Raw genomic sequence first — 121,080 nt, 5'->3', positions numbered from 1 at the left:
AACTTACCTAAAAGCGTAAAATTTGTGATCAAGTAGCAACATATTTTTAAGTTAAAATTTTTTGCAGACACATAACTAATATTTATTTTTATTTTTAAGGTGATTTTGAGACACTACAAGCATTCTCCTTTTTCAATCATAATTAATCTGCTAGTCACTCAAATACCCAACAGTCAGGATAAAACTGGACAGGTCACTTCCTCAGGCAAGTTTTTCCTAACTTTGTAAGACAGCACTTTCTAACAGATGTGCAATGCAAGTTGTATATATAGATTTTAAATTTCTGGCAGTCACATTAAAAAAACTAAAAATGAAAAGTTGAAATTAGTTTTAATAATAGGTTTTATTTGATCCAATATATTAAAAATATTTTCACGGCCGGGCTCGGTGGCTCAGCCTGTAATCCCAGCGATTTGGGAGGCCTAGGTGAGCGGACTGCCTGATCCTGCGGGTTCAAGCCCCGCCTGGGCAACTTGGCGAGACCGCATCTCTACAATAAATCAAAAAATCAGCCAGGCGTGGTAGCGCGCGCCTGTAGTTCCAGCTACTCAGAAGGCGGAGGCAGAAGTATCGCCGCAGCCCAGCAGGTCGAGGCTGCGGGGGCCGGGAGCGGCCGCTGCACTCCAGTCTGGGTGACAGAGTGAGACTCCAACTCAAAAAAAAAAAAAAAAAATTCACTTTTTTTTCTTACTGACACTTTAAAATCCAATGTTTATTTACCTTTACAGCACATCTAAACTTGGACTAACGATATTTCAAACACTATTGCCAATAGTCACATGCGGCTAGTGGTCATTGTATTGGACAGCACAGTTTTAGACTAGATAAAGTTCTTTTTAAAGAACTTTATCATTTTGAATAAATGACTTTTATGGTTTTTTAAAAATAAACAGGCAGAACAAATAAATTACTTGAGCAAGAACTTTACAATACAGAATGTTTAACTGATAAGAGACCCAGTGCTCAGCTTTATTGGTCATGAGGGAAATGCCAGTTTAAACCACCATGAGATAGTACCACACATCCAATAGAACTGTGGAAATGAAAAAAGCAGACCATCTTAATGACTGGTGAAGTAAATAAATGGAATCTCTCATAACTACAAGTGAGAGTATAAATTGTAACTCTAAGAGAGAATATTTTTGCAATATTTATTAAGGCAAAACATGTGCATTACCAGAAAAAAAAAAAGCATTCAGTTGTGTACCCAAGTGTAAAAAATGTTTATAGCAACAATATAATATAGTCCCATTTTGGAAACACTAAATGTCCATTAATGGCAAAAAATATAAACACATTTTTGGCTATGTATACAATGGAATATCATACAGTGAGAATAAATGAATGGTGAATCTTACAAACATAATATTGAGTAAAATAAGCCAGTACACACATGAATTATTTTATACATTACTTTTCAAAAGAGGACAAATTAATCCATAGTAGTAGAAGTCAGAATGGTTACTTTTGGGGTTTAGTGCCTTAGAGGAATCATTTAAGAGGTTTCTGGGTGTACTGTTAATGTTCTCTATCTTGATCAGAGGGTGTGAAATTTTGTAAAAATGTATAGAAATTTATCTGCATTTTTCACGTTATACTTCAAATAAAACATTTATTTTTAAAAAGCTGTTTTTTATGTTAGATATCTTAAAATCACAAAAATACTTAAAAGTAAGAAACTCTTGAGCAACCCCTAGGAGCTATGTTGGGAGAAAATAGTAGTCAAGTGTGGAAGAATGCCTGGAGCCAGTCGAATTACTCTGATGCCTACTGTAATACTACCATGAGACTAAAATAATAGTAGTACCAGCCCAGGCCTGAGGGAAGTGGGCACGGAATTATGAGTAACAAAATTTCCAGCATCTGATGGAGTAGAGGAACAGACGTTTAAGAAATATGTGCAGAATAGTCCTTATTCCCTAAGAATTCTTCTCACCATTTTCCATATCCATGCACCGGGAATTTTCAACAAAAAGACACTTCTAAAATAGCCGTGCTATGGCAAATACACAAAGAAGCCCTTGTGGGACACAAGTTGCTTATCGGGGAAGGCCTGCAAAATGATGGACAATCCTAGGTGTGGCTTGAAAGATTGTGTCCTGGTACATGTTCTTCCATTACTAGGAGAGGCCTGTGACTCGTCAAGGTACATGAAATGCCTTGAAAAAATATGTATTTATGAAAAAAAGGTGATGAGAAATGTACGAATATCAGTCACAGTAAAAGAAAGTCAGTGAACTGGGCAATCAGTATCAGAGGGAGCAAAAACAATGGAACAAATAGATCAAGAATTTCCAACTTGCATAATGACATCCTAAAATAGATAAGGGATGATACTGGTAATGTAGGTCAGGAATAAATGGCTATAAAGAAGAAACATGTAGAAATACTGCCTATAAAAATGTAATACTTGCTATAAATAACCTCTTCAATGTGAAAAATAGCAGAATGGTTGTAGCTAAAGAAGTAATTGGTACACTAAAATATAAAATTTTTAAATTTCTACTTAATGACATTATGGCTCCCATGTACACAATTCCAGAGACATGATTGGATTTGCATTGTATGATCCAGAGGTGTGGAAGTGGGGGAGAAGCAGGAATTATAAGGTAAAATTTGATGAATTTGATTATATCAAATTTGAGGATTTCTTTCAGTGAAAGTTACTATTGACAAAACACATACATGTTTTGGAAAAAAGGAATTTGCATTGTCTAAAATTGGCAAGAAATTAACATTTCTAGTTTATAAAGAACTCTCACAAATTAGCTATTAAAAGGTATAAAACAAATGAACATGCTAATTAGATACAAAATAGGAAATCATAAAAGTCTGAACATCTAAAAAAAGTCAATGAAGAGATGTCAAAGCTTACCAGGAATCAGAGAATGGTAAATTTTAAAAATAGAATATCATTTTATGAACAACAGCATGGTAAATAGTACAAAAGTGGATAAAATGAAGTGTTGGTGAGGATGATGAGAAGGAACAATTCACATACTCTCTTGGAGACTTAGAGACTATATATTTTGAAACAGCCATTTTATAAAAATAATCTGTCAGTACTCACAGAATACAAGTACAAAAATTGGCCCAGTAATCCCACTTGTGAATGAAAATCACATACACAAGGTATATTTCATAAAGGTATTTACATATTTAAAACATACTAAAACATTATATTGGGCCAGTAGGGGAAATGGAATTCAAAATAAAAAATAAGTGGAGAAAATGTGTAAATAAAGCAAGATTGAGAGCTTTTACAGGCCAATAATGATTGTATATCATGAAATAGGAAGTTCAATTAACTCAGTTCTTTTCTCTGCTGTTCCCAATAGGGTTCAGAGGAAGCATGTAAAAATGAGATCATTGTCTCTTTATTCAAGCAGCTAGCTTACATTGTTTTGTTTGTGTAAATATGATTATAAACATATAATAATAAGAAAATTAGATAAAATATCACAATGTCTCCATGATATAGATAATTGACATTATAACAGCTGGAATTTCCCAATTTAGATAGACAAATAAAATAAAAGGGAACTATTTACATAAAATGTATTATTACAGAATTAAAGGTATTAAAAATAATTAAAAGTATCAAATAAGATGAATTCTATTTATTTTACTTTTATAATTTTAATTGCAGATCTTTTGGTAGAAAATTTGTAGTAAATGATTTAATTAAAGGGCAGTTATAACGCACATATTTTATTCAGCAAATTTCCTAAGATATTTATTGTAGAAAACTTTACTGCTTGGGTTTCATATTTTGTATATTCACTTTTGCTAATCAAATGACCTCTCTGGATTCTTGCCTACAGCCTAATAATACTGGTAACTGTTTCTAAACAACATACACTTGTACACTGCCCATCTTTTACTCACACTAATCATACAAACTAGGCAGTCTGGCTAGTATAAAGATTTTTAATAGGAAATTCGCAGGTATTTGTTTGTAAAGTCCTGATTTACACGTGTTGTCCAAATATCACTATTAATAGAGCTCCCTTTTACTCTTAAAAGCGTCCCTGTTTGTATAATTATATGATCTGCCTACTAATCATTATTTAATAACTCCAATGAATAAACCATTGGGACAAATGTCAAGGATGAAGAGTAGAAAATCTTGCTGATAAATTTTGGTTATTTTTTCAAATTTTCCACATTAAACTCTCACCGTATGAACAGGGAATTAAAACTGCACTGCACAGGTTTTCTCAGTATTGGGGAAGGATTCAAGCATGAATTACAATTAAGGTTAACATGTGACTTCTACTAAATATCATGTTGTTAGCTTAAAAATATTTTTGAAGTATTTAGATCTGCTATGCATCCAAACCTAGAAATACAAGATTTTTGTTTTGCTTTTCTAAATTATGCTATTATAAAAATAATTTACTAGTTGTGTGCATAAGAAAAGTTCTCTCTAAATATTATTAAAAATTTTATTTGTTAAAAAGTATATTATAAAGTTGATATATCAAAATGAAAAAGTATATTAAAACTCAAGTTGTATACATATTAGAATCTCTATTTTTTTTTAGAGAATAAAGATTAGAAATTATTTTTACCTTCTGCATAGAGCTCTCCTGAGATTATTAATATGATGATAAAAGCCAAGTTTTTCAATCTCATCTTCAGTGGTGTGCTTCATAGACTTTAACAATTCTAAACCACTAGGGACTTCATTATTAAGTACACAATACTTCTCTTGAAGAAAAAGTTAATAATTTACATCTATGTCCCTTTGTAACAAGCCTTACATTGCCCTTAAATGTTTCCAAACAATGTTAAAATAACACAAATATATTAATCGGCATTACTTACCATGCCAGAGTCCAATAAGAACATGATAACCAAAAAGAGCAACAATAGCAGCAGAATAAATAATTAACATACACTGCATAAAAAAACAGGCTAAATTTTCAACCTTACTTCCCACTGTAAGTCCATAGAGTAAAGTTCACTTGTGGCAACTGATCTTTACTAATATTGATCAAGTGAAAAGATAAACTTGGGAACATGAGATAATGGATACTTGATGTTAAAATATGTTGTTGCCTGCAATTCTTAAAGAGATATATGACTTTAATTGCCTCAAGCAATGGTAGAATACTATTATTAAATATAGTAATGTCTAACACTTAGAAAGTGTGTACTCGGTGGTAGGTGGTAAGATAAACACTGTGGTCTATCACCATTCATTTTTGAGTAATTTTAAGTGTCTACTATATGGCAGGGCATGTGAGAGTCTTGGGGTATTTAGCAGTGAAAAATTGATTAAAATTATTTCCCTCATGGAGTTTATATTCTAAAGATCTTTGATTTAAACTACAAAATAATATCAAGGCAGAAACTATTGTTATTTTAATTTTATAATTTTTATTTAAATATATTAACAGAAAAGTGTATATACCTTAAGAATTTTCACAAACTGAACACATTCTTGACTCCAGAACCCAGAACCAAAATCAGAATATACCAGCACCCCAGAATCCCCCTTCCAAGTCACTGTCTACACAACACCAACGTTAAACACTATTTTGACTTCTAACAGCATAGATCAGCTTTGCCTGGTTTTATACTACATAAATGGAACCATATATACATACGTGTGTGTATTTGTGTGTATATATATTGAGTTGGAGTCTCACTGGTTGCCCAGACTGGAGTGCAGTGGCACGCTCCCAACCACTGCAGTCTCGACCTGCTGGGCTCCCCAGTGATCCTTCTGCCTCAGTCTTCCAAGCAGCCGGAACTACAGGTGTGTGCTACCATGCCCAGCTAATTTTTATTTATTGTAGAGACAAGGTCTCGCCAAGTTGCCCAGGTGGGTTGTAAACCCACGGACTCAGGCAATCCACTCACCTCGGTCTCCCAAAGTGCTGGTATTACAACCTGAGTCACTGAGCCCGGCCCTTACGCGTGTGTATACATGTATATACATATATATATAGGCTTATTTTAATATTTTGCTTTTGAGAGTCATCCATATTATGGGTGTAGCAGATAGCAATTTTTTACATAGTGTTCCATTCTGTGACTGTGACACAAATTTCCTAACCATTCTACTGTTTATAAGAATTTGGGTTATTTACAATTTAGGGAAATAATATGGCAGATTTTCTTTTCATTGAAAAATTTCTACACAAAACCTCTATTTGAATTCAACTACTATCTTACAAGTTTTCTTTTTAATTTTTAAATGTTCAATTACTTTAATTTTTTAACAGTAGATTTCCAGAATTTATTTTGAATAACTGAAACTTTTTACTCTTTGACCAAAACCTCTCTATTTTCACTATCCCCTCCTAGGCCCTAGACACCACCATTTTATTCTCTGTGTTTGACTATATTAGATTCCACATATAAGTGAGAGCATGGAATATTTATATGTATTTCTATTTCACTCCACATAATGTACTTCATGTTCATTCTTTTTGCCACCAATGTCAGAATTTTCTCCTTTCTGAACAGTGTACAAACTTCAGTGCCTGGCCAGACACTGGCAGCAAGGGCTGCGAAAAGAGCTCAGAAGCAGAGTCCCACCAGAGAAAATGAAAGAGGCACACTGCCAACATCTTGAAAGCAGGACAAGAAAGTGCTCCAACATGCTCAACGTGGAGCAACAGACCCGATCTCTATGGGCGGATCAACTACTCAGAGGTTGATCATGACCCAGAGAGAATATCCTGAAAGCACAAACTCCAAAGGGACCTGACGAGTGTTGAGTCTCAGGCGCCTGTCTTCCTACCCTGATCCAGCCATTGGACAAAGGGTATGACCAGAAAAGAATGAGAAAGAACTCCAAAGAGATCAGTGGTGAGTCTGGGGCTGACCCAACCCTCTCCTCCCCAGCAATCCTCTGAACATCAGACCCACACAGCTAGGGCACAACTGAGAGGGACAAATCAAGGAAGAGCCTGGACATCAGTTGCTACAGGAGAACTACATTCTAGGATATGCCTGACTGGGACACCCCCATGAGAAGCAAGTACATATCTGGAAAAGAGACAATCCCACACCTCCCCACCAGAGGGAATCTCCCTGAACAAACAAGAGTGGGAGGGGAGGACTGCAGCACCACCCTCCCCCACTGCTCCTACTCCTTCCCTGCTCTGGACACTGGGAAGGGAGAGAAAGAGGTGGAAGCTCTGCAGAAGACGGCAGAGCAGACAAGAGGAACAATTACAGAGGCTGCCACAAGAGGGCAGGGGTTTTTTTGTTTTTTAATTTTTAATATTTAAAAATTTTGTTAGTTCATGTTTTTTAAAATATTTTTTCTTTGTGCATGAATGTGTATATGAGGGTTTAATTTTCATCCTCCACCCCATTTTTCTTTTCTTTTGCTTTCTTCTTTTGTTTTTTGTTTTCTGTTTATGTGTGTATGTGAATGATCGAGTGTTCATCTTTCTGTTTTTTGTTGTTGGTTTATTTTTACTCTTTTGTTCTTCTCTTTTTAAATTTTTTTTAGTTTAAGGTGTGTGTCAATATAGATGTGAGGGTCCAATCTGCTTTTTTTTTTTTTTTTGCAGTCTTTCTTTTTTCTACTTCATTACTTTTGTGCTAGACACGTGTGTGTGTGTGTGTGTTTAGTTTTTCGTTGTTGTTGTGTTGTTTCACTTTGTTGTTATTCCAGTTTGTTTAGGGGTGTGTGTATATATGTGTGTGTGTGTGTGTGTGTGTATGTTCAATTGTTTTTTCCTTAGGTTTCTGTTTTCATTGTTATGATTTTTTTCTTTTTAAAATTATTGTTCATCCTATTTCATTCTGTTTTTCTCTATGCTCCTCATGTTGTCACTGTATCTTGGACTCAAGGGTACACACACATACCTATTGCATCACCATATAGAGTGATGGTGGGGAGTGGGTCACAGGTAATACATACCACAAAAGTGAACACTCAATTTGTAAGTGGTTTCTGAATCCTAGCTCCCCATCCCCTACCTTATTCAACTTTCAAAACAACAAGAGACAGCAAAGCTTCACAGCCCTATTCAAAATACAACAAATCCAGAACTCAGAACAGGGAAGAACAGAGAGGTGAGCAAACATCAGAAGGGAAAGCCTCTCCCACTGACACTGAATAACAGAACTAAAGAGAAAAGCAAGAGACCAGTCACAACTAGGGAAAAACCAAAGGAAGACCACAGGTAATTTCAAGTATAACAAAGAGAAAACTCCTGAAAAGTCAGACCTCGAGTTCAAAGAATGAAAGTCATGAAGACTGGCCCCAGAATACAACAGGAATCAGGGAATGGATGGAAAGAGAATAAAACTCAAGAAAGACAGGCTGCAACACTGAAAGAACTTGTAACAGAGATTTTGGCAATAAAAAAATTTCATCTAGGAAATAAATAACAAGATGACAAGCATGGAAGGCAGAATTAATCTAGCTGAAGAAAGAATCTCAGAACTTGAAGAGCAGAACATGGAATTAACTTGATCTGTACAAAACATAGAAAGAAAGCTCAAAAAGAAAGAACAAAGCCTACAAGAGATGTGCGATTATGTAAAGAGGCTAAACCTACACCTGATTGGTATCCCAGAAAAAGAAAGAGAAATAGAGAACAGCTTGGAGGAAGTATTTCAGGAAGTAATCAAAAAAAAACTTTCCCCATCTCACTAGAGATGTGACCAGCAAACGCAAGAGATACAGAGAACCCCCACAAGACATGAGATGAGAAGACCAAATCTAAGACTCATAGTAATTCACCTACACAGAGTAGACCCAAAAGAAAAAATTCTAAAGGCAGCAAAAGAGAATGGTCAGACTACCTACCAGGGAAAACCAATCAGAATAGCAGTAGACCTACTGGCAGAAACACTACAAGCAAGGAGGAACTGGAGTCCAATATTCAAAGTCCACAAAGATAAACAATTTCAACCAAGAATTTCCTACCCAGTCAAGCTCAGCTTCAACAGTGATGGAGAACTTAAATCTTTCCCAGACATCCAATCCCTAAGAGATTATGCAGCTTCCAGATCAGCTCTACATGAGACACTTAAAAAGGTATTACACACAGAAGAGAGAGAAAAAAAGAATGACTACATACTTCCCAAGAAAACAGCAGAGCACAGAATCAACAGAGACTACAGTGCAGCAACAAACTTGAAAACACAGTCATATATCAACCCCAAAGCCAAAAAATAAAAACAAGTAAAAGAGAAAAACTTTATAAGAACCTCATGATAGGGATAAACAATCCCATTTCAATAATCAGCCTGAATGTGAATGGACTAAAAGTACCACTGAAAAGACACAGGATGGAAAACTGGATAAGAAACCACGGTCCAATTATTTGCTGAATCCAGGAAACTCATGTCACAAGGGACACACACAGACTCAAAGGTAATGGATCAAAAACAAGTTTCCAGGAAAATGGATCACAAAATAAGGCAGGAGTCATGATTTTTATCAGACAAAACAACCTTAAGCTATCAAAAATTTAAAAAGATACAAAAGGACACTACAAAATGCTAAAAGGTTCAATCCATCAACAAGAAGTATCCATCCTAAATATATATGCACCCAACACAGGAGCACTAGCATTTATAAAGCAACTACTAAGTAGACTAAAAAAGGATTCTGACTCTAACACTATTATATAGCAGGGGACTTGAATACCCCACTAACAGTCCTAGATAGATCATCAAGGTAAAAAATCAATAAGATCCAGAACACAATGTGATACTCGATGAAATGGACTTAAATGAAGAAACATCTTACCAAAACCTACAGGATGCCATGAAATCAGTTCTAAGAAGGGAATTTATATCTCTATGAGTACACATCAAGAAAATGGAAAGATCACAAGTTGAGAGTCTAACAAATCACCTAAGGGACCTAGAAGGAGAAGACCACCAAAACCCTAAATGTAGCAGAAGAATCCCAATTACCAAAATAAGAGTCCAAATACGGGACATAGAAGACAATAATATCACAGAAAACAACAAAACAAAAAGTTGGTTCTTTGAAAGAATTAACAACATTGTTGGGCCTCTAGTCAGAATGACCAAGAAAAGGAGAGAAAAAGTCCAAATAAACACAATCAGAAATACAAAAGATCAAATCACAACTGACCCCAAAGAAATACAAAGGATTATCAGAGATTACTATGTACACCTATATGGAAACTAATTTGATAACCTAGATGAAATAGAGGACTTTCTGGTATCACACAACCTCCCCAGTTTCAAACAAGAAGACACTGAGACACTAAATAGGCCAATAACAACCCAGAAAATTGACTATGTCATAAGAAAACTACCTATCAAAAAAAGCCCTGGACCAGATGGCTTTCCAGCAGAATTCTACAAAAAAGTACAAGGAGTAGCTGATACCAATCCCATTGAAAGTATTCCAGGCAATTGAGAAAAATAGAATTCTCCCCCAAATCATTTTATGAAGCTAACATCACATCACATTGATATCCAAACCATGTAAGGATCCAACCAAAAAAGAGAACTACAGGCCAATATCCGTTACGAACATAGATGCAAAAGTCCTCAATAAGATTCTAGCAAATCAAATCCAAAATCACATCTCAAAAATCATCCACCATGACCAAGTAGGTTTCGCCCCCAGGATGCAGTGCTGATTCAACATCTACAAGATCATAAATGTTATTAAATACATCAACAGATGTAAAAACAAGCACCATGCTACCGTATCATTAGATGCAGAGAAAGCTTTTGATAAAATCCAGCATCACATCTTGATTAAAAACCCTCAAACACCTAAGTATAGAAGGAACATACCTCAAAAAAGTAAGTGCCATCTATGATAAACCCCTAGCTAACATATTGCTAAATGGACAGAAACTGGAAGCATTTCCCATGAAAACTAGAACAAGACAAGGTCGCCCACTGTCACCTCTCTTTTCCAACACTGTGTTGGAAGTCCTAGGTAGGGCAATTAGACAAGAAAAGAAAATCAGGAGTATCCAAATAGTAAAAGAGGAAGTCAAGTTATCCCTTTTTGTTGATGGTATGATCCTATACTTCGAAAATCCAAAGAAATCTGTCAAAAACGTGCTTGACAAAGGACTTTGGCAAAGTCTCAGGGACAAAAGAAATGTGCAAAAGACAGTTGCATTCTTTTTTGTTTTGTTTTGTTTTGTTTGTTTGCTTTGAGAAATTGAGACTTTGCTCCTGGAATCTCTATTCTTTTCCGACAGTTGCATTCTTATACAACAACAGCAAGCACACAGAGGACCACATAAAAAGTACAATCCCATTCACAATAGCCACCAAAAAATGAAATAACTCAGCATCTTCCTAACCAGAGAGGTGAAAGACCTTTACAATGAGAACTACAAAACACTGCTCAAAGAAATCCAAGAAGACACAAACAAATGTAAAAATATTCCATGCTCATGGATAGGAAAAATCAAGATTGTTAAGATGTCCATCCTACCAAAGGTAATCTACAGATTCGATGCAATACCTATTAAATTACCAACATCATTCTTTTCAGACCTGGAAATGACAATACAGAAACTCATATGGTACCATAAACGACCACAAATACCCAAAACAATCCTTAGCAAAAGAAACAAAGCAGGAGGTGTCACACTTTCAGACTTCAAACTTTACTATAAGTCTACAGTAATCAAAATAGCCTGGTATTGGTACAAGAACAGGCATACAGACCAATGGAACAGGATTGGGATTCCAGAAGCAAAGCCTCAATTTCTCAACGAACTCATCTCTGACAAAGCCTCCAACAACAACCACTGGGGAGAGGAGAACCTATTCAGTAAATGGTGCTGGGAAAACTGGCTGATTACATGCAGAAGATGGAAACAGGACCCCTATCTATCACCATACACAAAAATTAACTCTAAATGGATCAAAGACCTAAAATGTAAAACCTCAAACTATAAATCTTAGAAAATGCAAGAGACTCCATTATGGAAATTAGAACTGGCAACCAATTTCTGATCAAAACCCTAAGTGCCCATACCATAAGAAATAAGATAGACAAGAGGGACCTCACCAAACTGATAAGTTTCTGTCAAGTTAAAGAAATCATCAAGAGAGCAGGGAGATAGTCCACAGAATGGGAAAAATTATTTGCCAACTCTATATCTGACAAAGGCCTAACATCTAGGATTTACAAGGAACTCAAAGGTGTCGAAAAAAGAAAACAGCCGCATTACAAAGTGGGCAAAAGACATACACAGACACTTCTCAAAAGAAGATATATTGGCAGCCCACAGACACATGAAAAAGTGCTCAGCTTCACTAATCATCAGAGAAATGCAAATTAAAATCACATTAGATACCACTTAACCCTAGTAAGAATGGCCATCACTAATACAACAAACAACAGGTGCTGGCGAGGATGTGGAGAAAAGGAATGCTTCTACACTGCTGGTGGGGATGCAGACTAGTACAACCTCTTTGGAAGAAAGTGTGGCGATTTCTGAAAGAACTAGAAATTGACCTTCCATATGACCCAGCAATTATCCTATTGGGAATATACCCAGAGGAACTCAAATCATTCTACAAAAAAGATACCTGAACACACGCTGCATCTCTATTCACAATAGCAAAAACATGGAACCAAGTATGCTGCTCATTGAAGCTGGACTGGATTAAAAAAATTTGGAACATGTACACAGTGGAATGTTATGCAGCCATGGAGAGGGATAGACATGTTCACTTCAAAGCAACTTGGATGGATTTGTAGTCTGTCATGCTCAGTGAGATGTGTTCTCACTCATAGGTTGACCTTGAATGATTATCATAATACTATGGGAAAGGGACTGGCAGTAGTAGGGGGCTGCCAGGGGAGGGGAGGTGGGATTGGCAATTGAGGGGAGCTGCCAGGGGAGGGAGGGACACACCTCATCGATGGGGGGTACCTACATGGCGAACATTTGTGTACCTAATCCTAAATTGTACCCCACATCTTTAAGATAAAAAATAAAATAAAATAAGCAGAGTAGAAGTAAATTAGTAAACAATAATAATTATATGTAAAAATTCTGAAAGTATTTGTAAAATAAATAACACAGCTCTAAATAATCCATGGGTCAAAGAAAAGATCAAAAGAGAAAGTACTTTGAAATGAATGAAAATGAAAAGCAAAGGTGTGTGGAATACAGCTAAAACAGTACTGAAAGTAAATCTATAGCACCAATTGCTTATATGAGAATAGAAAGATAGTTTCTACCAGAAAATCTAGAAAAAGAAGAGCAAATGACACAAGTGAGCAGAAAAAAAAGAACTTAATAACTGATTCTGAATATCACATGAAAATGAAAAGGACAAAGAAGAGTCAAAGCAACTTAGAAGAAAAACAAAGTTGGAAGACATATACTAACATATTTTAAGCCTTTTATGACAACATATTGGCATTAAAATAAACAGAGATAAATGGACAAGAGGCCAGAAATAGTGCAATACATGTACAATTAGGTGATTTTGACAAATATGCATACTGCAATGCAATGGAGAAAGGATAGTCTTTTCAATAAAAGGTGCTGGAACAGTTGACTATCTATATTCAAAAAAATAAACTTTGGTCCATACTTTGTGCTATATACAAAAATTAACTTGAAATTAATTATACAAGAAACTAAAATTATAACCTCTAGCAAAATAGTAAAAAAGTCTCTATGATCTTGAGTTAGGCAAAGAGTTTTTAGATACAACACACAAAAAAATAGTAATAAAAGAAATAAAAAATTGGACTTCATCAAAATTTAAAGCTTCCAGTCAAGCATGGTGGCTCATGCTTGTAATCCCAGCACATTGAGAGGCAGAAGTAAGAGGATCACCTGAGTCCAGGGGTTCGAGACCAGTCTGGGCAACTTGGCAAGACATTGTCTCTACAGTAAAAATTTAAAAAGTAAGCTTGACGTACATCTGGTGTGCATCTGTGGTTCTAGCTACAGTACTTTTAATCAGAATGACTTGTATTCAGAATATTTAAAGAACTCTCAAAACTTCAAGAAAATAAATACTTCAATTTAAAAAATGGACAAGACTTGAATAGACGCTTTACCAAATATGCTCAAAATAATTAGTATTAGAAATATAAATTAAAACAATAACACTATCATTTATATAGAATGTTTAAAATTACAAGTATGTGTGACTATAGCAAGTCTTCCTGAGGATGTTGCCAATGTATAAATATGCAAGGAAATATATTAAGTAGACACATTATATACTTACCCACATAGCAGTGGTCTTACTTAAAATTGAAACAGACAAATAAAACGATGGAAAAAATGTTTGAGAAGCTGACTAAATTTATTAAATGAATATGTTTACATCTTATTATAAGATGGAGTAGGGAGACACTACTGGAAAGGCACATAGGACTGGGAAGCGAAAATGAGAATGGTCAGGCTAGAGACCACCTGATCCCAATAAGAACAGTCATCATCAATTAAACAAACAGATGCTGGTGAGGATGTGGGGGAAAAGGAACGCTTCTATATTGCTGGTGAGAATGCAAACTAGTGCAACCTCTTTGGAAGACAGTGTGGTGGTTTCTGAAAGAATTAGAAATTGACCGTCCATATGACCCAGCAATTCCCCTATTGGGAAAATACCTAGAGGAACTCAAATCATTCTACCAAAAAGATACCTGTACATACGTTTGTTGCAGTTCTATACACAATAGCAAAAAACATGGAACCAAGTATGCTGCTCATCGAAGCTGGACTGGATTAAAAAAATGTGGTACATATCCATAATGGATGCTGCTAAAAAGGACAAACATACGGACTTCGCAGCAGCTTGGATGGATTTGGAGTCTGTCATACTCAGTGATCTATCACAGAAACAAAGAACAGAGTACCATATGGTTTCACCCATAAGTGGACCTTGAACAATTATCATAATACTATAAGAGAGTGATTGGCAGTAGTGGGAAACTGCTAGGGGAGCAGGGATGGGACCGGTAGTTGAGGGAAACTGCCTGGGGAGAGAGGGCACATTTCATCAACAAGGGTACTTGTATAATGAACATATGTATACCTAACCCTGAATTGCACCACACATCTTTAAAATTAAAAAAAAAGAGAGAATGGGGGATAAAATTATCTCACTCTTCAACTTTCATACCTCACATTTTCTTTTATCTTTCTTGATACTTTTATCTTGACTGCCCCAGACCTAGAACTGCACTTTTGTGTACTAGTGAAGGTGATACCAATGCACAAAACACAATATCCATATCATTAAATTTGACAGTGTGTATTTCTACAGTAATTTCAGAGCAGGCCATATTTCACACCATGCAGCTAAATTGGAGCTGTATACACAGTCCCATTACAAGCAGCAGGGACAGCCCTCTAATTCTTCATCCATCAAATCTAAAACACTTCCCTAAGAATGTGTAAAGGGAAAGCCCTGGTAAGACTGATGTTCTTGTGTTAAGGATAATTAGTACAGCTGAGCCAGGGGAGAAATGGTATGGACTAAAAGCCCATTAAACAATTTTAGTCTGACATTCAACAACAGAAAAACTGTTTTAACATTTGAAAGTAAACTTCTTGCATGTTTAATTTCATCTAAATACTTCTTGTGTAACTACTAATTGATTATACTAACCTTAGAGGAAATTAGTATCAATCACATTTCCATACTGGTCAATTATGTCCTAGTAGTATAATTTACCAAAATAAGTAATTATTTATCTATATTAAAATTCTGTTAAATGTAGGAGAAAAAGAAAACAAGAGTCAATAAAAAATATAGTATTGGAAAATACTGAGTCTGAAGATCTCATAAAACACTTTATTGGAAAATAAAAAATGAAAAAAAAATTATCCAGAGTTAATTTTCATATACTCTCTAACATGCCAATATCTTTATCCTAACCAGATCATAAGCATTTTCATAAATTAGGTTTAATTCTTAAGTTGTTCTAATGAATTTGTGTATTAAGTAGTTAAATAGTCTCTCCATTTCTAGCTACTACTGATTTATTTGAAACAGTTAAAAACTTTTATAATATTCATACATGGATAGACTTAGGGACCCTATCAGATTTCAAATGGCCATGAGAATTAGGCTTTTGTGGCCTTGGAGCCACATAGATGCTAGCTCACAGTGACTGAAAGCTGTAGAAAACGTGTTACATTTCAATACTAAATCATTTTCAAGTCTGTGGTATGTAACTGAATAAGTTTCTATTATAAATAATACATTATTCCTTACATTCCAAATCATATATATCCCAATCAATTTAATTTTAATTTCCAATATTTGTTTTATAAAAATGCCTTTACTTACCTATAAAATAGGAGAGTAACAAACTATTACTTTCTTTTAGGAATATTGTTATATTCAAACTAATAAAATACCTTAAGATAATAGATATGAGACGGGCTCGGTGGCTCAGCCTGTAATCCCGCACTTTGGGAGGCTGAGGTGAGTGGATTGCCTGAGCCCGCAGGTTCGAGATCCACCTGGACAACTTGGCGAGACCGTATCTCTACAATAAATCAAAAAATCAGCCGGCCGTGGTATCGTGCACCTGTAATTACGGCTACTGGGAAGGCTGAGGCGGAAGGATCGCCGGAGCCTAGCAGGTCGAGGCTGCGGTGGCCGGGAGCGGCTGCTGCACTCCAGTCTGGGTGATGGAGTGAGACTCTAACTCAAAAAAAAAAAAAGGAGTTTATATGCCATTCAGTCATCTTTTAGCCAGGCGTGGTAGCGCGCGCCTGTAGTTCCAGCTACTCGGAAAGCGGAGACGGAAGGATCGCTGGAGCCCCGCCGGTCGAGGCTGTGGTGTCCGGGAGCGGCTGCTGCACTCCAGTCTGGGTGACGGAGTGAGACTCCGACTCAAATAATAATAATAATAATAATATATATGGATAATGCTATAATCACGCTATGACATATTAGTTTGATATATGCATAACTTTTAAATAATAAAAGATGGTTTTTGTTATGAATTTTTAAAAATTTTAATACAAAGTCAGATTTTAAGATTGTACTCAGAGAGCAAAATATCTTTACATACTCATGATTATCTTTAATATTTATTTGTACAATATACACTGAAAATGTTTACATTTACTAATAAGGAATGCCAAGCGTATCCATCACCATTTGAATAGCCTGCAGGGAATCTGTGATTTCTTCCATGTTATCTCTTCTCAAAACCCAATCTGGCTTAAATCTGCTAAAAAAAAAAAAATGACATTAATACAGTTCTTCTCTTCAAAGTATTACCTTCACCTTTTTTGTCCAACTAAAACGTAACTACCCCTGAACCATCATCTCCTTTATAATCCTTTCAGAGATGGGAGAACTTCACATTATTGCCCAGTACTAGGTTCCAGTCTATTTCTCTCTATCCCTCCTAAAATATGAGGCTAGCTTCTTTAAAGTGTATGCTATTTAGCTCTACTACCATCTTTAGGTCATCAATCATATCCGCAGTGTCTTCCTTGTAAACCTGGTTCTTGGTCTTCTCTTAACTCCTGTCACCATTCTCGGCAACAGCAACATTCATATGGACAAAAGCCAACAACCCCTTTCCTTCTGCTCTTACTCAACCAATTCCTTCTCACACGGTCACATACTAGACTTTTTCATCACCAGAAAAGTGCAATACCAGCGAAATCTCAATTTGAGACTTCCATTCTCCAACCACCACCTCTAACTCATGCATACTATATGCTTTAACACAGTCACTGAACCAGTTCTTCCACCCCATTGAGATCTCCAATTCATTTGACTTCAACATGTATCCATTATTCTTCACAAAGCTGTTCTCACTTTCCTCCAGATGTGGCTCAGGTACATCAATACAATTATACTTTTTGCAAATGTCATTAATTCTGTTGTCTCTCTCCCCTACCCAATTCATCTGGAAAATTCTATCAGGATTTCAAATCAAATCAAAATATCTACCTTTTTCATTCCTATATAGCTACATAATACTAAAAAAAAAAAAATTACACAACCAAGTTTTTACTTTAAGCCAATAACTGCAAATCTAAAATGGGCATTTGAAATTGCTCAAGCATGTTCCCATTCTCTACAAGATTACTATTTTCTTTCTTTCTTCTTTTCAAATGCCCCCTCCACACCCTCTGTGCTGCTTCTAAATTGTCGAGTTTGTAATCTCTCATTTCATTGAGAAAATAATATCAAAGGGGAGTTCATATGCCTTCTCACAGAAATCCCTACTTATGCATTTCCACCTTCTTATTCTTTTATGTTAAAAATCTAAATATAGCCGGGCTCAGTGGCTCAGCCTGTAATCCCGCGCCTTTGGGAGGCTGAGGTGAGTGGATTGCCTGAGCCCGCGGGTTCGAGACCTGCCTGGGCAGCGAGACCTCATCTCTACAATAAATCAAAAAATCAGCAGGGCGTGGTAGCACATGCCTGTAATTCCGGCTACTCGGAAGGCTGAGGCGGAAGGATCGCCGGAGCCCAGCAGGTCGAGGCTGCGGTGGCCTGGAGCGGCCACTGCACTCCAGTCTGGGCGACAGAGTGAGACTCCAACTCAAAAAAAAAAAAAAAACCTAAATATTTATTAATTGGTGAGTGAACAAAGTATGGTATAGCCACACAATGGAATAGTACTCAGTGAAAAAAAGAAGGAATGAAATTCTAATCTATGCATCAACATGGATGAACTTCAAAAGCATTACACTAAGCAAAGCAATTCACCCACAAAAAGTCATACACTGCATGATTCCGTTTATGCGACAGTGTAGAAATTGCAAAACTAAAGGTACAAAACCAGATCAGTAGTTGCCAGAATCTAGGGATTAAAGATCATTGAACTGCATATCTATAAATTATGCATTAAACAAAAATCTAACCTACATCAAAAGAAAAAAGAATCTATTCATTGATACGCTAGTAACAGTTTTTAAAACATAATGAATATTCAATTACACCAAATCCTTAAGTAAAAAAATATGTAGAAGTGGTCCTATTAACACATTTCAAGCAATTAGACTATTTTCACATTATACTGTGAAATATGCATGCATAAAACCAATTTATAACGATTATACAGTTTATAATTAGAAGTATAATTATAAAGCTAACTGTTGTAAAATCATTCAGGTCAAGAAATAATGCATTGTCAGCATTGCAGGATTTGTGCCTAGGAAAGAATTGCTAAGTTATAGGAAGGAAAAAGACAGAAAGAAGAAAGAAGGAAGAAAGAAAGGGAAGGAAGAAAGGAACGAGGAAGAGAGGAAGGAAATTCCTCCCTTATGATAGTTCACCAAAACATTATGATAGTTAGTCAAAATAAAATTTTTTGCTTATAAATTAAAATCAGAAAATGTTAAATAATTTTTAGATAAAATTTTACTGTCTGAGCAAAATATTAAGTCACAGCTAAAGTTTAATTTACACATTTTAGACCACAAAATATTAATGAGTAACAACAACAAATTTATCTCAAATCAGTATAATTCTATTTATATAATCTAATGGAAGAATGCTGCTAGAGTTCTTTATAATACAAGACAAATACAAGTGCCCCAAGTAAATTTATCTAATTTTACACTTGAAAAGAATAAATTTTAACTGTATAAAAATTGTACCTTGGCCAGACGCTGTGGCTCAGCCTGTAACCTCAGCATTTTGGGAGACTGAGTTGAGAGGACTGCCTGAGTCCGGGGTTTTGAAACCAGCCTAGGCAACTTGGCAAGACCTTGTCTCTACAGTAAAACACAAAAACTAGCCAAGAGTGATGATATTCGTCTGTAGTTCCAGCTACTTAGAAGGTTGAGGTGGGAGGGTCACCTGAGCCCAGCAGGTGGAGGCTGGGGTGGCCGTGAGCGTGCCACTGCACTCCAGCCTGGGTGACAGAGTGAGACTCCAACTCAAAAAAAAAAAAAAAAATTGTACCTTAGTAAACCTAACCTTAGAGAATATGTAACAACAAGGTTAAGGCTAAATTACTTCAAAAGTTTCTAAAACCTGATCCTAAACTTCTGAACATTTATCAATACAGAGCAGTAACAGTTTACAGTTAGTCTGTAAGTCACTTAGAGTAACACAAAGTCTTGTAATTCAGGATTGGTTTTATGACAAGAATCCTACTTAGAGGGTGTTTTATACCAGGAAATATACAACATTGGGTTGTCATCTTTTTTGTGTGTGATGTCAAGAATCATTAATAGATTTGATTATTGTTACCCAGATCCATTTTCAATTCATCCAAAGATTTTATCAGCCATGCATGACCATGGTCTAAAGTAGGTCTATTATTCCATTAGGGGCTGCAAAATAGCATATAATCTCATATTATTTCAGCATTTATTACATTGATTTTTGTGGATAAGAACTTTCCAACATTAAACATTTGGTTACCCTAAGATACAGTCTGTATAAGAAAAATGGTATAAATACTTGATTCTTTCCCTTTACTTATAGTTAGCATCACAAGTTGTTTCTCTGCCATCCTCCAAGGACAGCCAATTACCATTTTTTCATTAGTATCATTATAAATTTATGCATTTTTCATATAATGTGTTCCATTTATTTGCAATCCCCATCTGGCAGCAGCATCATCACATCACCAATGACCTCCATTTTGCCAAATCTAATGGGCATTTTTCAGCTTCATCTAAGGACCTCTCAGCAGCATTCCACACAGTTTACTGTAACAACAGCATCCTTGGAATGTCTTCTGTTTGATTAGCAAATCCCTTTGGGAGCTCTTGGCTGGCTCTTTCTCTGTCTGACCTCTGCAATAACCAGGGTTACCACAGGGTGTATTATGTATTCTCTTCCCTCTAGGTGATCACATTCCTCTTCTGACCTTAAGTGCTATCTGTATCCTGAAACTAACGATACTCCAACATATACCTCTAGCCTGGTTCTTCTGCCCAGAACCATACACCTGATTTTCCAATGGCTTATTTACGTTTTTATCAGTGTCATAAGTTTCTCAGGCTCACAAAACAAAGCCCCTCCTTACTTTATTCTGTCTTTTCCTCAACTCTCATCCTTTAGGGCTCAGTTTAAATACTATATACCGGAAAACTCCCATTACCCTCCTTCAGCAGGAACACCAAATTACTCTTTGCCTTAGCAGTCGTCACAATCTTTATTACTTTACTACTTTATTCACTCATGTATTTTTCATTGTCATTCTCTTGAACTCTATGCTGCCACAATAACAACTTACCCTGCAGTATAGACTATATCTGTGTACTTTTTCTACTCTCTGACAGTGATAGAGGGGTCTATTTGGTTAACTAGGTAAGTTAACACCCATTTTATTTAAACTTCTAAAGTAACATGTTTTAAACTAGTTAAACCATAATTATCTCTCTAGATCTGCAGTAGGCTGAATGGTAGCCCCTCCCCACCAAAGGATATATGCATGTCCTAATCACCAAACCTATGGCTGTTATCTTATTTGAAAAAAGGTTTTTTGCAGATACTTAAGTAAAGGATCTCAAGATAAGATCATCCTGGATTATTCAGGCTGGTCCTAAATCCAGTGATAAGTGTCTTCCCAAGAGATACAGAGGAGTGAGAAAAAGAAGGGCATATGAAAATAGAGATTAGAGTTATACAGCCACACACCAGGGAAAACTTAGAGCCAACAGAAGCTGGAAGAGTCAAGGAAGGATTGTACCCCAGAGTACCTGGAAGAAGGACAGCCGTACCAACCCACACCCTGATTTTGAATTTCTGTCTCCAGAACTATCAAAGCTTCTGTTGTTTAAATATACCAAGTTTGTGGGAGTTTGTTACAGCAGCACTAAAAAAATAATATAAAGTCTCAAAAACAACTTGTCTAGAATGAGAAATTCCAAGAATTAGTGTGATTCAGGGTCGACATTTTGACCTTGAAGGACTTTTGGCAGGTCTTACGTGTGCAGGGGGCCAAAAACCCCCAAAATTATCATTTGGAGGGTGGGTCCCTTGTAGTACAGGCTTTTGGCTATGTAAGGGTTCTAGGAACCTCTCAGCATCAGTGTATCAGCTAGTGCTGTTATGAGGGGCTGCATTCAGTTATGAGTGGATTTTTGTTTGGAGTTTATTTCAGCAAGCTTCCCCACTTCACGATGAGGGATTGGCAGGCACAGTCTGCCCACACGGCACGGGGTGTTCCGCATGTCTGACCCCAAACAGTATGACCCCCATGCCCCCCTCCCTATTCACCCAGGCTGGTCCCGAGTGACGTTTTTTTGTTTCCCCAGATGAAAAAAGTCCTCAAAAGGAAATGTTTTGTTGATGCGGTAGAGGTAAAATTAAAAAATGGAAAAAGCACTGAAAGGCATAAAAATGGACGAGTTCAAAAACTGTTTTGAGCAGTGGAAAATGCTTCTCAATAAGTGGTATTGCATTAAACAAAGAGTACTTTGAAGGTGATTGAAGCATAAACATGTAAGAAGAAATACACATTTTTTATAAATAAATTTCAGACCTTTTTTGGTGCCCCCTTTATAGCTTGTACTTCATGCGGAAAAAAAAAATTGTGAGAAATTTACTAGCCTTAAGCTCATAACTATTAAATACAAGAAATTTTTATTTTTCTGAGTTGGAGTCTCACTCTGTCACCCAGGTTGGAGTGCAGTGGCACACTCATGGCCACCCCAGCGTCAATCTGCTGGGATCCGGCGATCCTTCTGCCTCAGCCTTCCAAGTAGCTGGAACTACAGGCATGCGCTACCATGGCCGTCTAATTTTTGATTTATTATAGAGACGAGGTCTTGCCAAGTTGCCCAGGTTGGTCTCGAACCCACGGGCTCAGGCTAGTACAAGAAATTTGTTGAATAAATACTAAATACCCAAAGCTACATTATACTATTATTTCATTATTTACTAAGATTGTCTCCTTTACATTTACCAAATACTCTGTTCTTGCTCATATGTTGTTTCTCCACTGTCAAGTATAGTACAATATCTTGCTATGGTAAGTGCTCAATAAATATCTGTTAAATGGATGAGCAAACAGTGACAAAAAATTATTATAGAGTATATTCAACTACTTACCTTGAAACTATTCTGGTCCTTACAGGTGTTTCTGGAATAAAGGGAATGCTCATAGAATTCCTCTTTTGTTTATAAAGTATTCTTTCAGTATTCATTTTATGTTTACGAGCTGTAAGTTTATAGAGACTATAAATACGGTCAGCAACCTTGGACCTACTTTGTACATCCTAAAAAATAAAATGTACAGTTATTGAAAACGTATAAGAATAAAATTTTTATCTCTTCTAGACTAGCAAAATCAACCTTAATAAATAAGAACTATGAAGTAAACTTTTGGGCTTTTAATAATAAAAAAAGCTAAGTTTAGTAGGTAGATTGATTTAAATTATGAACTAATTTGCAAGGTAAAGAAGACAAATATTCACAAGTTGCACATCTAACTGCACACTGAATACAAAAAGGAAATGTTATAGTCAATATGCCTATCACATCCTGTTACCAAGTATTATAAATTTTACCTCTTCAAAGTTTCCAGAGTCACCCACTTATTTCTTACTGATGCAGCCCTAGGTCAAGCACAATCTTTTGCTTAGACCACTACATATCTACACTTGCCTTCTTTTTCAATGATATCCCTATATCCACACATGCTCTCCCAAATTCATTCTTCACTCAGTAGCCAGAGTGGTTAAAACTTAAGCTGGGCCAGGCACTGTGGTTCACACCTGTAATCCTAGCACTTTAAGAGTCTGAAGTGGGCGGACCGTTTGATCCCAGGAGTTCAAGACCAAGCTGGGCAACATAGCAATACCTCGTATCTACAGAAAAAAAATAAAAAATAAAAAAATATTAGCTGAGTGTGGTGGTGTTCACCTGTAGTCCCAGCTCAGAAGGTTGAGGCAGGAGGTCTGTATGAGCCCAGGTGAGCAGTGATCATGTCACCAAACTCCAGGTTGGGCAACAGAGTGAAACACTGACTCAATAAATAAATAAATAAATAAATAAATAAATAAAACTAAATTAAAACAAGCAAGCAAAAAACACTTAAATTGAAAAATATCATTCCCTTGCTTAAAACCCTTCAGTGGTCTCCACTGTTATGGTCTAAGGTTTCCCCTATGTTGGTATTCCCCTAAAGAGAATAATTTGGAGGCCTCACTATAGAAAAACTTGAAATATATTTATGGTTACAATCAGATAAGAAGTCATATATATCTGGTATGTATATGGGAAATGTGAAATGTTTACTTATATGACTGTAATAAACTGTATTTTCAGAAGTCAGTTTCTTTAATATGCAAGAAAAAAACAACCTGTGTGTGTGTGTATCTTGAATTCATTTTATCAGTTTAAACACATATAAAACTCTATTTTAGAGTGATAATTACTAAAAGAAAAGAATAAAAGTCATAGGCTTAAGAACACAGAAAAATAATCTTAAAGAAAGGTACTTACAGAGGCTCGATTTGTTATCTTCAATAAAATAGCCAACAAACAACAAGTTTTTGTGAAAATGCTTCCACCCTTAAATGCAAATTTGTCACCAGGCTTTTCTTGGTACATCTGCAAAAGCTCCAATAGTGTATCGATACAATTTTCTACATTATAAACTGCTGAAGTAGTTTTCTCATACTTGAAGAGAACAAAATGAAATTAAAAGTTATAATAAACACATACCTTTAGAGATACATGCCAACCCAAAACAAAACAAACCAAAATGCTTACAGCCAAATTTGTGGACCATCTGCATCAAGAGCAAAGGATTTCATGAAGTGACTTTGTTATTACTGTCATTTCTGGATCTATCTTATATGTATATTGACCTCTTAATTTTAATCTTAAATCTACTTCTAAAGTTCCACAAAAAAATAAATCAAATCTAAAATCTCTGAAAATGAACATCTCGAAGTCAATAAAAGCAGACTTTTAAAGGTAAGAGCATTTTAGTAAGAACGTCTTAGGAAAAAGATAACTTATATGTGATAGTTAATCTTATCAAGATAATGATAAAAACAAGACCTAATTATTTACCCTATTACATGCTTCTGAGAGGAATAAGAGTTTGCTTTAAAATAAAACAAAATAAATTTGATATTAATAAGTCTAGGCTATATTTTCATGTCTCAGTTATCTCATTTTTCCATTAGATTTATACGGAAATTTGCAAGGTAACAATAATGACAGGATAAAAATAACAAAACATTAATAGCACTTTACATATCAAACACTTTATATATATCAACTAATATAATCCTCACAATAACATTTTGAGATAAGTACTGTTACTATACCTAATTTATGGTTGGGAAAAATAAAGCACAGAGAATCTAAGTAATCTGTAATAAGCTGCAGAGCTGGGATTCAAACACAGGTAGTTTGGCACCAGAGTCTGTGTTTTTTTTTCCCAGTCCACATCATGCTTTGATAGAGTCTATGTTCTTAACCACTATCTCTCAAATAAAAATAATGGGTAAAATGTGACTGAGGGATTGAGTAGAGGAGATAAGTCTTTAATACTTTTGACTGCATGCAATATAGTTTGGTACAGGTACCAGCTTCCAGTCCAAGACCAAGAGACTTAAATTCAGAATAATGGTTACAGGGTAATTAAGATATAACAATATTTTAAAATCACATTTTGGTAGACATTACTATGATGGGGTAATACTGTTTTAATATAATGTAGTGGATGACAACACCAGCTCTAATAACAGACAGAAATGAATCCAAATTCAGTTCCACCACTATGATAATACTTGGGTTCTTAGGAGAGAAACTTAACTTTTATAATTATTATTATTCCTTTTCTATAAAATAGGGATAAAATATAAACTACTTCAGAGGATTATTGTAAGGATTAAATAATGTATGAAAAGTACTACCATATAGCAAATAATAAAAGCTAACATTGTATTAATATAAAGGCAGAGGAAATAAAATCACACAAAAATTAGTGCTTACATGTACAATTACGTAATAGATTAAACATATTTCCCCCTAAGACTCTTGTACATAAACAAATTTTAACTTAGAGATCTAAGTTCTAGTGATGAACAAGCATCCACTTAACTTGCAGGGCAATATCTGCTGACCAATGAATACTAAATTATTAAAATGAATACCTTAGCTACATTAAGCAAAACTTGCACAGCATATCTGATGACCTCCATACAAGGAACACTACGATTACAACTTCGGATCAAAACAAATATTTTGGAAATTGCTTCACTCTGGGCCATGTTCTCACAACAAAGTGGAGACAATCGAGTAACTACCTCTGAAAGTAAAAAGAACAACAACAAAAAAACAGGTAAATTCACAACAATAAAATGAAATCTTAGCTAATAATGTACTATTACAATATTCTTTTAACGTGTTAAAAAACAAACTAACCTAGATGCTTTAAAGCCTCCAGAATGGCAGAAAGGTGTTTATATGTTAAAAGACAATGAAGGGCAAGTGCAGTTCTTTTGTAGAGTTTGTCTTCTTCTCGAACCTCCCTATTAACAACTTGAAGACTTAGTCGTATAGCTTTAATTTTTGTACAATCATTTTTCTTCCTCCAAGAATAGCCTCTCCATAATGCCTTAAAGAGATAAAACACAGTCAATAATGTTTCAAATTTATAGCTACATCTATTTCCACAATGTAAACATTTTCAGTAAATTTATATGATATGATGAGAAACATTTCAGGAAAAAAAATCTTACTTCAGGTTCTAATCGACAGCAAAATCAATTTTCAAAAAAATACATGTAATATTTCTGTATATAAACTTGGCATTATTCATTGACCAAAGATGTCCAAATCTATTCAAAATGTTAAACTACTTTTTATTACTTGATCATAAACCCCCTCTAGGGAATTTAAAATAAAGAGCTTAGCAATGAAACTAAGGTAGCATAGTGAGTATGAGTAGTTCTATTGGCTAATCTCTTAGCTTTTTCATATGGTGGCTATGTTTTTATAAATTGTCAAGAAATCCTATGGATTAACTGCAGACTAAAGTTTCGAATTAAAACCACACAAACTTCAATTACCTGAATTTTAGTGATTCCCCTATCAAATTTTTCCTGTTTTTTACGAAGGAGGAAATGGCGTACTGCTTCCTGTATTACTGATGCAGCCCTATTTTGCTGTCTCAGACATTTTTGAACTTCATGCTCAATTTTTATGATGCCACAATATTTCTGAATAAATCTCTTTCGTTGGAATTTCGCTCGATACCATCTCTGTTTAAAATATACAATGATTTTTTTCCATTTTAACTTCAGATTTAAAAAAAACACATATATACAATTATATACATAAATGAAAGAAATAGAACAGTATATCAAAAGATCTTTCAAATCTCCTCTGTGGCAGAACGTCCCTGTTCCACTTGGTGCAAAAACCCTTCCAGTCCATGCTGGAGGTATATGTGTAGACCCAGGTACGATATATTTAACCTTGTACAACACTGCATTCTGTTAATAATTTATATAAATTCTATCAACTTATATGCATCATTTTGCATTTTTTTACTAAATACTTTATAAGTAAATGTACATCAATGTATATAAACAAATAGGATTGTTCTCCATAATATATAAACAACTCCTATAAATTATAATTAGAAAATTCAACAGAAAAACAGGCAAAGTAAATTTAAAACACCACATTTTTTAAAAAGCACAGAACACAAAGAACTCGAATAACCAACACATATGAAAACAATTTTAGAATTGCTAGCAAGCATAAATCCCAAACAAAAATGAGAAACCATTTCTCATTCATTAGCAAAAATCAGTCTTCTGTTGCTATATGTTGGCAAGCCTATAGAGAAACAGGTACTTTCAAGACTTTGCTAGTAGGAGTGTAAATGAGTACAATTACATCAGAGAATAATTCACAACTTTATTTCAGTGTCACAAAATACCAATTTCTTTCTTTTTTTTTTTTTTTTTTTTTGAGTCGGAGTCTCACTCTGTCGCCCAGACTGGAGTGCAGCGGCCGCTCCCGGCCCCCGCAGCCTCGACCCACTGGGCTCCAGCGATCCTTCCGCCTCCGCTTCCAAGTAGCTGGAACTACAGGCGCGCGCCACCACGCCCGGCTAGTTTTTGATGTATTGTAGAGACGAGGTCTCGCCAAGTTGCCCGGGCTGGTCCTGAACCCGCAGGCTCAGGCCATCCACTCACCTCAGCCTCCCAAAGGCGTGGGATTACAGGCTGAGCCACCAAGCCCTGCTTCCTTGTGCTAACCTTTTAATAAACTTTTTATGTTAAAATAGTTTTCAATTTGTAGAACTGTTACAAATATAATACAGAGAATCCCTGAAAACCTCATACTGTTTCCCCTCCTGTTAATATCTTAACATTACTATGATGTTTGTCACAACTAATAAAGTAATATTGGTACATTTCAACTAATGAAACATATATGCCTTATAAATATTTCCTTTTTTTTTTTTTTTTTTGAGTTGGAGTCTCACTCTGTCGTCCAGACTGGAGTGCAGTGGCCGCTCCCGGCCACCGCAGCCTCGACCTGCTGGGCTCCGGCGATCCTTCCGCCTCAGCCTTCTGAGTAGCCGGAATTACAGGCATGCGCCACCACACCCGGCTGATTTTTTGATTTATTGTAGAGATGAGGTTTCGCTGCCCAGGCGGGTCTCGAACCCACGGGCTCAGGCAATCCACTCACCTCAGCCTCCCAAAGGCGCGGGATTACAGGCTGAGCCACCGAGCCCGGCTACACCAATTTATTTCTAACCCTCAAATCAGCCTAACAGCTATATGGTGAAAATGCTAAATATTATATGACCTTGGCATAAGGAATTTGGAAGTTACTTATTATGTATAAAAAATTTCTAACAGAAAAATTGTGCCATAAAGTTTTAATGTAAAAGAGAAGTTTACCTGAATACAGATGACTGAATTAATCTGCTTCTTAGCATTCTTCAAAGCTATATGAAGTTTATATGCTCTTTGAATTCTAAGAGCAGACAGGTGATAATATGCAGCTGCAGAAAAATGAAGAAGCCGAATTTTGGCTCTTTGTTCTAAAATCTGAAGGGAAAAATAAAAATAAAGAGTAATCAAGTATCTGACTCCTCAGTCAATCAATCAGTGTTTATTTTTTTGTATAACTTCAATATCAAATTATATAAACTAGCATGAATAAATCACCTGTAAATTATTACAAGTATTTATATTGTAATTCAAAGTGATCATAATCCTTTATTATATAATATTTTCAAGGGTATAACTCATAATTCAGGATATAAAAAGCAAAATTATATTTTTGGTACTTTAAAAAATAACAATAGCACTTAATTTTACTAGACTGCCCAATGACAACTAATTAAGGCTTTGCAATGTACTTATGATTAGAGATAAATTTGAAACTCAAAAACGGTTACAGTATTCCAAGCAGAACTGTTGGAGATGGTGACATTAAATCAGACAAAATTAAATGAATTACTTTCTCCAGTTAGTGTTGCACAAGTCCAATAGAAGATTTGTAGCATAAGCTTTCTACACTGATTTTTGGGCTTCAGACACCCAATTTGTATTTAATGAACAAAATATAAAAGATTTCTCCTTTTTAAATTCAAATATAGTTATTTTGTCTATATAAGGGCTTCTCACATTGGAAGCTAAAATGCCATGAGCTCCCTAAAAAAATTATTTCTTGTTGACGTGGAAGCTATCATGGGAATGGTTAGCTGCAAAGCTTCAAGAGTTGCTTTGGTGGTAGCAGAAAGCTAGTTGAAAACAATTGATCTTTTCACATATGGAGACTTTCTCTCATATTTTTTTAGTTCTTTTGTTACAAGTTTTTACTTAAGAGAAAATTTACTTTGCATCTTTGGTGGTGACTATCTGTGAAAAATAGTAGGATTAGGATCATAACAAAAATCTGACAATCAGTGCTCTTGTTACATAACTCTCCAGCAGCTGAATGGGTTCAAGTTGTTATACTAGTTCTGAAATTATTCTCCAAAATCCAAAATTTCAAAGACTATTTAACAATAAATACTTTCATCTTATAAGACTAAGATATTCTACTTAAAAATACTTACTTTTTTTCTTACTAACCAACCACGCACCAGTGCTTGTAGAATAACAGTAGATTTTTTTAATTCAATATATTTTACCCTTTCATACTTTCCGGTCTCCCTGGCTCGTATATATCTTTGTATGATCAAAGCAGCAGATTTCTGCCTAAGAAAGACATGCCTTCCTTTATATCCTCTAAAATGTGCTTGGATCAAACAAGCAGCTCGATGTCTCTATAAAGGAAAATTTGCAAGTACCATTAATACATAGATATAAAAAGCTTTAAATCCACTAGAAGGCCTTGAATTTCTCAATGTAAAATGAGATGGCATAATTATAATTAACCGGTTGAGAATGCCATTTTTTTTTTTTTTTTTTTTTGAGTTGGATTCTCACTCTGTCGCCCAGACTGGAGTGCAGTGGCTGCTCCCGGCCACCGCAGCCTTGACCTGCTGGGCTCCGGCGATCCTTCCGCCTCAGCCTTCGGAGTAGCCGGAATTACATGCATGCGCTACCATGCCCAGCTGATTTTTTGTAGAGATGAGGTCTCACTGTCCAGGCGGATCTCGAACCCGCAGGCTCAGGCAATCCACTCACCCCAGCCTCCCAAAGGCACGGGATTACAGGTGAGCCACCGAGCCCGGCTAGAGAATGCCATATTTAGTAGCCATGACAAAGGTGATTATTTCTAAACTCATAGAGGTCTAAAGCCAAAAATGAAGGTATAAGCCAAGATCAAAAGATATCTGGTGTTCTTTCCCTCTTATCCTTTTGATTCTTTTTATTGTGAGGGGTACAAGGACTAACTCTACAGGACAAACACATTTAATAAAAATGCTAGCTACAATATGAAGAGCAGAGTGATTGTTAATTATAAACAGTTGAGAGAAGCTGTTGTAGTGTCAAGAAACATAGCATACCACCACCTTAGATTCCTCAATTACATAATATCCGACAAGAATTACCAAAATGTGACACAGAGTCACATGCTATTGGAAAAATGATGACAATAGACTTGCTCAATACCAGGTTGCCACAAACCTTCAATTGTAAAAATGCAATGTCTGTCAAGCATAATAAAGCAAGGTACAATACAGCAGATATAAATATATACATATACACATCTGTACGGATATATATAAAAGTATTAGCAAATAGTATTTTTGAGTGAATATAATTTTTAATTGGCTGGACTACATGTTTATGAAATTTAAATGCATAGTTAGGTCTTAGAAATTTTTTTGTTTTCTGTTTTCTAAAGAGTTCTTTTTAAATGAATTGGGTTTTTTTAATACCTACTTTCGTCATTAAGAAGTGCTCACGAGCTTTTCTTGCAGTAAGTGTAGCTCTCCATTTTCTCTGAATGATAATTGTTGATGCTCTCACATTCAAAAACCTAAAAAGTAGGTATTGGAAAGCAATTTAAAAATGAATCTAGTCAATAAATATTTACTGTTTTCCTCTTTAAATAATAGAGGATAATAAAATATAAGAAAGGAAGTAACAACAAAAGTAGGAAAGAAAAGTATTAGTACTTAAATTCTAACAATTAGAACTTATATACATGTCAAAATGAAAAAATAAGTTTTCCAACTGTCAATATTTCAGTGGATTAAGAAATATGAAGTTCTATGATTCAAATGTGATGTAGAATTTTGAACAGGATCAAAAGAAAGTATGAGTATCTAGATCTAGACAAAACCTAGATAAAAGGGATAGTGGCAGAAACAATGGTAAAGTATAAAATCCTGCCAGGTACAGTGACTCAAGCCTGTTTCCCAGCACCTTGGAGAGGCTGAGGTGGGAGAATTGGCTTGAGCCCAAAAGCTTGAGATCAGCCTCAGCAACACAGTGAAATCTCATCTTTATCCAAAAAAAAAAAAAGTAAGACGAGAAGAAAACTCTTATAGTGAAATAAAAGAACATAGATGATCTGGTTACAGCTTCTGAAAATGTGTGTGTAAAAAATAAACTAGAAATAGGAAAATACAATTAGCACAGACAGGTGGGTAATTAGGGTCTTCAGCATTAATGACAAAGTATGGAGAATGATACAGAGCTCAAAAGAAAAATGAGTTGAGAAAACACTTTTTGCCAGTAACTAAATCACCAAACAAAATGGGCCAAAGCTAATAAGGAAACCAATACTCAATTAACTAGATTATTTTATATTCACTTCCTACTCTTCTGTCCTTACTCTCATCCCTATGAATCTGAATTAATCAAGTATAAGTAAATGTCTTTCACTAAATTATAAGGCCACTCTCTATCTCAAAAAAGAAAAACAGTTCAAGAGATATATTTTGTTTCCTTAATGGAGAAAATACTAACAAAACCAAACATCTAAATTAAGCATTAACAAATATTTAAAATAAAACCAAATAAATGTTATTTTGTACAATAGCTAATACACATATATACTTCTCACACTCTTTCATGATATATTACCGTGTTCTCTCCTGTTTGGTATAGAAGCAACCTTGAATAATTTTAACAGCTTTTAATACAGTTAGATATTCTTTGCGAGCTCTCCAACACCGATACCAGGCTTGAATCTTGCAGGCAGCTTTCACTTTACATAAATATTTCTTGACTTTATATGCCCTCCACACAGCCTATTAAAAGTAACGAGTATGCAATGAGTTGTCTATTTTTTGGAAATGAAAAGAATCACTATTAAAGACAGGATACAGTTAATGTAAACAAAAAACCAAATTGTATAAATATAGTTACATCATTACTATTTGACTCTGACACATAGTGAGCTCTCTGAGAACAATGGTGCTTACTAGAGCAAACACCTACTATGTGCTTTATCACACTCCATGGCTGGCTGCCAGCCCAGCATAACATAACCCTAATCAGTAATTATAAAATGTAAAACAGCTTGTCTAAACAGTCAGATTATGTGCAATACCTCAATTCTTTGGAAGAACAGAAAGAAAAATGAACACACTGACCTACTCCACTTCCTGGGGAGAAAGAGGAATCCTTCCCACTCAATATTCATTTGGGTTTTATGACCATACTGCAGAAGAATCCTGAGAGCTCCTATCTATAATAGGACTGTCAGACTTCTTGATTTTGACAACCTTGTAGCAGACTAAAAGCTTATGTGAAAGCTACAACTTTTTGGACTGAGCACTAAAAACTATCAGTCCTTATAATAACAGAGATAAGTAATACTGAATATGTTTATACTATATATATATTTACATGTTATATATATTTTATGTAAACCTGAATTCATTATATGTACATGTATATGCATTATATATGGGTGTATACACAGACATACACAGAGGTATTGAGTAATATACAGTATATTCCAGTGATTCTCAAATGTAACTGTTCATCAGAATCAATAGGGAGCTTTTAAAAATTTCATGCCTGTGGTGACCCCATATCATAAAAATCGTATCATAAAGATTCCAGGTGATTCCAATATGTGGTAAAGTTTGAGACCACTGATATCTGCTAAAGACGACATGCATAAAATATTTTATAATGCTAATTCCATAAAAGAAAAAAGAATCAAATTTTCATAAGATTATTATTTTCACTTTTCAGTCATTTGAGCAGAATATAATCCTAATGCATCCAATTAACAACTTTCAATTCTAAACTTCCTGGTAGCGTTTGGAATTTGATCACTCCTTCCTTTCTCCCTCAACCCTTGGTTTCTTGATACGGTCTCTTAGTTTTCTTCTTTCCCTCAGAATACTATGTTGGCTTCACTTGTCAATGTCCTTGGATTTTTATATTCTTTAAGGCTCAAGTCCCAGCACCTCTCTCTTCTTTGATTCACACATCCTTTCAAGGTGATCCTGTTACTCCCACAACTTTAATTATCATGGTATACCAATAATGTACAAACCAAATTCTAAACTTCATACTACCTTCCTGAACTCCAGATATAGTCAACTGCCCTACTAAACATCTCAAAAGGGACATTTGTTAAGTACTTCAAACTTCATGTACTCCAAACTAAACTACGCATCAATCTTAAAACCTATTCCGAGCCGGGCTCGGTGGCTCAGCCTGTAATCCCGCACCTTTGGGAGGCTAAGGTGAGTGGATTGTCTGAGCCCGTGGGTTCAAGACCGCCTGGGCAGGCGAGACCTCATCTCTACAATAAAATAAAAAATTAGCCGGGTGTGGTAGCGCGCACCTGTAATTCCAGCTACTCGGAAGGCTGAGGCGGAAGGATCAACGGATCCCCAGCAGGTTGAGGCTGTGGTGGCCGGGAGCGGCCACAGTACTCCAGTCTGGACGACAGAGTGAGACTCCAACTCAAAACAAAACAAAACAAAACAAAAACCTATTCCTCCCTTTGTGCCCTATGTGTGTGCAAGAATAACTCTGCAGTTACTTAACCCATAAACATGGCTTATTTCTTTGCATACGCTCTATATAGTGCCAATTCTCTCCTTTCAGTCAAACTAATTCCCACAATCCCATTGTCACTAGCTTATACTGAACTATAACTATCTTTCACTTGGCCTACTGCCAGTATCTGGTCTTCCTGCTCCCTTTCTAGTCCATTTTCCATATTCCTGTCATAGAAATTAAAAAAAAAAAAAATTATCCTAGCCTCTTGTTACAACTCCTTCCAAACTTCTCCTACTCTGGAGGATAAAGACTAAAATTTTCTGTCTTAAATATCTATTCATAAATTTACTTCCTCTGTCGCCAACCAAGTCCTATTTCATTTTTTTTGCTTTTAGTTTTTGGATTTTGACATGTTACCAACTGCAGATGGAATACTCCTTCCATACATTTTACTTGGGTATTTACAACTCATACTTCAGCTTTTCAATTTAAATGTCATTTGCTCAGGGAAGCATTCTCTGACTACTGAGACTAGCTCAGTTTCCTGCTCTGTTTCTTGTATTATAATTGTATTATGTAATTGTTATAATTAGTCTTCCTTGTTCAGTTCTTTGAGGACAACAACTAAGTAAATCTTATTTACAGCCTATTCCTAACACCCAGGAGAGTATTTGGCACATTGCTAGCACGTGACATTTGTTGAATTAAAATATTATTTCTAAGTTTAACAGCAACTCAGCAAGATATGAGCATACCACATGCAGGTTATCAAAGGTAGAACAGAAATAGCTGAAGTATCTAGGTTGAGTCCCTGGATCTGCCTCTGTCCGTGCAAGTTACTTAACCATTTTCAGTTCCTTCATATTTTATTTTTTGCACTCCCAGGCTGGAGTGCAATGGCATACTTATGGCGACTGCAGCCTCAACCTGCTAGGCTCAGGTGACTTTTCTGTCTCAGACTTCCAAGTAGCTGGAATTACAGGTGTGCGCTACCACATATGACTTGTTTTTTGATTTATTGTAGAGACAAGGTCTTACCAAGTTGCCCAGGCTGGTCTCGAACCTCTGAGCTCCAGCAATTCTCTCGCCTAGGCCTCCCAAAGTGCTGGGATTACAGCTTAAGACACCGTGGCCTTCCCTCATATTTTAAAAGAGATATAATATTCTTTACATATTTGGAGAATAGATCAAACAAAATAATATGAAAGCACTTTGGAAGTCAAAAGTGCTAAACACTGAATAAAGTATGTGCAGTATCCTAAGTAACTCTGGTTAACAGATTAGGAGAGGAATAAAGTTACTCTACTTGGCCTAAATTATATTGAATAAAAATTCAACCAAGCTTAAATTTTCCACTTAAAAAACACCTTTGCTAAATAGAATGCTCCCATCTTCTCAAAGTTCTTCTAAGAGTGCTGAAATGCACTAAGTTTAAGGTGACCATGGTCAAAATAATCCAGGTTTTGTGCTATCTTAACTGAATTATTATTGGTGTCCTTTTTCTATTCTCAAAAATGTTGCACTTTAGAAGATAAGTAAAATGGTCACTTCAACTAAGTATTATTCTTTATGATTTGCTTAAACTCATTTTATACATTCTAACAAATATCAGTCCAAAAATAGGTTGACAGTTTTAAATTTTTAAAAAACCTGCATTTCTATGGTGCTATTTTTAATTTCCTGAAACTTCTGTTTCTGTATAAATCCTTTCACTCTAGCTTGAATAATGATAACACTACTGATTTATAAATAAACTTGTCTGACACTTCGTAGACAGAAAGACTCTGTGGTAATTTTGCAAAACTGCTGCTGCTTTTTTATACATTAAAAACTGTTTTTTGGTTTGCCATACCCTGAAATATTGCTGTAATGTGATAGCAGCTCTTTTCTGCTGAAGAAATCTTCTTCGATGCATAGCCATCTGAAGGAAGGACTGAATTCGTAGGGCAGCACATTTCTGTGTTTCCAGTTTTCTTGTGAGTATTTCACAGAAAGTTTTTTGACTTGTTACTACAGCCCTATTTTGAGAATGATACTCTGCTTCCTGTGAATAAGCAAGTAGAGGAGTTTTATACCACTCTTGAATCATAATGTTCTCACTTTGAACAGCTTCATACTGAGTTTTAGTTCTGAAACAGTGGAGTGCAGCTTGGTTAACCATGGCTGTCATCTTATCCTCAGACATGTTTTTCAATTTTTGTCTAACTTTTATGCCTCTAAAAGCAGCCTGAATAGTTTGTACAGATTTCTGAACTGCTAAAAACTTTTTTCTTTCCATTTTTACTCTAACATATGACCTATAATAATTCTGTATAATAACAATTGCAGTTTTCTTTGCTTGATAATCAACTTTGGCCCTGTGCATTCGGTAGAATGACTGAATTGATGTGGCAGCCAGGCGCATACGTTGGATGCCCCTTCGTACCTTAAAGCCTCTGTAATAAGACTGTATACAAATAACGGCTTGGGTACGCTTTGCAGTTAGTACTCTGTATCTTCTTTGAACAGAAACTATTATTGTTCTAAGATAGAGATAATGCCTCCGTATTTTAAAGGCTTTAAAATGCTTCTGAACAATAATGGCAGCCTGGTGCTGTTTCTGCATTTGTTTTATGTCCATGTTCTGAAAATTTGCCTGAAAACAAGTCTCTGCTTTCTTAAGCTCATTGTGTTGAAGAGTTTCCTGTTTCTTTTTATTTGTTCTATATTTTTCTTGTATTACTTTTGTAGCCCACTGAAGCTTTTGGTAGAAATAATACTGCCTATACATTCTATATGTGCTTTGTATTATGATTGCAGCTTTGTGTTTTTTCCTTAAAAGTTGTCTTGCTTTCATTCTTTTATATGCAGCCTGAATGACCACAGCAGAATCCCATTGTCTGATATAATTTTTTCTTTGCAATTTTGCAGCTCTATATGTCCGATAATATTGTTGAATTAGAATTGAGGCATGTTTCCAAGTCTGAAATGTAACATATCTTCTGTGCATTCTGAAAGTAGCTTGAATGAGAACCGCAGCCCTGTGCATTTCTTGTAACTTCTTCATTACTATCAATTTTCTGTAAGATGACTGTATTGTAATGGCTGCTTTTCGTAACTGTAAGAATTGGTGTAATTTATGCTTAGCACAAATGGTGGCTCGATATTTACGCTGAACAAAAACAGCAGCCTTTCTGAGGGAAATGAATTTTCTCCTCATCACTAATGATCTAAACCTACTCTGAATAAGGGTTGCAGAGGAATGCATACCTTTCAAACGTCTTCTAGTTTTCATACCCTTGAATGAAGCCTGAAGTATTACAGCAGAATGTCTTTGTCTGAGATAATGCTGCCTCTGCAGTTTTGCAACTCTGTTTGCTTGGTATCTCTGCTGAATCACAGAGGAGGCCTGTTTCAAAGCTTGGTATCTTACATGTGCTCTATGCATTCTGAAGGTAGCCTGGATGGAAGTAGCAGCCCTGTGCATCTCTTGCATTTTTTTTCTTACTATCCATCCTCTGTATGATGACTGGATTTTAATAACTGCCTTTTGTAACTGAAGGAACTGTAAGTGATGCTTTGCACAAAGATTTGCCCGATATTTTCTCTGCATCCATACAACAATTTTCCTGAGAGACAGGAATCTTCTTCTCATCATTAGAGTTCTATATCTCTTCTGAATAAGTGTTGCAGCTACGTGCATATCTCTTAAATATCTTCTAGCTTTCATTCCCCTAAAAACAGACTGAATGCATATTACAGAATGTCTCAATTTGTTATACCTTTGAAATTGTATGTTTCTTTCCTTCACTGCTCGATATCTTTGCTGTACTGTTTTTGTTACCTTCTTTAACTTATTAAAATGTATTTGCTGTCTGTATCTTCTATAGTTTGACTGAATGAGTGTTGCTGCAATCTGCATCTGTCTTAGAGTCTGTCTAACTCTTACTCCTCTAAAATTTGCCTGAAGAATATTAACAGATTTCAAAATTTTCCGGTACTTTTCACGCTGAATTTTACCCTGATAATATGCTCTATATCTTACTTGAATTACAATAGCTGCTGTTCTTATTGTACAGTATCTTGTTTTTGACTGATACATTTTAAACATGGCTTTAATAAAAGTGGCTGCCATGTGCATGTGTTGAATATGCTTTCTAACTCTAATACCTCTATAAACAGCTTGGATTTTAATTGCTGTCTTCTTTAAATTAAGATACTCCTTATGTTGATGGTTTGTAATTCTAATATCTCGATACCATCTCTGAATTATAATAGCTGAAGCCCTGTAGGTTACATATTTCTTTCTGGTTTTGCAAGCTCTATATCTAGACTGTATTGTGACTGCTGCTTTGATGCAAACGTCTATTCTTTTTCTCACTTTCATACCACGGTAAGTTGACTGTAAGGTAACAATAGCTGCTTTTGTTTTCAAATATAAACGATGCTGTTCCCTTCCAATACTATAAGCCCTGTAATACTTTTGAATCAGAACAGCAGCTTTTTTCATGATTTTCCACTTCTTTTGTTGTACATGCATTCTATAGTATGACTGTATGATGACAGCATATTTGTGTTGCCTTTCAATCTGTCTTCTCAGCGTTTTTCCCCTCCACATGGATTGAAGTATCAATACAGCATGATGGAGCTCAAGATACTCTGTACGTTGCTTCTTTCCTGCAGTCCATGCCCTCAGATGTTGCTGGATGACTGATGCTGCTGTTTTTGACAATCTAAACTGTTTCTGGGCCTTGGCCATTCTAAAAGCAGATTGAATCTTCACTGCAGCTTCACGTTCCCTTCTGATCTGTTTTCTAACTTTCCAGCCACGATAAGCAGACTGGATAAAAATCACTGCTGCCCTTGTCTTTAAAAATTGTGTTCTTATATTATAAAGACTCTTGTGTGCCCTGTACCATCTCTGAATCTTTATAGTAGACTGCAGTATAGATTGATATTTTACTCTTTTTCTATAGCCTCTAAAAGCCCTTTGAATTTTAAGAGCAGCTATAGATTGTTGTTTGTTTAGCTGGCGTACTTTATAACCTCTATAAGCTGCTTGCAAGCAAATAGCTGCTCTTTTGACTCGCAAGAAATTCTTCCTCTGATTGACTTGTGCTTTGTATGCGTGATAGTATTTCTGAATGACAACAGTTGCTGTATAAATGTTCAGGTAGCAATGCCGCATCTTTCTCATCCTGAAATAAGATTGTAGTGAAATAGCAGCTTTTCTTCGCAATCTCATCTGCTTTCGGACCAGGTATCCTCTAACAACAGCTTGTAATTTGATACAAGATTCACGCATCTGCATATATTCTTCTTTCTTTTGTGCAGCCATTTTTTTGGAACGGTAACATTGCTGGATAAACAGTGCAGCTGCTCTTAAGTGTAAATATTGTTTACGTGCTTGCTGCATCTTGACAATCGACTGCAATTTTACTGTAGCATTTTTTAGGCTCAGAAATTTCTTTTTAGAAATATAAGCACGATAATATGATTGAATCTTTATAACAGATGTGAGGATGTGGATAAATATTTTCCTAGCTTGCATCCCTCTATATGCAGACTGTAGAACAATGACAGCAGAACGTGTTTTCTGGTAAGATGCTAGAACTTTCCTGGCTGAAATGTAAGCTCGGAAATGAGTCTGAATTATAAGGGCTGCTTTCTTCATCTTCTTATATTTCTGTAATTGTTGATATTTTCTTATGTGTGCCTGCAATTTGATGACACTCTTCTTAAGATTTAAAAATTGAACTTTGTCTCGTCTCATTCTCCAAAATGACTGAATAACACAAGCAGCTCTAATTTGTTTATATAAATTACGAGCTTTCATTCTCCTAAAAGCAGTTTGTAGTTGAATGACAGCAGCTCGTTTCTGAAGATACTTGGCGCGCTCAATCTTTCCTTTCAGATAAGCCTTGTAGTATTTCTGGATAGTCAGTATGGACTCTTTTCTTTTTTTAAATAACTTTTGGGCTTGAAAGCATCGAAATCTTCTCTGAATGATAACAACACAAGATCTAATATAAATATATTTCCGTAATTCTTTGTGCTTTCTATACCATGATTGTATGACAACAGCAGACTTTTCTTCTTTAGCTTGTTTTCTTAAATACCATTCTTTAAAAGCTCTTTGCAATATTATTGTAGCTTTTGTTTGTAACTGCATTTTACGATGCTTCCATCTTCTGAATGTAGACTGGATTACAAGAGCTGATGACTTTAGCATTTCATATCTTTGTTGATCTTGTTTTCTTCTCAAACAAGCACGCCAATGTCTCTGCATGGTAACTGCAGCCCAAAGATATTGTTTATAAGAAGTAACAGCAATTCTCATTCTTATCCTAGACTGTAGGATGACTGAATAATGTTTCAATTTCAGAAACCTTTTTCTAGTAGAATATTTTCTCCAATAACCCTGAAAAAGAAAGTATACAAAGTAAAATGAGCATAGCTTTCTATATTTAACATTTTTGAAAATACTAATATTTCTAACATCCTGCTTAAAAATAAACACATTAAGTTAGAAACACCAATCTATTTTTGTTAGATACTTATCTATTTGTAGTTTGGTTTTTACATTGATACAGCTGTAAACAACTTAGAAATCCAGTTAAATCCTAATTATATTTATATATTACATTTCTAGTCCAGAGCCATAAGAAAAATAGCAAATTTATACTAGAAGAAAAAGAGTTAAAAAAAAAAAGCTACAATATTATTCTTTGCTATATATTGATTCTAAATAATTTCCTATAAGTTTGTTTCTGGCTCTCATATGGTCTCCTTTTTGAAGGTTGCTAACCGTCTTATAATGATTGGATATACTATGTGAAAGATACTACACCATCACATTACAGACCTGATAATACATGGGGGACCCAAAAAACTCAGGATTTACTTATAAAAATTTTTTTATTTATTCTTACTTGTTTAAATTTCAGTTACCTTCAAAGGACTCTCCATTTGATGCAACACACCTATCAAGATGCTTTTTCCGCTGCTCAAAACAGTTTTTGAACTCATCAATTTTGATACCTCTTACAAGGGGAGATCCCAAAAAACTTAAAATTTATTTATAAAAAATTGTGTATTCTTACATGCTTAAGCTTCAATCACCTTCACACAACTCTCCATTTGATGTAATTTGCCAATCAAGACACTTTTTCCACTGCTCAAAACAGTTTTTGAACTCATCAATTTTGATGTCTTTTAGTGTTTCTGCCGTTTTTGTTTCACCTCTCCCACACTGGCAAAACATTTCCCTTTGAGGACTTTTTTCATCCATGGAAACAAAAAAAAAGTCACTCGGGGACAGATCAGGTGGATAGGAAGGTTGGGGCACAAGGTCCATGCTGTTCTCTGTCAAAAACTGCTGAACATTCAGTGTGGTATGGGTAGGTGTTTTGTCATGGTAGAAAGACCAGTCACCTGTCTGCCACAACTTGGGATGTTTCTTTTGCAAATTGTAACTCAACCTTCTCAAAACTTCCAGATAAAAACTTTGGCTGACTGTTTGATCTGGAGGAAAGATAATTTGGTTTTTTTTGGGGGGGGGGGGGTTCCCCTCTCGTAAATACAGAAGTTTAAAGAATAAGGGAGCCAGATCACTTTCAGAGTCATTATTTTATTAAGAATAAAATTACTTTTTTCCTTCCAAATTTAGGAATTATATATACATGGTAAAAATAATTCTGGAAAGGCTTGACAAATAAAACTTCTGTCTTTTGAAAAGCCATGGTTATAATGTAACCCCTGAGTTAAGTCAACAATATTTTGGCTCAACAAAAAGGGCTATAAAGTCTCAAATTAATTCCAGCTGTTGGTATTTAAATGATCCCAGTCTTCTAGAAATCAAGTTCTGGATGTGTTAGCAATAAGACCATTCATTTGTCCAAACATTGCTAAGACTAGGGGTTGGGAACCAAGTTTGTTCCCTATGACAAGTTAATTTTTATACATAAATAGAGCAATATAGGGACTAGGTACCTCATACTCCTATAGCACTATCTATTCTGCTTGCAGCTATGATTGGCTCAAGCACACCTATCCATGGATGAGGAGAGTTAGGAAGAATATATGCACCCCCTTTCTTAGCATTTCCTATGAAAGTTATTGCCTTCTTTCACTATTAAATGTCACCAGAGATTTCATTCCCACTCTTCAGTCTGACAATAAATGATATGTACACCACATTATTTCTCTTACTGTAGAGAGATGCACAAGTAATTAAAACATTTATCCAATTACAGTCAAAATTGTTTATGCAAAATGACTTTGAAAACTATAAATGCTATATAAATATAAGGTATTATTAAGCTGCTTTAAGATAAGTAAGGCAAAACCGGGCTCGTTGACTCAGCCCGTAATTCTGCGCCTTTGGGAGGCTGAGGTGAGTGGACTGCCTGTGCCCACGGGTTCAAGATCTGCCTGGGCAATTTGGCGAGACCTCATCTCTACAATAAATCAAAAATCAGCCGGGCGTGGTAGCGCGCGCCTGTAGTTCCAGCTACTTGGAAGGCTGAGGCAGAAGGATCGCCGGAGCCCAGCAGGTCGAGGCTGCGGTGGCCGGGAGCGGCCATTGCACTCCAGTCTGAGTGACAGAGTGAGATTCCAACTCAAAAAAAAAAAAAAAAAGGGTAAGTAAGGCAAAGTAAAGCAGAAATAGTACCCAGAATTGCAGTTATTATTTTTGTCTCCTACCAGATATCTGTTTATAAACCCTCAAACTAAGAAATTGAAGAATCAGTGAGAACAAAATATTTTACACTTCAATAATTACTTCTTCTAAATTATCATTACTAGTCTGTTACTGAAATGTTAATCAACTTTGATACATAACCTGGAAGACAATTTCATCTCCTTGCCTAACAATTTTGCTTATTACAATAGCAGTTTTATCAACATTATCAAATATCTCTTAAAAGTAAATAGCATTTACTTAGAAGAACTTTGCATATAATTTTCTCATCTATTTCTCACAAAATTCAGTGAGTTGGTATACTTCACTTAAAGAAAGAAAACACTTACATAGCAAAACTTTTTGCAAAGTCACAAAGAAATAAATAGTTGATATCAGGATCTAGATTTTAACACCAAAATAAAGTGTTCTTTCTATTCTACCATAAATATCTGTAGATTGGTGTATTCATAGCCCAATTCTTAATATTTTCTGGAATCTACAACTTTGCCATACTTTGTTTTGCCTCTTACAAAAGATGCAGAGTCTGCTTATCCCTGGATATGAGCAGTCATCAAAAGAATATAGTAGAGAAGTGTAACTAAAGGTTCAGTTTCTGGCCAAAGGACCAAACCGGGTAGTTGTAAGGAACTAGAACGTATCAGGAAAACTGAAGATAGTGGAGCTCAGGGTAGTAATATGATATGTTGTTTACGAATTTCTAAGTTTACCACCAAGCTGTGCACAATGTGAATCTAGTCTAAAGAAGAATACAGACTTTAGGAACTCAATAAGAAACAGATCATGTTCTAGATCCCAGACTGTCTACTGAGTGTTACACAAATATCACTGAAAAGGCTTTGAAAAAGAAACTGACATTGAAACCATACCCATGGAAGGCTAATGTGAGTTTGTGACCTAAACCCAAACAGATGAATGACCTGCTGAAACTGAAATATCACCATTCTTCAGTATTTAAACAAAACAGTCTCATAACATGTCAAATATACAGAATGCAATTAAAAATTATTTGACATACAACATAACAGGAAAATTTCAATACACAGGAAAAGACAATCAATAGATGTCACTGGTGAGATGACACAGATATTAGGATTATCTGACAAAGTTTTTAAAGTAGTTAGAATAGAAATGCTCCAATAAGTGAAATTAACAGAAAGACAGAAAGTCTCAGTAAAGGCATCAAAGATGAACAACAATCAAATACGAATAGCAGAATGGAAAAACACAATAACCAAAGTAAGGTTTCACAGCAATGGCACAATAGTAACATGGAAATGAGAGCCAAGTTAATGAACTTGAAGATCAATAAAAATTATCTATGCCGATCAAGAAAAAAAATTATTGGGGAAAAAAATGTTTCAATAAACTAACAGTAAGAGAACTACCTTAATTTGATAAATAACATTTGTAAAAACCTACAGCTAATGTCAAACGTAATGATGAAAAACTGGATGCTTTCCCCGTAAGATCTGGAACAAAGCGCTGATTACAACTTCTAATCAGCACAGTACTGGAAGTCCTGGTAAATGCAATAAAAGAAAAGGAAGCAAAAAAGGTATACAATTGGGGGGAAGAAATAAAACTGTCTTTGTTCACAAAGCCTAGAACTATCTACTTAGAAAATACCAAAGAATCTTAAAAACAAACAAACAAACAAAAACAAATCCTGGAAATAACAAGTAAATTTGTAGGTTAAAATAAAATTTACATTAGGAGCAAAAAAGTTATATACTCAGGTATATATCTAACAAAATACATATAAGATATGTAAAAGCAAAAATGCAAAACTTTGATGAAGGAAATCAGAGTCTCAGAAGATCTAAATAGACAGATAAGCCATGTTCATGAATAGGAAGACTAAATATTGTTAAGATGTCAGTACTTTTCAACTTGATATTTAAACTCAATGCAATCCCAATCAAAAACTCAGTTACTTTGCATATCAGCAAACTGATTCTAACATTATATAGACTTCTGGGGAGATGGTGTGAATGGGTAGGGAAAATAGAGTGAGAGTTGACAAGGGGAATGCAGTGTGCATGAGAGGAGGATGACCCCAGATATCCTTGGCTCGGGCAGCTTGGTTACCCACCCAGGACAAGGAAAGTAAACCAAATGTTCTGTAAACCAGGTGTTTTTGGCGGAACATTTGATTTATCAGGAAACTGGACTCAGACCCTAGCCAAGAGCAAGTTCATGAGTCCTGAGTTAATTAATAGACACCTGCTCTGTTAGCAAGAGGGGCTCCTCTTCATCTGAACATAGCATGGGAAAGAGCAGCAAGGGAGAGCTCGAGATTTCGATCCTTGATTGGGAGATGCTGTCTCCGGTGCTGGCCCCGTCTGAGTGATGAGAATTTCCCCGAGATAGGATTGCAGGACGGTGGTAAAGTGTTTTCCCCTCTTTTCTTTCTTTTTCCTCCTTACTAATATATATTTCTATCTCTAAATAAAGCTGTTTAATTTTCTTCAGCTGGCATGTGGCGGTGTTCTTTGCGGGTCGAGTCCAATTAATATTAGACCGTGCACGGCAATTCAGATTCCTTGCTGTCACAAATTGGCATAGTCGGCAGGATCCGCAGAGCCACCCAAACATGCCTTTCTTTACTAAGAAATCTGATGTTAAATGTATAATTTGTGATATTCCTGCCTAGGAGAATTCCTGGCTGTTTTTCTAGTTTGGCCAGGGAATGGGAGAAGTGTACTGTACTAACTGAAAACTGGGATGTGCCTTTACAAGTCGCTGAGCCGGCACGGGTAACTGAAATATTGCAGACTGTCCCGTTGGAAAAAGGGAAGGGACTACAGGGAGTGGTGCGGCGGGGGTGGATTTTGTTACATGCATACTGTCAGATATGTCTTAGTAAGCATGCTTTGATAGAGGAAAAATGTAACTTGGAAAAGGAAAATGCAGAACTACAGAGTAAGCTTGCTATGCTACAGTGTCAAAATTATATCTTAGGAGACCAGTTAGAACCTATCAGACAGTGGCCGAAAAAGCTGCCATCCAGTGTGCTCAATATAAGTATAAGAAAAGGAAAGGGAAAGTTAACAAGAGGAAAGTACATGCTGTTATTGCATGTGCTGAAATGGACTGGGACCCGAATATATTATAGGAATAGACATGTTAAGGGGACTGACTTTAAATCTAACAGATGACACTCACAGATTTGCTGTTCTACCCCTAAAAATAAGTAGTGTAATGGTAGGAAAGCTGCATATTGTTGCTATTCTTTTGCCCACCCCATCTAAAGTGATTAATTATAAGCAGTATCAGATCCCTGGAGGTCATAAAGAAATTGGGGAAACTATAAAAGAATATGTGTATGCTGGGGTAATGGTAACTACTACTACTGAATGGAATAATCCAATATGGCCTGTTAAAAAATCAGATGGTAGCTGGAAAATGACTGTAGACTACAGGAAATTAAATAAAGTGACTCCCCCACTGACTGCTGCATTCTTGATACTATAACTTTAACAGAGAAGATCCAAACCTATAAAGGTCAATGGTATGCAGTCAACGATCTAGCTAATGCTTTCTTTACAATTCCTATTGCCTCATAGTAGTGGAATCAATTTGTTTTTACCTGGCAAGGTAGACAATACACCTTTACCTGGTTGCCTCAAAAATATAAACATAGCCCTACTATATGTCACAAATTAGTGGCAGAACACCTACATTACTATTTTATTCCCATGGATATACAAATTGTCCATTATATTAATGATATTTTAATACAGGGGCACACCTCAGAACAAGTATATGATACTTTAGAGCGCATAATGATCTGTTTGTGGGAAAAAGGTTGGGAAATCAACCCTGCCAAAATACAAGGTTCAAGTCAGCACGTAAAATTTTTAGGAATCAATTGGAATGAGGTGCATAGGATTATCCTCCCCAAAGCAAAGCAGAAGATTTTGCAGTGCCTAAGAGTAAAAAGGAAGCACAGAAATTCATTGGACTGTTTGGTTGCTGGAGGAATGATGTTCCCCATCTGGGGCAAATACTCCAACCACTACATAAAGTAACTAGGAAAAAAAGATAAGTTTGATTGAACCCAGTCAGAATCAAGCCTTTAAAAAAGCCAAAGCAGCTATACAAACGGCCTTGGATCTATGGCCTATAGAGGATGGGCCTGTGGAGCTAATGGTATCTACTGATAGCATGCATGCTAACTGGAGTTTGTGGCAAAAACAGGGGGCTCAGAGTGTACCATTGGGATTTTAGTCACAAAAACTGCTTGAGACTGGAGAGCATTACACCCCTTTCGAACAACAGCTTTTGGCTGCCTATTGGGCCCTAGTAGAGACAGAACAGTTAACTGTGAATCATGAAGTACTATTAAGGCCAGCTATACCAATTATGCAATGGAACATAAGTGATCCTGTATCACACAAAATTGGTCATGCTCAGGAAGCCAGTATAATCAAATGGAAGTGGTATATACAGAATAGAGCTAAGACAGGCCCTTCCGGCATCCTGACCCTACATGAACATATCTTTAATATGCCCAGTGTTAATGAGGGTTATGAACATCAACCTCCCCTTGAATTGGAAAATTCTAAAGTAACTTGAAATCAAGGATTTGAATCATTGCCTGAAGAACAACAGCAGAACTGCTAAGTATATAGGCCATAAATGATGCTGGAAGGCAAGAGCCTATAACCCTGCAACAGGAATGGTGTTAGATACCCTAAGGAAAGGAAAGAGTAGTCAATCTGCAGAACTTCAGGCAGTGTTTTAGGCTATCAGCTATGAAAAGGGAAAGCGATGCCATCTTTTTACCAATTCCTGGGCAGTGGCTAAGGGGTTGGTTACTTGAATGCCTAAATGGCATGAAGAATAATGAAGAGTACAAGATAAATTATTATGTGGAAGTGAATTATGGAAAGAGATCTGGGATATGGTTCAAGTTACAAATGTTTCTGTCTTTCATGAAAATGCCCATGCCTCCAAAACGTCGGTAGAATGTGAGTACCACGCCAAACCCAACTCTCTGGCTACTAGAGTAGTAGATATGGATGAAACCCAAATACATAAAGAGCAAGCATTGGCAAAATGAATACATCACCAATCAGGATGAAACCCAAATACATAAAGAGCAAGCATTGGCAAAATGAATACATCACCAATCAGGCCACTTAGGATCTTCTGCTATGCACAGGTGGGTACAGGATCGGGGTATCAGCATCCCTTTATCAGTGTTAAAGCAGGCTAAGGATGAATGCTCAGCTTGTCAACTGGAGAGTAAAAAGGCTACTCCCTGAGCTGTTACAAGGGAGCTCGATCAGGGGAAGGCACAGCCCAAACCTGGCAAACTGACTAGGTGGGGCCCTTGCGATCTCAAGGGGATGTCAGTCCATTTGTGCCTGTGTAGATACCTACTCTGGAGTCCTAGTCGCCTGTGCATACCGGCGGGCCAATCAGAAAAATACCTGTGGAACCTTAGATATCATCTGTTTATATTATGGAATCCCATCCCAAATTCAAAGTGATAATGGTTATCATTTTAAAGAGAAATTAATAGATTAATATTGTGAGGACCATAACTTCGAATGGGTCTATCATATTCATTATTATCCCTAAGATGCAGAATTAATAAAATGGATGAATGGTATGCTAAAAGAAAAACTACGTAAATTGGGAAATGCCGCCTATACACACTGGAAAGATCATCTGTTTACGGCCTTACAGCAGCTGAATAAATCAGCCCTTGGGAGAAAGTACTCCCTTGGCCCGAATGATGACACCTAATCTACAGATTAGAAAGCATATAGTCAAGTACCATAAAGTGGTGGATCTTTTCTGATAAAGCACAAGTCCCATATCAAGGTACTTTAGGCTCAGCTGGATATAATCTTAGAAACTGTTTGGATTAATCCTCTGGAACAGGTCACGATAAATACTGGATTGGGCATTCAGTTGCCTTCTGGATATTATGGGCAAATAGCTGCTAAATTCAGTGAGAAAAAAAAATACAACTTATGGGACAGATAATAAATTCAGACTATGTAGGGGAAATAAAAATAATCTACATAATACATCTTTAAAAAACCTTACATTTTAATGTAGGAGATAGAAGAAAGAGCTCAATTACTAATAATCCCCTATAAAAATGTTATATGAGAACAAGTTCCTAGAGCACTAAATATCCCAAGTAGGTGGTTTTGGATCTACTAATGAGTCTGGAGTCAAAGCATGGATAAAAAGGCACCCAGGAGACACACTTCAGCCTGGCTAAATAATAGCTCAAGGAAATAATAATGTGGTGGCAGTAATAATGCCAGGACAAAAATTCCCACAGATGCTGCCCACTAACTAGGTAATAAACTAGGTAGTTTAATCGTACCTAGTTTATTCTTGTGTTGTTATACCTGACCGTTGATGGATGAACCCCCAGAATAAAGTTATCCAGTAACAGAACAGATGGAGTTGAAAGAATGCAACTAAGCCACGCCAGCAAAACAATTTCACCTGTAATGCTAACACTTCTTGTACAATTGCCAATATAACAACAGTCAATACCACAGCCTGAAAGGGCAAAGTTCCTTTGAGGGTTATTATAGTAGGTTCCTCTCCAATTAGTATATCTTCATATGTAAATATATCTTGCTGTCTAGTTAATATGAGTTTAGCCAATCCTATTACTTGGAAACTGAATTTAGAAGACCAAATAGCTAAGTGTCATGCAACTGAATTAACTTTTACTGTAAATAGCTCCCAATTTTTACTATGTTCAAATTCAACTGCAATTACTAACAGAAGTACTTGGGCAAATCATATTTGGATTATTGTAAATAAACCCCCAAACATTACAGTTCAGATACCCCAAGTGGTAAGGATTCCAAAATCATGAGTCAATGTATCAGTTATGGTCAAAAAGGTGCTCTTTCACTTTAATGTAACTTTCCCAATTATCCCACCTTGTGCTCGCCAGAGGCGACATGGTATAATACCCTCTTGGAAGGGTTTGGGTCAGAAATGGGACTAGTAAATTCCATAAATTTGTAAGTCCTGGCCAACAAATTAAAGAACACTGGGCTCGACACTGAGGAGGCCATTACTGTTAACGCCCAATGGCTTCCAACTTTGATACTTCCTCATAAAAATACCTTAAGCTATCAAAAGGATATGCTAAGACTATTTAACAGGACTCATCTCCAACAGTATAACATGACCATCCTTATTAATTGGACAATATGTTCGGTAGAACATCTGTATATACTAATACAAAAGGAACATGCACAACAAGCTTTGCAGGAGGAAGGAATAACAACATGGAATAACAACATCTTTAAACTCCCTCAGGCGGCCTGGATAATCACTCAATCCCCAAATATTACCTGCAAAGAAACTTAGTGTAGAGGTACCATACAATATTATTTACCTTCTCTAACCAAAGAATTATGTTCGTTTCATGTACTCTTCCTCCTTCATTTCATGTACCTACCTCCTACCCTGATTCAGCCGTGGAACGAAGAATGTGACCAGAAAAAGATGAGGAAGACCAACAAAGAGATCAGTGGTGAAACCAGAGCTGATCCAACCCCCTCCTCTCCTGCAATCCTCTGAAAGTCAGAACTGCATGGCTGGGGCATAGCTGAGAGGGACAAACCTAGGCAGAACCTGGACATCAGCCACAATAGGAGTACTCTACTCCAGGATAAACCTGGCTGGCTCCTCCATCCCCTGCCAGCCCCTGGGGAAGAGACAATCCCACACCTCCCCAGGAGAAACTCGACCATACAAGAGTAAGTGGGAAGGACTGAAGCTCCACCCATTCCCACTGCCTCCTCCTCCTTTCCCAGGCAGGACACTGGGAAGATTGTGAATGAGGCTGCAGCTCTGCAGAAGACAGCAGAGGGGCTTACCTGCAAGCAGCAGAGAGAAACAATTACAGAACCTCAAGAGGGCATGTTTTTTGTGTGCTTCTTTGTTTTTTAAATTTTTTTACTTTCACCTTTGTGCAAAAATATGTATGTGAGGGTTTGATTTAAAATCCCCTCAACTTATTTTTTTGTCTTTTCTTTTTTTACTTTCTTCTTTACTTTTTTTGTTTTCTGTTTACATGTTTATATAAATGATTGAGTGTTCATCTTTCAGTTTATTTTTTGTTTGTTTTGGCTTTTTGGTTTTTCTCCTTTTTAGTTTAATGTCTTGGTGAATGTATGTGTGAGGGTATGATTTGAATTCCTTTTTTTCCCATATTGGGTTGGGCATGTGTGTATTTAGTTGTCCTGTTTTTTTGGGGTTTTTTTTCCAGTTTGGTTTGGTTTCAGTTTCTGTGTGTATGTGTGAATAGTTATTTGCTTTGGTTTCTGCCTTTGTTCTTTTCATTTTTTATTTTTTAAAATTTTTGTCCATCTTATTTTATTCTACTTTTCTTTGTTCTCCTTGTCACTGTTATTGTATCTTGGACTCAGGGGGTACACATTTAGCATTACTCATATAGAGTGGTGGTAGGGAATGGGTCTCAGGGAACCCCTACCACAGTCATTATGATTTGCAATTAGTTTCGGAATCAAAGCTCCCCAGCCTCCATTTTATTTGACTCTCAAAACTACAAGAAAAAAGCTTCCCACCCACAGACCTGTTTAAAACAAATTCAAAAGTGAAAGCCTCTCCCACTGCAACTGAATAACGGAACTAGAGAGAAAAGAAAGAGATCTGTCACAAATGAGGAAAATATCAATGGAAGAACATAGGTAATTTCCCATGTAACAAAGAGAAAATGCCTGAAAAATCAGACATCAGAGCCCAAACAATGGGAGGCACCACTGATTGGCCCCAGATTACAACAGGGATTAGGGAACGAATGGAAAGAGTGAATAAGACTCATGAAAGACAAGATGCAACACTGAAAGAACTTGTAACAGAAATTTTGACCATTAAAGATTTCGTCCAGGAAATAAATAACAAGATGACAAGCATGGAAAGCAGAATTAATCAAGCAGAAGAAAGAATCTCATAACTTGAAGACCCAAAACATGGAATTAATGCGCTCTGTAAAAAACATAGAAAGAAAACTCAGAAAGAAAGAACAAAAAACATGTGATTATATCAAGAAACCATGCCTATGCCTGACTGGTATTCCAGTCACAAAAACTTTGCCTATCTCACCAGAGATACGACCATCCTAACACAAGAGATACAGAGAAGCCTGGCAAGACATCAAATGAAAAGACCAACCCCTAGACACATAGTAATTTGCCTACCAAAGTGGGTAAAAAAAAAAAAAAAAATCCTAACAACAATAAGAGAGAAAGGTCAGACTACCTATAGGGGAAAACCAATCAGAATAGCAGCAGACCTATTGGCAGAAACACAACAAGCTAGAAGGGACTAGAGTCCAATATTCAAAGTTTACAAAGATAAACAATTTAAACCAAGAAATTCCTGCCAAGTCAAGCTTAGCTCCATCAGCAATGGAGAATTAAAATCCTTCCCAGACAGTCAATTCCTAAGAGATTATGCAGCTTCCAGATCAGCTCTATGGGAGACACTTAAAAAGGTACTAAGCACAAAAGAGAAAAAAACAGAATGACTACACACTTCCCAAGAGAAAAGAAGAACACAGAATCAACAAAGAATACATTGTAATGGCAAATTTGAAAACACACACACACACACACTAACCCCAAAGTTGAAAGATAACAAACAAAAAATTTTTGATAAGAACCTCATAATGGGGATAAACAAGCACATTCAAAATCAACCTGCACATGAATGGACAAAATGTACCACTAAAGAAAAACAGAGAATGGCAAATGGATAAAAAACCATGACCCACTAATTTGCTGCATCCAGGAAACTCATCTCACAACAAGGGAAATGCACAGACTCAAAGTTAAAGGATGGAAAACGAATTTCCAGGCAAATGGATCACAAAAGAAGGCAGGAGTCATGAACTTAATAGCAGTCAAAACAACCTTTAAGCTAGCAAAAATTTAAAAAGATATGAAAGGACACAACATAATGTTAAGAGGTATAAGAAATATCCATCCGAAACATACATGCACCCAACACAGGAGTACAAGTGTGTATAAAGCAACTACTAAGTAAGATTAAAAAAATATCGACACTATCACTATTATAGCTGGGGACTTAAATACCCCCATTAACAACCCTAGATAGATCATTGAGGCAAAAAAATCAACAAAGAGATCCGGAACCTCAACTTGACACTTCACCAAATAGACTTAACAGATAGCCACAGAACACTTCACCAAACAACCAGAGACTATACACTCTACTCATCTCCACATGGAACATACTCCAAGATCAATCACATCCTCGGCCATAAATCAAGCATAAACAAATTTCATAAGATCGAAATACTGCCATGCACCATCTCAGACCACAGTGGGGAAAAAAAATAAATATCAACACCAACAAAATTCCCCCCAAACCCACAAATACATGGAAATTAAACAGCATGATGCTAAACAATTAATGGGTCAACACAGAAATCAAAACAGAAATTACAAGATTCCTGGAAACAAATGAAAATGAAGAAACACTGACAAAACCTCTGGGATGCCATGAAAACAGTTCTATGAAGGGAATTTAAACCTCTGTGAACACACATCAAGATCAAATGGAAAGATCACAAGCAAGCAGTCTAACAAATCACCTAAGGGAGCTGGCAAGACCAGACCACCAAAACCCTAACTTTAGCAGAAGAATCCAGATCAACTAAAGTAAAAGCCCAAATACAGGACATAAAAGACAAAAATATCATAGAAAAATCAACAAAACAAAAAATAAACAAGACTGATGATCCCATAGCCAGACTGATCAAGAAAAAGAAAAAACAGCCCAAATAAACACACCAGAAATACAAAAGATCAAGTTACAACTGACTCCCCCAAAATACAAAAGATTATTAGAGAGTACTATGGAGGTATGGAAAAAACTTGATAACCTGAATGAAATGGAGGACTTTCCAACATCATACAACCTCCCAAGGTTGAAACAAGAAGACATTGAGACACTAAATAGACCAATAACAGTGCAGGAAATTGACTCGGTCATAAGAAAACTACCTACAAAAAAAAAAAAGCCCTGGACCAGATGGCTTTCCAGTGGAATTCTACAAAACATACAAGGAGGAGCTGACACCAATCCTACTGAAATTATTTCAAGCAATTGAGAAAGATGAAATTTTCCCCAAATCATTTTATGAAGCTAACATCACACTCATACCCAAACCGGGTAAAGATTCAACAAAAAAAGAGAACTACAGGCCAATATCCCTTATGAACATAGATGCAAAAATTCTCAACAAGATTCTAGCAAATCAGATCCAACGTCACATCTCAAAAATCATCCACTGTGACTAAGTAGGCTTCTTCCCCAGGATGCAGGGCTGGTTCAACACCTGCAAGACCATAAATGTAATTAAATACATCAACAGATGTAAAAACAAAAACCACACGATTATATCATTAGATACAGAAAAAGCATCTGATAAATCCAGGACCTCTTCTTGATAAAAACTATTGGAACTCAGTGATCTATCTCAGAAACAAAGAACAGAGTACCATATGTTCTCACTCACAAGCGGATCTTGAACAACTATAATACTATAAGAAAGGGATTGGCAGTAGTGGGAAACTGTCGGGGTAGTGGGATTGGCAGTTGAAGGAAACTGCTAAGGGAGGGAGGGGCACACCTCATCAACAAAGATACCTGCATAATCAACGTTTGTATACCTAATCCTGAATTGTACCCCACATCTTTATAATAAAAATAAAATAAACAAAAACAAAAAAGCCCTTGAACACCTAGGCATAGAAGGAACATATCTCAAAATAGTAAGTGCCACCAACCATAATCCCACAGCCAGCATATTGATAAATGAATAGAAACGAAGCATTTCCCCTGAAAACCAGAACAAGACAAGGCTGCCCACTCTCACTCTTCCTGTCCAACATTGTGATGGAAGTCCTTGCAACAGCAATTAGACAAGAGAAAGAAATCAGGGGTATCAATATGGGAAAAGAAGAAGTTAAGGTAGCCCTCTTTGCTGATGACATGATCCTATACCTCGAAAATCCAAGAGAATCTGTCAAAAATCTGCTTAAACTGATAAAGGACTTTGGCAAAGTCTCACGGTACAAAATAAATGGGCAAAAGACAGTCACATTCTTATATACCAACAACAAACAGTCAGAGAATCGGATAAAAAGCACAATCCCATTCACAATAGCCACACAAAAAGTTGAAATACCTCGGCATCTTCCTAACCAGAGACATGAAAGACATTTACAATGAAAACTATAAAACACTGCTCAAAGAAATCTAAAAAGACACAAACACATGAGAAAATATTCCAGGGTCTTGGATAGGAAGTATCAACACTGTTAAGATGTCCATCCTAGCCGGGATCAGTGGCTCAGCCTGTAATCCCACACTTTGGGAGGCTGAGGTGAGTGAATTGCCTGAGCCCGCAGGTTTGAGACCCGCCTGGGCAACTTGGCAAGACCTCATCTCTACAATAAATCAAAAATCAGCCGGGCGTGGTAGCATGTGCCTGTAGTTCCAGCTTCTTGAAAGGTTGAGGCGGAAGGATCGCCGAAGCCCAGAAGGTCGAGGCTGCAGCGGCCGGCTCTGCACTCCAGTCTGGGTGACAGAGTGAGACTCCAACTTAAAAAAAAAAAAAAAAGATGTCCATCCTACCAAAGGTAATCTACAGATTCAATCCAATACCCATTAAATTACCAACATCATTCTTCTCAGATCTGGAAATGACAACACGGAAATATAAATGACCACAAATAGACAAAACAATCCTTAGCAAAAGAAACAGAGCAGGAGGTATCAAACTTCCAGACTTCAAACTTTAATAACTTAAACTACAATAATCAAAACAGCCTGGTATTGGAACAGGATAGAGATTCCAGAAGCAAAACCTCAATTTCTCAACCAACTCATGTTCAACAAAGCCTCCAACAACAATCACTGAGGAGAGCAGAACTTATTCAGTAAATGGTGCTGGGAAAACTGGCGGATCACATGTAGAATATTGAAACAGGTCCCCTATCTATCACCATATAAGAAAGTCATCTCTAAATGGATCAAAGACCTAACCATAAAACCTCAAACTGTAAGAACCTTAGAAAATGCAGGAGACACCATTATAGAAATCAGTACTCAACCAATTCCTGATAAAAACCCCAGGTGTCCATGTCATAAGAGATAAGATCGACAAGTGGAATCTCGTTAAACAGAAAAAAAACTTCTGCAAAGCAAAAGAATCCATCAAGAGAGTGGGGAGACAGCCCACAGAATGGGAAAAAAAATAGTTCTGGATCTATGAAGAACTCAAACACGCCGAATCGAAAAAAAAAAAAAGAAAAATAGCCCCATTAAAAAGTGGGTAAAATAAATGAATAGACACTTCTCAAAAAAAGATATACGGGCAGGCAACAGACACATGAAAAAATGCTCCCTAATTATCAGAGAAATGCAAATCAAAACCACACTGAGATACCACCTAAACCCAGTAAAAATGGCCATCATCAATAAAACATATAACAACAGATGCTGGCAAGGATGTGGAGAAAAGGGAAACTTCTACAGTGCTAGTGGAAATGCAAACTAGTTTAACCTCCATGGAAAACAATTTGGCAATTTCTAAAGTAACTAGAAATTAACTTTCCATATGGCCCACTACTGGGAATATACCCAGAGGAACTCAAAGCTTTCTACAAAAAAGATGCCTGCACACACATGTTTATTGCAGCACTATTCACAACAGCCAAAACATAGAACAAACTGTTCTGCCTTTTAAAACTGAACTGTATAAAAAAAAAAATACGGTACATATACACAATTGAATATTACACAGCCATAAGGAAGGACAAACATATTACTTCATTTACAGCAATGTAACAGCAACTTGGATGAATTTAGAGTCAATAATACTCAGTGATCTGTCACAGAAACAAAGAACTAAATACCATATGTTCTCACTCATAAGTGGACCCCAAACATTTACCATAATACTATAAGAAAGGAATTGGCAGTAGCAGAATACTGCCGGGGTGGGCAGGAGGGGGAAACACAACATCAGTAAGGGTACCTGATTTGAAACCAGGCAAAGTGGGGACCAGAGGGAGGCCCAAACTTTACTTGTACAGTGTCCACTTATTTACCTCATCCTGAATTGTACCCCACATCTTTTAAATACATATATAAAAAAATTAAATTGAAAAAAAATTTATATGGAGAGGCAAAAGACCCAGAACAGCAAACATAATATTGAAGAAAAACAAGATTGGAGGACTGTCACCACACAAAGTCAAAATTTAGTATAAAACTACAGTAATAAAGACAGTGTAATATTGGAAAAAGAAGAAACAAATCAACGGAGCAGGACAAAAAGTCAAGCCAGAGACCAACAGAGTATAGTCAACTGATCTTTGGCAAAGGAGTAAAGACAATTGAATTGAAAAGATAGTTATTTTTTAACAAATGGTACTAAAACAAGTATACATTCACATACTCCACCCCCTCCCAAAAGAAGAAGAAGAAAAAGAACCCAAACACTGTCTTTATATTTTACAATAATTAACTAAATTGGGTCATAAACCTAAATGTAAATGCAAGACTATAAAATGTCTAAAGGATAGCAAGTTAAAATCTAAGTGCCTGTGGGTTTGGCAATAACATTCTAGATACAACACCAAAAGTAGTGTATCCATGAAAAACAAAAAAGTATTAGCTAGACTTTGTTTAAATTAAAAAATCTGCCTCTAAAAGATTCTGTTGAGAGAATGAAAAGACAAACTACAGAATGGGTGAATATATTCATATAAAAAATTGGTATCCAAATACATAAAGAACACTTAAAACTCAACAGTAAGAAATCAAACAATCTAATTTAAAAATAGGCAAAAGATTTGAACAGACGCCTTACACCAAAAAAGATATATGACTTATAACATGCATATGAAAGGATGCGCAACATCGTATGCCATTAGGGAATTGCAAACTGAAATAATTTTAATACCATTATACACCTATTAGAATGGCTACAATTCAAAGCACTGACAACACCAAATACTGACAAAAAAGTAGATGAAGAAACAGGAACTTTCTAGGGAAGTGTGAAATGGTACAACTGCTTCAGAAGACAGTTTAGCAGTTTCTTAGAACGCTAAACATAGTCTTAACATACAACCCAACTCAAGTACCCACAAAAGAGAGCTGAAAACTTATGTCTATGCAAATACCTACAAACAAATGTTTAAGGCAGCTTTATTCATAATTGCCCCAAATTAGAAACAGCCAAGATATCTTTAAAGTAAATGGATACCAAAAAACTGCAGCACTAGGGGGGACCCCTCCAAAAAAAATCCCAAATTTATTTATAAAAAATTGTGTATTTATTCTTACATGTTTAAACTTTAGTCACCTTCAAAGTACTCTCAGTTTGATGTATTACACCTATTAAGATGTTTTTTCACTGCTCAAAACAGTTTTTTAATTAATCTATTTTGATGCCTTTTTTTTTTCTGTTTTTGTTTCACCTCTTCCGCATTAGCAAAATATTTCCCCTGGAGGACTTTGTTCATCCAGGGAAACAAACAAACAAAAAAGTTGCTAGGGGCAAGATCGAGTGAATAGGGATGATGGGGTACAGGGGTCATGTTTTTGGTCAAAAACTGCTGAACACTCAGCGCTGTGTGGGCAGGTGCATTTGTAAATCATCCATCATGAAATGGGCAAGTGCGTTGAAAGAATCATCAAAAGAAATTCACTAAAGCCAACCACAGCCTCTCATAATAACACTAACTACTACACTGATGCCAATGGGTTCTAGAGCACTTAGTGGAAGAAGCCTATACTACAAAGGGCCCACCCTCCAAAAACTAATTCCATTTTTTCGTGGGTTCCCCTCATATATCGACACAATGAAATATTATTCACTAATTTTAAAAAAAGCGATCAAGCCAGGAAAAGACATAAACAACTTTAAATGCAAGTCACTAAGTGAAAGAAGTCACCTACTATCTGATTCAAGCTAAATGACATTCTGAAAAAGGCAAAACTGCAGAGAAAGTAAACTTTAGATTACAATGATGTATCAGTATTGGTTCATAATTTGCATTAAAAAAAAGTATTACCAAAATAAAAAGACACACAAAAAAAGCCTCCATGGGACAAATTCAAATGCTTTAACAATTCAAACAGAATCCTAGAGAAGAGAAAGTGCAGTGAAAAAGTATTTTTAAGGATATAATTGATTCAAATCTCAAATACTGTGATATAAAATTACATATTCATAAAGATCAATAAACCCAAAGCAAGATAAACTCAAGGAAATCCATGGCCAGACAAAATAATCAAGTCACTGAAAAGTAATGATAGAGAAAAATTCTGAAAAAGTAGCCATAGAGAAATCACACGTTAACTATAGAGAAGTAATGATTCAAATGACATGATTTCATAAGAAATCATAAAGACTGGAAAAAACTGACAAAACTTTTTTTTAGTAAAAGAACTGTGAATCAGCAAAAAATATGTTTCAGGAATGAATGTGAAATAAACACATTCTTGAATGAAGGAAAAGTAAGTGAACTTTAAAAACATGACTAATGAGAGCAATGTAATAGAAATGAAAAATATCTACACAAATGAAATATTCTCCACATGTGCTTTAAAATATTTGTTATGACTGGAAGCAAAAATTATAACATTGCCTGGTGTGACTTTTCATGTACAGAGGTGTAATAAGAATGACAACATAAATACGGTGGAGTCGGGAGTAAGGAACTAGAGAGTGGTGAGAAAATGTTGATTCTAAGTGGATAAAAGTCATGTGTCCTGTAACCCCTAGAACAATCACTAAAAAACTTATATAAAGGGATATACTAAAGAAGAAAATAAACTAAAATAATATTTAAAAGTATTAAAATAATTGAAAAAACAGGAAAGGGGAAAGAAAAGAATGAAGGAGAGGGAACATGCAGAAAAAAATAATAAACCTAACTTCAAACATATATAAATATTTGAAATATCAATGGTCTAAGGTACCAATTAAAAGATTTTAATAGCAAAAACTATAAGCTGTCCATTAAAAAACCCACTTCATATACAATGATTTAGTTAAGCAAAAAGTAAAAGAAAAAAATACATGCCTCATAAATGATAATCAAGGGAAAACTGGAGTGGTTATACTAATAGCTAGCAAAGTAAGTTTCAGAGCAAGGAAAATTACCAGGGATAAAGAATGACATGACATTATGATTATGATTATGATTATGACAAAAGGGTCAACCCATCAAAAAGCCACAACTATCCCAAATGTGTTTGTACCTAACAACAGAACTTCAAAATACATGCAGGAAAAAGAGAAAGAATTGAAAGAAGAAAGACAGATCCCCATGTCAGAGACACACCTCCCTCTCAGCAGAAAATGAACAGAAAGAAAACCAACAAGGACACAAAGAACTGAACACTATAATCAATGGACCTAACTGACATTATAGAACGCTGCACCCCAAAACAGCAGAATAGACATTCTTTCTTAAGTACACATAAAACATTCATCAAAATTAGGAGTCAGCAAACTTTTTTCTATAAAAGGCCAGATAGCAAATATCTTCTGCTTTGTGGACCAATTCCGTTGCAACAAATCAATTCTACTATTGTCATGCAAACGCAGTCCAAAACAAGTGGGTGTGGCTGAGTTCTAAAAACCTCCATTTATAAAAACACATGGTAGGTCAAATTTGGAAAGGCTGTGGCTACTTTCCTCTTCTATCCAGACCACTAAAACTTTCTCCTTATCAGCAATAAGTATGTTTGCTTTTCTATCATTTGTGTGTTCACTGAAGAAACACTTGTAAGGTCATTTGAGAACTTTTCTTTTGCATTCACAACTTGGCTAACCGCTCTGTACAAAGACGTAACTAAACTTTCCCCCCCCCATCTTGGCCTTTACCATGCCTTCCTCACTGAGCTTAGTCGTTTCTAGCTTTTTTTTTTTTTTTTTGAGTCGGAGTCTCACTCTGTCGCCCAGACTGGAGGGCGGCGGCCGCTCCCGGCCCCCGCAGCCTCGACCTGCCGGGCTCTGGCTGGGCTCCAGGGATCCTTCGGCCTCAAGATCGCCTCAGCCCTCCGAGTAGCCGGAATTACAGGCGCGCGCCACCACGCCCGGCTGATTTTTTGATTTACTGTAGAGATGAGGTCTCGCGGCCCAGGCGGGTCTCGAAGCCGCGGACTCCGGCCATCCGCTCACCTCAGCCTCCCAAAGGCGCGGGATGACAGGCGGAGCCACCGAGCCCGGCTCGTTTCTAGCTTTTAATTTAAAGTGAGAGACATTAGACTCTTCCTTTCACTTTTGTAAGATCATCAAACTGGCCTAATTTCAGTGTTGTTTTGTCTCAAGGAATAGAGGCCAGAGGAGAGGGAGAGAGATGGGGAAAGTCCGATTAGTGGAGCAGTCAGAACACACAAAACTTTTATCAGTTTAGTTTTCTATATAGACACGTTTCATGGTACAGCCAAACACCAGTAGTAATATCACAGATCACTCACCACAGATCGCCCTAGCGTCAAATGAAAAAGTGTGAATTATTTTGAGAATTACCAAAATGTAACACAGACTTGAACTGAGTGCACGCTATTGGAAAAAGTTGTCTACAGATTTGTTTAACACATGGTGATCCCAAACCTTAAATTTGCAAAAAAATTAAGACCTATGAAGTACAATTAAACAAAGTATGCCTATATACCCGAAGAACAACTGTACTCCTAAGTATACACTGAATGGAATAAATACATTTCACACCCAAAGACACATTTATAACACCTTTTTCATAATAGCTCAAACTGGAAAGTCAAATGTTCAACAATAAAACAGATTAGTGAGAAATAGTAAAGAAGAAAATTAAACTATAGCTATACTCAACAACACAGATAAAACTCAAAAATGCCAATGTTAATAATGTCAAATGAAATAATTTATATGGTTTGAACCCATTATAACAATTCAAAAGGTAGGCAAAATTAAATTATTGTGATTGAAGAGGACACATTGGAAAATACATGATTAGCATAAATTAACATAACAGTTAATTTGAACTAGGGTGGGAGGGTTAATTGAGAAATGCCTTCTGAGAGACTGGCAATATTCTATTTCTCAACCTAGGTGGTGGTTACATAGGTATACACTTTGTGAAAAATCATTAGATTCTACATTTTTGTTTTGTGCAATTTCCTATGTGTAATATTTTATATCTTAAAAAGATTCAAGAGACAATTTATTAAGCTAGAACTCCTCATTTACCAATAATGGTAGCCAGACACAAAAATTTTCAAATTTATAAAACAGACAAATTTAGACGGTGACGCTTCCATGGCATTAACAAACAGTAAATTTAGCACATCTCTCTAATGTTACTAAAATATAATTTAATATCAAAAACTAACTTATAGAGATGTTAAGAATATATTATGCAAAGTAGATACATTTTTTTCTAAAAAGAAAAATTACATAGGCATTCTATAGACTAATATATCCATTAAAAGTCAATTAAGCCGGGTTCGGTGGCTCAGCCTGTAATCCCGCGCCTTTGGGAGGCTGAGGTGAGTAGTTACCTGAGCCCGCGGGTTCGAGACCCGCCTGGGCAGCGAGACCTCATCTCTACAATAAATCAAAAAATCAGCCGGGCGTGGTAGCGCATGCCTATAATTCCGGCTACTTGGAAGGCTGAGGCGGAAGGATCGCCGGAGCCCAGCAGGTCGAGGCTGCGGTGGCCGAGAGCGGCCACTGCACTCCAGTCTGGGCGACAGAGTGAGACTCCAACTCAAAAAAAAAAAAAAAAAGCCAATTAAGTAAATTAGAGAGAAAAATGTGTACATTTATCCCAAAAGAGAAGTTTTCAGGACTCATAGTAAAGATAAAAAAGAGAACCTGGTTGGTTAAATAGATATACAAAGCAGAATGGTTCCATATGCCAACATGTCCCATGGAGTAGAAGATTGTAAGCCTCTAATATTAAACAAAGAAGATAGCAAGGAGTACAGAATTAGAATGTTTGCTTCAGCCAGGCTCAGTGGCTCAGCCTGTAATCCCGCGCCTTGGGAGGTTGGGATGAGTGGATTGCCTGAGCCCGCGGGTTCGAGACCCGCCTGGGCAACTTGGCAAGACCTCATCTGTACAAAAAATTAGCCGGGCGTGGTAGCGTGCATGTGTAGTTCCAGCTACTTGGAAGGCTGAGGCGGAAGGATCGCCGGAGCCCAGCAGATTGAGGTTGCAGTGGCCGGGAGCAGCCACTGCACTCCAGCCTGGGTGACAGAGTGAGACTCCAACTCAAAAAAAAAAAAAAAGAATGTTTGCTTCATCAGAGAAAGCACAATTCAATTATGTTCAGTCTGATGCTGAACAAACCTAAGAGTTTTTCAGGTAGGAAATATTCATCAAATTAAGGAGTAAAGAATTCTAAAACAAATCACTGAAAATTTCTTTAGAACTTGACTGTTTCCTTAAAAAAAAGTCATTAAAATTTTTTAAATTTAAAATTATTCCCAGATACTATACCTGAATAACTGATGCTGCTTTATGTTGAACTGTTTCCAGTTTCTCTTTTTTTAACTTCAATAATTTTCTCTGTGCTAAGACTCTTCGCCAACATTTCTGAATGACAAGTGCTCCATTAACTTCTTTTTTCAATCGTTGTTTAGTTAGAAAACTGATTACAGCTGATTGAATAATTCTTGCAGCTTTATCTCTCTCCTAAAATAAAAAAAATCCGCAAATGTGAATTAAACAATCATTTAAGACCTTAAATTATCATTTGTAAGATAATATGTTAAACATTAATCAAGTTGATCCTGGAAATAAAACGGCCCAGGCTTCGTATGTTCAACTTTGGAATACTGATACTTCTAGGCAAGTCAAAAGGGCTGATAAGTGGGTTGGTAGATGTATTTTCATGATAAAACAAAGATTCCTAATCCACAGTCTAAGATAAAGATCACAGACATGTTTGATCTATCATGGATCCTCAATAATAAAACTAAAGGCAATTTAAAGTATAATGTGAAATGTTTCTCAGATTTGGGTGTAATAAATTCATGCTTGACTTTTAGGAACAAGGTAAATTTTATGGGGAAAAAATGCTTTACAGTACTGTAACAATTTGAACATAGCAATACACCAAAGGCGAGAAACAAAACACTTCTTCCTTCAGCACAGAATACCCTGTGGCCTAAAGCCATAGAGGTTCAATTTAAGAGAGTATAGTTTGGGTTCTGAGAAGTGATATCTGAGGTACCCAACACATCAGTGGCCAAAGAGGAGCCAGCTGCTTCCCTAGGAGCATTACAGGGCAAAACCCTCTGGTATTTCTATTTATTTCTGCTAATAAATTTCTATGAATAATAATATATCTATGTCCGGCATCATCCTGATGACTTCATGAATTATACATTTAAACCTCACAAAAAACACCATAAGAACAAATGAGCAGATACTACTCTTATGACAAGAAAGAAACTGAAGCTGAGAGGTCAAGTGGACTGTCAGTCTACTGGCAACATAGCCAGGATCTGGACCAGGCAGTCAGGCTTCAGAGTCATTTTGCTATACTGTCCATTAGATGTGCCACTTCACTTCGACTGAAGTACAAACTAGAATAAGAGTTATTTCCTTTGGTGGAAAGGAAGAACTTACAATATGTCTGACAACATTTTGTGTTGCTGTCTGGAATAGGCCACTATGTTAGAGCAGGATCTACACAGAGATTAGCTATTAATATAATTTCAATTATTAATTAGTAACAACCAGTGGATGACATCTGTGAATGGAGGTTTCACAATATGGGAACACAACTATGGAAGTGATCAGTATGTTATTCTTACACATAAAAAAGACTAAAAAGATTAATCAATAGACCAAAACAAATATTAAGGAATGGTAAGGGCTATATATTGGATCATTCCTTTGAGAAGAAAAACCAGACAATTCTAAAATTGGGCTAGGAGGATTATGTATAGTAACTTGGTTAAGTCATTTATTGTCAGTGTACCTGTAAAACCTATGCCTTTAAGGGCATAGAGATTAAAGTTAAAAGCACACTCTTATTGTTAAACTAAACTAGGGGTACCAAAAAAATAAGTACACACATTTTAAGAGATGTTAGGAGATGTTCACTGTAGTCAGAAATGTCTGGATGCTGATGGTAACCACTTTGAGTACCTCTTGTAATTGCAAAAGTCAAACGTGATTTGTATTCATCATACGGAGTATTACAATTTTAATATTTGTTTCATTCTTAAAATGTAATTTTTTGGCCAGATTCAGTGGCTCAGCCCGTAATCCCAGCACTTTGGGAGACCGAAGCGAGTGAATTGCCTGAGCCTGAGGGTTCGAGACCCGCCCGGGCAACTAGGTGAGACCTCATCTCTACAATAAATCAAAAATTAGCCAGGCGTGACAGCACGCGCCTGTAGTTCCAGCTACTTGGAAGGCTGAGGCGGAAGGACCTCCGGAGCCCAGTATGTTGAGGCTGCGGTGACTGGGAGCATGCCACTGCGCTCCAGTCTGGGCGACAGTAAGACTCCAACCAAAAAACAAAAAAAAGTTTTGTTTTTTTTTGGCATCCTCTCTACATAAATACATTTTAAAATTATGCAATTCAGAAGTATATTGCATTTGGGTCAAAAGTTCTAAGAGTCAAGGGCACTCATGGACAAAATAGGCAAAGGTGAATTGAAACTTCAGTTTTTAGATCATCTCTTTCATAAGCTAACTAAAATACAACAACTTATGTGACATTAGAAAAGTTAAAGATAGAGAGTAAATAAATTCAAGAAGTAAATAGAATACTAAAATTAGCAACTATGTGAAAACTTACATAAGCTGATGGTAAGTTTCCATGCCTGCAGACATTGACTTTTTAATCATACACTGTTGTTGAACCAGCCAGTTACCAGCTTATTTCGTCTCGTATATGGGCCAAAATCTAGGAGTTAACTTTGCTTTAGAGTTTATACTTATTTGTTGACAGGAAGAGCTGAGAAGTGGAATGTTTCAGGGACCCTTACACAATTCATCAGGTAATCTTTGCTACTTGCCAATGTCTCTTTGTTAATACAAAAGCTCAAGCCACTTGATTCTTAATGAATTTATATAAATTATAACAATGACATACAAGCAAAATATAAAACCTGAAAAACAGCCATCTCAAGATAATGTTTATATGCTTACTAGTTTGTAATATTTTACTAGGATATATAGGGAGCTGGCTGCTTGATGTTCCAGATAGACTATGGAGAGATATAACTGGATGTCAATGTAATTGTATTACAGGGAGAGTATGGTCACCAGGAGAAAGGAGAGCAGCAATCTGACTGAGTTCACGAAGTTTAACCATAGGTATAGAATTTCCTTAATTTAAACCTTCAAAAAATTTCTACTATTTGCACTCAACAGAGGGAAATCTCACTAACAAAAAGCTGAGAAAACTCTACAGTTAATATCCAACTAATATAAGGCCATGTTAAGCAGGAAATAAAGCAGAATACACATATTCTGATTGACACCTATTTCTTATCATTCTAAAACTCTGAATACCACATAAAAAGAATGAATAACAACTTGAAAACTGGCTAGAAAGTCTTCCTTGAAAACTATCCTTAAACAATTATCCTAGAAGCTTCCAAAGGTATAGTTATCCTCCAAGTGATATGTGGCCGAGGAGGCAGACCTGAGAAGTTGAGGGCCACTATAAGGCATGGAGCATACAAAGCAGCCGAGAAGACCATTTATAAGTGTATGAACTCATCTATTTCCCACAAGTTATTATGAAGGTTTTGAGTGGGGCAAGAGTGAATTATCTCAATTAGTCTTATTTCTAAGTCTGATATGGTATGAAAAAACAGGTTATGTTTCAGAGTTGCCAAAATTTAGCTGTTCTAGACCAAGAACTTTATCATAGATATATTATAATTCAAAATTGAGAAGCAATATCTAGTAGAACCTACTTCTAAAATATTTATGATAAATTTTATTAGGCATGGCTGCTTGGTTTTATTTTTCCAAGTAAGTAAATATAATGTTAATTATTAAGAGGACAAGAAAATAAGAGAAATAAAATAGTTTGTTCAACTTAATCAAGGAGACCATTTCTCAGATTATTAAAAATGACAAGTTTCTCAGAACTTAAGAAAAAAATGTACATTAATGCAAATTTTTATACGGTTGGGGTCACAAAAGGAAACAATAAGTAGCATCTCTAGCCCCATACCCAGATCCTAAGCATTTTGAAAAATATAACAAAGGAAACCAAAATACTGCTTCTCAAAGTAATAAAGGACAAACCGGAAGACAGCTTCATGGAAAACAAGATGAGCTTATTAATTGAATTGCAAAACCAGACACTTGTTGTCCAAGATCAGACAGCACTAGTTGAGGTCAAGCTTATCCCAACTTCATACATCAGTAAAATGTAGAAATAATTATCAAAAATTAATCTACTGGTATTTCATAAAGTACAGTTTATACTATAGTGTTTTTACTTTCTAGGAATACCTGATGGCGTTTGAGATCTGCTTTCGACTTATATTTTCTCCATGTTGTCTGTATAAGTCGAGCAGCTCTTATTTCTTTACGAAGATCCAAAAGCCTTGCACAAAGAAATGACAAATAAGTAATCACCACCTAAAAAACACACAAAAGATGAAAACAAAATCAACAAAGAATATAAAACTTACTATCATCTTCTGAGACTATTATTCAGTTATTACTTAAGAAACTCTTCTTTTACTTACCTTTTCATCCGGAATTGTATTTGACATATCCGAATGGTTAATCATAGCAGGTATTCCACCAAGGTCTCTAACTGCAGACCTAACCAAATGAAAGTTTTTCTTTTCATTTTCTAGCAGCTCTTTGTATAGTTCTGAAGTATTTTCTATTATGCAAGTGAAAAAGAGAAATTAGACTGCTATAGCCAAAAATCACACATGGCAAAGAACTGGAAAATTTAATTAACAAAAAGGGACTAACCATGATCAGATGCTTTAAGAGACATATCTAGAGAACTATTATCAGATTCAGATGATGAATTTAATACCACTGAACCAGTCTGTGTGCATTCCACAGTTTGAGTAGTTCGCTGATATATCTTATTAAAAGGCACATAGCAAGGATGATAATGGTGGATCAGGTAACATAATACACGGCCATCAGAGAAAGACACTGTAAAATTCTCCACCTGATTAGAAATACCAGAAAAACAATTTACTATATTTAGACAATAATATAGATATAGTGGTTTTTTAGTTCATTCTTTTCTTTTAATAGTTAGGAATTTCTCTGCTAACAGTACATAGTATAATGACATATTCATAGGCAAATTCTCAATTATAAAATACTACCCATTCCAATAGTAGGATATGATTATATTATCATTCTGGGTTAAACCGTGTCCCTCAAAACTTCATGTCCTTCCCAGAACCTCCCAAACCTTATTTGAAAATACTATCATAGCCGGGCTCAATGGCTCAGCCTGTAATCTCGTGTTTTGGTGAGTGGATTGCCTGAGCTCGCAGGTTCAAGACCCGCCTGGGCCACTTGGCGAGACCTCATCTCTACAATAAATCAAAAAATTAGCTGGGCGTGGTAGCGCGTGCCTGTAGTTCCAGCTACTTGGAAGGCTGAGGCGGAAGGATCGCCGGAGCCCAGCAGGTGGAGGCTGCGGTGGCTGGGAGCATGCCACTGCAATCCAGTGTGGGTGAGAGTGAGATTCTAACTCAAAAAGAAAAGAAAAGAAAATACTATCATTACAGATTAATTAATTAAGGTGAAGTCACACTGGAATAGAATGGGTTCTTAACTCAATACAAATGTTGTCTTTATGAGAGAGACACAGAATAAGACATACAAGTAGAACACCACGTGCTGACAGAGGCAGAGAATGAAGTGATGCAACTACAAGGCCAGAAATGTCGTTACCTGACAACCACCAGAACTTAAGGGAAAAGAATGGAACAGGGTCTCCACTAGAACCTTAAGTGAGAGCACAGCCCAGCCAGCACCTTGATTTCAGACATCTAGCCTCTGGAACAGTGATAGAATAAATGACTATTTTAAGTCATCTAGTTTGTAGTTATTTGCTATGAAGTCTTAGGAAATTACAATTATAGTGGATTCTCGTTTTTTGTAATCACATGTCAATGAAGGATCACAAAACAGTAGAAATAAATTTTGGCCAGTATGCAAATTCTAAATATGAAGTTTATAAATAATGATGATCAATCTCAATTAAAACATAGAAGATTATGCATATATTTAACAATTTTCCTACACTTTTACAGCTTCTTCAAGGTATAATCATATATCCAGGTTTACCATATTTAGTTACAAGTACTCTGCATTATTGTTCCTGTTTTATATTTGTTACCAGATAGTTTACCAACAGTTTTTAGGGCAAATTTTTGTCAGATATTTACACATAGAAGTACACCTAATACAGAAATATAGTATCAACCTAACAAATGATTATAAAAAGACTCAACTTAAATTTTGTTTTTCTCTCTCTTTCTACCCAGTGGTAAGTTCTCTGCTATCCCTTTCTGCATGTTGAGGTTATTTGCATTGACCTTTATAATAGTGGTATGATACTTTCATGTACCATAAGATCCCCATTTAGGACATTTTGTCTTTCTCAGTGATAAATAAAATGATCACACATTATACAATAGGTGAAAGATTGGATAAAATATTTGACAGTAAGTTCACTGGTTTGAGGAAAAACTGGCTTACACAATATAAATTAGATTTACTTAAGAAATCCAAGAAAACATTTTATGCATTAAGTTTAATTGACTTTCATCAAAAGTTATTCAAAGATATTGTGTTAAAACAAAAAGAAAAATGTTTACCTTTTTATTATAGAAGGCACAAACAGCGTTTACCCAATCCATCAATAACTTTATATTTTCACCATAATGTTTAAATGAACTACTAATCCTTTTGTCTTTTTTATTAATAAGAACATCAGAACAGCATGATAATGTAGACATTGCTTTTTTTATACTCTGTGTGTGTTTTAGAAAGGCAATTTCTTCCTTTAATTGATCTAAATTGAGGGAAATATCCACCTGAAACACACAACACAAAGGTAAATACCTTTATACTTTTCATATCTTATTTAACACTCAGAAATTAAAGTACCTGTGCTCTGTTTAGAGAAATGGTAAAGGATTTTAAAATAACCTAATCAGAAAGTTTAAAAATCTAAGAGACTAGAGTGCCCAAATTGGACACGTTAGCACAAAAAACTCACTTTTTTTTTAAGACAAACACAATCTACATAGAAATGATATCATGTTTAGTGGTTAAGAACACGAGATTTGGGGTCACACAAGCCTTGATTTTAATCTTAGTTCTGCTTCTTATTAATGATGCAAACGTCAGTTTCAATCTCTTTATGTATGAGGTACACAACACCTACTTTGTAGGTGTGTGATGAAGATTAAATTGGAATATATAGGTAAGACAATTATCACATTTGTGGGGCAGAACAAGCCCAGTAAATAATAGTTATTATTGTTAGTCTTTATTTGATTCAAATTGCTTTTATAAATCAGTATTCAAAACTGATAAAAAGTACAAAGGTACTGACTGTATAATACCTGAAAAGCAAATGCTATTTTCCAAAGCAACCCGAGAGTTTTTTCTCTGTGCCTATCCACAATATCTTTAGATAGAATCGCATTTCCTACAAAAGAAAAGGCAGTCTGTTAGAATAATATATACACATATCAATACTCTGTGAGATGAGTAAGTTTTATCTCTACTCAGATTTTACCAAGCTCATCACTTAATTGAATTCCTCGTGATTTAAGAACTTGAAGAACAATGTCAACATTGTGCATTTTTTGAAGACGACTTATTGCCGGGATCCTGAGTTTCTTTGAGAGATTCCAGTTCTGTGTGAGGAGTTCCATGGTTCGCCTAGCAGTGAAGAAATATTCAGATGAAATTGCTATATACAAACATGTACAAGAAAATAAACTTCATTGAAATATAGTTGCTTCCCACACAAATTCCAAGAGATTAAGGGCTTTAACTCAGAAAGACTCCAAAAACTATCATTTTTCTCTCTTGCTCCACAGTTAGAGAGTAGAGTTCTCATTTTAAATCTGGGGGTCTATTAACACAGATGTTAAGAAATAAAACATATGAAATAACACAAATGCACAAAATAATAGGATTCTACAGAGGAAAAAAGAAGACAAGAAAGGAGAGAAAGGGGAGGGGAGGAGAGCAGAGAAGAGGAATATTTATTAAGATGCACTACATTCTCATGCCAAGCGAGAGCTTTCTTTTCCTATCTTAGTCATCACAGTAAATCCCACAATCAGGTATTGTTAGTTCATTTTTGGCAGATGAAGAAACCAAGGCTCAGAGAAATTAAGTCAACAGCCTATGGTCATATTGCTGGTAATAACAGAACTAAAACAAGAATTAAAATACAGTTTTACCAGTTTCCACAATAATTCACATACATACATATATATGTGTGTGTGTGTGTATAAAATATCATATGTAATGTAATTACATCAACTATATATCTCTGCATATATGTGTGTGTGTGTATATATATCTCAGATTACTATAAAAATATTTGGGAACCTACCTAATAAACATGTATATCAGAGTTTGAATTCAAACCCCTAATATCATTTGGTCACTAGTTTTATCCACTAGACAGTAGTTGATATGTCTCCAGAAAAATCAAGCCTCAACTGATTTTTGTATGTAACAAAAAGCTAACAGAATTACTTATAGAATCATAGTTCCTAAAGGTTAGGAAGAGACTTTAGTAGAGAAACCATTCTCAAGTATTCTCAAAGATCAATAAAAGTTATTTTGCTGACACTTAAAAAAGCAGAAATTTGGTTATGCAAGATCAATCTCTTCACTACTAAGAGTTTCTAACTAACTAAATAACATCAACATCCAACAGTGCTAAATCCTCAGTAGCTTCTGTAAAAGCATGAAAAAAGACTGAGGAAAAATAGTACTGAACATTAAACCAACACCTGCTCCTCCTGGAAACTGTAAAGTCTAAAAACATAAATTCCCATTGGTCACAAAATAGATGTGGTGACTTAAATTTGTGGAATGAACAAATTAACAAAATATAAAAATAATATGTGAAATATTTTCAGCAAATGATCTTAGCTTATATGGAAACTGCTCAAGTAAGAGAAAGCTGCAGTAATGTTCAAAAGACTAGTAACTTGTAAGAATACTGATGAGGAAAGAAAATGTCCATAGAAAATTTAACTTTGAAGAAAACAAAGGACATGTATATTTTTCTGAAAAACGAGAGATTCATAAAAATCTAGGGATGTCTTCCTCATAAATGTCAATAAATTCCTCCATTCTGTTCAAGTGGTCCTTTGACCCCTGCTTGAACCTTCCAACATGGTGAACTGGATTTCTTTATAAAGACATGCCTGAATATTGGCAAGTTTTTAAACCAAAGCAACACTCATCTCGCTCATCTTTCTAAAACTTTCATTGTTCATACATAGTTATTTTGTTTGTTAATAAACAATGTGATCACCTTATATTATGAGATAGCCCTTCAAACATCTGAAAACTTTTATGTTCCAGAGTTTGCTATTTCTCTAAATATTCATAGTTCCTTCAACTGATCTCCCTTAGTTTATAGTTTTTAGTTTATACCCTAAAGATATCTTTGGTTAAACAAAGAATTTAATAAGTATATCCAAATAGCTCCTTTCCTGTTAAGTTTTTAGCCAATTTGAATTTTAGCATGAAAACTGCCTGCAATATTCTGGCTATAACATAAGCAATTCAAAATCTAAGAATGTACTAGGGTAAGGTAAAGAATTCAGTAGCTTTACTACAGCAAAGATATTTTATAAAGGGCTGTGCTTCCTATATTTAAAAGTTTATTTTTTATTATTTTTATTTTTTTATTTTTTTTTTGAGTTGGAGTCTCACTCTGTCGCCCAGACTGGAGTGCAGTGGCCGCTCCCGGCCACTGCAGCCTCGACCTGCTGGGCTCCACCGACCCTTCCGCCTCAGCTTTCCAAGTAGCCGGAATTACAGGCATGCACTACCACGCCCGGCTGACTTTTTAATTTATTGTAGAGATGAGGTCTCGCTGCCCAGGCGGGTCTCGAACCCGCGGGCTCAGGCAATCCACTCACCTCAGCCTCCCAATAATTTATTGTAGAGATGAGGTCTCGCTGCCCAGGCGGGTCTCGAACCCGCGGGCTCAGGCAATCCACTCACCTCAGCCTCCCAAAGGCGCGGGATTACAGGCTGAGCCACAGAGCCCGGCTATTTAAAGGTTTAACTGGCTGTGTTCAACCTTAACAACTTCTTAAAATCACAGAGAACAACCCTATCATTGCTTAAAGAAGTTTCTTTCCTTGACCCCAAAAGCTCTTCCTTGATAAAAATGTAATATTTTGAAGAGTTCCCTAGAAAAAAAATGAGTATCTCCAATCCAAATATCCTAAAGGCCATTCCATCCAAAGCAGAAATTGGCAACCCATTACTCATACCAAAGGCAATTATTAGCATTCCATTTTGTTATTGAGGAAGTACTGTAGAATTTGAAGTCAGACTTCATGAATTTATGTCTCAATACCACTGTATAAAACTTGGGCAATGCATTCTATCACTTCATACTATTTTTGTCATATATTTTTATATATGAGATTAATACTACTAAAAGTTGTCTCAAATAATATAAGACTCATGAAATCATTGTCAACATAAAGTGTTATTTCAATGTTTGATAAATTAGTTTCTTGTTCTTCCCAACTCCTATTGTGAGATATCAATAATTTCTTATGCATAGACCCTAGTCACATGCTATAAGGAAAAAAGTGTGGATAGGAGGCAGTTTCTGGGCATAAAAGTAACATACTATTTTTCTGAAAATCTCAACTTTTTTTTTACCCTAAATGTATTCTATTAAGAAAGAGCAAGAAAGATTATATAGAAAAAAGCAGGGGGGGGGGTCGATAAAATATTAGTCTATTCCATTAAGCAAAATAATTCTATCTCTTATACTTACACAAGACGCACTCCACACTGCAAGTCTACAGCAAGATTTGTAACAGCAAAATCAAATTCATCAAACGGTGTCTGAACGTGGTAAACAGGTAATCCCAATAAGCTAAGGTGACGAGAAAGGTCACCTTCACCACTTAGGAAATCTCGTGAAAATGCCAAAAGAATTTCTTTACTAGCCTATAGAGAAATGAGTTACAGGTATTAAATTTCATTATTATAATTATGTTTATAATAAAAACAAACCCTGCAAGTCATTCTGAACATATAGAAATAAAATAAATAGTAGTATAAAAAGATTGTCAGTTTCATATTAAATAGTAATAATGCAAATTTCCAATCTAAGATCATTGTAAAAATTGCTCATAATATACTACAAAAACTAGCATTAATTTGAAAATATGCCACATCAAAATTAGAAATTTCCCCCAGAATTAGTTCCTCAGAAGCATAGTTTAGTTTATTTCCAAGTCAAAATTAAGAGGAAAAATGATGAGCTGGCAAAAGGTAAACCAACAAAAACTAGGCATGGTTAGAATTACTGACGAGACTCACTAGACATGCATTCCTATTCTATTGGGTATGGTTTTTTCAAAAGAACAATGTTTTAAAGAAAAAAGTATACCATAAAAGCAAACTTTTAAATAGAAAATATAAAGCATAAAATGAAAACTATACCTTGAATTTGGCATTTTTACAGAAGAGACAAGGATCATGATCAATAAGTCTGGAAATTTTAGCATAATCAAGAAAACAGACCAACAACAATAACTTTTTCAATGTAAACTTGGACAAAGCTTCTTCATGACCTTAGAAAAGAATAACAACAACAAAAAAAAACATAGGCAGGTTTCACCTTAAAGTATAATAATAATGTCTAGTTAAAAAAAAAAGTAGTAGGAAGCACAAATAAAGCACTATTTATTTGACTTTCTTAGTGTTTTACATACATGAATCCACTTAATCCTTACAATGACTCTATGGGACGGGTACCATTTGATATTTCCAATTCATAGATGAGAAAACAGTCACATAGGCATCAATTCATAGATGAGAAGACAGTCACAGAGGCATCAAGAGAATTAGTTGGTCTAACTCCACGAATAGTTAATGAACAACTAATGCATATGCAGACACTGTACTAGGTGCTAGAAATACAGTAGCAAGCTGCAACAAACATGATATCCATAGGACTTATAGTCTACTGCAGGGAGAGGATGGGTAGAGAGAACCAACAGGAAAGAATAATTAGAAATAGTTAACGGAGGAAACAATGGGAAATAATGGGGTTGGAGGAAGGTAAAGTAGTGGAAACAGAGATCTACTTAGATTTTTTTTCTTTGAGAATGTAAAATGCAAATAGAAAAAGGAATAATGACAAGAAGTAATTTATACATAGTGTGGAGAGAACGCAGGGGAGGCAGAAATATTTACCATCTCTGTACAGATGAGGAACAGTGGGGTGTCTATACTCAGCTGCTATATCAGGATTCCAAAGTAAGCGATTCAGAATAAACAGAGCCAATCCTGTGACATCACTGTTATCTTCCAAAGATATGAGTTCTCCATAAACTGTCTGAAAAGAAGAAATTAAAGCCAAAGTTACCGTTATTCTATCACTAAGAAGCAAAGGGATATGACTGAAGAAGGGTAGATGATAATCTTCTAGGAACTAGCAATGTTCTATTTCCTAAATAGTGTGCAAGTGACATGGTTATTTGCGAAATAACCTCTTTAAACTGCATATATATGCCTTATACATTTTTTAGTATATGTGGTATACTTCTCAATAAAAAAGACAAAGTTCAGGAATAAGATAAAGTCTTAGTCATCTGACAAGCAATACATACTTTTTTTTCCATTTAAGTTACAAAACTATAAAATGCGGGCATGCTGTTCAAATTTCATTATCACTTTCCCATTAAGTACATCATGCAGACACAACAGAAACCTAAATATTCAAAATTTTCTAATAGTTAACAAGTAGAAAACTATCTGTAAATCATTTAAGATAATAATTTGGGAAGTTAAGATCTGTTTATAATGAATGACTTACAAATGAAATTAGCTTAACAGCAACATGATTATTAATTTTTAAAACAATCAGAAATAAGAAAAAGCATATCAAATTATATTGTGCAACCCTACATTAACAAAATATAAAGAGAAAAGCACTTTTAATGCCTGCCAAAATAGAGAAATTTATCTTTGTTTACTTTTTTTTCCTTTGAAGCTTTCTTGAAATCCTCAAAGGTTATATCCATTTATTTACAGAATCCTAAGGTATAGTGGCAAGGTGAAATGTTTACTGTTCACAATTATTCACCCTTCTCCATATAGATTAGGTGAATACCTCCCTGTAAAAAAAATTCTTATAAAAATATTATACATGCCCACTATGACTCTTGTGGAAGGTTAGTACATGCCTACCTAGTTTGTGTTTGGCCAGGTAATGTGCCTTGGTCAATGAAATATGTGTAGAGGCAATAATGCACATTATATCTAATAACAGATTTTAAAAGGTCTTGCAAGTTTTCACCTTATGCTCTTGCTTTTTACTTTTGCCAAAGTTATACCCCAAATATGGTGGCTCTACTTCAACTGAGGTTCCAAAATTACTTCATATTTGAAGTAGAACCAATTGATATGAAATTCGCTGACTATTGAAAAGGATGCCAGAATTGAAATAAGAGATCTTAGCAATGATGCTATCAAGTTTTGTGACCATAGTAAGCTTATTATTTATTTATTTTCTCTGAGCTTCAATTTATTTGTACAAAAAAATCATATTATTGCAAAGATCCCTTTCAGCCCCAAAGACACTTCTATTACAAAACCTGGAAAAAACTGAAATAGTAATAGGAGATCCCATATTAGAAAGGTAAGAAAACTAGAAAAAAATGTAAAAGCATACTAGCAAAAGACTAAAGGCAAGGGAAGCACAGATGGCATTTTTGTTTTTATAAAAGCATATTTTTAAGTCAACTATTAATATTAACCTTCTAATTCAGATAGTTTTAACATCATAAATATTATTGAGCCAAGTACTATATAAATAACTCAAATCCTGATGACATTTTTATGAGTAGTACTGGTGTAGGTTCAAATCCTGACCAATTATTGGCATATGGCAAGTCGTTTAACATCTAAGTTTCTGTTTTGCTAGTGCAATTGATAGTACATGCCTCACTGGGTAGTAAAGAGATTTAAATTAGAAATGCATTTAAAACAACCTTATCTTTTGATTTGTAAATGTTCAAAAACGAGCTTACTATAATTGTCATTACATCCAGCACCACATTATATACATTTAAGAGACTATATAGTAAATTGCGATGTAAAAATATGGCAATAATATATAATGGCATGGTATATTTACCTAATGAGCATTTATTAAGGGACTTTACATTTTATACTGAAAGATGAATCAAGCTAAACTAATGACTTTTTTAAAAGTAAAACATTTTATTAAAGAGGCTATTCTACTAAAAGTATATAATAAAAGAAAATGTTTTCAAAATCTGAAATGTATGCTTACCTCTAGCCCAATTCGAAGCCACAGAGGATTGTAAGACAACAACCAGTTCAAGACTTTCTGACGTTCTCCTGAAATGTATGTCAAAAGCAAGTAAGCTCAAACTTATAATCAAATAGTGCACTGCATACCTGAAATTTGCTGAGTACTTCTTAAATGTTCTCACCACACACACACACACACACACACACACACACTCACACTCTCTCTCTCTCTTAAGTATGTGAGGAGATAGATGTGTTAGCTTGATTGTAATTATGTTTCACAATGTACACATATATCATGTTGTATACCTTAACTGTATATAATTTTTATTTGTCATTTATACCTCAATAAAACTGGGGGGGGAAGAAATATAAAATCTCTAGAATGTTTTTAAAGAACGAATCTCAAGATTTCTGCAGTGTTCTTACCCACATCTTTCCAAAGGTGTCTATCTCTTCGAACAATCAACCGCCTAGCTTCAATTTCAGTTTCAAGTTTTTTAATAGCCTTAACCATTTTCTCAGAAGTGAACAAACGACATGCTGCACGACGTAATTTATTCAGCCTGCACCGAGCAGTGTAAGCTCTAAGAGACATTTCATCTTTTGTAGGTGCTCTAGGAACACTTATTTTATGTTGATTCTCCACTCCCAAAAGAAGAGTAGCAGCACTGACTGGATATAAACAAAAAGAAGAATATTTCTGGTTAGTTAGGCAATATGTCTATATGTTCTTGAATCCAGCAATAAAATGCATGTATTGCATTTTGAGATGGTAGAAACAGAATCTATTCTTCATCCCCACCAAGCTTACTCCTCTTTGTTTTTCTTATCTCAAAATAAAAGTCTACTTGCAAAACGTATTCCTAGTCTAATTGCTTCTCACTACCTCTACCATCACAAAAGTTCAGACACTAACTCACACTAATGAAAAGACCTCCTGATTGGCTTCTCTGTTTCTATCCTCTTTATAAATTACTAAACAGTCATGCTCCTAAGAAATGTGGTATTTTAAAACCAATTAAATTTTGAAATGTTATTTGAACTGTTATAAAATACATTGTCTCCTAAGAAAAGAACTAAAAATTGGGCTTTGCTTCCTCTTGGAAAAAAATGAAAAGTGATCTTAGAGATCATCTAATCCAAAAACGCTTTTAATAAAAAATCCTACATATGCCTCTCTAACAAATACAAAACAGTAACTGAACATGAGAGCAATGGGGAAATTGCCACCTCAAAAGATAGCCTATATGATGTTTTGACAATTTAAATGTTTTTAAGAATTTTTCCTTATCTTGAGCTGAAATTAATCTTGACAACTTCTATGTGAGAGCTGCACAAAAGTTAAGTTTCCTTCTCTTTCACAAGAAAACCCTTCAGCTATATGAAGGGCACTGTATCGCTTCCTTGTCCTTTACCTGATTTTTCTCTTTTCCAGAATAAACACTGAAAAGTTTTTTAAATTCTTCATATAAAATGGTTTTCAGATTCCTTGCAATACTATAGCCTTCCTATAGGCTTCTTAAACTGAGGTACTTAATAGTGGGGACAACATGCTCAAAGTGGACAGGACACACAAGATTGATTGCATTGACTGATGAGAGAGAATAGAGAGCAAAAAGAAAAAGAACATTTCAGTACCTTTGGTACAGAAAATCTATGAATATAAATCTATGTAGATAAAAATTCCTACCTACATAAATTTAGCATTTAGGCTAATGAACAGTGAACTATATATTAACTTTAATATGATAAAGTTATATATAATTGAAAAAGACAAGCTGTGTTAAAAATATAATCTGTTAAAATAAGAATATTATTAAATTTAAACATTCATTTAATGTTTACCTTCGGAAATACTTGTTTTTACAGTGAAGTCATCAGGAGTTAATATAAAATTTAACCACCAAGTGAAGCCCTGTTCCTGCTTTTCCTTCCAGCGTTCATCATAAAACATGTTTTTTGCAGCAAATGGCATTGGGTGTCTAGGAATATCTAAGAATGCAATTAAGTTATTACTTAAGAAAACTTCTTTTAAATTATTATACAACATACAACAAAAGGTCATTTTTACTAGCAAAACTATCTTTAAAAAAATGAATAATATTTGCTTTTCCACTATTTTCTGGAAAAAGTTGGAAGCATTTGGAATATGAAATATAATCAAAGTAAAAGGGGGAAAAGAAAAGCAACACTTCCTCGTTATTTAAAAATCCTAAACCACCATAAATCAATTTCATATAAAGTGTTATAGAACATATTTTTTTAATTGACGCATAGTAGAGATACATATGTTCAAGGTACATGTGATAATTTAATACATTCAAATAATTTTTACATGTCAGATAAGTATACTTGGGATATCCATCACCTTAAAAATCTCTTTTCTTTATGCCAGAAACATTTGACTTATTCTCTTTTAGCTATTTTTAAATGTACAAGAGATTAATACAGTTAATTAATTAATGATGATTTATTGGACACTTGGTCTATTTCTTCTATTAAATAGAAGTTGATAAAATACCTTAATTGTAGTTTGAATGCACACTTTAACAATTCTTTGAGGATTTTACTCAACAACAAAAAATCATTTCCATCTGAAATGTAATTAATGCTTCATTCCATGTGACATTTGCAGAGAATTTAAATGTATTAAAAACTTGCCTGTTTTTAATGGTTTTATAAAGGTCAAACTGGACTGTGCCACAGCAACAATTGGTTTTGTCCTTTTGTTTGTTTTAGAAATAGGAGTTTTGAATATTAATGAATCTAAAATAAATTAGAAAAGGAAATTAGTAGTATTAAAAAATAATTCCAAAAATAAAAATAATAAATTCCCTGCATAGATAAGTGATTTGAAAGTTGAATTCGATTTCTTCACAATTATATTCATTTAGCAAATACTTAACATCAGTGCTCCAGGCACTAATGCTATGAACTCTGTGGTCTATGAAACCAACACCTGGAAGTCACAGACCATAAACCACAATTTACTTTGTGTTTATGGAAGCCAAAGACTAGATTCAAGCACAATTTATTGTGTACATATATATTACAGACTCTATGCTAGGACTGAGAATATGCAGAATTGAAATATATGGTCCCAGTTCTTAGGTATTTCTCGGTCTAGTAGAAAAGAAGTTTAAATGGTAGAAGGCCGGGCTCAGTGCTCAGCCTATAATCCAAGCATTTTGGGGAGGCTGAGGCGAGTGGACTGCCTGAACCCGCGGGCAACTTGGCGAGGCCTCGTCTCTACAATAAATCAAAACAATTAGCCGGGCATGGTAGCATGTGCCTGTAGTTCTGACTACTTGGAAGGATCACCAGAGCCCTGACACTAAGGTGGCCGCTAGGGCGGCCGTAAGCGTGCCATTGCACTCCAGCCTGGGTGACAGAGTGAGACTCCAACTCAAAAAAAAAGGTAGAAGAGCCTTCCTGGAGCTAACTCATGAAATAAAAATTAGGCTTAAGGAATACAACCTATTGACAATATTGCAATAGGAATGGAGCGAAGAAGAACACGCATAGACCTTGAGGACATTATGCTAAGTGAAATGACAATGGCAAAGGACCAATACTGCATGATTCCATTTACATGATACCTAGAGTAATCAAATTCATAGAGACAAAAAGTAGAATGGTGGTAACCAAGGAACTGCTGGAAGGGGGAAAGGAGAGTTATTAGATACAGAGTTTCAGTTTTGCAAGGTGAAAAGAGTTCTAGAGATGGATGGTGGTGAGGGCTGCCCAATGCTGTTAATGTACTTACTGCCACAAACTGCACATTCACAAATGGCCAAGATGGTGAATTTCATATGTGTGTTTTTTCACAATTTAAAAATAATAAATAAAGCCCCACTAAGAGCACTGTTCAAAAAATAAAGGAATGGAACAAAGAATTTATGTGGGAAATGACATCACAAGGTTGAAAGAGCTAGGAAAGAGTTCAGTAATATTCAAAATAATAGTAGCAACTAATATTTAAATACTTTCTGCCAGGCAATATCATAATATTTTACTCACACAATTATCAGAACAAATTTATGAGAAGTGCACTATTATATCCACAACTTATATAATTAGGATACTGGGGCTTAGAGCAATTAAGGCACATGGTTAAGGTCACACAACCTAGCAAGAAGCAGGGATTTGAATCTGAGCAGTATAGTTCCAGAGCCTGCACTATTAATCACTATGAAACACCTACTATCCCAATAAAGAATTTTAATCAAGGAAGTAAAACTCGCATTTAACAGAATAGATAACAGAATGAATGGGATCAAGATAAGACAGAAAATCACAAGCCAGTTATTACAATGATCCAAGTTAGATATGGTGAGACAAATGAAAACAGAGGCAGCAGAGACAAATTTAGAGTAATTTTAATAGTGGAAGCAACAAGCCTTAATACCAGCTAAGCAGGAAAGTGATGGAGAATGAGAACAAGCTGATTCCCAACTTAGTATCCCAGGTGCCTGATAGAATGTTAAGTGATTTACCAAAGAAAATACAATAAAATAGTAGCAAATAACCCAGCAGAATAGCAGTTAACTCTCTAAAAAAGCAGGTTTCACACCAGCATATACTACTACTAAATATAAACAAAGAGTTAATAAGAGCAGTGGTCAGCAAAGTACAGCCCACCTGCAAAATCCTGCTCACTACCTGTTTTTGCTTGGCCCAATAGCTAAACATAGTTTTTACACTTGTAAATACTTGAAAAGAAATCAAAATAACATCGGATGACACAGAAAAATTATATGAAATTCAAATGCCAGTGTCCATAAATGAAATTTTACTGGAACACAGTCATATTCATTGATTTGTACATCGTTTCGGGCTGCTTTCCCACTACAGTGGCAGAGTTGGGTATTTGCAATAGAGATCAAATGGCCAACAAAGTCTAGCATATTCATTATCTGTACCATTAAAGGAAAAGTTTGCTTACTCCTATTTTAGAGGGATAACAAATCTATATCAATTGTGAAAATAAGGATCATGACTAAATTGCAACATAATATTTATTAGATTATTGGGTTCTATTAATCGAACATTAAAAAAATAAATTCCTGAGGAGAAATTCCTTATTCTGAAACCTGCAGAAACTCTGCCTGGAATCATTTTATTCTTCAGGAAACTTTTTGTGGAACCATCTCAAACCTCTTTATCCTTCACACAGAGCCTGTCCGTCTGTACTTCTGTAATTCCCTCTGCATAGGTTCATCATAGGACTGAAAACCACATCAGGATAAAAATTGTAACTTTCCTCCCTGTGGCCACAGTGCCTCAGCAGAGTAAGCACCTCATCAATGTTGACAAATGTATCTAGAAAATGTATCTTTCTCTGTTCTACATTTGTCAAAATAAGCTAGAGTCAATCTTAATCAGTTTACCTCATGAATCACATACCGTGTGTATAAGTCTCTCTAAATCTAGCAAAAAGGCTCAACCTCCAACAGTGGGTTCAAGTGTCAACACTTCAGTGGCTCATTTGTTCATTCATTCATTCATTCAATTAATTCACTATTTATTGTACACCTTATAAGAGATCAAAATAGATAACCAAAGAAATAGTTAACTGGTGGTCCAGGGACCATTCCCCAGAGGGAAATCCATTAGGGAACTCAATGAACACAAATTGGTTACAGTACGTGAAATAAGTGAAGGTTATAAATTAATGTGAAAAGGCATAAATGCTAATAAGAGGATACATAGCTAGAATGATAATAAGAATCGCTAGAATGTTTAAGAATAATATAGCCGGCTGGATAAATAGAGGTCACATGAAGGACAACCTTAAATGGCAGAATAACAAGTTTGTAAATAATCTGAAAACAGCAGAGAGCCACAAGTGTCATGAGCAGAGGAGTAAAAACATCACAGACTGGACACTACCCAGCATCTCTATCTACATTGGCACCCTGAACTCTGAGACCAGTGGATCCCACTCTGCTTTTCAAGATTGTCATTGCCCAAAATAAAAACCTTACATTTATCTTTTCTGTCACTTAAATCCCAATAGTGTAGTAAGATATAGTGGAAAGATCATTTACTTGTAGTTAGGTAGACCTAAACCATGATTCTAAATAATTAGTTTTGGGGACCTTGAGCAAATTACTGGCATTTTTGAACTTCGTATGATGAGAAAGTTGAAAATAATTATTCCACATAGAGGAAACAATAAGTTGCAAATACCCTAGGACAGAGCACATTTGAGTTTCCCAGGCCACAAGGAAGCCAGAAAGGGAGAGTGAGAGGAAGAGTGAGGTTAGAAGGAGAATAATGACAATACAGATCTTTCAAGGCATTGTAAAACCATTGTTAAGAACTTTGACTTTCAGTAAGACAGGAAGCCACTAGATGATACAGAGTAATAGAACCCAATATTTCAAAAGTATCACACTGGCTGCTGCATAGAAAAGAAAATATAGAGAAGGCAAGGATGAATGCAAGATCTTTTTGCAGACACTGCAATGACAAAGACTGGCCCAAATGATGCCATTGGAAGTGATAAAAAGTGACCAGATTCTGAATATATTTGGAAGAAGAAGAAGATTTGCTGGTCAAGTGAGTTTGAAATCAGAAAAACCTATGTTTAAGTTATAGAGAAAGGGTAAAAGAGAACACAGTTAAGGACAACCCCAAGGTCCCTAGCCTAAACAATGAAAAATATAAAGGTATCATTTACTGGGATGGGAGGTCAAAAGAGGAGGACCTGTTTTGTGAGTGAACATAGCAAGGGCATCTGGTTTTGCACAAATTAGATAAGCTAACATTTATTGAGCACATTCTTTTTTGGACTCGGTTATAGTGCTTTACTTTAACTTCCTTTGTATTCCAACAATCATATAAAGTAGATGCTATCATTACCACCATTTTATAAATGATGAAACAGATCCATTAAGCAGTTGAGTAACTTGGCTAAACTCAGAGTTAGTAAAATAAAGATGGGTTTCTACCCCTGGCAGTGTCGAGTCAGGGCTCGGATCTTCATCTTAGCTGATCATCTGCCCTATTTCATTGAGGAAATAGTAATATTGAAGAAAACTTTCAGTCTGCCCACCTAGTCCCTTACTTGTATATTCATCCACTACTTTCTTTCCCCGTTACAGCATCAAATGTCTATGCACCTAGTAAGACCAGGCTGTCTTCTTCTTCAACAGAGCCTGTGTCTTTCCACCTCAGCTTTTGAAATTGTCTTCACTCTTCCACATTTCCAATTTTTTTGCTCCCTACTGGGCCATTTCTCATTAACATGCAAATATGTTATTATTCACATTTAAAAAAAATTTAAAAACACATTCCTTTAGCCTATGTGCCATTCTTCTCTTTTCTTTTAAGCAAAACTCCTTGAGAGAATCTACATATTCACTTTGCAATAATTCACTGTTATATACTTATTTGTATACTTTTCTGTATATAGACTATACCTTGAATAGTGTTTTTTGAAGTAAAACGTCATTTTTAAAATTGCTTATGTTAGTATTTCCAATTTCTCTATGTGTTGAACCCAATTCAATCAGTTTTCACTACTCTACTGAAATCTCTTGTGAAGGTCATCAATAACACTACTAAATTCAGTAATTCTTTGTGAATCTTCATCTTGAACTATCAGCAAAGTGTTTGATACTTTGAACCTCTACCTTCTTGGAACACTTCGTCTTGCCATCCCCACTCGCTCCTGGTTGTTTTCCTTCACTGACTGCTTGGTTTCCTTTGTGGAAGGCTTTTATTGCCCCTAAACCTTGGAGTACATAAAGGATTAGTCACTGAACCTTATTTCATATTTTTACTCATTTCTTTAATTATCTCATCCTATCTCATAGCTTTCAGTACTATCTGCACATGTAAGCCTCCCAAATTTATTTCTTCAGAATAGACCTCTAATATGTACATATAATGCTTCTAAATTAACTGTCTAACGATCTTAATTCATGAGAGAGGAGGAAAGAGAAGTTTCGGGAGAAAAGAGAAGAGGCATGAGATAGCCTATAGCAAAATGATAGAACCAGTAAACCAGGAAAGCCAAAAAAGAATTAAGGGTTTACTGGGGTTAGTGGTTATGAAGACCAACCAGCAAGATTCAGGCACAGAGTAGGCAGCGTTAGATTGAACTGGGGTTGGAATTTGCTGGATATATACAATGAAGGGTTAGAGGGTGAATTAAGCTGATTGTGATGAATAATGAAATCCAGAATAAAGAAAGGAACATGAACATGTCAGAGGTGAGGGCTATGGAAACAGTGATGGATTAAAGAATTATATGTATTACAAGGGTATAAAACATGTTGAAGGTGGCTTTCTGAAGGAAAGCATGGCCTCAATAGGTTGAAACTAAAAGGCCAGCTTATTGGAAAACTCTTCTACAAGGATTTTGATATCTTGATGGTAGTAGTTTTGGAGAAAGCATCATAAGCTTCTCCAAAGCTTATTCTCAAGAGAATAATGTTTTACTGTAACAAGGAAGAACATGGGTGGGATAATCTGACAAAAAAAGAGATTCAAGTTGTTTTGTTATTGTTTTATTTTTATTTGTTTTTAAGGATGAAAGGAGATGAAAGTAGATAGGAAAAGCAAGAAGCAGCCAGGCTCGGTGGCTCAGCCTGTAATCCGGTGCCTTTGGGAGGCTGAGGTGAGTGGATTGCCTGAGCCCGCAGGTTCGAGACCCGCCTGGGCAGCGAGACCTCATCTCTACAATAAATCAAAAAACTCAGCCGGGCGTGGTAGCGCATGCCTGTAATTCCGGCTACTGGGAAGTCTGAGGCAGAAGGATTGCTGGAGACTAGCAGGTTGAGGCTGCGGTGGCTGGGGGCGGCCACTGCACTCCAGTCTGGGCGACAGAGTGAGACTCCAACTCAAAAAAAAACAAAAAGAAAAGCAAGAAGCAGATCTGAGATGCTATCAAGAAGCCCAAGGTCATGAGAGAAAAGAGACACAACCTGAGAGGGTTGCAGTAAAATGAGGAAGTGCTTGGAAAGGAGAGACACTAATAATGAACAGTGAGTCCAAGGGGTACAGAAGGGTTTAAAAAAGCTAAAGAATATAGGAAATGGGTGTTCAAAGAGAAATAAAATATGTGGTATATATCATAGTCTTCTTTTAAATTATCTGGTAAAATAACTACTGTGGTTTCTTTTTCTGCCTAGACCTTGATTGTCAAATTAAGTAACTGATTAAAAGGGCATGATGGAATTAATTCCAATTGTTTCGGAGGCAGTGATGGTGAAGCTGTGAGCACTAGGGAAGAAACAATAAGGTTTGTCCCAGGGAAGTACAGAACTCTGGAGTCCTACATTCATGCCTCATAAATGGCTAGGTAGAAGCGGAGGAAGAATAATGTCACCAGGAGCACAGAGCATGCAAAGGTCCCTTCTGTATTCCTTTAATTGGTATAATTGGGGTCAGACATTTCATTGAGCCCTCTGATCAAGACCTGGACTACAGTGATGCAAATAAAGTACTGTACTTTCTTTGGTGCAAAAGTTAAGGGCATGCCAAAGAACTCAGCAATTAAAGTATTTGAATACAATATTTTTTTAAACCAAAATTAATGCAGAAAATTAATGATAAGTAAAATACCAAAAGTTTTAGGACAGGACAACAACTATTTTAGAATTTAGTCTCATACTACATTTATCACATCTTCCACTAAGTAATTAGTAAATTAGGATGTACAAGTACTAATACAAGCTTATCAGTAGCAGACTTACTAAATCAAAAGAAACAGAAAATATGCCTTTTAAAGGTGTATATTTCAAACAAAACTCACCAGTTTTCTTCTTCAGATTTAATTTCTCTCTGTTGTTAATACATTTTGAGATAGGTGTTATCACATTTTTTGTGTTCTTAACAGTTGGCGTTTTAGACGTGGAGAGAGAAAAATGGATTCGTTTGATTTCTCGTACTTCTGTATGTTCTGTAACTGCGGCTCTCACACTTGTATCTTCTATACTTTGATCACTCTTTCTTTTACGAGCAACTGAAGCTGTCACTGAAGAGGGAGTCATTTCATTTTTATAACTCTTAGGTTTACTTAATACTGGATCTATAATTGGAAGATAAGCATGAAAAACTTCTTTCTCCTTTTGATTATTTATTACTTTTTCACATTCACCTACTGAACTGTCGAGACATCTTTCTGTTTTTGGTTTATTAATGTCAGTTTGGTTTTCTCTGGCATAGGTGGGCTTCCTTTTGGTAATAGTGGCAGAAAGTACAGGGCGTCTTTTAGGTTTATTGTAGTTATAACTAGAAATATCCTGAACTACAGAAAATTTAGGATGACTTTTTTTTATAAAACTGTAGTCATTTGACTTCGTTTCTACAGTTTCTTCAAACATAGTTTTGGGAGATTTTGAAATTTGACATTCAGAAATACATGGCAAAACTTCGCTTTTTCTGCAATCTTGAGGAGACTGTAGGACTTGAGAATTTTCGTTTGGTATTGGTGATAATTTACATGTTTGCTGAGATGTACACCCATATGTCACATTATATTTTACAAATTGATTTGGGGACAAAATGGGATTAATCAACTGTGATTGTAGATCCTGATTTAGTCCATAATTATCTTTTATGAAGGAATCTGGACTTAAAACTGTCTGATAAATTTCATGTACAGCTTTTGATTCCAAATGCACAGGCTTTGAATTATCTTTCTTAAGTGTATCTGATGAAAGACATGCCACTAATTCTACTTCATTATTAGCTACATAGTTATCATTTACAAAAGAATCTGGACTTAGAAACTTTCCTTGGCTTTGTGTAATGTTCAGATTTGAAGAGTAGTTTGGAGTAAGAATAAGTTCACTATTATCTTCACTTTTGCCATTAATATTTATGGAACTAAAGGAAGTTTCTGTAATGACTTTCTCAGTATAATATTTTGAAATATTGTCATCTACTTTCACTAGCTCCCCATTTTCTGATGCATTAAGAGATGAATAGGGAGTAGATCGACGTATAGAAAGTGGCAAGCAGACTTCACCATGGCACTCTTTGACAGTGGGGCTAATAGGTGACAGGGGTATTTTAATTTCTTCAAGGGTTAAAGAATTGTTTTCTCTTGAGGAGTAGCCTTCATTCATAGCCAAATTTTCATAAGCTTGCAGTGGGCTCCTAACTCTGTCAACTTTTTGGGAAACATTAAATGTTCTATTAACATTTTTAATATGTGAAACTCTTCTGTTCTGACTTGAAGAGGCTGGAATTTTCTTCTTCTTAATGGTATCCCAAAGACTCCTCTGCAAAAATAAGCAAAATATGCCAATTAAGTTGATGGCCACTGAAGATTACCTTTAAATAAGCAATATTATGTATGTTACTTCAAGTATGTTATCAAAATAACTTTTACATATTATTAAACATTTTCTTAGAGTAAAGCCCAGAATGATTAAAGCATTACCTTCTTCTTTTTCTGCTCAACTGTATTTCCTAGTAATATAGCTTGATGCTTCAGAACATCATTTACAAGAAATGTCACAGTCTCTCTTACACGGCCTTCTTTGAATGGTGTCCAGGTAACAGAAATAACAATTTTTTCCTTAGGCTATAATAAAAAGAATATATTTTAAATGACTGACAATAGAAATTATAAAATAACCAAAACACATTATATACAACTAACAATATAGAGATTAATAGTTGTTGGTCACCAACATTCTAAACCCTAAGCATTTAACAAGTCAAATGTTTTTTTTACCCTACCTGCTCATTGCATTATAATAAAGAAAGTCATTAGTAATAACAGGATTCACAAAAAAAATAAAGTTATAATAAAATCTAAATGGTATGAAAGCAATGGAACAGTCTTCAAGTCACTTTATTTGAATGGTTCTAAAAACTTTATTGTATATTTTTACTTCTTTAGATAATACAGTACTTCTTTTTAAAATATAGTAAACTGTGCCGGGCTCGGTGGCTCAGCCTGTAATCCTGCGCCTTTGGGAGGCTGAGGTGAGTAGATTGCCTGAGCCCACGGGTTCGAGACCCACCTGGGTAGCAAGACCTCATCTCTACAATAAATCAAAAAATCAGCCGGGCGTGGTAGCACATGCCTGTAATTCCGGCTACTCGGAAGGCTGAGGTGGAAGGATCGCCGGAGACCAGCAGGTCGAGGCTGCAGTGGCCAGGAGCGGCCACTGCACTCCAGTCTGGGCGACAGAGTGAGACTCCAACTCAAAAAAAATAAATAAATAAAATAAAATAAAATATAATAAACTTGTATTATGAAGACTTTATTTAGAAAGAAATATAAAGATGATCAACTAAATTACTTCTTCCTCATAAACTCCTCTAATGTCCACATGATCATACCGATATTGGTTAAATAATTATTGTATTCCAGGCACAGGTACAGAAATCTTATATAACTCACTTTATGCTCACATCCCAAAGAAGCAGGTACTATGATTATGGACATTTTGTAAAGTAACTAATATCCAGAAAGCTTTGCCAAAGCCATACAGCTAGTTATCAGAACCAAGGCAGTCTGACTCCAGGGTTCAGACTTTACCATCTACATCCAACCCGCTGGCAGGTAGACACAATCTGCCAAATGCAGTATTCTGACATGACAGAACAGGAGAAACAGACAAGTTTTTAAAGGTTATTTTAAACAGACGAAGTTTAAAGGATAAACCATATGACATCAGCTGGTTTTCAAAAATAAGAGCAGTAAATTTTTACTAACATAATTTATTCTAAAAACAATAACAAAATTTTTATTTCCACATTATAACAAAAAGCAATAAGTTAAAGTATTATGTAGACAGGAAAGAAATCTATCCAAAGAAGGAAAGCAGGCAGTGATTCAAAGGAGTAAAACAGAAGGGAGGGGGAGGTGGGCAGGTTCTGAAGTACAGAATGAACCACAGATGTCACCGGTTAAGGAACCTCAGATTAGAGTCTCTTTTTACAGCCTGATTAAGTAGTTTTTAGCCTACTAGTTCAGGCCTCCTCAGCTAATGGTTTGCACACTTTCGGAGGTTCTACTTAATGGAAAGGCCACAGCAGTCAAAAGAAGAACATAAATTCTCTGGGTTTTGTTGATGGAGATTCAAACATCATTCTGGCTAATGCAAAGCAGTAAAAGCTACGAGTGAGATTCTTGAAATAGCATTAAAAATTAAATTTGATGCACCATCAAAATTACACAAACACCAAAATAACAATAATAAAGGATGAAAATATTAAAGTGTGCATACACACTACATATGCATACTGAAAACAATTCCAAAGGTTTTTGTTTGTTTGTCATGGTGGCCACTTTGCCAAAACAAAGCTCACTATTTTACCAGAAAAAGTAGTTACCTTGATGCTAAAGATACATACGGAGACTAATATTAAGATGGCTGTTAGGAAGCAACCACAAAAAGCTGTACTCCTGTCAACCCTAAAAAAGAGTGGTTCTTTGTCCCCGCTTATTAATTTACAACTGCGAGAGTAATCTGCAAGGCCTGAAGCCTATTTAAAAACGCTTGTTACTTTAATCGAGACGTCTATCAAAAATGCTTCTAAAAATGGAAGACGCGCGCGCGTCCAAGTGCTGTCACCGCCTAAGCTACCGCTTACCCTAGCCTTTAACAGAGAAAGAAAAACACGTGGATTAACGGCCCACCAACAGCTATTGACTGAAGGCCCCGATTCTCTAGGGGCTTTTTTTTTAAGGGCGCGAAGGCTCCTTTCTAAGCCTCGTTCCTCGTAGGGAAGGTGACGACAAAGACAGCGGGGACGGGGAGCACCGGCCCGGGGCACGCCCCTCCCTACACCTACCTGCAGCACCAAACGGCGCGGCGACACGCGGAAGCCCAGGTCCGCGGCCGGCAAGCGGCTGACCGTCACTTCGGCCGCCTCCTCGTTAGGGTTGTCCAGGGCCAGAGGCAGCGTCCGCGAGGACCCCAGGCGCACATCCCCGAAGCAGAGGAAAGGAGACCTGCAGAAGTGGCTGAGAGAAAGGACCGGCGTCGAAGGCGCCTCCTCCTCGGCCGCGGGGTCCAGCAGCCTCACTGGCGACCTCCGCGCGGTGGGGCTCGCCGCCCAGCAGCTTCGCCCCGCTCGCCGGGCCGCCATGGCGGCTTGGAGACCCGGCCCGGCCCTCCTGCCCCCGCTCCCGCTGCTCGGGAGCGGGTTTCAGGACGTACGCTGGCCGAGGACCCTCGGGGGCGGCAGTGGAGACTGCGTGGGCGGATTCGGGCCCTCTCCTTTTCCGGCAGACTACACCCCAGGACAAAAGGAAGCGGGCCCACAAACTCGCAGATTCAAAAGAGAGACGGAACGAGTACGGCGCTTCGCCTCTGTTTAAACTTCCCGCCTCCACCAATGGGCCCCTCCGGGCACCGCCTCCCTCGCCCGGTGGCCAATCAGTGAGCAGCAGCCCGGGCCGACGGAACGGCCGCGCCTTATTTAAATTATTGCCTCGGACTGCCAATGGCCCTCTGGGGGGGAAGCAAAGGCGGCGGGGGGATCCTGGCCACTCCCTGAAACCCGTGGCCGAGAATTGAAATTCGCTTTTAGGTTCCGGAAACCGGTGATGTTGAAGGGAAGAGATTGACAGCATTTCCACGGTAAATGGAGTGATCATTGCGGCTGCCCAGTACGACCTTAGGTAAAACTGTTAAGTAGGCAAAAATTGGTTTAAGTCACTCCTCTCGTACAATATCCCCCCTCACAAAATTATATTAGATTTCGCAGTGCACCGGGTCGAAGGAGAACTGTAAAGAAAATGAAACAGTTTGTGTGAACTTGCTTACTTGTAGTGATTGATCATAGCAGGGGCTCAGTACATTTATATGCTGTTTGCAGTTTTTTCTCGAGGTACTGGGAGGCAAAACTAGGTAAACAAATGAAATCTGAGACTCCCAATAATTCACAAGTGATTGTTTTGGCAGGCAATGACCTTGACAAATAGCTTCTTAATTTTAGTTGTAGGTATCTAATAATAATGATTATTGTTTACATATTATTCTATGCCAGGGATTGTTTAAAACCCTTTACATATTTATCTCAACTTTCACTTTAAATTTATAATGTATCTCATAGGGCATAGATGCCATTATTTGTATTTCACAGATGAGGAATACAGAGCAAACAGCTAACTAGGAAGTGGCAAAGTCAGGATTATCAGTTTGCCCCTAGTCTTGCTCTTATCCACTATACCATATAGCCTCTAAAGGCAATCGGAAATTTATTTAAAAAAAAAAAAAAGAAAAAAGTCTGAATGCATGTATGGCTACACAAAACATGTATAAAAGGAAGTTTGAGTGGAAAAACAAAATGAGGAAGATGAGATAAGAAACTATATTCAATAACAGCCAATTTAACCTGAAGAACCTTAACAATTTTAAACAAATAAAATTTTTCATAGAGGTTTTTTTTTCCTTTTTTTTTTTTTCTTTTTCTTTTTTGTTTTTTAAGTCAGAGTCTCACTGTGTCGCCAGAAGTGCAGTGGCACGCTCACAGCCACCCCAGAGTCAACCTGGTGGGCTTAGGAAATCCTTCTGCTTCAGCCTCCCAAGTAGCTGGAACTACAGGCACCCACTACCACACTGGGCTAAATTTTCTGATATATTGCAGAGACGAGGTTTCACCAAGTTGCCAAGTCTGGTCTCAAACCCCTCGGCTCAGGCAATCCTCTCGCCTTGGCCTCCCACATTTCTGGGATTACAGGCTTGACCCACAGAGCCCATTGAGGGTTTTGAAGGCCTCAGGACTGATGCATATGAGACTACTACTACAGTTTTATTTTTAGCAAAAATGTTAATATGAATTACAGTTATTTTCAAATAAATGTAATTTATATTTTTATTTCTTACTATGAATATTACTCATCAAATAAACAGCCCAAATATAAATCTTCTTTAGATTAAGTAACTCAAATGTTTGTTTCAAATCTTAGCATGTTAATAGCACAATTTTGTTCATATTTGCTTACTTTTTCTAATTTTCTTTTACATAAAACAATGCTGTTGCCTCACATTTAAAAAAATCAGAATGAACTGTATTGTATATGTTTTATTTGCTCCATCCATTAGCTCTCGGCTATTGGGATACTAATCCGTATTTGCTACATAAATAGGTTTTCTTATTCAGTGGGTTCTATTTTGCTTCAGAAGAGAGAGAGGTCACTATGGGAGAAGAGGGAGGCGAGGATACTTTTCTCTCTGTTTACATGGGAATAGCATGTTGTTAACAGCACCAAGATATTGCACTATCGCTTTTATAGTTCTCCTATATCCCTGGCACATCTTTGTAAATATTCCCTATATCAACCTTTCCTCGAATTATACTAAATTGCAGTGGGACAATAGTTAACTTTGTGACCCTCACTGATATAACAGAGGCCTTAGGATATTGCCGCTTATATAAAATTCTACAACTGAGTTGCTCATAATAGAAGAGCGCAGTGATAAACTCTTGCTAGGGCAAAATAGCTCATGATGATCCAAGGCATGTGGTAGTATCAGGATTACTCAAATTATCATGGGTGGTAGCATGAGATAAAGTGTATACAGAGAGCAACTCATTCAAAGATCAAGTGCACATGGCACATAGTTGCTATACCATTGTTTAATGAATGACTATAAAAAATGAAAATGTGCCTGGTTTAACCTGACCACCCTAGAGAGTATACACAGGGGAAAAGAAAATGAAAATCTATGAAACAGACAACAAAGAACATTATTTGAGAACACAAAGGCATCAGTAGAAGCTTACTATCAGATATTTGGGTTTAATTCTTATCCAGGGAATATATGGATAAGAATTAAACCCAAATATCAGATAGTAAGCACATTGGTTGAGTTGTAAATATGGCAGCACTATTTAAATGTTCAACCACACTATCTCTTTAGGCTAAGGTAGCCAACCCACTCCTAAATATAAAAGTCCCCCAACCCCTAAATCTGCCCTTATCAAGGTGCTGATAAATGCATTAATCAGGACTCCAGAATCCTTGAAAATATCTGGGTGATTGCTCTTTATAGGCCAGAAATGATGATAGAGGATGTGACAATAGAAATACATTCTCTGATTTCCATGTGACTGACAAGACCCATAAGTGGTCAGGGCTGGTTGGCAATTAATAGACAAGGTAGTAAAGCACTTACTGCAATATGCCAAGGACTGAATAGTAGAGACACAGATTGTGGCATTGGTCAATTTCTCAAGGGTTTCCAGAACAGTATATTATGGCGCTGTTTGACATATACAGGCAGAAAAATACTACATCTGCAAAGCGGGAACCTAATTGAAGTCAATGTTGTGGCATTCACAGCCTCTTCCCAAGCCTATGACAGTTCACAGACCCAAAGCTCCTTGGTGAAATAAAGTCTTGGCCTCTGAGAAAAAAACATATTCATGTTGCAAGGATATACTATAAGTCTTCACTCAAAGTTTCCCCAGAGGGAACTGTAGCCATTTGTTAATTTGACTGTGGATTGGGACCAGGGAAATAACCTGATCTTGTAACAGTCATTAGATAATGGCTCTGCCTTTCTGCTATACTCCAGAAACCTAAAATGCCACTGTAGAACACCAGTCATAATGGGAGCTTCTAGAGAAAAGATGATAGATGGCATCTAGATCTGAATCTGTCTCACAGAGTGTCCATTGGATCTATCCAGTTCCAGAATACAAGATGGCAATACTTACTGACCTCACTATCACACTCATTCTCAGATCCCGGGAGTGAGGGTGACTGTGATAGGAAAGGTCAAGTAGAAGCCCCTGAAAATGTCCTTTTCCCATCCCTCCAATTCAGAGATTGTTCTGAAGGCTTGAGTGATGTTGGGATAGTGATTACATCCATATACCAACTTACCTGCTCATTCGGTCAGTGCAAAAGCCATATGGGTCCTGGAGAATGGCAATATATTGCAGCAATTAGATGACGATATCAGTTACTACTTCAGCTTCAAATGTGTTATCATTATACACACATCAACACCCCTTTGCCAGCTGGATTGCTGCTGCTGAGCAAGCAAATGCATTTTCTTGTTTCCCCCATTCATCCAGTATGGAAAAACTGAAGCAATTTGTGGTTATGTGATAGGACAATACTATAGCATTACTGTCTTGCCTGAGAGCTGGTCCAATCTTCTGCCTATACTGTAATATTATCCAGAAAGACCTGGATCTTATTGACAGCACTCAAAATATCACACTGGTCCATTATATTATGACATTTGCTAATTAAACCTGATGAGCAAGAAGTAGTTGTCAAGCACTGTGCCAGTCTGAGGTTTTACCCCTCTTGTACACTAAAATGCTAGCCTGCCAATTTCATAAATTCCAGCAGAAGATATGATAAACCTGGGTTAGAGACAAGACTGTATTACGCATAGAAAAACAGTAGCCAGGGTGTCAGCATATTCATTCATATTGATTCTCCGTGCTCCCCAATTCTCATGGGGCAATACCAAGGGGCCATGATGGATACCTGCACACAGTGTAGGCTGCATTGCAGATGAGGAGCACTGAGCTGGAGATTCAACTGCTGTTATGGTACTATGCCGTGCAGGGAGATATCATGTCATCCTTCAAGACTGCTCTGGAGGGGAAAGGATGCAGGGGGTGGGGGGGGAGCACACTTCATCAATAAGGGTACCTGATCTCAAACCAGGTGAAGTGGGGACCAATATGAGGCCCAAACTTTACCTGTAGAATGACCATTTGAATACCTAACCCTGAATTGTACCCTACATCTTTAAAATAAAATTTTTTTTTAAAAAGATTGCTCTCTGCAAACACAATCCTGGGAAATAGCCTGGGTACCAATTAATCAGGGCTTTGTATTCTTGGCATAGCCAGTAAGAATGTGTAGGTCTGCTCAGGGCCCATGGTGAACTGTGTCTCCCAACAATAGTAAACACTCTAGATGCAAGTAATAAAATGAATAAAATGAATAAAAAAATTCAGGGTCCAGTCACATCAATAACGTTTTTAGGGATCCAGTGGTCTGAGACATGTCAGGATACCCTTTCTAGAAAAAACTTGCTACACTTTTTATCATTTGGAAGGCCTCCTGAGATTTTGGAGACAATGCCTACATACCTTATTAGGGCATGTCTCATCAATCCATTTACCTAGTAAACTGTAAGACTCACATTTTTGAGTGGGCCTAGAGCAAGTAAGTTCTCTGCAGCAGGTCTGGGCTGAAATGTCTGCTGCCCTGCTACTAAGGCCATATGGCCTAAAAAAATCTATAAAAAGATATAGAATAGAAGCTCTTGCAAGTTTCCAATAAAAGTATCACACCCCAAAATTACAGGTTTGGGAACACGGCTATGCTTTCCTCTGCAGACAGGCACCCACAATTTGAAAGGTAGATCCTAATTTTTGCAATTGTGCTGTTGGTACATACTAAATGCCTAATCACAGGACAATAAATCCAAACTGCCTATCATCAATTATGACCTAATCCAGGGATCAGAAAACTAGGGCCTAAGGGCCAAATCTGCCTCATTGGCTTTCCTTTGTAAATAAAGTTTTATTGGAACACAGTCATGCCTATTTATTTACATATTGTCTATGACTGCTTTCACACTACAATGGCAGAATAGTTGTGACAGAAATCATAGGGCCTGCATAGCATAAATATTTAGCATCCAGCCCTTTGCAAAGCAGTCAGCTGAACTGGGATCTAGTCTAAAGAAGCATAAAACTGGATGTGAAAAGCAACATTCCACTATCAAACAAAAGTAGTATCTATAAGTCCAGGACTACACATGACCTAAATACACAAGTAAGCTACACAAACAGGTGACTAAGATTTCTTCAATAAATATCTTCTCCTACTACTTTGTTGACTTTCTCTCTCAAACTACACTAAGGAAAAAATGGGTGTCTCTGAAGATTCCACAAAGTAAGAAAAATATCTAGTTTACAGATGGATCTGTATGGTGGATCAGATGTGAGTAGGCTATACTACAGCCTCCCCTTAGAGGTGAATAAGAAATACTTTCAGTGAATTTTGGATGGTACACCTGTTAGTTTACTTCATAAGGAAGAAGATACAGACCAAGGTAAAGCTCTATGCTAATTCATGGGCAATGGACAGGTTGGCCAAATGGTCAAAGCTCTGGACAAAACAATAGAAAATTGGTGACAGGTTGGTGTGAGGAGAAGATATATATAAAAGGGTCTCTCAAAATAGGTGCAGGAAATTAAATGTGTGTCCCATGTAAATGCCCATGAGTGATCATTTATGGCGGAGAAAGAGCTTAAATATCAGATGAACAGACAACCTGTCTTGTGGATGTCAATCAACCTCTTTCCTAAGCAATCATTTCCTTGTTCATTGAGTCCATTTACAAAATGGCCACAGCAGCAGCAGAGTGTAAGATTGGGCCCAACATGGTCTCCCCTTACCAAGGGTGATACACCACTGTGAGTGCCCAACCTATTAAAAGAGGCCAGTGCTGAGCATCCAATCTAAATCCATTCTCCAATGAGACCAGTCAACTATCAGCGGCAGACTGTTACATTAAACCCCTTTTTATTATGAAAGGTGCGGTTTTTTGCATATGTGGGATAAATGCATTTTTCTGAGTATAGATCACTGTACCCCATCACCCATTGATTTATAGAACTTTTATCTATAACCAATGAGTATGCAATTGTTTATCAAATATGTCCAAAAATTAGCTGCTACTCCTTTTCTCAAGAGGGGAAGTTTGTGTCCTTTGCATGTGGACTGGAATGAGTGATTCACAATTGAATACAGAAGTTACATATTATCACTCCCAAGTTTAGGTTATAAAAAGGCTGTAAATTAAATCCTGGGTAAGTTCTCTCTTTTGGATTGCTTTCTTGGGTTGGGGTCGAGCCTGGGGAGATGTCAGTTGCCATATCACTAGACAGCCCTGTGGAGAAGCCACATGATGAGGAACTGAGGCCAAGAGACACAGGAGTGAGCTGGAAGTAAAAACTCCCCCACTCAAGCTTCTAGAGATTGCAGCCCTAACAGTTTAACTTCAGTCTTATGAGAGACCCTGAGCCAAAACCACCCAGCTAAATAAACCCCTCCTAGATTCTTGACTCACAGAAACTGCGAGGTAATGTTCATTTCAAGCCACTACATTTGGTATAATTGTTGGACAGCAATAGGTAACTACACAATCAGAAGATTCATTTTGCAGAAATGGGCTCATGCCCATAGAATCTAACCTACCGGTCTTCTAGGATTCAAACACAGGTGCCTAGATAGAGAGTGGTCTATTGAAGGCTCAGTATCGTGCCAGATGGAGACAACAGCTTGCAAGTTTGGGGTCCTGACCTACAGCATACAGTTTATGCCTTCAACCAACAACCACTTCTTCCTTGGCCAGAATGTGGTTCTGGGAGTGAGACAGATTAGAGATAAGAATGGCCCCTTCTCAGTATTATATAGAATAAGTAATTACATTAATGAATTTTGCTACGCTTCAAACTTCTCTCTTTAAAAAAAGCATAACTATTCCAAGCATAATAGTCATTGTTAATATTTGAGTTTATATCAGACACTTAAAATTTATTCGTTTAATGGTGCACACATTTAATATATAAAATATTTTTAAATAATATATAGCTTATGAGAAATAAAGTCTTTAAAAGTATGCCACAAGTTACTTGGTTTTCCATTTGTTAATGTTCTTTGCATTCAATTTTTATGAAGGCATGCAAAGCACTGCATTTCCATGCTGTCAAAATGTAATTCAATAAAACCTAGATATTCTGTATTAGGACCAAAGAACTTTACATTTATTTGAAATATCAAAATAACACAGAGAACTAGTTCAATATACAATACACTTCCTATTCTTCACAGAGAACTGAATTTTTCTATAAAGACATTTATACTTAAGAAACATTAGACAACCAAAATATCTATAAAACTCACAAGATAATTTATGCACAGTAAACAATAATGAATTTTTATATTTTAGATTTCTCTTTGCAACTGCTTTTAAAAGTATCCTTAATTAAAAACAAAAATTATGATTTGAGAATGAAAAGTTCAAAAACATTTTTATTTTAATGTACATAAGTCCCCCTTAATCAAAACATTTAATACACAATGTGAGGCAGTTAAATGCCTGGCTTTGGGTCATTTTTGGCAGTCACACTCACCAACTGTAATAGTCTTATTTATAGGGATAAATAGAGTGTGACTGTTGGAAGGAACAAAAATTTTATAGTCACATCACAGTACACTGTCCAACTTTGATGCAAGCAGGGATACCAAGCCCAAAAGAAACACAAGAGGCGCAATAACAAGATGTGTACATGCCCTTCATTCAAAAAAGGTTCAGAATCTCCAACAGTAATGCAAGCATTGACATTACTTTTCTTTACCTAAGAATTTGAAAAAAAGAGATTATGTTCTTTGTATAACTTCTAAGCCCTAAAATAATCCTTAATTTCTTCTCTGAATATAATCCTTAATTTCTCTTTATATAACTGGATGCATAGGCTAAATTTAAATTGTCTGGGGATTTTTCAAGAATCATAAATTTAAGATCAATACACAGCAAGTTGAAACATGAAGAGTAAGCAAAGCATAAGTACCCTCTGTACAAAAACCTTCTTTTTCTCATCTTCCACACAAACTAATCCTATTACTTCTATCTTATTATTATTACTTCCAAAGAGAAAGAGCAGAAAGCATGCTAACATTGTAGGAAGAAAGGATCTTAATGAAAAATATTGTTAGAGGAAATAAGTAAGAATAATTTTAGAGGAAATAAGGAGGGATTCTCCTCCTCCAAAAACAAAAAACAAAACTACAGACTATACTAAGAGAAAAATGTGCAAAAATAAAGGGGGAATAGGCTCTAAGGAAGAATGGTCTAGTTCTTAGAAATTTAGGAAATTATTCTCACATTAGCCATTACTCACTCTAACAGCAATAGCATTATCAAAATGCTACTTAAAGTATTAGAAATGCTATCTGTTCCTTAATAAAGATACATTTTTAGTCATTTTAAATTGGCAATGAATCTCAGAATATTCAGATACAACTTTGTTTCCAAGTCCTAATTTTTCCTGAATTAATCAACTCAAGTTATATACTGGCTGGGATGTTGCTGCTCCTAATGAGAAACTCATCTCAAACCATCACCTCTTGTTCAGTTTTAGGCAAACTGAAATAAGAAGTCATTCAGTGCAGAGCTGTGTAATTATGATAATTGGTATTAAAAAGAAAGAGAGAAAGAGAGAGACAGAAATGTAAACACACACTGCTCTTATTTTATTTGTCAGATTCCTCCAATAAGCATCTAGAGACAGGCCCAAGAGTGGCTTCACAGTAACTATAAAGGCCACAATAGTGATTAAAAAATGATATATAAATCATAAAAACAAATGTTCACACTAGTATTTAGTGCCAATTTGCCTATATAAACATAAAGCAACCTAAAAAGAAGTTGCCCAGCCAGCAGGCAACACAAACATAAGACCCATAATCCACTCCCCCCAAATAATTAATACATAACCAGTACAATATGGCAGCAGAATCAACGCTAAACAACTACAACACACTGAAAAGGCACAAAGCATTCAATCCAGAAAAGACTGGGTATAAAAGGACACTGTCAAAGAACTAATGCTCAAAATCTGACTTTTCATCAAATATTCTAGAATAATATGGTAGGGAGAAAACTCAAGTTTATAAACATACCAGTTTAGCTGTGTTTTTAATTTGTTTGCTATTATAGAGTAAAAAGCAATGAATGATAATTACTTATTAGCCCTTAACTAACAGTTTGTTGGTCACCCTACAAAGATGCTTTGACACTGTTTAAGGTAGACAGAAAATTATTAGTGTACCTATTTCCTGATCTACCATCACTTAAAAGGAAGTCACTTAATAAAGCACCAATTTAAAACTCTATTTTGCTACTCCTCTTCTCCCAGGAATAAATGTCTAAATTTCTTAAACGTATGCAAAGATCACTATCTTCACAGTAACTGGTTAAATCTTGCTGGTATAATGACCAAACTCTAAACTTAGATGGTATTTTAGTGTGCAAAAAATAGGTTGGTTTCTTACGAAAATAACCTAAACTTGATTTTTTAAAAATGTCTAAGGTAGAAATTATTTTGATAGTGTAGTGTTAAAAAAAAAGCTTATTTAGTGTTTAATAGTTAAAAACGTAACAATGGATTAACTAAAATGAGGGAAACTGAGTATTCTTACTTGTAATTGGTTTGTCAGTATGACTATTCCCAGAGTATTTTCTTCTGCTCTTATATTAATACATATAAACACAAACACTTAATACTTAATCTCCATATTCAAACTATTTATTTTTAAAAATCCATTATTCTAGACTTCAACTGTGCTTCTTTGGACAAATATTTATTCAAACAACAAAGAATTTAAATTCTTTTAAACTATTTAATATCTACTAAAAATCTTTGGTGCATTTAAGTCAAAACTGATTAGATTAACAAATTTCTGCACTTGATAAATTACTCAATTTACAGATTAAGTGCTAACTGCTATCTGCTAAAAAATTAATTTAAAACAATAAATTATGCTCATAAAATAAAAATTCTGAACGAGACTAAACTTAATTGCAAGATTCAAAATTCTAAGCATAGTTATAAAATAAATGAATTTTAGAGTTACAGAGCATTTGTCCAAAATGTTCTAAATCAAATATTACAAAAAATCAACAGAAAAGAATAGACCTCATGTTATACTTTTTATGCCAACTTCAAAAGTTTATAATACATTCAGTTTGCCTAAATCCATGAGGTTTTCACAATTTTACAATTTTTTATACTTTTGAAAATTAGAGGCAGCAGATTTGTTTTGTTTTTTGTTTCTTTTATTTTTTTTCACCCACTGAGACTATTTCTTCATAAAAATTATACTACCTACCACTCGGACTGGGTTAAGATTAAATGAGAGAATATAGTGCCTGGCACACAGTAAGCATTCATTAAAAGTTTTCTTCTTTTCCTACTAGTAGTTCTGCCACTTATTGACTTCATGAGCTTAAATGAGTTTCTTTTTTTAAAATCTTAACCTCAGTTCCTTTATCGCCAAAATGGGAATACGTTATGTTCTTTCTATATCAGAGCTAGTTATAAGGTTCAAATGAGATAACATATGTGAAAGCATTTTATAAAACAGTAAATCACTACTCAAATTTAATTTATCTATAATATTAACTAAATACAATTAGATAGTTATATTTCACTGTACATAAGAGATGCATTCCAAGAAAGTTCTATGTAAACCAGTTCCTACAATTAAACCATATATTTAAAGCATTAGGACATTATTGTTGAGAGAACCCTACAGTAAATACCTTCAAAAAGCAAAGTATTCTTTTCAATGTGAAAATGCAATATCCTCTTTTTCTGCCACCAAACATAACATATACCATATTCATATACATACACATATATTCCATTTGCCATTTTATAAGACCAAACTTTTCTACATTAGCTTATATGCAAGGCATGGTACATTTTAAGGTATGATTTATTTTCATTCACGCAAAATTTTTAGGTATAATCTTGCCAGTCTTTATGATAAAAATCATAAAGAAAATGTATTTTTAAAAGGCAATTTGAAAGCCTAACAGACTAACAATACCTCATATAGTCAAGCTCAATCAAACCAATACCCAAGATATAACATTTCCAAACAAAGAAAATAAGAATGCTTTAAAAAGAAGAATTAATACAATAATTATGTCTACTGGTCTTAAAATAATTACAATCAAACCTTGATACATGAGGCAAAAACTCAGACTGCCTTTTACTATTTATATGAGATACTTTGGTTAACTGCCTTAATTTTCAACGTGTTTTTCTATCTTCACTAGTATGGCGAATGCTCCTGCAAAGTACCTTCATATCTTAAGTGCTTCAGCAAAATTTCTCCCATCACTAATTTGTTAAATTTTATTCAGTAAAACTTCATTATTTTATTTGTGATTTTTTTCACAAGGGCTGGGCCAGACTTAACAGTTTACACCAAAAAAGTGCTTAAAGCAATTAGGAGTGTAAACAAACTGAAAGAGAAAACTTTTAAACTGCTATGTTCTAGTAGTTTATTTACAAATGACATGCTAATAATAAATCAACCCTACCTAGTCTAACCCTCAAGCAACTCTACTGGGAAATATTATCTATGTTTTAAGTTAAAATTGACTTGAAAATATGAAAAGTGCATGTCTTTAAAGGTATTTTATAATTTTGTCTGACTTTTTCCTCAATTTTAATCAGTGAGGTTTTATTATAAATGCTATTTCCTTTTACCAAGTCCTCAGCTTCTGTCTCATACAAAAATAAAAATTAAGAATAATTACAGACACGTTTATGTGAAAGCAAAGTTAAAGATCTAGATTGCATGTAACTGTATATAAATAGTGGTTCTATTTACTTAAACAACTTTAAGTTAAATTAGGCACAAATTTTATAATTTGGCACCTTTTCTAACAACTACACATGAAATATCTAGATTCTATTTCCCAGTGTTTCTATCAGCCAAAGTAAATGAAACCAAAGTTTCAATCATCTTCCTTAATGAAATGAAGATATATGATGTGTTACGTTGTTAATGTTTCTGAAATAAATGGTAAAGTACAAAAGGTAAACTTACCTTGAAAAACATCTAGCTAGAACGGTCACATTTGTCTTTTAACACATTTTCAACTTATATAATTTAATGCCTACATGTATGCTTGCCTTTCTTATTCATAATAATTGAAGTATAGGCAAAAAACCAATTAACTGGATAATTGTTTCAATCCTACATTTAATAAGTGAATTTTACTTTAGTTAGTCTTCTAGCTTTGAGTCTGAAAAAAAGTTCAAAAGATATAACCTAAAATTATGGATAGATGGAAAGATAACACAGACATATCCACCAAGACTTTCTTACACTTGTTTGTGAGGAGATGGGAAAGAAAGAAAAGGAAAAGGAGATTCAAGAATAAGAATTCCCACTGATTACAAAAACAAACCCTATAATACCAGCAGCTAATAATTCTGAAAAGTTTGAGAACTCATTAAAAATTAATGCTAAATAATCTTTAAAAATCACAAAAAAAGTTCACTTCAAATATTATGCCAGAAAAATCTGTTCAAATATTCATATGTTCAGTAAACAGAGACACACAGTTTTCTGGATTTAAAACTGTTCTGAGGACTTGAGAAACTAGAGAAAATGGAAAAATAGCAGCCCTACTAATTTAAAAGTTATCAGCTATTGGCTACCATTAGCATATAACCATAAAAGAGTCTGTGGAATGTTTAGATTTACTCATGAATGATGTTCATTACTAGAAATATTTTGAACACCAGTAGGGTTATCAAGGCCCAATAATGTTCCAAGATAAGACTGTTCTCTAGGATCTAGCATTTGTTCAGGTCGAACCGGATGAACTATATTTGCAGGCTGAGGAGTAAGAGTATATTTTTCCAGAAAAGCTAAATCGGCTGCTCGTGGATAATCAGATGATTGTGGCTGTGGTGACAGAATCTCATGAGAAGATGGTGGGAGTGTGGTGGTATGCCGCACTAGCTCACTTGGAGTGTCTGGCATCTGAACTGGAACCAGTGTTACTGGAACACATACTTCAGCAGACACATTCTGTAACATAGTCTTGGCTTCGGACTGATACATTTTGGGCTGATCCATATATTGTTTTGTTTCTGTTTGAAAGATTTTATCATCAGATGAGTACTCTACAGGCAAGGATACAAGTTTTTCCTCAGAAGTACTGAGAGGATCATCAGGAGATTTGATCTCATGAACGTGGTCAATGTGGTATTTCAGCTTGTCTTTCCGCTTAAATGTTGCATTACAGTGCTGACAGTTGAAAGGCCGGGCATCAGAATGAATAACCAGGTGTTTTGTTAATGTTTTCTTAATTCTAAAAGACTGATTGCAAATTTGACACTTGTATGGTTTTTCACCTGTATGAACAAGAATGAAATTAAATGTAAAATGCACTCACTTGATAAAACAATGATATTAAGTAGCAGATTTTCCATGTGAATACTTGAAAGAACTTCATAATGGCAATAATATTGTATGCTATCACAAAATAGAGACAGTACAGTAAAATGGTAACGACAATGAGTTGACACATCAAAGAGATCTGGATTTGAATTCTGGCTATAACACTTTCAACCTTGAGCAAGCTACCCAATTTCTAAGCCTAGTTTCCTCATCTATAATGTGAGATGATTATAGCACCTAACTCATAGAGTTGGTGAATGGATTAAAAGAGAAAGTGAAGTGATAAGTTCAAGCTGGTTCTTTGGGTCAGAATGAGAAGTAATAATATTCATCTCCAGCCTGAGGCCAAATGAGGAGAATTGACCAGTAGAAAGAATACAGAAGTTGAATCCGTTTTCCATTCCTCTTGAGCCAGGTTTACTTACATACATACACATACGCGCGCGCGCGCGCACACACACACACACACACACACACACACACACACACACACACACACACACCATTACAATTCCTAGTTTAGCCAGTGTTGTAGGCAGAATAACGCCTCAGAGATGTACACACTCTAATCCCTGGAATCTATAGATGTAGATGTTACCTTATATGGTAAAAAAAGACTGCAGATCTGATTATGATTAAAACCTTGAAATATGGTCCAATTTCCAAGTGAGACCAATCTAATCACAGGAGTCTTAAAAAGTGGCTGCTAATTGAAGAAGAATGGGTCAGAGAGATGTGACATGAGAACTCAACCACCAATTACTGACTTTGAAAATTAAAGAAGGGAGCTAGGACCTAAGGAATGATGCAGCCACTAGAAGCTGTGAAAGGCTCTTAGTTTACAACAAGCAAAAAAACTGGAATCTCAGTCCTTGTACTACAACTCAGAGAATTGAATTCTGCCAATAACCTGAATGAGTTGGAAATAATTCTCCCCTAGAGCCTCCTGAAAGAAATATAGCTCTTCCAACACCTAGCCTGGTGTCAGACTTCTGACCTAGAGAACTATAAAATAATCTGTATTGTTTAAGTCAGTACATTTGTGGTAACTTCTTAAAGCAGCAACAGAAAACGAACACATATGCAGACATATTAGTATTGCAACAGACACAAAGGCACATTTTAAAACCCAAATGAAGTGGTTTTATATTGTCATATGGGTTTTATTGATATCATTATCTTCTCATCTCTCCATTTAAAACATTATCAATTCTCACAGTAAATTAAAAGATAATTACATCTTCAATTTGAAATAATTATCAAATAAGTATTTGGTAAATATTATTGTTTAAATTTTGTAGCCTACTGGAACCTACAAACCCAATGACAGAAAATTTATACAGACTGGGATGCTGTGTACCTGGTAAAATTAAATTTCTACTTGTTTCTGGACTAATATCATTAATGATGTCACTAGAGAGAAAGTGGACATAAAGTAATACATTATATAAAGGATTAACATTTCTGAAATAAAAATATTTTTAACTGTGCATAGTACACACAGCATCTAACATCTGATTTTATATCTAAATGCCTAGAAACAGAAAAAATATGAAAAAGCTCAGAGGACCATGTTTTGAAAATATAACAAAACAAATTAAAAGACTGATAATTCCAAAATGCAAGTACTATCAAGTGCTTTCTATAAATCCCTGGCATCAATACTTTTCATGCAAGGAGCATTCTATGATTGGTTTTGAAAATGAAAATACTACTACAACATTATTAATATACTAAGAAGCAGAGTTTACTTTGAAAGATAAAAGTACTGGTTTTAAGTGTTTTCCCTTGGCATAGTAATAGCCATGATGGTCCTTGGGCATCTTCATTAAAAAGGTTTTATGAATCAAAGATTTCCTTTTAATGAATTCCAATAGAAATATGAAATACAAAACAAGGTATGGAATGTGACTAAAGTAGTATTTACAGGATAACATAGCCCCAAAATACGTACAATAAAAAATAAAAAATGCTAACTTGAATATCTCTGGCATCCACATAAAGAAGCTAGAAAAAGACTTATAAACCCAAATGAAATAGAAGATATATGAAAGATAAAAGTGAAAATTAAATATAAAACAAATCAACAAAGAGAGAAATCAGCAAAACCCAGTGGTTGCTTTAAAATATTAATAAAATCCATAAATCACTAGCAAAAAATAATACATTACTAAAAACAGGAATAAAAAAGGCTTATCACTAAAGATTCTATAGTCACTAAAAAGATAAACAACAAAATACCCTAAAATCTGCCAATAGATTTGATATTTTAGATTAAATAGAATTCCTTTAAAAAAAGCAATAAAGAAATTGAATATATGACAGCTGGATAACTATTAAAGAATCTTTAATTCAAGCCTTTTCCTAAAGAAAACTAATTTAGAGGGCTTTATCAGTGAATTCACCTAATCAAGTGAGGAAATAATGCCAATTTTTCACAAACTCCTCCAAATAACTGAAAAAGATGTATTCTTTTCCAAATCATTCTTTGAAACCGACATAGTTATGACAACATAGTTTGTGAGGGAAATTACAAGGGAAAAAAATGTAGGCAATATGTCTCATAAACACAGACAAAAAAATACACATAAGCAACAGTACCTTCAAAAATCAATTTTAAAAATCATGTTTTTATAAGACACTTGGAGAGCTAGAATATTCCTGCCAAGATGTGGTTTTGGCAGGCTAAGTTGCACAGGTAGTGCTGTGCAAGGGTTAGGATACTTGATTTGAAATCCAAGTGATTTGAAATCCAAGTGATGTCCAGGTTTGGGCATCACTTGCTATCCACGCCTTTGGGAGGCTGAGGTGAGTGGACTGCCTGAGCCCATGGGTTCGAGACCCGTCTGGGCAGGCGAGACCTCATCTCTACAATAAATCAAAAAATTAGCCAGGAGTGGTAACGCGCTCCTGTAATTCCGGCTACTCGGAAGGCTGAGGCGGAAGGATCGCGGAGCCCAGCAGGTCGAGGCTGCGGTGGCCGGAAGCGGCTGCTGAACTCCGGTCTGGGCAACAGAGTGAGACTCCAACTCAAAAAAAAAAAAAGTATGTCCTTGTGCAAGTTACTTCATCTCTGTGTGCTGCGGTTTAGTCTGTAAATGGGGGCTAATAGAATTACTGCTTTTACTGACCTTGAACAATTATCAGAATACTGTAAGAAAGGGATTGGCAGTAGTGGGAAACTGCCAGGGGATGGGGGGGAGGATTGGTAGTTGAGGGAAACTGTCAGGGGAGGGAAGGGCACACCTCAACAACAAGGGTACCTGCATAATGAACATTTGTATACCTAACCCTGAATAGTACCCCGCATCTTTAAAATAAAAAATTTTTTTAAAATCATAATTGCAAATTATTAAAAGATCTTCCCTTGAGGATAAGAATAAAACAAGGATGTTCACTATCAATGTTTCTACTAGAGATGTAACCAAAGCAAGAGGTTCTTCTCCACCCCTTTCCCACAAGAGAGACAGTATGTTATAAAGATTAAAAAGGGAAAAATAAACCAGTTGTTATTCAGATGACCTGTTTGTACACTTAAAATATCTCCAAAAAGTTATAGATAAACTACAACAATCTAATTGTTGAATTTAGAAAGGTACTGGATAAAAAAATCAACATACAAAGTCAATGACAAATGAAAAATAAAAAATACAGTTTAAAATTTTATACAAAAACATCAACTACCTAGGTCTAAATCTAATGAAAGAAATATATTTATATCAAAAACTGCAAAACATCTTTAAAGAACATTTAACAAAAATTAATGGAGGGATCTAAGGTGTTCTCTTTCAAGTCATGAGTTCTATTAGGCTTACTACTTATAACCAATATGGAAGATAGGATCAACATAGTTTTCTCATTTTACACACCTATTTATGCACCCCCAAGTTATGATTTTTTTTTCATTTGGGGGGGTGTGATTTTGTTCTCAGCAGTAGCACTGTATCACTAAAAAAGTCTTTAGTCATAAATTGCCTGAATTCAGTTATTTCTCATTCTAATATTTATGAAATCAATTATTTTATTTTTCAGAAAAGTAGCTTGACAAAATCCAAATTGAATATAAAACAAAGTAGCCATAAATGCATAAACAGGCTTTTTTTCTTAAGAAAAAAAGGTTTAAAAATGTTAACTTAGAGTCAGGCACGGTATAATCCCAGCACTTCGGGAGGTGGAGGAGAGAGAATTGCCTGAGCCCAGGAGTTTGAGACCAGTCTGGGAAACTTGGTGAGTCTTCATCTCTACAATAAAATTTAAAAGAATTAGCTGGGCATGGTGGCGCACGCTTGTACTTCCCACTACTCTGAAGGCTGAGGTGGAAGTACTGCCTGAACATGGCAGGTCAAGGCTCAGGTGGTTGTGAGTGTGCCACTACACTCCTGCCTGGGCGACAGAGTAAGATTCCGACCCCTACCATCCCGAAAAAAGTTAACTGATATGTGAAGGCAAAAAAGGACTCAGACAATATATAAGAAAGAAGCCAACAAATTCTTATGTCAAAGTGAGCAGCACTCACAAAGAGGAAAAAAGAAAGATTTAGAAAGTAAGTTTTAGAAAGCAGCTAGAACAAAGCGTCCTACTACAACTACCTATCACGACTGGCTAAATAAAAAGGCAAACTATACAATGGTAACTTGATAAACAAGACAATAAGGTCATAGTGTACTACTCTCTTAAAAGAGAAAAAATAGGCCGGGCTCAGTGGCTCAGCCCGTAATCCTAGCACTTTGGGAGGCCGAGGTGAGTGGACTGTCCGAGTCAGTGGGTTCAAGATCAGCCCTGGCATCTTGGTGCAACCTCATCTCAACAATAAATCAAAAATAAGCCAGGCGTGGAAGTGCGCACCTGTAGTTCCAGCTACTTGGAAGACTGAGGTGGAAGGATTGCCAGAGCCCAGCAGGTATAGATGCTGGGGTGGCCCTAAGTGTGCCACTGCATTCCAGCCTGGGCAACGGGGTAAGACTCCAACTCAAAAAGAAAAGAAACAGATAGGCAAAGCCTAAGAAAAGTCTTCAGAAAGTGAAATAAAGAGGAATCATAAAACAACCAGAAAAGGAAACAATGAAAGCTAAAAGTTAAGTATATTTTCTATGGAAAAACATGTTTCCAAATTCTAAGAACTGATATCTACAAGTATTGACGCTTACATAATAGAGAATAGAAAAACCTAAATATTGCTCAGTCATACGAATTTCAGTGAGTAAAAGTCTTAATGGAGAAAAAACAACAAAGGTTTAACCAAGAACAACAAAGTATAAATATCCACATCTCACTCTTGAATAACTGTACACACAAAAATATACATATAAACTACCCAATAAGTTTTACCTGAATGAGTCCGAAAATGCATTTCCAGACTTGATTTGCCTTTAAAAATTTTCTTACAGACATCACATTGATGAAATGTTGCTTTATATCTAAGAACATAAAATTTTAAGTTTTTCAATACAATGCTAATAAATAACATAATGAAAGTAAACTTAATTTACAACTGTTATGTAATTCTCACAGTAATAAAACATAGAACTCAAAAGTAACATGGAGCCAGGCTCGGTGGCTCAGCCTGTAATCCCGCGCCTTTGGGAGGTTGAGGTGAGTGGATGGCCTGAACCCGCAGGTTCGAGACCCGCCTGGGCAGCGAGACCTCATCTCTACAATAAATCAAAAAATCAGCTGGGTGTGGTAGCGCATGCCTGTAATTCCGGCTACTTGGAGGGCTGAGGCGGAAGGATCGCCGGAGCCCAGCAGGTCAAGGCTGCGGTGGCCAGGAGCAGCCACTGCACTCCAGTCTGGGCGACAGAGTGAGACTCCAACTCAAAAAAAAAAGTAACATGAAAATGCTTTTTAAATATTGACCTTGCCTCTGTTTCTTCCTCTTCCAGTTATATTCAACAAACAAATCTATAAAAAAGAGGTCCGAAGATTTTCAACTGCTTTAAGTTAGTGAAGTTTTATTGGCTATTAAAATATATGAGGGGAAAATGATAAGGATAAAAACAGAAGGAAAGCTAAAGAAAACAAAGGGACATGGCAAAAAATTTATGAAAAAAATAACAGCAGATATGACCATCTAGGAATCTTCTATTAAGCCATTAAACATATTCACAAAAACATAAAATAATGCCACTTTTTACATTTTTTTATTTTCTAAAGTAGTTACTTTTCAAAAAATTGCTATTTACACTAGCGTTTGACAGTAAGCGAATTAACAAATATTTAAAAATTGTGTTTTAATGCCTAATATGATTCAAATAATTTATTTAAGCAACATAATCTACATTATATATTGTTATAATTTATATTAAAATACATTAAACATTAATATACATCAATAATATAATATGATATTATAATAAATACATATTCGCCTGTATTCCCAGAACTTTGGGAGGCCAAGGAGTTCCAGACCAGCCTGGGTAACATAGGGAGACATGCTTTCTACAAAAAAAATTTAAAAATTATCCAGACATGGTTATGCATGCCTGTAGTCCTAACTACTCAGGAGACTGAGGTGGAAGGATGGCTCAATTCCAGAAGGTGGAGGTTACAGTGAACTACGATAATGCCCCTGCACACCAGAAGGCTCCTATAAGTATAATTTGTAAGTATATAAAGGTGTCATGATAAAACAAAAGTTACAGAATCTTTGGAGCAAGTGAGTTTGTACTTCTAAGTCTATTATCTGCCTGTTCAATTCTGCTTACTGAAGCTCTTATCTCCTTTTCTTTTCTTTTCTTTTTTTGAAAGCAGGATTTATTGAGAGGACAGAAAAGCTCCTACAGTAGAAGGGGACCCCAGGGGCTTGCCCCTTATCTCCTTTTCTAAACAGTTTCATGTATATCTTTATACCCCAGCACTTAGCAGCATTCCTAGCATATACAGAATACAAGAGTTCACTGAATACATGAATACTTTGATTCAATTAGTGAATTACTAAATAAAATTAATGAAAGAAATAATAAATAAACCAATATGTGAAAAATATAAAAGGTGAATACAAATCAACACTTTCCCTACTCTTCTTTAAATTGCTCTTTGATATACTGTATTTATATATCCTACATATATTTTGTTGATCATGCTCAGGACTATTAAACTAAGTCCCTTGGTACCTTAGAACTTGTTTGTTACTTATAATTTGCCCCAAATACCTAGTTGAAATACATGAATTCTTTGAACATTTTACTCAGCAACTAACCTCTGTTAGACCTGGATATTTAACTAAAAAATTGATGTTCAAGACAGCACATCTCCTTCAAACTAAATATCATTTTAAATGCTTAGTGTGATTAAAAACAAGTTTAAATTCTAACTGCAAATATTTCTGGCGATCCTTCCGCCTCAGCCTTCCAAGTAGCCGGAATTACAGGCATGCGCTATCACGCCCGGCTGATTTTTTGATTTATTGTAGAGATGAAGTCTCGCTGCCCAGGTGGGTCTCAAACCCGCGGGCTCAGGCAATCCACTCACCTCAGCCTCCCAAAGGTGCGGGATTACAGGCTGAGCCACTGAGCCCTGCTCAAATATTTCTTAAGAATTGCTGTCTTATTAAGTATAATGTACAGGCAGTATATTTAACTCTCAAAGAGCCAAAGCACTCAAAGATAAATGAAACCACAAAGAATGCCAAGGTTTATATTAATTGTTAACTTGCATGTGTACCACCTCCTAGCCTTTGAGCTAACTGAAAACAAGTAGGAAAAAAACATACTTTGCTCAATTCTTTTAGGGCTACAGAGAAGATGCATAAGTTATAGAAAGAGAGCTGGTTAACCTATCCCCAATCAAACAGAATAAATGAAAAAGTTTTAACTTTCCCCTGAGACTTAGCCAATGTAGTTATTATGAGAAATTTTGCTTTTTCACTTACTTTTGCCACACTTTTTCTCCAAGGTGTACACTTTTGTAATGAACAGTGAGATGATCCCTACGACCAAAACATTTTCCACATTCTTCACACTGATGAGCTTTTTCACCTTAAAATAAAGACAAAATATTTTAATTATAATATGCAATTCTGTTTTCTTCCCCCCGCCCTCAAAAACAAATTACCATATTTTGGAAACCACATGATGGAAAATATATCAGGAAAGAAAATCCACCATTTCTTCTGGGATACTTCCTTTATATTCCTTACTTAAGTAACTTTCTTCAAAGAATCTATGCTTGGATATGAATTTTTCCCCCACTTGGAAAAGAAATCAGTAGGCTTTTGCTGTAGACTTCAAATCATACTTTTTAATGTAACAGAGCAAGACAGATGAAACTATTCAAAAACTCAGGTTTTTAAAAACAATATATATAGTCTAGATATGAACTACAAATGGACATATATTGAATCAAGATGAGGCTATTTTTCTGTTTATAAAAAGGTCCCAAACATTTTCAGATCTTTGTACTTTACTTTTAAAAAATTTTTATCTGTGAGGATTTCTTACATTTACAATGAGCCAAAATATAAATATAATAAAAAATTCTACATAAGTCCAATTTCTCACCCTTATCCTTACATTCAGTAACAACATCCTGTCTCAAACCAGTGTGTTAAAGCATGTTAATTGTATAATTAGGAATTTAGAATTTTAACCCCTAAAAATAAAAATGCATAATTACAAAAAAAGTCATCAGCTCTTTAGCATCTCTTAAAAGTGGTAATAACAACTGCAACCTACCTCACTGACATCATTAAAGAAAATAATTACTATCTGTTGCATACTTTATATCCAAGCTATGTTTATAATAATAGTAATAATCACCTGTTCTATTGTGCTCATAGAGATGGCTCTTTCCCATTATTGTGCTCACATAGTTGACTCTCTTAGTACTTCCTGAACATCAATCTGAGAGGAAAATATGAAAGAAATCCCCAGAATATAAAAATTATAAATACGGTATAAAGATCTGAAATGATCAGGATTATTAAGGGTTTCTAAATTCACTAAAACACAAAATTTCAACACCCAATTATAATCATTTCCCTTTCAACATCTAAGTTTTACCAACTTTTCAAATCCAGTCAATATGAGAAATAATATTGAAAATTCTCCCTTTAGGGAAGTGACAATAGCAATTATTGCACATATCCATCTAATGTGTAAAATGCAAATGTTGAGAATTTATTTAAAATTATACTTTAAAATATACTTTACAGTTACAAAGGATTAACAAATTATTCAAATTATAGTAAACATAACATAAAGTTATGTCCCTTTTAGATGCATTCTTAAAAAGGTTTTTAGGACCAGTAATACAAAGAAGTGGCCAATATAAACCAAATTATTCAAATTGTAGCCAAAATAGACATGATGTCATAATATGTTCTTTTCAGGTGTTTTTTTAAAAAGATTTTGAAAATAGCATTACAAAATACAGCTTACCTGAGTGTATTTTTTTGTGCTTTGTAAGGTGGTCGTGACGAATAAATGTTTTTCCACATTCATCACACTCATATCTTTTATCATCATGATGTACTCGTAAATGAAGTCTAAAGAAAAAGAAATTGAAGACCATTGAAATGGGTGCACAGAAGGAAAAAGCCTATTAATGAACAACTGATGAATAAATAATGAAAACTGAGCTGGCTGCTCAACCACTCATACGTTATTTACTCTACTTCTCTGACTTTCAGATTCCTTTCCAGTCTTTTACCACTGACCCTGGGTCTTTACTCACCTCTTTCAAAACTGCATTTCAACATATGCTTAAACCACTCTGGACCATATTTTTTCTCAACTTATTAGATTGTTAACTTGCATGTGTACCACCTCCTAGATCTTATATTAAGTTATATTAAGTTCACTGAAAATTCCAAATGTCCAGGATTGTTATGTGACTGGCTAAATCTCAAAGATATCAAAAGTAAGATCAAATCAGGAAGGAATCAGAATCAGACAAGTAGGGTAAGTATACAAGTGACTAGAAATAAAAATAATGATAACAAATGAAGCAGCAAATAATTGAGAATTAAGCCTGTCCTGAATAACTGCTACCAATTACAAACTGATAGCTGATAATTTACTATATTTTAGAAGAACTCAACTTTATGAAAATTACATTTTTACGACTTTTTTCACATGAATTGAACAAACTGTAGCTCATTTTATAGTCATCCAAAGACTTTTTAAAAGGCTTAGATTAAGATTAACGAGTTATTTTTATCTCCACAACTTCTATCTATACATATCCTAATGAAAAAAATAGCTTTCCCATTCAAATTGCCAAAACACATACTGGTTCTGCCAAAACCAGTAAACTGACTAGACTAATTCCAGAGGGGAAGCGTTCTGTTTAAATTTAAAATAAGGTAAATGAAAGTGTACATCTTAAGGTCTTCAGATCTAAATTCTTATGCACATTAATAAAAATTAAAATTGTAGACATTTCATAACTAATAATACACTATTTAGAAAAAAACAACTTTTCATAGACTACAAATATGGTATGGAATTTGCCATAAAAATAATTAAATTAGTTATAATCACAATTGATGCACAGAAGACTTTCAAAAACTAAGAATCCAGGCCAGGCGCAGTGGCTCATGCCAGTAATCCCAGCATTTTGGGAGGCCAAGGCAAGAAGACTGCTTGATCCCAGAGTTCAAGACCAGCCTAGGCAACATAGCAAGACCTTGTCTCTAGAAAAAAATTAAAAATTAGCCGGGCATTGCATGCACCTATTAGTTTTAGTCCCAGCTACTAGCGAGGCCAAGGAGGAATGATTGCTTAAGCCCCGGGGGTTGAGGCTGTGGTAAGCCATGATTATGCTACTGCACTCTAGCCTGGGCAACAAAATAAGACCCTGACTCAAAACCAAACAAACAAAAATCCCCTCAGAGTTTCAGTTTTTAATTTTGTCATATTTTCAAACTAAAATATTCCTTGATAGCAAAGAGTGAAAAAATACAATAAGTTTAAAACGTCAGAGTTTTAATGAATTTCCAATTAAAGAAAATTAATAAATATTTAGTAATATCTTAGTAAAGTCTTCAGCAAATCTGGTGATGAGGAAATATTTAATAATTGCTTTATACCACAGAAAGAAGATAATAAAAGTAGCAAGAAAAAAAATCTATAAAGCTTTTTGTGCAACTTTGTCTTAGTCATAAGGTCTAAAATATGTTTTATCCAACAAACTAAATTTAAAGCAACAAGAAAATAAAACCAAAATGGAAAAATATTTTTTATCTTACTTAATAAAAGAAAAAAATGGCTTTACTTACCTATATGAACTTCCATGACGAAAACTTTGCCCACAAATACTGCAAAGGTGAGGTTTTTCTCCACTATGGATTCTCAAATGTTCTTTCAAAGTAGTTCTATATTAAAACATATATATTTAAAGATTTCTAAAATGCCAATGCATATATAGAGTAAACACAGATTTCCAGAATACCTACTAGAAAGGTATGCAAACTACCAGATATTATGGCAATTTTCCCCTCTTTCTCCTACAATATTTTTGTTCCTTATTGGACTAGTCTCACAGTATATAAACATGCTTGTTATATATCTCACCTTAAAAATATAAAAAACAAAAAATTAACTTTGGTCTCCTTTACCATTTGTCTGCTCAGAGATTTAATTATACAGCTCAAGCAAACTCTCAAGAAGTATGAATTAAAAAATGCTCATTGTCACAACGAATTAAGTAAACTGATGTGTATGTTCATAGATAAGGTTTAATATTTAAGTAATCCAGTTTATTAGTACTCCTCTTTCCAAATATGTGCTCAACACTTGCTGAAAAAATGTTTTCAGGCAAATAAAATATTACAGGTATTTCTAACTTCCAGGTGCTCATATAAAAAAACGAATCCACATGAAGGATTTAATTATCACTATTCCTATGTCTTCCAGTTCCAATGACCATGGTCGATTACTGGGAAACCATTCCTCCTCCAAGCACATCACTAGCAATTCCTATAGTTCTCACATTCAAAGTCTCTTCATATATCTGCAGCACTGAGTAAAGATAAACAAAGTCATTTTAGGAGGGAAGGAAATGAAAGGCAAACATGGCTGACTTTTTGCAAGCTTTCCTCTGTCATCACTACAGTCATGTGCGGCATAACAATAGTTCAGATCACATACACAACAGTGGTCCCATAAGATTATCAGGGAGCTAAAAGTTTTCTAAACCTTAGCGGCATTGTAGAACACTACTCATATATCTATGATGATGCCTGTGTAAACAATCCTACTGCACTGCCCATTATATATAAAGTATAGCAAATACCATTATGTGTACTACATAATACTTAATAATAATAACAGTAATAAACTGTTAACTGGCTTATGTATTTACTACACCACACTTTTTAGCATTATTTTAGAGTACACACCCTCTGTTTATTTAAAAAAAAAAAAGTTGATTGTAAAACATCCTCAGGCAAGTCCTTCAGTAGGTATTCCAGAAGAAGGCATTGTTATCACAGGAGACAACAGCTCTATGCATGTTATTGCCCCTGAAGACCTTCAAGTGGAACACGATGAAGAGGTGGAAAATAGTGATATTCATGATGCTGACCCTGTATAGGCCCAGCGTAATGTGCTTGTCTGTGTCTTTGTTTAAATAAAAAAGTTTTTAAAAAAAAATTTAAAAACTTATAGAATACAAAGAAAATACTTTTTTATAGCTGTACCATATGTTTGAGTTTTAAGTTAAGTGTTGTTATAAAAGTCAAAAAGTTTATGAAGTAGAAATGTTACAGTAGGCTAAATTTACTATTACTGAGAAAACGTTTATATAAATTTACTGTAGTCTAAGCGTACAGTGTTGATCAAGTCTGGATGAGTGTGCCACAGCGTCCTAGGCCTTCACATTCACTTGCCACTCACTCACTGGCTCACCCCGAACAACTTCCAGTTTCGCAAGCTCCATTTACGACAATTGTCCTGTACAAGTGCATCATTTTTATCTTTTATATCATATTTTTACCGGACCTTTTCTATGTTTGGGTATTTTTAGATAAACAAATACCACCGTGCTAGTGTTGCCTTCAGCTTTCAATACAGTAACATGAGTACTGTACAGGTTTGCAGCCTAAGAGCAATAGGCTATACCATATAGCCTAGGTATGCAGTAGGCTGTACCATCTAGGTTTGCATAAGTGTACTCTATGATATTTGCTCGAAGACAAAATTGTCTAATGACGCACTTCTCAAAACATATCCGTATCATTAAGCAATGCATGACTGTACTTAGTTTTTATTTCAATCCCATACTGAGTTTAAAGGCTGAATTTTAAAAAAAGACAGAGCTTTGCCAGTAGATGGTGCTCTTTTACAAGGCCTAACAATACCGGACAGTCTGCAGGCATAACCATCCATATTCATGAAAAATATCCCTAAAAATATTCTTAGACCCTTACCTACTAAGTGTTTACAGTAAAAAGACGGGATCTTTATGTTACAGAAAGATCTTTAAAGGAAAAAAATGAATGTATAATATATATAATAAACCTTATAATTTGTCAATCTGTAAATGTTTTCACATATAGTATACCAATTTTCCTATTCCACCATAATGTTATTTTAAGAAAATGACTTTTCTAATTTTTTTAATTATAAGACTTGTGTATTTAAGAGTGTACAAAATTTATACATACCATTTAAGAACAGTATTAATCAAGTACATGCAGGTTAAGATAGAGAACATTACTGGCATTTTACAGGATCTCATCCTCCTTAACCCACCCCCTCCCGAAATAACATTTATGCTAAGCATTCCTCTTTTTTGTTTTATTACACATATATATATGTAGTATGTATATATGTGTATATTTGCATATAATGTTTATACTACAGACGTTAAATCACTATATATATATATATCACTAACCTACATATATATATCACTATATACATCAATAAACAAAATCATATGCTTTTGAAAAACTGAGCAGCAAGCACAAACCTAACAATATTGCTACAATCAGAGGGTCAAGAAGATAATATGAGTAGGATCTCTGGATCAGACTAGTTTTAGCTTTCCTGAGAGTTAACAAGAGACCTTTGTAGCAAGTCAATGGGTAATTACTTCATTAAAACTGCAGAAACATAGGGTCCACTATAGTTGGGACATCTGACAATTAGAGAAGACCAAGAACTGTAAGTCTGGCAGAAATATGGTCAAAGTGAGTAGGCAGCTCTATATATTTTGCTTCTAAGCTTACCATGACTTACCTCTAATTCTCATGGATAGCTTAAAAAATAACATTTTTGTGAAATGAGTAGCCTCAGCTAAATTAAGCAAAGGGCATAAACATAAGAGTAGGAACCTCATTAACACAGAGAAGCACTATGCAGAGGCAGAGTACAGAAAAGAAGTCAGACCTACTCTAGCATTCTGTTCCCTAGCTACAACAGGAAACATGCCAGCAGGAATCCTGGCAATGACAATCCTCACTATGTCTTGGCTCATACTACCAACAGTATGGACTACCCATTACATGTTTCACATCTAACATATTGGGATCTTCATTAATCATCTTCCTGTGATCTCCCTTTGGTTTATCTTCCATGTTAGAACTCCTATTTCCTGTAGCACTTGTCTTTCACTTTATGGGATTACTCTCTCACTTTGATGAAGCACACTCTTCAGTAACTTTATGAGAAAGGATACTTAAGGGCTACTTTTTTTGACACCATGAAAATGTCTTTTTCTATCCTCAGACTTGATTGCTAGCTTGACCGACAACAGAATTCTACTTGGAGATTATTTTCTTTGAGAACGTTAAATGTATTACTGGATGGTCCTACTTCTAGGGCTGCTGAGAAAAGTCTAAGTAATTCTAACCAATGTATGTGACTTTTTTCCCACCCTAGAATTATGTAAAAGTTTCCCTTTGTGCCCCATGTTCTGAAAAATCATAGTGAAGCAACTTGGTATAGGTCTATTTTCATCTAATGACCTAAACATTAGATTTGTCATTTCTATCCAGTAATTCATTCACGTCCTTCAGTTCTGAAAGTCATCTTGAATTATTTCAATGATGGTTTTTCCCTCTCCATTTTCTCTGTTCTTTCTTTCTGGAACTCCTGTTATTCCAATGTTAGACTTGCCTGGTCCTCTAATGTTCTAATCTTTTTTTAATATTTCTGTCTTTATTTTTTGTCCTTCAACCCTTTCAAACTCTGATTTATTATTTGAGTGACCCTTTTATATGGATATCTTATTCTTGTTTAATAGATTCTATATCTTCTGCTGGGGAAAAATAATTGTTCATTTCATTTTCTGAAATTTTCTTCTTCCTTCAATTTCTGTACCTTAAGGGTTTTTGTTTTTGTTTTTTTCTGTTTGTGTATATTGGAATCTACCTTTCATATTAAAGATTTTCCCCTTATGTCCTATAATCCTTGACTATCTGTTCATGATTAAGTGTGACATTAAAAAGTGGATGGGAAGGTCAAAGAACATGGGTGGGTCTTGATGACTCTGCTTTCTCTGTAGGTGATATGAGTGTACCACTTGTTAAGAAATATATATTTGCTCAGCTGGGCTCAGTGGCTCAGCCTGTAATCCCGTGCCTTTGGGAGGCTGAGGTGAGTGGATT

At 35.7% G+C, this 121,080-nt stretch overlaps 2 protein-coding genes across 2 annotated transcripts in view; both read right to left on the bottom strand.

Annotated features, from left to right (window-relative positions):
* Positions 1–16,865: 16,865 nt before the first annotated feature.
* On the bottom strand, positions 16,866–91,884 carry ASPM (abnormal spindle microtubule assembly). Its single transcript, XM_008071162.1, has 27 exons — positions 91,337–91,884; positions 88,968–89,111; positions 87,333–88,806; positions 80,228–80,332; positions 79,412–79,558; positions 77,993–78,238; positions 77,583–77,650; positions 75,479–75,620; positions 74,723–74,853; positions 74,049–74,224; positions 70,791–70,936; positions 70,615–70,700; positions 69,862–70,080; positions 67,985–68,192; positions 67,747–67,889; positions 67,508–67,636; positions 63,515–63,709; positions 32,388–32,554; positions 31,239–31,335; positions 29,963–30,172; positions 28,797–28,946; positions 26,943–27,134; positions 26,296–26,488; positions 26,025–26,179; positions 24,358–24,534; positions 22,963–23,129; positions 16,866–17,155 (listed from the first exon to the last, which is right to left on the bottom strand). Exons 1-27 carry the CDS (start codon positions 91,631–91,633, stop codon positions 17,053–17,055), a joined length of 5,667 nt encoding a protein of 1,888 aa, XP_008069353.1. The 5' UTR covers positions 91,634–91,884; the 3' UTR covers positions 16,866–17,052.
* Positions 91,885–104,360: 12,476 nt separating this feature from the next.
* Positions 104,361–121,080, bottom strand: part of ZBTB41 (zinc finger and BTB domain containing 41) — a 36,837-nt gene continuing 20,117 nt past the window's right edge. The window contains exons 7-11 of the mRNA XM_008071161.2: positions 116,746–116,841; positions 114,905–115,011; positions 113,398–113,503; positions 110,856–110,944; positions 104,361–105,481 (exon numbers count right to left, since the gene is read on the bottom strand). Of these exons, the coding sequence (XP_008069352.1) occupies positions 104,826–105,481; positions 110,856–110,944; positions 113,398–113,503; positions 114,905–115,011; positions 116,746–116,841 (1,054 nt within the window). The 3' untranslated portion in view covers positions 104,361–104,825. The remainder of the gene's footprint in view (positions 105,482–110,855; positions 110,945–113,397; positions 113,504–114,904; positions 115,012–116,745; positions 116,842–121,080) is intronic.

The sequence above is a fragment of the Carlito syrichta genome, unplaced genomic scaffold (genome assembly GCF_000164805.1).
Source record: "Carlito syrichta isolate Samal-C Ts95f unplaced genomic scaffold, Tarsius_syrichta-2.0.1 Scaffold314133, whole genome shotgun sequence".
NCBI lineage: Eukaryota > Metazoa > Chordata > Mammalia > Primates > Tarsiidae > Carlito > Carlito syrichta.
Note: the sequence above shows the minus strand (reverse complement) of the source record. Positions and strands in the feature narration are given on the sequence as shown.

What these genes read in the sequence shown, in the direction of transcription:
- ASPM (XM_008071162.1), bottom strand. Translation starts at nt 91,633, where the DNA reads ATGGCGGCCCGGCGAGCGGGGCGAAGCTGCTGGGCGGCGAGCCCCACC. An exon ending in AAATAGCATTTGCTTTTCAG is followed by an intron (nt 70,081 to 70,614) that starts GTATTATACAGT and finishes TGTGTGTTTCAG; the next exon opens with GTGGATATTTCCCTCAATTT. An exon ending in GTTGGTTAGTAAGAAAAAAA is followed by an intron (nt 28,947 to 29,962) that starts GTAAGTATTTTT and finishes TTTTCCCTTCAG; the next exon opens with ATTTTAGAACAAAGAGCCAA.